Source organism: Vanacampus margaritifer, chromosome 11 (assembly GCF_051991255.1).
Source record: "Vanacampus margaritifer isolate UIUO_Vmar chromosome 11, RoL_Vmar_1.0, whole genome shotgun sequence".
Taxonomy (NCBI): domain Eukaryota; kingdom Metazoa; phylum Chordata; class Actinopteri; order Syngnathiformes; family Syngnathidae; genus Vanacampus; species Vanacampus margaritifer.
In genome coordinates this window covers 16,667,757-16,811,935 of record NC_135442.1, presented here as the reverse complement: position 1 = coordinate 16,811,935, position 144,179 = coordinate 16,667,757, and the positions used below count along the sequence as shown (strand labels likewise).

The 144,179-nt window shown below is 39.3% G+C and overlaps 3 protein-coding genes across 9 annotated transcripts; 1 reads left to right on the top strand and 2 right to left on the bottom strand.

Moving 5' to 3' along the window:
• Positions 1-47,272: 47,272 nt before the first annotated feature.
• zic2a (zic family member 2 (odd-paired homolog, Drosophila), a) lies at positions 47,273-53,360 on the bottom strand. Its single transcript, XM_077580048.1, has 3 exons — positions 50,279-53,360; positions 49,069-49,232; positions 47,273-48,287 (listed from the first exon to the last, which is right to left on the bottom strand). Exons 1-3 carry the CDS (start codon positions 51,258-51,260, stop codon positions 48,093-48,095), a joined length of 1,341 nt encoding a protein of 446 aa, XP_077436174.1. The 5' UTR covers positions 51,261-53,360; the 3' UTR covers positions 47,273-48,092.
• Positions 53,361-56,280: 2,920 nt separating this feature from the next.
• Positions 56,281-59,672, top strand: zic5 (Zic family zinc finger 5). The gene is made up of 2 exons (XM_077580047.1): positions 56,281-57,477; positions 58,127-59,672. The coding sequence occupies exons 1-2, from the start codon at positions 56,418-56,420 to the stop codon at positions 58,594-58,596; spliced, it is 1,530 nt and encodes a 509-aa protein (XP_077436173.1). The 5' UTR covers positions 56,281-56,417; the 3' UTR covers positions 58,597-59,672.
• A 7,996-nt stretch (positions 59,673-67,668) lies between these two features.
• On the bottom strand, positions 67,669-141,667 carry clybl (citrate lyase beta like). Of its 7 annotated transcripts, none has more exons than XR_013295959.1 (9): positions 141,603-141,667; positions 106,146-106,335; positions 92,629-92,817; positions 86,917-87,018; positions 85,805-85,898; positions 83,622-83,789; positions 77,924-78,048; positions 75,697-75,852; positions 67,669-75,617 (listed from the first exon to the last, which is right to left on the bottom strand). XR_013295959.1 is itself a non-coding variant. In XM_077580362.1 (9 exons), exons 1-8 carry the CDS (start codon positions 141,644-141,646, stop codon positions 75,507-75,509), a joined length of 1,023 nt encoding a protein of 340 aa, XP_077436488.1. In that variant the 5' UTR covers positions 141,647-141,667; the 3' UTR covers positions 67,669-68,245; positions 75,471-75,506. The 7 variants fall into 7 exon arrangements, 5 of the variants coding, with proteins under 5 accessions (XP_077436488.1, XP_077436489.1, XP_077436490.1 ...); XR_013295960.1 differs by having other exon boundaries at positions 75,701-75,852; XM_077580362.1 differs by lacking the exon at positions 75,697-75,852 and having other exon boundaries at positions 67,669-68,245; positions 75,471-75,617.
• Between the last annotated feature and the right edge of the window lie 2,512 nt (positions 141,668-144,179).

Genomic DNA, 144,179 nt, shown 5'->3' with positions numbered 1-144,179 from the left:
TGAACTTTTAAAAAATAATACTGAAAAAAAATTCTGAGTGGATGTCAGCCATTTGTGTGCAGATTAATTTTGGCCTATTAGGCAGCCAAGTCAGCTAGTCCTGGAGATTCCGCAGGCAGTGACAATGTTAAACAACTGTCTTTAGACATAGTATACTGCAACACAGTGGAAGATCAAGAACTGAGGCAGACGAGGTTATTAAGTCACATTGCTCTTTGGAACATACAGTGCAGTACATGGACACACACCACATTCTGACGCAATCACCTTTAATACTGCACAGGGAAATTGTTTACAACATGAGATAAATCTGCACACTTTTACCCGTAGAGACTGTAGTAATTCATTGTGCTTGGGTAGGTGTTGTTGCTGTTTTGGTTACCAAAGGAGTTCAACAGCAGTAAAGTTAAGTGTCTATGAATGTCATCCTGTGTTTCTTCTGACAGTAAAAACTAAAACATTTAGATGAATGGCAAATAACTGCTTTTGTTTTGTGTAAGAGGAAACCAGATTACTCATCTCGTGGTCTTTGATTACATGAATGAAGTATTTCCAAATGTAATGCATGCATAATAGACATCAAGTGCATCTTTTGGGGCTCAAACCAAGCCACTCTGAAAATAAAGACCAGAGCTTGGAAGTTGCTGTCTATATTTGTGGACTAGTTGGAGTTTGATGGGGAATGTTGAGTGTTAATCCCATGTTTAACATAATTTGAGCCACCTTGTGCCGACTTGCTTGGTTCCGCCTGGTTCCACTCAAAAGGAGCGCAGGCATGTTTAACACACTGAAGCATACGCTAATTAAAAATCCACACAGCACTGCCCAATCAATATGCTTAATTAATTTGTCTATACATCACCATTGGATGTAATTGTTTCATATACATATGGTATATTGCTTTAGAAATTACTTTAAAAAAATATATATATTTTAGGTGCTCAGAGTACAAAATACAGATTTTGACTCCTCGGTGTGTCATAATGGATTTCGTAATGAATCATTACATTTGACTTCTTGGAAGCGGCAGCTCATCATCCATGAGGTGAGTGTGAATGATATACATTTCACCTGTGATTAATGTTAATGCCGCTTTGGAGCTCGCCATGCATGTCTGGCTGCTCTGCGCCCTAATTAATTCTCCCTGAGAGTTGGGAACACGGGAATAGCGCTTTCCTTCAGGGCTGGCAATAATCAGAACGTCCCCCACCCCCTCTCGCTCCCGAATATTCTCGCACTTCAACCCAGGCGGGAACACGGGATTCTTAAATCAGCACTCCAATTTCTTTCAAAAGTGCTAATTTGATCAGATTCAACTAGCAGTGGGGGAGAAAGGGTTGTTATAGTCCCGCGGACTTTTTGCTATAAAGAGACTGCAATTTAATTTTAAAGCACAGGTGAGAGTTCGCACACATTTTTTGTTAATTTGTCACATTTTAAATACTTTTCCAGGATACTTACATACAACATGAGTTTTTATTTCAGTGATCTGCATGAATAATACAGACTATACTGTAAGTGTTGTGTGCCTTTAAGCGGCATGCTGTAAAGAGTTGTTAGCTGTTAACCAGTGTTGAGAATGTTACTTTATAAAAGTAATTAGTTATAGTTGCTCATTACTTGCTCAAAAAAGTAGCTGAAATAGTAATTGAATTACTTCATAGAAAAAGTCACTCGTTACCAGGGAAAGTAACTATTTTCACTACTTTAAAAAAAGTTTTATATCAAATAATTTTATATTATTATTTTTTTTTTAATACAAGGAATTCAAATTATGTCCAGGGTATAAAGAGTGTTTTCATTTATTTTTGTGAATATTTATATCACATAAGTGTCTCACTCCATCATGACCGATATCCTATATGTTCTACAACTGCCAATTACTACAGCAATCAGAATTAAAAAAATAATAATAATAATAAATAAATAAATAATTAATATTGGATAGGTGATTTGTGGCAAATGTCATCCTAATATATTTAATTTGTGGACAGCGGTTAATAGAAATACAATTGTTGTCGCTATTAATTACACTACTAGAGAGTTTTCCACACGCGTCACTATAACTTATCTTTTCTTTCGAGTTGTCGTGGTGCTTGTGGAGTTGCAAAGTCCCGCAATGGTTCTTGGTGGAACAGAATTGTCAGTAAAATCGCTCCTCAACGTCGTTCTTGTCAAACAAACCCCAAATCAGTTCCAGTCTATAGTGGACTCTTGCTAATGATGCTAACAAGTTCATTGTGAAGAAAGACACGTGGTGACACGCTTCCCGTGGCACCTCCAAAATAAAAGTGACTACGCATTCCAGCTGTCACAACACTTTTATTGTGACGAGGTGCAACAATAACAGTGCGTCTAACTGTGCACAAATGACATTTTCATGAAAGGACTCAAAGCAAGCTTTCCGGGAAAGCGCACACGACTACAAAAGCTTATTTCGAGCCTTAAAACTAAAAAATCTTTTGTTACCTAATGCATTTCACGTACAAGGAAAATAATTAGTTTGATTACTCCGGGCAGAGTTTCCAACGCCGTTATTATTATTATTCCCAACATTGCTGTTTACTACAGTGTTCGTTCAGTGTTATGTTGGTGTCAGCTGCATGCTCCTTATGAGTGTTTTCATTTTGTATTTGTCTGTTTGCTGAACTGTTTGTTTGTGATGTAAAAGTAATCGAAATCCAATGTAAACATTCCCAACCAAAAGTTACAACTCTAGCTATCACAAACAAAACATCATTAAACTGGATACCAATACTGCTACCAATATCAACCAGTCGTTAAATCTTATCATAGACTACATGACACCAAAGGAAACTTCTGACGCTCTTCCGGCCTGCCTCCTCATCTTCCCTCCGCCCTTTTCTCTCGGGTGGGTGTGGGCTCCTCCCACTTGCGGGTGCGTTGCCTCCCGTGCGGTGCCAGGCGGCAACTTGGGGTGGTGTAGGGGGAGGAGTCATGAGTGTAAACGATACAAGCAGAAATGTCGAGATGACAAAAGCCATCGACGTGCAAACAAAAGTATTGGGACACTTGGTCACGCCTAATAGTACAGGAAGTAGAAATGGCAAAAGATAAATGCAAGTTGTCTGGGAAAATCTTTGTGTCACTGACGATAACTACGGCCTCTATCGTAACTGCTATCTCTGCTCTTGCCCATGTGTGGCATGTTTGCAATCTCATTATGAATTTTCATATGTGAAGTTCCATGTTTGGAAAAGACATTTCTTGCCTCAAGCCTGGCTCACTTTGCTTGAAGCAGCCCTGCAGCATTTCTGGGCTTTTCTAGTTGAATGTGACCCTGAAAATACCTTTTAGCCACACAACAAATACACACAACACACGCACATACACACTTTTTTCTTAAACACAACAAAACAAGTGGGCTAATTTAAAACTGAGATAACTAATCTAATTGAGAGTGAATCTCTGCCCTTTATGTTTTTGGAATCTGCACCTTATGAAAACAGAATTATATCTTGTCAGTGATAAACACACAATGGAACATATCCTGGTCTGTGCTTTGACTGCATTAATTAAACTAAATTAGATTAAATTAACTATATTTGGAGGGGAGTAAAATAAAAATAAAAAATCAGGTGATGAACACCTGTGAAATGAGACCATGATGGATCGTGTTTTCATGGAGTCCCTGCAAAGTTGCTGAAAAGTGTGGCGCAACATCTGTACGTACACACACACAGACACACACACACACACACGCACACAAACACAGAATGTAAACACAAACAACAGGCCTGCTGAGTTGAATTTACTCCTATCAGCTGCTTCTGACCACACAGGCCACCCTGACTCTATATGCAACACTTTCTTCAAGAGTGAAACATGGGGGATGGGGAGGGGGTCAGGAGGCTGTGTTTAGGCGGGAGTGGGCTCCTCTGCCAAATTAAAACCCAATCAATGTGAATCTCTGCCCAGCGAAAATCCTTTTTTTTTCCACAGCCAACCCCTCTTCCTCATTCAACCCCACACACACACACACAACCCATCCCAACTGACCCAGCAGGGTCATTGTGGTAGCCCTGACTTCAACTCAATAATCAGCAAAGAACCACAAGGGGGTAAAGAGCCATGTAAAAGCATAAATGTTCTTACCTTCCACAAATGCATCTTGACACCATTGTCATTTTTTCCCTTTTTTAACATGTCCACTGTCGTCACAAAAAAAAAAACAGTGCCTATCATGTATCAAATAGGAGATGTGAAAAAGTAAGATGGGTGTTAGCATTTGTGAATGAAACGTGTCACAGGCCGACATATTGCATATAAAAATGACTTCCTTTTTTCGATACGCTTCAAAATCCACTCCGCCCAAGCGTAAAAACTTTTTTGCGAATTATGAGCCCTTTTTCAAATTTAGGGAATCTTATTTTCACATCTCTTGATAATTCGAATAAAAATGGGTTGAAGTCTGAGTACATAGGGGATTTCACTATTTTATTTATTTATATAATTTGTCCTCCCCAGAATTAAGATGGCTCTGTCTAAAAAATCGATTTGGTACTCTTAAGTGGATGAAAAGGATGATCTTATGGCAAAATTGCAGAAGAATTTAACCTTTGACCTATTCCAGTGAGTTCACCTAAATTTTGCAAGGTACATCAAATTATGCGTTAAAAATTATGGAAATCATGCTGATAATATTATTTGTTAACATTACAATTGAATTAAAAAAAATTTTTTAAGAAGTATGTGTTTTTTGCTATGTACCCAGACGTTATGGACACCCTCTATATTAGCATTGAGCTAGCAGAATTTCATTAATTACATGCTTTTGAGAAATATATTTGTGTTTTCATTTATATATTATACAATGTTTATTTGTCTTTTGCTTTATGTGTCATTCTTACTGTAAACTTTAACTGGCTGTGACAAACTGTTTGAAGCAAGCACACTAGACCTCTTCTTTTAGAGAGTTAGATTATAGAGAACTGTGCAAACAAGGGATTCTTCTTTTCGTTTCTTCACAGAGAGAGGGTGAGAACTGGTGTTAAGGAATGCTTGAAAACATTTTGTAAATAAGTTTAAGTGTGTTGCAAATATGTTTTTGTGAGTGGTACTGCTATCTTTTCATATGGTCTCTCCGTATGTAGATTTCCCTTGAATGTGGAATGTATCACAAACAGTGTGAGTGTGAAGGAAATGGAAGCATCAAGAGTGTTATTTAAAGGGCGCCAAAGAATCTTTTCATCACACTACTAATGTAGGCATTCTTTTAGACACTGTATGTCTGTGCAAAATTAAGTGATTATGTTATTGAAAACAATAACAGTGCCAATTTCAAACATATTCACTCCATCTGTTTTCAAGTATTTGCTTGTCAGGTTTCATAATGGCGGTTACATAAACCAACTCCTCCAAAGTAAGAGACACTTGTCGGAAAGTCCAGACACTCCCATACATGTGCCTTTTTTATTGTGTGAAAAGTGCAGATGAGATGATCGGGCGGTGAAATAAAAAAGACAACAATGACAAGCAGATGTGGCAAAGGACAGAATGAGAAGGTGAGGTCACATGCATATTTGTGGCAGGACGCAGGATAATGATGGGTCTACAGGTTACACACATGCACGCACGCACATTCATCCGCAGAAGGCCCAGGCAAATTTGAGGGGCCCCAGAGGCAGTTTCCTCTGAGTAGCAGCAGGGGGAGCAGCTCCACTGTGGTTCTGAATGGATGGAGTTTCCGCCCACTGGGTCAGGATTGTGTGTGTGTTTTTTGCCTCATGCTTTCATCGCACTTTTTTTGTTTGCTAGTTAGCAGGATTGCATAAGCAAACACAATTTATAAGTGGTTTGTGTTTCAATTACTAATCTTGTATGTATTTGTCCACATTCTGTCAACCACCACCGCTATATTGGCTCAAAATACTTGACTAAATACAAATTCATTTCCTCACTCTAATGGAGTTTCAAACAGATGACATTATGTTTTCACAGGCTCTGTAAGTGTATTTTTTTTTTTGCTGTGACACAGAATGTTGTCCCAAAATTCCATTGTCCTTATAAACCACCAATCTGCATTCTCCAATGCAGAAACAATGTCAGAACGAGGCGAATTCATGCAATTGTGTTTTTCTTTGTGCCGTTGACAGATGGCTGCCTTTGGTTACGCAAATGGCCTTATTCATGTATCGTGTGTATGCGTGTGTGCTCATGTCACGTTTCTGTCCCTACTTCCAGAACACTCAAGATGGCTGAAACAACCAAATGTTGAAAATGAAAGAGCTGCTTGAGAGGCCACAGCTCAAGGGGCCGTTGCTCATCTCGACGCGGACACGCGGCGACCATTTCAATGTACACACTCAAGCAGCATATATTCAAACAAACAAATGCAGTAAATGATTATTATTTACCTCTGGGGGGTATAAGTAGCTACTTATTACACACTAAAGTTTAATTCCTACAACGTGCTTGTCACAGGTCAAAGGTTACATGCAAAACAGAAAGCTGAATCAAAGAGACGCACGCACAATGTAGGTGTATCTGGTTGCTCAACATGTGTGTGTGTTGACTTACGATTTTTCAAGATACAAGCCAAAATTTGAGGTATAAGCGTCAGGTTCACCATTGCTCAATTGAATTGGGAAAAAATGGCGTTTGTAATGCCATCACATGTGGGCAAGGAGAAAAGTAAAAACATACAAATTCAAAATGAGAGCTTTTGCAAAGAGCTGACCAAATGGACTCAGCTTTCCAGGCCATCTTTTTTCTCATGGAAACAATTCTCAGAATTTCTCGCTCTCAGGTTTAGTTCTGCTCACAAGCACCACACTTGGTTTGTGAGGCCTCGTAGAGGTAACCTGAGCAGGGAATTTTTGCTCTGAGATGATAGGCCAAAGGCAAACAACTCAAATGCTATTTGAATTAGGCTCTGCAAAATGTGCAAATTGCTTTAGAATTTACCAACAAGCATTAAGCATGTAAATCAGAAAGTAACTATCTATAGTCCATGTTTATTCATCTTGCCAAAAGTGATTAAATTAACATGCAGGCAATAAACGGGTTATGGTCAGAATTCAGAATACCATGTTTACAAGTTTTGACAGAGTAACCCCCGTATACATTTGGAATAACCCAATGTAAAGGAGGCAAAGCATGGACGACGACATGGCAAAAACAGACGTCATTTCATTATAACTTTAAACGGTCAATAAAATACTTGATATTCATGTCACTCACCATGCTAAATAAAGTAGTCGGTTTCCTGCTCGCTCCAGAAGCGTGGTTCTTTTCATTACATGCCAGAAGCGCGGACTTACTCGTTTGGATAAAGCGGAACAATGTGTGTGTCATCTAATGTTCTTACACGGACGTGTATTGTTGAACACTGAAAGCTGGAGATAAACATGCGAGTGAGTCGCATCTGTCTCACATAAATAGTTCATGTGTCACAAACATTTTCGCCATAGAAACACAATATAATGTGAAAACGGCGCGGAGAAATCAATATATTCAAGCGAGGCCCGTCTAGCAAGTGGGAAGTCGTTACTACAACGACCAAGATTCCTTGCAAATACAAATAAGCGAAAAAGAGGAAAAGGGGACGAAGAAGAGGTTGTGAGCATACGCACAACGAAAAACAATGCCTCGTTAAATCGAGGTATTTCGATTACGTTTAAATGAACCGGAATTCCGGTTATGAAAGGGGTAACCCAGGCGTCTTATTCGGGTTTTGAAAAACCCGAATATTCTCGTATTCGGGTTATTGCACGTGTTTGTGGCCAATATTCGGGTTTTAAAAGGGTTATTGTCAGTGACTTCTCCAGGTTTGGTTGCACACTGAGTTAACTGAGTTCATTTTTTTTTTAACGCTTTAATACATTTAATCTCAGTAATACTTTGACTTAGAAGTAAGATATGGGAATAACCCAAAGATATGGGTCGTTCGATTTAAAACTCATAATTTGGTCGATTTTTTTTCCTATGGGTTTGCCAGTTTTCGATATTCTGACTTCAGGTTCCGAATGTCATTCATTAGGCTCCTGCCCTTAAAGACACGCATAAACACACAAATGTACTGCAGCTAACGAGTGGGTATATTTTGCCTTAAACACGCTTTAAGTTTACATAGAGATCTGTTTTTCCATTTCAATTCAGAAAATCTGTACATCCAAATTCAGTAATATTATAATGAAAACAAATGAGATGCTTATTGGATTTTATATGATTGTTTTTTTTCTCCTATAAATAAAGCCTCTTTCCTGTAACTTCCTTGATGAAGGTCAAAGGCTGTTGGAAGAATTGAGCCTGACACAGTTTCCATCAATCTTCTCTCTCATATTTGCCATCATTCTCTTCCCTGCTGCACAGACCCGAGTCATTTGCTATTGGCCTTCTGTGTATGTGTGTGTGTATGTGTGTGTGTGTGTGTGTGTGTGTGTATGTGTCCCTTCGCCACCAACGGGACGTACCACCTTGCCCGCCATCGCTATGCTCCAGCCACAATGACCTTGACTGGGTCCCCACACCATTAATTCTGACTCTTTCCGTCCATATCCACCTCAAAGCCTCCATCTCTCAAACCTCATCCCCCATGGATCCACTTGTGTCCTTTCCACGTGTGTTTGCGTGTGTGTGAGTGCGCCGAGTCTCTCGCAGCTTGGCGGGTCCGTTGAAGGTGACACCTCACACCTCGTGCTGCGATAATGAAGGTTTTAACTTCATGAGCCGAGCCTATCAGATTGCGGCGGCGGCCCTCGACGCGACTTTCCGCCGTCCATTTCACGTGCGCCCGAGCGACGTGGAAGATCATCACCATCGTCATCATAATCGCTTATGCCAGTGACACTTGTCTGGTTATATCGGGTATGTCTCTTTACCAACTGTTATGGCGACCGAAGAGACAAGATGTCAGTGAAATAATCAAAACATCCCTCCTCAGTGCCCCTTCTCCGATCCTCCACTTACCTTTTCCTCCTCCTTTCATTGGCCAGGCCTTCTTTCCATAATAAAAGGAACCTGTCGAACTAATCCTTGCAAATCTCCTGTGCTTTCTTTGCCATACCTCCAGGCTACACAGCACCACTGAAAATCCTACATTTGCATGCCTAAACTGCACTAACTGTGAATAAACCCTTTTAGCTGCTAATGTAATAACATCTCCATTTCAGGGGAGGGGGGAACGAGGGGAAGCAAACTCTCCCTCCTCCATAGTACAATTGGGCAGGCGCATGCTTGCATAGAGATGCTTATCAGGCCACATCTAAAGTGAGGGTTAGCCGTGATCTGGAAGTGAAGCCCTGATGACAAGCTGATAAGGCAGCAAATAAAATACAAAAGCATGCTCGTTAGCGGGCAACAGGCGGCTCGTTTTTATTAAAATGATGCAGAACATGATTTAATTCGTTTTCTGCCTGCAGATTCAAACATCTGAACAACTATGCCTTCAAAACCACCGTCTTGGCACTGGTAGAGCTCAGTGGTGCACTTCACACAGTCAATCATAATATACCGCTCGAAAGACTAGAACAGTAGGTGGGACTTCAAATTTGCTCAAATGTTACTTGCAAGCTATGGACCACTTTGTCTCAATTGGTAGTCATGAGTGAACAAACAAAGATCACATGCGGGGTTCCACAAGGGCCCATTCTTAGACCACTTGTAGTTAATATCAACCGTATTTTCACTACCATAAGGCGCACCGTATTAAAAATTGCAGTCAGTTACGGGTGTCAGAGTCAGTCTCGTTACCGTGCGGCTCTTCAGAGATGCGAAAGCTCGAACATTAGTACACGTTTAGCCCAAGCATGCACAATCCATTCATAAATTGTGGTGAAACTCGCTCTACCAGTTCTATAAAGCGAAAGCAGAGTGCACCAAGACGTCCAACTGTATCTTATAAACAGGAAACCCGGCCCTGGTGGAAGACTTGCAGGCATGAGAAACTGAAAGACTCACAACATCTTTCAGTGGAGTCTTTCGGATTGTCTTGCCTGCCAGTCTTCGAGCAGGGCCGGATTTCCTGCATGTAAGCAATGTGTCGGCAGAAATACTTGCACACAGACCACACAAAATTTACAGATTTTGGAACTCTGTGGTGCACACAAAAGGCGCACCTCATTATTAGGCGCACCATCGATTTTTGAGAAAATTCAAGACTCTTAAGTGTGTTTTATAGTCGTGAAAATACGGTACATGCTGCCTTGTTCCGGCCTATGATATTTTGTGGCTGTTAATTTGTATAATCATTGTGTGTGTTCAACTGTGGGTGCTGGTGTCTTACAGATCTCCAGCTGCTGCTCCTCCCTGACTGGTAGCCCTCGTCCCCAACTCAACCAACCAATCGGTGCTATGGAAAGAAGTCTGATCAGCAAATGGATTCCAGGAGTTGCACTGATTACCACCACCACCGATTAAAAAGGTCTCTGTTGCCTGTAGTCGGGACTGGCTGTGAGCTAACCTGGGCAGTCAGTCCGCGGTGCATTGTTTTTGTGTTTTGCCGATTAGTGATCTTCAGCTTGTTTTTGTGTAGCACTAGCAGGCAGTTGGGATTCGTTACTTCAATGTATAGTGTTGCGCTGTGCCCTTGTTCCCAGAATCATAGGCACTCGTCATGTATGTATTGAAATACAACTGTAGTTAATCCCCAACTGTTTTATGTTAGTCCCTTTCTTTCTCACAATAACACAAATGTCATGAGTCTGAGTGAAAAAAAAAAAAAGTTAGCATGTGGCGTTCCACTAGGGCCCATTCTTAGATTACTTCTATTCAATACCTAGATGCTGCCCCTTGCTCGGTTTATGGAGCATCACAACATCTCTAATCAAGTTTATGGAGACACACAGCTTCACATTTATTTACATTAAGTATATTCATCAATGAGTGGATGGACCAGAAAATTCTCCAGCTCTTACTAGAGAAGACAGAAGTGATTGTTTTTGGGCCCCAAAAAGGAAAGTTCCAAAATCAGCGCTCACCCACTTTGCCTCTATATTTAATTGAATGCTACAAAACAAGCCAACTTGGTGTCATTTTTGACTCAGACTTAAATTTTAACAACCACTTAAAAGCTAAATCTGCCTATTACCACCTGAACATAGCTTGAAAAACGGGTTTAGACACCAAGAAACGGGTTCTAACTTTCATTTTTCAGTAGCTTAGATTACTGTAATGGTGACTTTAAAAAAAAAGAGTAAAATGATCCAAAATGCTGATGACAAACTCTACAAACACAAAAAAATGGACCTCATCACACCTGCCATCAAATACTACACTGGCTTATTTTGAGTCGAAGAATATATTTTAAAGTCTTGCTGCTGGTCTATAAATCTCTAAGTGGTTTTGGATCTCAATACATGAAAGATGTATTTCTACCCATGTTCTCTGTTTTTAAATGTGAGCTGCTTTAAGAGATTATGTGTCGATCTATTTAAAAAGCCCTTTTTGATCTAATTGGATTGTGCAGTTGTATCTAATGTTATGGCTAGTGAGTGTGCTGCTGTTAATGGGCATTTTGTTTGTGGTCACACCTGCTTTTCAGAGAATTAAACTATCAGATGTAGCTCAACCCAATAGTCCAAATTTGAGCTTTTGGTTTGGGATCATCGAGTGTGACGATACTCCTTTAAAAAGGAAATAACAGCTAAGGTTCTATTTTATCTCCATCCTGAACACATTTTCCACATCTTATGACGACAAGTCCAAAGGTGACAGATTAAAGAATTTTCTAAGATGAAAAAAAAGGCCTCAAGCAGTAATTTTATTATTTTGGAGGATCTAATTGGCTACCGGAGCTCCAGTCACCTGATAGAACCTTACCACGTTTCAAGTCCAACTCATTTACATTAGCCACATGAAAAACAAGAGTGCTTTACCACAGCAGACACACACAACTACAAGACGCAGAACACATCACAAGCTTGTATCTGTGAGAGATGACACGCAGTATCACATTAATTGTCCAATTACATGAAATAAAACCTCCTGATTCTCCTCCCCAAATGTTCTCCTTCGACACGGTGAAGATAACTGAGACATCGCTCACGTCACACACACACACATCATTCCCTGTAAGAGTGGGGGTTCATGTGAATAATATTAACTTCAAACTGATTCATTTTTTTCCTTTTTTTTTTGGAAAGCCTGATCTGATCAAGCTGTGCAGTAGTGTACATCAGTGTGACACGCCTCCTCTAATACATCACACACACTGCCACACACATACACACACACACATGCACATTTATACTGACTGTATCTGCGGAGTGCTGACGCATAATACCAACAAACGCACTGCAAAAAGGAGAATAAAAAATTAATGGAAAACAATTTTTAAAATAAGAAAATTATTACTTTAAATAAGAAAAATTATCTGGCAACAGAACAAGAAAATTTTATTTAAATTTACCGGTAAGATTTTGAAAAATAAGAAAATAATACGAGGCCCATATTAACCACAGCGGTCTTGATAGTATTTTTAGACTAAAAACAAGTAATATTGTCTTTTTTCAAGCTGTAATATATAGAACAATTATCTTACTTAAGATTTCAGTTTTTGCAGTTCACATCTATGTTATGAGGACCAAGTTACTTAATAAGGGCACGGTGACACTATTACAGCTGCGCTGTGTAAATCCGTGTGGGTTCAATTACCACTCAGTGACGACAGGTTAGTGTAAATGGTTGTTCTTCTCTTTATGTGCCTTGTGACTGATTGGCCACCTGTTTAAAGTGTAGTCCACCTTTCGCCCAAAATCAACTGGGACAGAGAGAATCGACTTGACGGGTCATCTTGTTTATAGTTGGAAATCAGAATTTTAGCACAGTTTGTCTTTTGAGGAAGGAAAGAAAGAGGCTTTATATCAATCGCGCCAACCTGGCAACCCAGTCAGTGTCACTTGGTGTGAAGAGGCTACCTTAACACCAACAGCACTAAGAGTAGCTCCAAAGATCATTAATTTGAATTGATGGATTATCTTGTTGATGACATAAAAATAGGTTTGCAAAACGCACGGTTTGCAACTCACAGAATGATGACACAACAACATCTAACTTCATTTATCACTACAAAACCCACAAAGAGACGTAAGCTAACGTCACATTTTAGCTACAAATATGAAGACTGGTTTGGGACCAGTAAAATATGTGTGACTGTGAACATGTAAGAAACGTAGCTAGCGGTGGGTCGTTTTATGAGAACTTTCTGAGCCGTTCATTTTACTTATTCCCATCCTTGGTGCTAGTACCTCATGTGTGAAACAAAAACTTCAATAGTGCCAAGAACTCTGTGTTGTGTGCTATTGGGTCCTGTCATTCTCCATGACCAGATGTTTATAATGATTGTGACTATTTTTACATGCAGTCAATATTCGGGTTAAGGTCAGAATTCAGGTTTTTAGAAACAATTGAGGTAACCCGTTTACACGCGTGGCGTTTACTTGTCATTTGTGCTCGATTGGAATATCCTGTAATTACGTAAATAACTTAATTTCCGCTTTTAACTTGCTATGTTCAATAAAAGACATTATATTTATGTCACTCACCACGCTAAATAAAGTAGCGGGTTTCCTTCTCGCTCTAGAAGTGTGGTTCTTTGCTGCAAGCAAACGGCTTGAGTTTTTCCGGTGGGTTACATGCCAGAAGCACGGACTTATATACTTGTGTAATAGGCACAAACTGGCGTTTTCGCTGTAGGGACACAAAATAAAATGAAAACGCCGCAGACAAAAAAAATCCAATATATTCAAGAGAGGCTCCCTTAGGGAGTGGGGCGGACCTGCGCATACGAGTCGTTACTACAAAGACCAAGATTCTTTGGGAATTAAAATAAGCGAAGAAGAAAACGAAGAAGAAAATAGAGAGCATGCGCACAGCGAAAAACAATGCGCCGAATGTGTTTATATGCGCAAAAATTTGTGTTTTGAAAGGGGTAACCCAGGGGTCTTATTCGGGTTTTTAACAACCCAAACAATAGCATATTCGGGTTATTGCGTGTGGGCACATGGCCTTACAAAACCCGAATACAGCCAATATTTGGGTTTTAAAAGGGTTATTGCCTGCATGTAAACGTAGTCTGTAAAATGTATGCTAATTTCTGTTAGGCCCTCAATGTTTCTCATTATTTGTTAGCATTACGCTAAAAAACTTTAATTAGATGAAATTTAATTATTTAAAAGATACAATGTGTAATTCTCTTTTGTTTTATATTTAATTGTTTCATTAAAATTCAATTGGAAGTGGCAAATAGCTTGAGTCAAACACATTTCACCACTTATTTTGGAGAGCTGTGCGAACAAAATAGCGAGAACAAGCGCTAAGGAAATCTTTTAAAAACTAGTTTTATTTATTGGTAAGTTCCATTAAGTGTGTGGTCACCTATATTTCTTATAAGGTCTCACAGGTCGGTCTTTTAACATGTCCCCATGTGATAAAAGGAGATTCACTAGACAGCTACTACTGCTGCCACTTAAATAGCTAATATTACAATGGCTACTAGGAGCTATGACCACTTTTTTGTCTCCTGTTGCTAAATTAAGGTTAGAGTCAAACAAGTAAGATATTACTACTAACAATAACGATGATACAACCGGGCCCTTTCTTCCTTTCCTCAGTCTTTCCTTTGGTCTCTTGAGATCTCCCTAATTTGTTGGAATTTAGATGTTTCTGGGGTTGGTGAAATATTCTGGTTGGTAACCCGGTGGGTAGTAGGTAATGTCTGGTCGGTGCTGGATTTCACTTTTTTTTTTCTTTGATCCTTCCTCGGGTCTCCTGACAAACTCACGACTGTAGCTGGATTATGAAGTATTTGGTTTAGGGGAACGGTATGGGATTTTTAATGGGGTTTAGGTGAATTAATGAGCACACACACACCCGCACATGCACAGACTCACGCACGTACTCACGCATGTACAAAAAAAAGAAAAAAAGAGAGAGAGAGCAATGATGATGACATGTCGAATAGGCAAGATTACCAAATGAACAATACTGGGCTCTCAAAAGAAAAAAAAGAAAAAGGAAAAAAAGGATACAACCGGGCCCATGCCATGCTGAGTAAATCCAACAGATGAGGAAGACAATAAGAATCTTAGATTAACCTCAGCAACAATGGCAGTAAAAGGAAACATTTCTCACATAAATAGAAGTCATATTCATTATGATGAGTTTTCAGTCCAGCGTAACAACACATGCACATATTAAACCAGTAAATAAATATTCACATGCATGTGCAGGAGGAACATGTTGGCGCATCCACCATTGAGCAACCACCACCCTCCCTCCCAAAAAAAAGCCTAGTGAGCCTGGAAAAACACACATGAACAACTTATCGAGGTCTCTATTGCCATGGCAACACAGAATAGTTTTGATGATGCTCCCTTCGCAGCCGGCGTGCAGGCAGGGCCTCGGCCGCCGAATCACAGCACAGATTGACGCGCCGCGGCTTGTTACTAAGGGCGGGATTCGAGCAACGAGAACGAGGGGGCCGCAGATGGTTGGACCAATTGGCACTTTGAAGAGAGCCCCTGCCCACACTCACAACTGGGTCCTGCAATATTGATTTGAATGGATGCAAGGGAGGGAAAGCTAGTGGACTATCAATAAGTAAGTCTTGAAAAAATATGAGCTAAATCAAAATCTACTTAAAGTCAATCATATATTTGCTGTCCATTGCCACTTTCTGGAGGCCTGGCAGCTTGTGTGGGTGTTTAGTACACCACTTGACAAGTAGAAGAGTAGAAACAATAGAAAACTAGGTAAAAATGGTTGAAATGAGTTTATAATCAGGATTATTTTTGCCATTAAAACCACTGGGGAATATTTTGAAAAAAAATCTTTTGAGTTAGATTTGCATGCTAAATAAAACTAAAATGTGCATGTTGAAATTGCAGTCAAGTTTTTACTCGACATTTTACCCTCCTGAGAAGCAAAATCATCTACAGTTTTGTTTAAAGTAGGTGTCAAGTGATAAAAATTTTTATCGTAATTAATCACATGACTATAATCACATGACTTCAATAGTTAACTCACGATTAATCACAAATTTTATATCTGTTCTAAATGTACAATAAAATGTATAATAAAATATTTTTTCCTAGGTTTTTGTACTCTTATTAGCATAAAAGTGGAAGAAAAAAAATGTAAGTAAAAAAAATATTGCTGCATCTTTTTAGCCTGGCAAGCCACACCCACAGCGCTTCGGCACCGGAAGAAAAAGGGCCAGCCAATCAAATTTGTCTAGTTGCGTGACGTCGTCTTTGCTAATGTTGTTCAAATATCAAAACAGAGTGACTCATGACACCAGGAATCTTCAAGTTTTCCAGCTTCTCTGACATCACATCCGCTCTTCACTCATTGGTTCATTCCATTGTCTGTTAATTCAGGTTTGCCCCGCCTCAGAAATTCGACTGACAGGGCGGTTGACCAGACTCATTCTCCGGCAAAGCCGCGAGTGAGTCTGGTTTATATAGTAATTTCATAATATTTCATAAAATTGAGTTAAAATTAAAAAGATGTCCTGTACTGTAAAAAAAAACGAGTGTGATATTGATTGTGTTGAGGTCATCTTTCTGCCACTAGATGGCATAATTGCATTTGTAAGACGGAGACAGTGTAGTGCATTTTTCTTTTCATATTAAGAGCTATCTAATCTTTAACATGAAGCAACTTGTGAAATTCTGCAGATTTTTAAAATTGTAAAATACAATTTGACCTCAGTCTCCACAAATATATACATTATTATTAAATTTATTACTTCTAAATTTTGGCGTGGACGTGTCTGCTGTGTTGCGACTGGAATTCCCCCAGTACAGGCTTCCCAATGATGGTCATTAATCGTGCGTTAAAATTGGTGGCATTATAGGAACTTAAAATTAACTCAAAATTAACACACTAATTTTGACAGCCCTAGTTTAAAGTCATGTTATTACATGAGTACGATTTTGACCTGCTTGAGATGGCGTATGGAACACCTGCATGGTGGTATTGATGGCAATATTAAGGGCCAGAAGACCCCAGTACCAAATGCATGGCCTGCCACAGATGTATCTGGGATGCTGGGAAGGGCCCCAATACAAGTCACAAGTTAGCTGGGCACCATGTTCGACACGACTGCGCCACTGGCAACTTTTTCACAAGCGCTATCCCTCTGTCGTCTCACCTTGCTTCACCTTTCTCAGCTGTTCATAAATCCCCCCCAAAATTTCACTTCAACCTCAATGCCTTATATCCCCCTAGCACGTGGCGACATGGCAGACAGGCAGCGATGCAGACAGGTGACCGTAAACAATTAATCAACATGGTGACACCTCTGCATCTGGCAGGCCCGACATGGGGAGGGGAGCTGTCAGCTAGCAAAACAAAGCACCCCAACTCTTTTACACACATCACAAAAAACATACAATTGGGCTCATGAGGCTAATAAAATGTAAATTAGCACTCAGAATTTGTTATTAGGAGTTGTGCATTTTGAATAAGAAAATAGGAAGAACTTCGAAAAATGTACACACCAGTTAACCAGCTAAGTTTTTGATCTGCTTTTTTCCCCTAAAAAGTGGATGTGTGGTGTGTATTCCTGTTTGGTCACTCCTGGGAGGTCGAGGATGTTTTCCCTTCATACGCCACCATTGTTCGAGCCCGTCTCCCCCCTGGCATGAAAACAGCCTACAGGCCTGAGAATGGGATTGAGCGCCATATTCATATGGATGAGTAACAGGTGATGAATGTCAGAGAGCCGCTGGTGGCCCATTGTCACCGCGGGACCAACACAATGTGAGATGGAGAGGTCATCATCATCAGGGAAGAGGCTGAAATTAAACCACATTTGTGCAACCATCAAATATGGAATTTCTACAAATGCTTTAAATTTCATACATAACGGAAAACAAGGTTCTAGAAAGTGTTTTGACATTGCTGCTACTTTGGGGTCAATTGTTGGATGCATTTTAACTCATTCATCGCCAGCCCAAATGGATCTTTGACGTCTATAGTCGTCAATGGTATTGTAAAAGAAAAACTCTGCGGTGAAAGATTAACAATTCTCATTGATATAAAGATTTGTCTTTTAGGTTGCATATTTTTCTGATATTTCTGTCTCTTTACTTGGCATTTTGGCAAACACACCTTAGAGCACAAGCAATAATCAGTAGAGCGCTTCCATTGTTCAAAGGTATGAAGAGAAGGTGCCAACAGAATTTCTAAAGCATTAAATATACCATGTAACACAAGTGAAGGGAGCTGTGGACAAAATGTGGCACTAGAGAGGTATTACCAATAACTGGACATCCCACCAAAATTGTTTTACAGTGACACATGGTAGTGGTAGCATCCTGCTTTGGGGATGTTTTTCTCGGGTTGAAATGGGCCATAAGCAAGGTAGAGGGAATTAGGAACAATTACAAATACCAGTCAGTCTTATTGTGCAAGACCTTATAAAATAATAATAATAATAATAATAATAATAATAATAATAATAATAATAATAATAATAATAATAATAATAATAATGCATCCGATTTATATATCTTATTAGCTTAGGAGTACAAAAATGAACAAATAATAATAATTGTGACACCAAAATACTATGAATCGTCACCGATCTCACATCTCTACCCTTTTCAATTTCAACTAAAAATACACGCTTTTGGATTTTATGGGTAAGCCTTTTTCTTACCATAGACTACGCTCATAAGTTTACATGTTTTGCAATGAACCATGCTTTTTTTGTTTGTTTGTTTGTTTTTTAAGGTGTTTTTGTCCTAGTTGAACCAGCATTTTAATTTTTTATTATTTTTTTTTTATTTGTTACTTGTCCATCTTTCCTGCATAGTCATGCCGAATGGTGGATCTGAATGCCTTTTCTGGACACTCAAAGACACTTTACAATGGATACATGACACAAATGACTTGGAGAGAGGGAATCGAACAGCGGACATTCCAGTTACTGGACGGCTCTACCTCCTGAGCCACAGCCGCCACAAGCGAGAAAGCAATAATACAAAAATTTGGAATAGCTTAACTATTTGTGGCTATATAAATGGCAACAGTGTCACATTTAAATTGAGTTTGAATGTGATTGGTTCATGCTGAACACAGCCACGTCCCCTGTTAGAGGAGGGTGTGTACACTTATACACATTATGTCAGTTAGTTTTTACTTCACCATTGGAAATGATTTTTTTTTTCAACTGATTTGTAGAGGTGATCGGTCACCTAAAAATAAATTAATAGAAGTTTCCTCTATGTCTATTTACAATTTATTCTCTGAGCAGACCTAAAGCTGAGTGACAAAAGGTTGATTTTGAGATTCCTGCCACTTTGTCAATGGGGGCTGGATGCATTTTTGGGGGGCTTGTTGTTGATATTAAGACCCGGGAAGGTAGATTATGCCTCTACACCAACTCTCCCGGGGATTCTAATAACAATGCCGGGGTCCCAGGGAGCCGGAGAGGTGCGAGAGCTGTCAGGCCCTTTGTTTCAGGAGCCCACTCATTACATTACAATCCCAAAGATAAGGCTTCCTTCATAGGCTAACAGAAAAGCTACGGAGGAGGAGCTATTGTTCCTCACTGCATGCACACCTCCGTGCTTTTGTAAATCTGCAGGAAACGCGCTCCCGTAAGATGGGGACCTACGCAGCCCTATGAAAAGATGGCGGCGAAAGGCAGACCCTCACCACAAGAAATAAGAGTGGGTCTTCTATGAAGGTGATCATTACTTTGCCAGTAGGAAACTTGTAGAATGAGAGCTGATTGTGTTTGAAAAGGAGGTGACGTGCATTGGAGATGTGCTACATGTTTGTTGGATTTGGGCTTTTTTTTTTGGGGGGGGGGGGGGGGTGTACGAGGTGGAGGGGCTTGTGATTGGCTGCCTCGCACGCACACATCATACTGCAAGTGTCACATGAGAATGTTCCAAAAAAATGAGACATACATGACAGAGGGGAGAAGTAGGTGCGAATTGGGAAGCGAAGGTCTCCACGGGGAATGTGTGCTTTGGTTTATATATGAATAAATGTGGGCACGCGCATGTGTGTGTGTGAGTGTTTGTGTCGGTGTGAAGCCTTGTGGGTTACCACAAATGACTGTTTTTGTTACAAATCGTGACACCAATTCAAACTTTCAAGGATTCTTCTTCATCTACTGACCCTGCAAAATCCACATATTCATTTTAAATGTTATCCAGCATAAAGTACACTGGTGATTTTGAAGAACAGAATGGACGGCATGACACTAGCCTACAGTCTCATATAAAAGCTCCATACGCTTCTAAATAATTGTTTTTGCAAGAAACCTGACATTGCTCAAAAAGATGAATTTGCATCTGAGCAAGAACGCTATCACTTTGAATGCCGTGTGATGGAAGATGCTTGAGAAAGCAAGGGTCAAAGGTTGGATACTGTAGATACGGTAATCATTCCCAACCACTGTGCCGTAGCACAACCGTGTGCCATGAAATCGCCAGGTGTATCGCAAGAAATTATCCATATTTTGGCCTGTTTTACTGCCACTTCTCCTCTGTTTGTTAGTTTTTTTGGTGGTTTTTCATGGGATTTTGCTCATGTCAAATATGTGCCTAGGCTCAATAAAGGTCAAGGAACAAAGTTACGTTTAAAAGTTTACACACACTTGCAGCATGTGAACTTACAACCTTAAATGTACAAAAGATAAATGTCACTTCATGACACAAATATGCTATGAATCGTCACCAAAATTCACATGCACATCTTTACCCATGTCAACTAACTTCAACTGAAAATATTGCCCCAGCATTTTGGATTTTATGGGCATTTTTTTCAAGCCTTTTTCTGACCATATGGCTCATATGTTTACATATTTTGCAATCAACCATCCTTTTTTGTTGTTGTTGTTTTTTCGGTGTTTTAGTCTTAGTTGAACCAGCATTTTTATTCTCTCTCTTTTTTTTTTTAACCTGTCCATCTTTCCTGCATCTAGCCTTTTGATGCTGAAACCGATTTTCAACTGGAAAAGAGGAGAGATGAAGACAGGGGGCCATAAGGAGCCGCCATGGGCCAGACCACAGGAGTCAGGTTATTGAGATATTAACCTGTTGATTTTTAACATCCGCCTTTCCTTTGTCACCTTAGTGAGTGTTGAAACTTTCAAGTCAAAAGTCATCAAACCGATTAGGAATCATTTGTGCATATTAAAGAAAGAAACTCATTTAGTTTTCATTGGCATCTAAATCTGACTCAATTAAGCAGCCCAATGCACTGAGATGATACATACAAACTGCACAGGCACAGTGACTTATTCATGACATCGGGGATTAAAAGGATTCATTTAAACAAGGTTGAGCTATAGATGGATATAGAGCTTTTTAAAAGGATCGTGTCGACTTAAAACGGCGTAGTCGTTAAGGTCTGCAGGATGAAATCCATAATGAAAGAAGTCGCTCGCTCACTTTCATCACCTCGCCGACTTTTCTGAGCTCCTTTAATGCAAGCCAGGTCAGACTTTATGCAATGATGAAAAGATGATCATTGATTTTTTTTTTTTTTTATACAATGTTGTAGTTTGTTGGAGTAATACTGTATGTATTTATTCAGTATGCATGCTGCTATACTTCTGGATTAAAGACGTTTTTCTTTATGGAAAAAATATTCCTCTATCCACAGAAAGCGGCTGAGAATAATAGCACGATGATATATGGAACAAGCGTGTGTGAGTGTATGTATGCATGTGTGCAAATTAAGCTTTTCGGCATGACAAAAGCAGCCTTTAATTAAATTAAAGGCGAGGTGTTAAAGCTGAAGGAGCACATAATGCGATGCATATCAATGGCACCATGAGTGAATATGCAGCTTGCTCCCCTCCACTTAACTCTCATGACATTGTATTAGTGCTCACCACTCGACCACTGAGTATACTCCTCATCACGTCGTTTCCGTTTGGACCCCAGGGATAAAAATGAACAAAAGAGAAGTTGTCCTAGCAGTATTGGTACTCTTAATGGTACTATTTATCGTATTGTTCTGACTAGTAGGCACACTGGGACATTGGTTGGGATTTTTTTTCTCTAAAATCCCAAATAATGTACAGTCGCAATGGTTCTTATTATATTATATTATATTATATTATATTATATTATATTATATTATATTAAATTATGTTTTAATTAGGGCCTACATGTCAAGGGTTGAAATACTTTTTTTTCTCTTTTTTTTTAAAATTAGCATGGCTAGTTATTCGACGGTTGCGACCGGACCAAGTATGAGCGGAGAAGAGGCTTCGCTCATCACATGTCAATCTGGTGACCAGTGGTTGTGTTGTTACTTTGGCTGCTAAATGCTGTCTTGGTTGACAGTTCAACAACTGTAAACAAGTTAATACACTAACCAGATAGGCCAACTTCCTTTCTCTCTATTCTTAGGGTGACCATATTACGGCCCAGCCTTGAAATACTCAAATTATAATGATACTTAAAGTTTCCTTAAAGATGCCATACATTATAACTATTTTTAACAAATGCCTGCCTTCTCTGGATATAAAATAAAACAAATAACATAACTTTCTTTTGAAGTCATACTTGACAAATTAATAAATAATGACATAATTTTCTAAGCCCAACTTATAATTTTTTTTAAATAGGTCAAGTGGGGATCGAACACTCACCCTCTGGTTTGTGAGTTGCAGAGCGCTACCCGTGAGCTACAAAATCTAGGCCACCGACATAGTACGGGACTGTATTTGAGATACATAAATATATGACCTGTTTTTATATACTTTTTTAATACAATATATAACACTCACAAAAGAATCCCGCCTTTCTTTTTTCCCTACACCACTCCTGATTGACTTGGGAACAGTCCGCAGTCTACCAGTCGCAGCAACAACACAGTGCACTTCGCCTCCCATTTGTCACGCAATAAAAAACGGCCATTTTCATGAATTTATAAAACCTACCCAGATTCCCGGATAGGATGTAGGATGGGATGTTTTTATTTCACCACGCTACTGTGTGTGGTGTCGTAAAAGAAGCAACTCTACAAAGTAGCCACATGAGTAGCCAGTCGTAGCTCGTAACTAGCTAGCTAGCTGCCATTCTCCATTTGGATTCATAATGATGCTAGCATCACCATTGTGCCACTGCCACCACATAAATAATATCAACATCAATATGGTCACATGAATCAGTAATTTACCCGTAAGATTCTTCGGGTCATTCATTGTCAATAGCGTGTGGATGGAAGTTAGGAAGCCCTAACCTTGCATTCAGTATTGATCCTCGTCAAAACAAGTTGCCAATCCTAATAAAGACCACGTCAAGAGTCATCCGAGCACACCACAATATCAGCGCAACGGGACACTTCATGGCAGGAAACCGCAGAGGAATTGGGGACGCCATGGGTTGTATCTGGCATGTGCACGGACACACGCGTGCGCTGGTCCGTGCATGGGTGCACATGTGAGAGACTTATCATCTGTGGGCTCGTGACTCGATGGCAGACATTTATCTGGTCAATAACAGCTATTGCACACTGAAATAACAATTGAGATATTATACTGTATGGATTCACTCACATAGAAGACAACAATGATCAACTTCTCCTTGACGGCTGCCATTTTGTTTTGGAAGGTCTAAATTATTATACAGGGAAAATGTTTCAGACACTGCGAGAGGTGAAAATCCACAATATATTACTTTAACACACACAAAGAAGTAATCAAACGAGCATACAACTATACTTTATGTTCTACGGGAACGATGGATACTACTAGAACTCAGTTGAGGACCTTCTCTGCCTCTTCTTCTTGCTGTAGTCATGCTGCATCTTCTCTAGTAGGCCTCAGTGCTGCCCAGCATGTTGAAGCACAATGTGGTACTTTTTTTTAAGGTAATCTGCCAGTATATTGTAAAAAATAAATAAATAAATAATCCATTAAAAATTATCACTTAAAAAGTGGTGAAACATATGGAATTGGAAAATATGTAGAACAAAAGTTGTATAATTTAATAAATCATATGAATAGTTATGATGGAAGCCCAAATTACTCTTCTTTTTTTTTTTTAACAGCATGTGTTTTAAAGTTGGACAAGTTGCTTCAGGGCGGCCATTCTCAAGTTTCTCATGCAAGTGTGTGGCATAATGATGATTTTCGGGTTTGGAAAGTGGAGGCTTCCTCTAGGAACCCGTGACCTCTACTTGTGTCTTGATGCCGGTCCCCTCGGGTGCGAGAAAATCGTTAAGAACCCAGCGAGCGAGCGAGCGGGCGGGCATGGCCGCAGCCCACCAGGTCAGAGAGGAGGACAGGAAAGAGGCAAGCTGTTGGCGTTCTTAAGGTCATACTAATTGTCGCGGACATACGGCGTGCCTATAGTTAGACTGTGCTGAAGAGAATGGGGGAGGGTGTTGGTGGTACAGGTGTGGACCTTTAATTAAATATCACGGCAAAGGTTAATGCACACAACCAGGGAACTTAAACAGATCTTAAAACACGAACCACACCGAAAGTGTGCAATTAAAACTATTTCCTCCAGAGAAAAAAAAAAGTATGACATTTTAGTCCACATAAGATTAGGTACAAGTAAAGTCCATTTATTTGAATACAGTATTTTTTCTGTTTCCTTTTAACACCACGATTTTTTGACAATATTTATTGTATTGTCTCATAATTGTATTACTTCTCTTATTTGTCATGATTTTATTATTTTCATGGACTGTAGTCACTAACTTTGTATCACTGGGCTTACTTCAGATTCAGGCACCGGTGGCTCATTTGCCACTCAGTGCAGGTGTGAAAGTGAAGGTGAATGCTTGTCAGTTTCTATATGTGCCCTGTGATTAACTAACGACCAGTCTGGGGTGGAAAACACCTTTCTATGAGCCATGGATACATGAAATGCATTTCAAACACAAAATCTCATTTTTATCCATAACTCTTGGAACGTTAGCTCTGTTCCCAATCCATTTATTGTTATCGTCTTACTCAACACAGCTCTATTTTCCTGCTATGTACCATCCAATCAAGTTTTCTTGACAATTGTCCAAACAAAAAATGAAATTATGAGTTTTTATTATGCATCAAAAACAAATCACCCTATGGCAGATATTTTTCTTTATAAGACAGAAAAAGCTTTTAAGTAATTTTTAATGCTGTCTTTGCAAACATTTCCAAGACACTCAAAAATTTCGCCTCAGACAGACATTCGTGACTGTAGAGGTATTTCTGCACCTTTATACACCTGTATGGAATGTTAACTCATTCACTCCCAGTCATTTTCACTAAAGCAACCCCCTTTTCTCCCGGCTGTTTTACTGGATTTTGACAGATTTTGCAAGGTACACTGAATATTCTATTCTATTACTATAAAAACATGGAACATACCAAAAGAACGATTAGAGTATCTTCTTTCATCAGGAAAAAAATATTTGTATCTGTTTCCGTTTTGCGGCATTTCGCATTAGAATATAGCTAAGTTCCATCATTATTCACAAACCTGTTGAAAACACTGAGGAAAAGAGCTTTTTTCAACATGGCCCTGGTTGATCTCTTATACTCTACTGCGACCTGCTGGCCGTTTATTGTAATAACTACCATTGCTTTCAGCGACCTCTTCTGCCTCAAAGCCTTCTGTACGTTCTAGCATAAAAAAAATCATAAAAAAACACATAAATATGTTTTGGGGACCATGGCACTATTTAAAATAGAACGTTTTTATACGTTTTTGGGTGCAATTGGTGTTAATGAGAGTGTTTCCACCCAATGATTTATTGACCAACACTGGCCTATCTGCCAGGCATCTTAACAATGGTCATGATGCCATTCTTGGTGGTGGGGCGTTCCTCCAACTAGGAGTAGAAATCATTGGCTTTTCCACACCAACTCAAGGCTGGACTGTCCTTGTTATATGAACTGATGAAGAATTCTTGGATGAGAGGCGAAACAGAGCGGTCCAGTTGCGTTCGATTATGTGCCCTGAAGAAGGACACACGGAATGTTTGTTGCATCTTGAGTATTCACGAGCAAATTTGACCCAATTTTACGCTTTCCTATACATTACCCTTGGTCGCCCTCAGCCCAGCCTTATCTCCGTCTTTAACGATCCCCGTCGCGTCGGTTTCCAAGGTTTCGAATACAGCGGTATGCCTTTAAGCCACCGCCATCCGGCTGTGAGCGCCAACTCTGGCCTCTTTTCAGACGCACAGCTTGCGCTCGGCCTCAAGCTCTCACTTCACCTCCTTTCTGCAGCCGCTGCTACTCTTTGGAGCGTGGCCAATACGGGCAACCTACGCCGCCATTTTGGCCCTGTTGCATGAAATGGTCTCGCCAAATACTCCCGGATTCACAAATGACGCATTGTAACTGTCCAATAAAGATAACGACAACTTGTTTTATGATTTTAGGTATGTATAAAACCTGAGTGAATTAAGAACTTAACGCAATTTGGAGATCCATATGACACACTTACATGTTTTGCACATTATACTGAATGTGGTTATCAAGAAAAACAGAACTGCATTGTAAAATATTAATATTTAAAAAAACATGATAAAACATACAATAAGAGAGAATCCAAAAAAGGGAGTTTTTCTGTGATGATGGCTCACTCCTAATTCAAATTTTTGTTTGCAACACAGGAAAAAAGAAGGGGGGAAACAGTAAATTATAGTTAAGGCACCACTGTAATGACATTGTGAATTTTTTTTTTTTTTTCAGAAGATGTTACGGTACTTAGAAAACTTCAAGTTGCATTTCTAAGCAGTAGAAAAAGAAGATCTTCATAAAACAAAATGTCAAGCTCACTCATTTTCACCTCAGTTTGAACAAGCTCCCTGTTGGGAAATTACTGTCGCAAATTATCTTATAATTAGAAGTGGCTCATAATTTAATTTGCAACACCCGTGATTTGAGCATCACAAATGATTATGATGTCAAACATGTCAGAAAAGATGCGAAGTTCAACGGGGAAAAAACTAAATTGTTGATAAGTGTGAAAACAAGGTGCAGCTAAAAATGACACGAAACTTGAACTCTGCTCTCTTCCAATTAACAAAATTTGTTTTGACTTAACTTCATGCAATTATTTTTGCAGTTTTTCTGATATCATTGGAAACAACCTGGAAGCTTCTCTTGGTCATTGCAGCTTCTTCATACGATATTGTTTATTCATGCAGATTGAAGAAGCAACATTCACAAGCAGCTCTGTGCTGCATTATGGGCAGAATGGCATAATTAAATGTATTGACTTAACGGGATGCAATGAATATCCAACACACATAGTTGAGTTAGGCGCACAGATAAATTAAAGCTTAAGAGGGATGAAAAATAACATTCATTTATCAGAAGAAGCAAAGTGGAAGAAACTGCGAGAAAGGCTAATTTTACACTTACTTACTGTACTTACTAACCAAAGACTATGTTTTTATAGAAGAGGCTAGAAAATTTTCCCTACAAACATTTTATTTAACATAGGTTACTGTGCATTAGCGATTACTCTCCATGATCTGAATTTCAACTTTTGATATAACTAATTTAATTGAAATCACTTAAAGAGGAAAACGTGCGTCAATATACGTAAATTAACTGAATTCAAGAAGAAAAGTCACATCATGTTGCTCTAAATATTTGGACTTTTTGGGACAAAATCTAAACTTCAGAAAGATGACGATGCTCTCGCTAATCATTTGATCAGATGACATTTACCTCATCTGTATCTTGCTCATTGACACTTGAGCTAGAGGCAAAATCACTCATGAACGGAAGTCTATTTAAAAACAAAACAAAGCAACAATGCTTGATGTTTCCGTACAGACAAGTTTGCTATGATTTATTTTAAATATATTTGCTTAAAAATATTGTATATCTGCAAGAAACTTGGAGACAGACCTCAAATGTGCTGAATTACTACCAAGTGTTACGTATTGTAGTTTAGCGACCCCTATCGGCCATGTAAATACGGAAAAAATTGTAAACTGAACCAGAACAGGAGTTACAGGGACTCAAACCCAGGTCATCTGGGCAGAAGACGAGTGTCAATCTAACTGAGCTAAGAAGCCAGCAATTATTTTGGTGTTGACTACATGTTTTGTAACATCAACCTTACTACAACCCAGCCTCTTCCTAACCTCAACCATTAGTGTCCCATGTGAAAACCTAACGTGTACAACCTTATTGAAAGCCTAATACTAACCCCAACCATTAGTATCCCATCCTATAAGTGACGACAAATTGGCGTCAAGGAGCATGCTCAGAAGTCTTGTTCCTCTTGTGACCGTGGGGGACCTGTCGCGGAATACGCTCTATTTTGTCGTATTTCCATGGATGGTAAAAACGACCAATATGGTTGTATTAATTGATTGGACATGTTGTTCCTCTTGTGACCATAGGGGGAGCTGTCATGGAATAAGCTTTATTTGGTGCCTGGTAAAACAATCAATATGGTCGTATTTGTTGGAGAACTTGTTGGGATTCCCTACCGGATATAGATTATTGAGTGCTTGAGTGAGTGGTGTCAGTTTGGGGCACATTGCCAACAATAATTTGGATCTGTTTCCAGTGAAGGTTGGACTTCACCAAGGCTGCCCTTTGCCACCGACTCTGTTCATAACTTTTATGCTGAGTGCAGACCGAATGTGATCGAGTCAAGTCAAGTCAAGTTTATGTATGTAGCCCTTAATCACAAAAGAGTCTCAAAGGGCTTTACATGCCCACAAGAGGGCAAGGGGAAAACAAAAAAACAAAAACAAAACATCAGGGGAAAATGAGAAACCTTGAGAAGGGACCGCAAATGTGGTAATCCCCCTTCCATGATGCCAAGCTGCAATGGATGCTGAACGGGCAACAATTTATATAGTTTGTGATACTAAAAATTGAGTGTTCTCTGTGGCACGTTTCCATTTATAATCAATGCAGTTTGATTGGCGCAGCGTCTGCAGTGTGGACTCAGTCAAGTGCTCAATTTAACTGTAGACGGATGTTCCTACTATCAAATATGGTCACCAATTGTGTTTTGTGAGCGAATAAACAAGATCCCAGCTACAAGTGCCCGAAATTACTTTTCTCCGCTCTCTCTTAAGGCCTAGATACACCAATCCGACATCGGCCAAATGTGCCAGACGTCATCACGTCGCGTAGAAAAATGACGTAAATACACACCGCGCCGACCGCGACTATTATGTACCTTCAGCGCATGCACGAGAAGTAATTATCCTCCATGTCATGCATACCGGTTAGCCAGCTAACGTGAAAAAGTAATTATATTAACTAATTACAAACAGTTGCTATACTTCTCAAGTATGAAAGTAAATCCTACCTGCTATATCTAGTCGCGTCCTAATGTCATGCCATAGTTTGGCTTTCATTGTACGTTCAAATGCGCAGGGTACAGCAAGGGTGACGAAGCGCAAAACGAGTGAGAAAAAAAATGGTCCAGGCTTTCCATCAGTACTGTTTATCCGAGTTCATCACTTCTTCTTCTTGCCCCGTGCGCTGATTCGCTAGCTAACAGCCAATCACAGTGATCAAATGCCCCGACGCTGATTCAACATTTCGAATTTGCTGAAGACGCTTCGCTCCCCCGACGTAGTCCAACTCGATCCAATTTTACGAGTAATTTATACACTGATCAGACGGCGCATGTGGTCGGCCCAAAGTTGTCCGACTCCCGACGTCGGATTGTTAAATCTAAGCCTTTAGTGATAGGGTGAGAAGCTTGTTTATTCCGGAAGCACTCGGAGAAGAGTTGCTGGTCCTCCACATTGAGATGAGCCGAATGAAGTGGCTTGGGCATCTGGCTAAGATGCCTTATTGGGAGGAGGCCTCAAGGACGACCTAGGAAATGCTGGAGATATACTAAATGTCTCCTGGCTGGCCTGGGAATGCCTCAGGACCCCTTGGGAAGATCTGGACAAAGTGGCTGGGGAAGTGAAAGTCTTAGCTTCCCTGCTTTAGATGTTGCCTTTGCAACCCAAGCCCAGATAAGCAGAAGGCGATGGATGGATGGTGTTAGATATTAGTAACATTTAAATTCTTTATTTCCATATATTAACCATGGTTATACATTATTAACATCTTAATTCTTTATATTAACTATGTCGGAATGTTTTATAGATGTGTAAAGCAAGTAGTGTTGAACTCAATATAATTTGACCTTAAGCTGGGACATATTATTTGGTCTAGAAGTTCCTTCTCTGTGGGAAAACACATTTGGTCCGTGAGAACAGAATCTGCTTCGAACACACACTCCTGACTCTGTTTTCGCCATCGCTCACGGAAAAGTACCCAGAGAGTATGTTTTGTCTACAAATGAAAGAGAGGCGGTCTGTTTAACTATAAGAAGCCATTTTACACGCGGAAGAGACACATTCGGCACTCTGAAATTCCACCTGTTATGTGATGTTTGGAGCCTGTCACGATGTCCAGAGATCTCTGTTTTTTAATAAATCATCTTGCAAAGGTGTTTTTTCTTACATTAAATCTGTCTTCAGTTTTTGGAACACGCAAAGAGGACAAAATAATTGTATTCCTCTTCAATGGGTGGCTGGATACATTGGTATGATGGTTAATCTTGCATTATAATCCCCCTTTTTTTTAAGCATTTTTGCATCGCTCAGGAAACATACATATGTGAGAAATTACAATTTCTAGCTCCAGTGATATGAATTTTGAAGTGGTACACTTAAATATAGCCATCCATCCATTCAACTCTTCCGTTTGTTATGCTAAATCTGAAATTGACGCGACATGAGATTTATCTGGAAATCCTAATTCTAGAAGTCCATATTCCAATGATTCACTTTCCTTATTTCACTATATTACTATTGCAAAGGTTCTCCCACTTAATGTCACTTTCTCAAAAGAAAGGCAGACAAACAGAAGCGCTATACTCCTGTGTCTTGCGCTTGTAATGAAATAAAACCCATAAAAATGTTGCATGGAAAAGCAATTCCTGTCACTGAAGCGTAAAGAAACAACAACAGAGTATACTGGTGTTCTCTGAGTAGCCGTGAACAATAGCTGCAGCAAGCAACCCCCAGCCTCCTACTACTACTACAAAAAGACATTTGCATGGTGGGCCCAACGATGGCTGCACATTGTGATGTAAATACACTTGCGCAGAGCCATGAATCTAAATCCAACGAGCTGTAAATTGTCCAATTCCAACGCTCTTACAGTGCCATCGATTTAGAATGCATCAGCATTTGAATTGCCACAGAGTGCTCACGTTAAGAAACACTCAAGACACATCTGGATTACAATTGCTTTCGTCGGGCTGGAAGAAACACACGATTCATGGTAAAGGTTGCAGAAAATTTGAATAGTTGCTGTGCATCTTAATGCAAGAGCGTCCGTCGTCTAAGTGGCCGATTAACCATTTGTTCAGGAGAATGACTCTTAAAAGGCTCTTTTGTCTGAATGCAGGTTCTGTAATGAACTTTTTATTGTTTTATACTGTAAATTCATACCTCACATGTAGAAACTCTTCTTTAAGTGCAACTTTCTACAATGACATTTTTTTGGACTGCAATACAAACGGATTAGTCTCAGGATCTAAAGCAAGTCCGTGTTAAATAGTCATATTACGATGATATTCTAATCGTATTATTTCTTGCATTGTTTCATTGTAGCGACATGTATACATTCTCTACAATAAGTGAGGAATGGCAAACAGTGTCCATATTGCCCTATTGTTTGCCAGTTGCAATCAAACAATGCACTATTTGCTTTGCCCAGCCAGAAGCACAAATTCAAACAAACAACAAGGCAATTTTTTAAGCGTGCAAACGAAGGAGGCTGGCAGCGCCGCCATTGTCACACGGGGCATGCCTCATATTGGCGAGCACGTCAAGCAGAGGTGGGGCACTGTCCCTGGGGTCCACTATCACAGCAGGTTAACCTGGCACCGCTTTTCCAGAGGACTGATTGCCAGGCCCCCCTGCCGCTCGAGGTAAACCAACAATTTTCCATCAGCAGGGAACATGGCTTTATTAGTAAAAGTAAGAGGGGGGTGGGAGCTATATGCAGGAGAAGAGTGAAATTAAGTTCATAAAGTGATGATGGAAGACCTTAATCCTTTTAAGGCTGCTTATTGAAGTACTCAAGATTTAAAATGTAACCCAAGACGATTATTAAAGTAAAAAAAATTAAAATCTCTTTGAACCTTGCATCTTTTCTCTTTTTTTTTTTTTTGCTAAAACATATGATGCAGTAAGACACGATAAAAAATAAATTACTCGTTATATTTACGAATAATCAAAGATTTGCATCTATGTGAAGATGCTGATCATGTGAATGTCTTCTCACAATAATCATCAACAATGATTTGGTAGGTTGGGAAATGCATGAATATCCATATTACAAATGTTTAATTCTACAGCATACCAAGGAAATCCCAACATCCCGGTGAAGTATCTTTAGAACAGGCCCAAGGGATACTCAGATGGTCCTACTTAATGATCTCTACACAGTAAAATCTGTAGAGATTTTTTTATTCTAAACAGAATCTATTTGGTCCCACTCTAAACAGAGTAAGGTTTACACTTGCATGTGTAAATGTACTCAAAAAATTTCCGTCTAAAATTGACTTAGAATTTCTGTGTGAAATATCTTTAATAGATTTTTTTTTCTCATGGAAAAGGCAAATTCTCTTGTATACACTAAAAATACTTTGAGTAAAATTTACTTTGAATGTTTTACTCCCTTCCCAGTGTAAATTTTACTTTGAGTGTGACCAAATAGACTCTGTTTAGAATAATATGTACTATATAGATTTTACTGTGTAGTGGGGAAAAAAATTGCATAAATTGATATTAAACACATTAACAGAAGAGTTTGAAAACATTAAACTCATTTAAAAGTAAAGAAACAAAAGTATGTTTCTAGAATGACTAAAATACTGCACTGCTAAATAGTTTTTTTTGTTTTTCACTGCCATTGAATGACATCATCATAGACATAAAAAAATTATTGTAATTATTTCTATTAGTTTAAAAAATTTCTACTTTTGTTAACAAGAATATGAAAACCTATATTTTTTATTGTACATTTAGAACAGATATAAAATGTTTGATTAATTGTGTTAACTAGTTAAGTCATGCGATTAATTACAATAAAAAAAAATTATCGCCTGACGCCCCGAATTTTTAAGTCGCGTCAGGCGATTACAATTTTTTATTGTAATTAATTGCATGATTTCAATAGTTAACTCACGATTAATCACAATTAGTTTTATATCTGTATTTCTAAAAAAAAAGAATTCTAGGTTTTCATACTCTTCTTAACAAAATTGGAAAAAAAAAATTAAACTAATAGAAATAGTTCAAATGAATTTTTGACATCTATAGCCGTCAATGGCAGTTAAAGAGTTAATTATTAAAAAACCTAAATCAAAAGGTATGTAAAACATAACAAACAAACAAACAAAAAGCTAAGTTTTTAGCCTAGATTTAAAGGTATTTACATTTGGGGCAGATTTAACTGTTGCTAGCAAATTCGATTTGCATGCAGCATAACAACTAAATGCCGCTTCATCGTGTTTGCTTCGAACTCTGGGCCAACTCACCCTAATCTGCAGTCCTCAGAGCACTACTGGGTTTACATTCAATCAGCATTTCTTCAAGTCTTCTTAATGTCACTGACAGGACTTTTTAAATCCAAATGAAAACGCCCATTTTAACAAAAACTGTGAGCAAAAAAAATCCTTCAAACAGGAATCCTTTTTGGTTATTCATTGAAATATCAGCAGATTATTGTTGTTCTATTGTTTAACAATTTCACTTTAACATTCCAACCAAAGAACCTGGTATAAATTGCAGTGTTCCCCACAGTGAAAATCCCCCTCAACAAAATCAGATAGCGTTCGTAAACGTTCAAGGGAACTCATTATTAAAATATAGTGCATACTTAATTAGATGAAAATAAAAGATATTCATTCAACAGTTGGTCCAAATGCCAACATGTAAACATAGTTTTCATAGAGACTGTGCAGCTTTCAATAAGTTGCATAATACCACAACAATTAAGAGTTCTCATCATTTGTTGACGGACCAATGGGAAAACATTCACCATAACAAAATAACACCAGCAGAAAATCAATAGCATCCTCCAGATATTTGAATTTCTGGGAAACAACACCACTAAAAAGATGCAAAACACAATTAAACATTAAAAAACAAACAGTGTATTTAAAAAAGATACACAAGAGACAAGTTAGAGGGCAAACAAGAAGAGCCGTATGGTTTTCAAGGTCCCCATTTGTTTTTCTATGTTCCATGTCAGGCTGGTGAGCCGCAGAAAGTTCAAAGGCCATCGTTGGGATTACAGCACATGTAAGGACCCCATACTGTGGCTTGACATGTCCACCAGCTTACTGTGCATTTTTCTCTGACAAAGCAGGGTCACGCTCGGCCGAGAAGGCATGAAATGCTTTCAAACGTACATCGGAAGCGGAGCCAAGCTTTGAAAAAACTCCTCCCGAGAGGTTATTTCGTCAAAGGGGCGAATTTTTGAGGGGTTGACAGAATCATACGGAAAAGTCAAGCTATAATATCAACCAGCCACAGTGGCATTGGTTTCCATCAAATAGGCACAGTTAAGTATTCCCTAACCAATAAACATGTACGTCAAAACCCCCATTTGAGTATTGTGCCTTTTTTTACCTTAAGGGCCACCATATTTTTTTTATATTTCTTACTCATGTTTGACAAAACAAGACATGTCAAGTTTGGTTGCGTCATCACGCAATCACTACCCATTACATACTGTAGGCCAGTGTGTGTGGTGTGTCCAAACATTTTCCTCCGAGGGCCACAATAGAAAAATCGAAGGATGAAAGGGCCACTTTGAAAAAAAAATATGTCAATTTTTCAAGCACACCAAAATCAGTCATTCAGACCCGGGCTAGTTGTGTCACAGGTAAGTTGTCACATTGCAATTGCACATTCTCTTCTCCACCAGAGGGCGCAAAAAAAGTGTAATACTAGTTTTCTTCGTATAAATGGTCAGGGGTTGCGTACTGCCTGAAAAGAGAATAGCACATTGTGAGCTGACATGAGTGCCAGTTATCCTTTTTGCACAACCAAAAGTAAAATATTTCAACTTCATATATTTTGAAACAGGTGTCATACATAGACAAATTGTAGCAGCAAATCATGTGGACTCGTTAGAGGAAAGATTCCGGCATCTTGTCATGCTTCAGTCACTGCTCTGTTTTAAGCTAACTTTAAACTAGAGCAAGTAGACTATTAGCTAACATGGTAATTTGGGCCAACTTGTCTCAGTCATTTTAGGGTTTGTTGTCACATATGCAAAGAATGGGCCGATAAAAAAATGCACCATTTTTAGACCAGCCAAAATTGTTATTCATTTGATGAGTCTGAAGAGTGAGGAAATTAGTTTGCCAGGTTCTGTTTCATTGTTTAAAAAATGGATTTTCCAGTTGTTGAAACTACAATATGTCCACATATCAAGACTGATTTAAGTTTCATGATGAACCATCCATCCATCCATTAACCGAAATGCTTTTTTTTTTTTCAGTTTGAAGGAAGCAAAACAGGTATTCGAGGCTGAGACTTACATGCCAACAATTCTTAAAGACTTTAATCTCTTTCATAATATTTTATGTCAGTTTGCTTAATGGCCATGGTAAATTTTCAAGATAAATGATAAACAATATCACGGGCTGTAAAAAAAAAATATATATATATATATATATATATACAGGAGAACAAGGATAATTTTGTCCTTGTTTTATTGGTTGGAAAATCCAGTGAGACATCTTACCCCATTGAGTGTGACAACTTGCCCATTGGTGGGTCAACATGTCACACGTTCACTCCCTCTATTTGATGGCTTATAAGTCTGCACTGACACAAAGTATTAAAATGACATGAATACAAAAAATATACTTTGGACTTTGGTCTTTCAGCTGGTATAAATTTTATTGCCATAAGATGTATTAATTCCACAAAATGTTAAAAAGTGATACAACTAACTACTGTCTCCCCTTAATATATTCCACCGCAGTTTAGTTTTGATATATGTTTGCTGTGTAATCAAAAGAAAATTACATTTATGTACATCGGATTAAAAAAAATAAAATAAAGAGCCAAGAACAGAATGCGACATCAATGTATGTATTCACAAAAAAAATGAATGGGAACCTCCTTGGAAGAATAGTCATCATTAAAAATCCATATTGATTGACAGGGTCGCCCATGAAAACAAAACCTCCTCAGCCAAGGTCGTTGTGTCTCACTCATAGGTGCTTAAAGGCTTCTTTAACGAGGCCCGTTTGTGGATCAACCATTACTCTGGTGTTAATGAGCGGCCACTGCGCACGAGGACATGCCGAGGGCCGGGTGGTAGTTACCGATCAGCATGGGAGCGCCATAATCCTTCCACTGATGAACTCATCTGTCTGTATGTCCACTCCACCCTCAGACGTGTGCTAACATGCCATAAACGCTCCTCGCTCCTGTTCTTACCCGGGGGCACCTCAGCCACCTGATTAGGACCCGGGCTCCCCAAAGGCTTAATTCCACCCTTCGTCTTCACGGCGCCTCGTCCATTAAACGGAGGATGCGGCGAGGGAGGGTGGCTAGGGCAGGGCAGGGCCTGCCCCCCCCCCCCCCCCCAAAAAAAAGACCTCCTAGGATTGTCTTTCATCAACAGCTTGCAGTGACACTTTCCAAACATGCAACACTGGAGGGAATTTCTCATTCAATCTGTTTAAAGTCCTTTACTAGACGTGAAAATATATGCCGTCAATGTCTTTCTTTTCTTGCTGTAAGCGGTTCTCAACAAAGCGTCTGTGGGACAGGAGCTCCTCGACCCCCATGGGGAGGGCAAACGAAGCCTCAGCCCCCTCTTCTACTCAGGAGACCGAAGGTGGGAAGTAAACTGAAGCAACACCCCTGGAACTCCTGGGCGCCGTGATGCACATACCCCATCAACGCCTCTTTTGCACGAGAGTGGAAGAGAAAAAAGGAGACAGGACGGCATGTCAGACTGAAGCGCTTAAAGAACACTTTTTTTGGGGACAGGGTGGGGGAGTCATGTTTATATTCATAAATGGCAAAATGAATGCGGATCCTTCAGAAATATATTCATCAAGCTGACAGCACGCTGATACGCGCGTGATATGCTGACATTGTTTACACACATGCAAACACATCACTATCCATCACATTATGTCAGGTTCATGTCCTGCAGTCTTACCTGCGCTATCAAGTCTTTGTTACAATCAACAAGATGTGAGCTAATAGCTGGATGAAAAATAACAATGATAAACAGAGGGTGGCAAGACAGGAAGCCTGGCGTTTCATTACTTAGCGCCACAAGTTTCTTAGATGGAAAAAAATGAAAAAGGAGGGAAGAAAAAAAAGCTGTGCTCCATTGGCATAAAGAGACTACAGTATAATGTTGACAATAATCTTGACAATAATGTTAATAATGTTATGTGTGACGTCACTTGTCTAAACATTAACATAACAGATTAATATTACAATTGTGGAATTTGAGTTATGTAGCAAAAGCTAGCCATTTTTATCCATCTCATGCACTGATCTGAATATATGACTTGATATGTGATAGCAGGGCGGCCATCTTGCTCCTCCCATCTCACGAGCAGACTACTGTATGAACTATACGGTATACGTACAGATACAGCTTGTAGGCAGTTAGTATACGGCTGGGGCGGGCTGGGTTTTTTTTGTGGTGGGGTGGTCACTATTTTTTTAACCAGTAAAAAAATAAATAATTCACTGCCATTGACGTCTACAAACGTCAATGGCATGTTTCTAGTCTATGTTTCTAGAACGACTAAAATACTGCACTGCTAAATAATTTTTTTGTTTTTTGTTTTTTAACTCATTCACTGCCATTGACGGCTATAGACATCAAAAATTCATTTTAAATATTTCTATTAGTTTAAAAAAAAATTCCCACTTTTGTTAACAAGACTATGAAAACCTTGATTTTTTTTATTGTACATTTAGAACAGATGTAAACATTTGTGATTAATCGTGAGTTCACTAGTGAAGTCATGTGATTAATTACAATTAAAAAAATGTAATCGCCTCTTGCCCCTAATTTTTAATAATCATTTTTTTAAATGAATTTATGGCAGTAAATGAGTTAATTAATTAACAAGTGGACAGTATGTGCTGCTTTGAAGACCCCCTTTTTCTTTTATCGCTCAGTTCCTTAGACCCCAACATTAGATTTTGCAGAGGCATCTTTTGTTGAATTACAGTTATAATTCTTTAACAAAAATATACAAGTTTCCTCCTGTAAACATCATTAAGCGTGTAATTTATACATGTATTTAAGGCAAGTTTTACATGTCTGAAGTCCTCTTGTTCATGTTTAACAAATAATGTAAAACATCATAAATTATGCTGTTTCTACCAAGTACTATCTCAAATGTTCTCCAATTTCGATACTGTTGCCGAGAATCGTTTCTTGGGAGGAGCAATATCAGATCAGTGATCTAATGGGGCGGCCATTTTGCCACTTGCTGTTGACTTTAAATGACATCACAGTTGCTCAGGGCTCAGGCAACAACTAATCACAACTCATATTCCACTAATGCAATATTAACCATATTTAGACTAGTGGGGCTGCATAGAACACATATTGTTAAGAAGTGTTTTTTTTTTTTGGTTGACTTCCCCTTTTATCATATCGTAAACATATTTGTAACATTGCTAGCATAAGATCTACAGTACATGAATTACTGTACATGTTGTAGCGTGTGGGTTAGCTATGGATCTCGAAGAGGCGGGACTTCGTGGGTGGTTTGTGGTGAGCTGGACGGAGTTTAGTTTCTATGATGGATTTGCACATTTGGATGGAAGATGCCATCTCAATGTGCTTAGCTTGTCATGATAATCACAATAAATTGTCTTACTTATTTACTTACTTACAATACTTCATATTAGTTCAGATAAAGATAAAGCACAGACCTAATTTGGTACAGATATGTAAGGCTTAATAGTCGCATTGCAATTCTGCTTAGTGTGGGCTAGCATGGCAGGTAAAGTTGCACGGACGTCACATTATTTATTAGTGTTATGAAAGATGTTAATTAACAGAAAGAATGGAAAAACAGCAGTGTCAATAAGAAAGAAAAATCAGGGAATAAGACACAACCTTTCTACTGACCTGTTAATAATAGTTACTTGTAACGCAATAGCATAATATAAATTAATCAAATATAAGACAAAATTAATCAAAGAATAAGATCTTAGATAACACTATATTGATGATGTAATTCGTGATGGTCACAGTAGAATGAATTCTGAAGCCTACAAAACGATTTTGTCTGGTAATTTACAAAATAATGCATCCAAACTAATGGGGAGAAGCTTCATCATCAAACAACACAATGACCCAAAATACAACGCCAACCCAAAAAATGACTTTATCCAGGGAGGGGGTTGGGGGTGGAAGGTCTTAGACTGGCCAAGTCAATCACCAGACCCCAACCCAATAGAGCATGCATTTTACCTCCTGAGGAGATGACTGAAGGCTGTAGTAAAGTATTTCATGTAAAGAACGTCAATTGGTCGCAGGATTGATGCACTTATTGCAAGTAAGGATGATGCGAGTACAAATATTAAATGTTATTCACTTTAAATTCATTTAATAATGTCCATTCCAATACTTTACTAACTTGAAAATTGGGTGGCTTCAACAAAAGGTGCTCTGTCCGAGTTGTTTAACATATCTTGATGTAAATATCATCAAATCAAAGCTGGAATGTCTGAACTTTTGTTTTATATTCATCTTTTAAAGTGAAACCCAAATATATTAAGTATACAACTAAAAGAAAGGAACTGACCTTGCTGTTCCAATACTTTTGGAAGGGACTGTAGAATTTGGGCAGCACACTAGCAAGATTTATAGAGCGTGAACAAGACATAATCTGTTGGATTTCTGGTAGGAATGCGGTTTCACCATTTTCAAACCTAAACTGTTAATTAACTACTAAATGAACAATACAAGGTAGTTATTTGATTCTACAATTGTACTTACTTGCAAACCACAGAATAATGAAATGTAACAAAGATATAAAGTGGCACTCCAGCAAGGTTTAACTATAGCGAATAAGACATCAATCTATTAGATTGCTGGCAAACACCTGGGTTCAATCAATGCCACATAAACACAAACCAACATGACAAGATTGAACAGCACATCGACGTGTTGAGTGCTAACTGACTGGCCGTCAATACGCTTACTGACCAGAAAGGTCCCGTCACTGTCGGCAAGACGAGGGCGAGATGAAAAAAATGAAGGTGAAAGTCAATCAAATTAGTTCCTTCCAAGCCACTAACTCAAGAAACCCGACCATGAGGGTGCGATGTGAGCGGTTGCCCGCGGTGAAGCTAACACTGATTAACCGGTAATAACCGGCGCAGCTTCTCCACAACACTGAATAAAAAACATACAGACAACATAAACAAGCAAATGGATGAGAAAGAAAATGCAAGTTTAGCATTGCTCATTTGCATGTGACAAAGCCCACACCGACTAGCGGTGTGTTTGTTTGTCTCCTGAGGTGATGGGAACCCTCCGGAGAGCAGCAGACAGACAAAATGCTGTTAAGATCACACTGATAATGACTCGGACAACAAGAGTCCACCGTCGTGGAGAGCGCCGCATGTTTGATCCCTGTTCCTCTTTTCTTTGCTTCTCATTAGGTCAACCTGACAGACTTTTACCACCGACGTGTCTTGAAGATGTTAAACATTCGATGCAGACTTGTCACAACACGTCTGAAATTAAATCAAGATGATGTAATGGGAGATTCAGATCAGTCTCTTTGCGCCATTTGGCTTTTTATGTTATGTAGGTGTCAAAGGTTGTCCTGGAAGATTTTGTTTATAGCTTTTTGAACGTTAATTACCGGAAGAGGATTAGGGCCAATCAAGAGAGAAAAAAAAGTTGGCAGGATTCTCACTTTATTCTCAGAATGCTCACTTAAAGGGAGAATTCAGACTTTATTCTCAGAATTCTCACTAAAAGGGAGAATTCCGACTTTATTCTCAGAATCCTCACTCTAATCACAGAATTCTCACTTTAAAGTGAGAACTGTCACAATTCTCACTTAAAGTGAGAATTCTGACTTTATTCTCAGAATTCTGACTTTAAAGTGAGAATTCTGACTTTTTGAGAATACAGTCCGAATTCTGAGATTAAAGTGAGAAAGTCAGAATTCTAACATTAAAAAGTAAGAATTCTGACTTTAAAGTCTGACTTCAAAGAATTCTCACTTTACAGTCAGAAACCTGACTTTAAAGTGAGAATTCTGAGAATAAAGTGAAAATTATGCCAACCTTTTTTTGTCTTCATCAGCCCTAATCCTCTTCCATATTAACTAAATATTCATGCAAATTAAAAGATCTATTCTTTATTTTAAAAGAAACTCTTAGGTGACAGAACCAACAAATGAATGTGAATAATACAAATTAGGACTTTTCTTGTCTGATCACATCTAAGCAGAATGAAAGATCAAGCAGACGTGATTTATTTAGTGATTTATTTATTTATTTATTAACCTTTGCGTTTGTCATTGCCTCAGGAGAACAACCCGAATGGTAGAAAAAGATTTGGAATACTTAATGAAATTAAATGTGGGGCACTTCAAACCGTTCTTTAAATGAGACATTGCAGGTTACTTTATCCAGTACTTTTTAATCAAAGACAACTAATCTCCTTTGTGTTTGTCCACATCTTCTGAGATAACAAAACAAATGTTCAAAAGATTTTGTAGCACTTGAGGAATAAACTACAGGATCTCAAGATATGTCGCTACAATCCATTCTTTCAATGAGGAAATTGAAGTTACACTCAAATCAAATAAAGATGCTAGATTGCTGCAAACTTCAAAATAAAATATTTTTTTCAAAATAAAAGTCCGACAAATACTTTTAAATGTATTTCTGATTTGCTGTCTATGGCCCACAAGATGAGCACCACAAACAAATTGGTCTTTATTCCATATGTGCTTTGTTGTGGTCCTAGATTGAACAAGCCCTTGAATTTAGCTCTGGTTTTCCTGCTCTTGTTTCCTCCGAGGTGGCCTTTCACAACAAAACTTTCCCAGCAACCCCACCACCAAAGTCTCCTCCCCTCCCTGAAAAAGCTGTGATGCAAAATAGCCACAAGGTTTGTTCCATTACCTGCCAGCCTTCCCTATAAAAAAAAAAAAAAATCCACACCACCCAGTCACCGTCCTTCACGGGGTCCCTCAGGGTGCGTCTCTGGTGTGTTTGAAGATGAAAGGCGGCGAGGTAAAAGCAGCATGTTTACAGGTGTTGGGGAAATTGAAAATTTCCTTGGCGGAGTGTGGGGCTGAATGGAGGAGGAAGTTTCTGCTGGTATTTTGTGTGGGTCTGGCATCTTGCAAACACCAAAGACCAACACATTGCGTTTGTCCACATCCTCATTAAAAAAAAAAACTACAAATCTAAGTCATTTTTCCCATAAGAAATTTATGTTACTTTTCTTTACCATTCATCACCATTAATTTTGAAGATGCTCGGAGAGCAGAAATTATGGTGGTGTCTTTTGTTCTCTTACTGTATTTATTGTTGCTTTAGCCATGTTGTACTGAGGAGCCAGGACCAAAACCAAAATGTGCATCAAGGCTCTTTCACAGTAAGTTCCATTTCCTGTTCCATGGTTCATTCTGAGGTGATGGCACACAAAGAAAACCTCAAACTAAAAGCAAAGGATACGGTTGGCTAGAATATGGCGCACGGGCCTTTAACACCTGCTGGTCAATGATCTGAAATCTCACAAAAGTGCAGTAACATTTCAAAAGTTTTCATTTGACTTTGGAGGCTATTTTTTTGTGACTGGTGTCTGCTTTTATTTTTCTACTTCCCATTTCTGTTCCGCTGCCATCAACTTGGCAGCACTCTCAGTCTGTATTGAGTAGCTTTTGGTTAAAAAAGAAAAGAAAAGAAAGACTGATTTGGCTCTGAAGCAACTGGTGTCATATATTTCAGTCTCTATGTTTGTGCTATTTGGCAAGGAGGAGCATCAAGTAAAAACTGCTACATTAGCATTTCTTGCTAACTGTAACTTGTCATTAAAAGGCTAAGTGTTTTATTTGTTCATTGCACTTGGTTTTTCAAAATACTTTATACTTTTACTTTTGCAGTTGATTTTTTTCAATACTTTAAACTTTTTACTTTTATTTTACATGCTACACTTTTACTTTGACAAGGATGAGCATCAAGTAAAGATTGCTACATTAGCATTTCTTGCTAGCTGCCGACTGTAACTTGTCATTAAAAGGTTAAGTGTTGAATACGTTAATTGTACTTGATTTTTTAAATACTATATACTTTTCACTTTATACTATTGTTTTATACTTTATACTTTTACAAGGAGGAACATCAGATGAAGACTGCTACATTAGCATTTTTTGCTAGCTGCCGACCATAACTTGTCATTAAAATGGTTATTAAAAGTGGTTTATGTGTTCATATTTTACATTGCACTTGCTTTTTTTAATACTTAATAATAAATATATAATAATAAAATGAATAATAACAATTTAGGACGAGCATCAAGCAAAGACTGCTAAATTAGCATTTCTTGCTAGCTTCCGACTCTAACTTGTCATTAAATGGTTAAGTGTTTAATATGTTCATTGCACTTTTTTTTTGCAATGCTTTATACTTTTTCCTTTTTGCTATCTCACAGTGATACTTAAACATTACCTGAACAGTGAATAAAGGTTTTATGCTGGCTTAAGTTTGGAGCTAATCATTCCAAATAGGAAGTTGCCCAAATGGGAAAAATAAATTGTGCTTCCACTGTGAACTGAATGTCTGGCATGAAGAAAGTTGTGAGTACACTTTTCAAGAGCGGATTGCACAAGAATAAGACACCTCAGTCAAGTTGAGAGTGTCATTTACTCAGCACCTTTCAACTTTGTGTGTGTGTGTGTGTGTGTGTGCGTGCGTGCATGTGTGTGTGCGTGTAGTTCAGTGAAAGCTTGCAGGCGAATGTTTATACTCTACAAATGGGAGGTACTTCCTTTAAAGAGTAAAGCAGGAGGGGTGGGTAGAGTGGTGCGGGATGGTGGGGGGGTGTCATGGTGGGTGGGTTTGTTTGTTTCTACTGTGTGCCAGGAGAAGTGACAGCCATTCCGGCTCTGTGGCAGCGCCGCATTCATGTGTGTGAGAAAGGCGGCAGCAGATCTCAGGATGAAAGGCGGCCAAAGGGGGACGGCGGATTTTGCACAGGAAGGCGGTGAAGTTGTACGGGAGCCTCCACGCAAAAAAAAAAAAAAAAAGACAATGTACTACATGTCGTACATAACAAAAGAGAGGGTAGAAGGCAGAAAATGAAAAATGCATCTTATATTGCCATGCCATTGACATATAGTCTACATAAAGTATTGATAAAGAACACAGAAGACATCAATTAACTGATCGGTGATCACGGAAATACACTACAGCATTTTACTAAATGGGCCCATTCCGCGCCCCCGACCCACAGATTGGAAACCCTTTCCTCACTTGAAAAATCAAATGGGTCATCCATGCAATCAACAATGCAAAATATAACACTTAAAGCAAGCATTTTGTGAGCCATATTGGGGGGAAAATGCCATAAGAGTGTGATTTTACAACCTTTTTTAATATATATAGTTACTTGCTTGATGAAGCTTACAGGGTAATCCCAAATAGCAGAGGGACTTTATCGCTGCAGCCCAAACAAGAGCTTGGCTCCCAAGAGATTACTGTAAGATCATTGCACTTGTATAAATGCATCTTAACTATATTTAAATGTATTTGTTGCGTTTTGACGCCATGTTCAAATCATATTTTAGGGGATTTGATATTGGTATTAAAAACCATGTACAAAAATATAAAGCACGATTTTAAGGCATTAATAAACCCAATAATTTGTATTAAAAATGCATCCATATCAAAGAGAATTAAGAAGTATTGTGACTGTAAGAAAGAAAAAAAATCTTATCTAAGCAGGTGCTGCTTGAGTTATGATTCATGCTCGTGTGATTATTATATAATATCATTGTCTGATAAACTACTTCTTTCACTATAAAGTTGCTCAACACGCACACTCTTTTACAAAAAAATGCTCAATATGTTATCTTAATTATTGATAACATTATTAAAGACAATGTGGTCAAAGTGATGATCACCACTAATTTCGTGTCCAAATTTGGAATCCTTGTTGAGTTTTGCCCGTGGCGTTGCCTTGACAACTAATTATTATTACTAATCAAGTCATAAACACAAATGAGCTCAGCGCGTCCACGATGACTGCATGGGGACTCAATCGTTCAAAGAAAAGTCGTTACGTTTCACTTCCTTTAGTAACATTTTTACTCAAGGTGTAAATAAACAGGTGAGAATCCGTTCGTACACTCACACACGCGCAAAATGATTCTAAGACACATTTTAATATATTTTTTAGTTTTTATACTTCTAATTTCAATGAGTCAAATGCAATCTTTTATGTGATGGCTCGCTGCAGCCTGCAAATAAATACATGCACGAACGAAACAAAATAAATTAATTAATTAATGAATTAATTAAATAAAAAGCAACTTTGACTTTTATGTGGAAAATTCGTTTGCTGAAACACGCACAAGCACACGTAAATAATCGTCGCAGCATTGTTGAGTCAAGAAACAAAACTTAAAAGTCACCTTTAATTGTTTGAAATAATAATTTAAAAAAATATTTAAATTGTTCGCCGTCATTAAAGACAGGAGGACGTTCACAACGAGTTGTCAATCAAAACATGTTGAACATGTAAAAAGCCCAATGAGACCAAACTCGAGCCACATGAACATAAAATGACTTCCAAACACTAAAACATGCCTGTTTAATCTCTCTCTCGCGCGCGCGCGCGTGCGTGTATGAGAAAGTAGCTGTAATGGAAGGAAGAAAAGAGAAGAAGCGGCAGCTCTTGCCTTCAAGTGTGGATCGATATGAGCCCAGCAGGAGCAGAACAGGAACCGAGCGGCATGTGGACCCACTGAGCACAAATGACCTTTCCCCGCTTCCCTCCCTACCGCTCGCGCAGGCTCCTTCCTCCTCGGAGGTCACTGGGCCACTTGCTTATTATATAGAAACCCAACGTGATGCTGCTGGCTCCGCGTCCGCATCCGCTCGTCGCATATGCTCCTTTTTGACACAGTCGCACCATTGCAATTCAAATTAAAAGAAAGGAATTAAGAAAAAAAGAGGTCGCTGAGACAGCGTGTTGAGCATATAGCCGAGTAATTCAAGCCCAAAAGTCAAACATTTGTTTCCTGGACCAGCCAGTGCATCTTGGAATTCAAGGATGGGTTCGAGACCCGGGACATAATAACAAATCGTGCGTTTCAACATTTCAATATTGAACATTGTCAAGTTCAAGACAATATTTGATGAGTCATCTATTTTTTTAATTTTATAGGGCCGTAAAAATGAGAAATCCAAAAATTATGTTGCGATGCCTGATTTGCTGAATTGTGCAGACAATATGTAGGCTAGCTAGTACAGAAAGAAATTAAAATTTCTGCTTGTAGATTAACCAGGACAAAACAAGCAAGCTCAGTATTCCACAAAACCACTCACATGCACAAAATACATAAATATATGATAAAAATATATAAATATATAATAACTTTCTAAAATATGTATATAGGTATAATAAATGTGTAATAAGCATGTAATAAACATATATATATATATATATATATATTTATGTCCTTTTTTAAAAAAATGTATACAAACTTTTGCTAGAAACGTGCAGAATTGCTTATTACGATTTAATAACAACTTAATTCATCACAATATTAATTCCTCAAGCAATTTCATGTATTGGTGCAAGTAGCGCAAACAGGTTGCCTATTAGCATGCAAAGAAATCCAAATTCAAGTCGAAAGTGGAAACGTGTCTACTTGTGGACTGCACAGCAAACAGTGAGCATGCGACAAGCATGGACAGCCTTAACCTGGTCCCAATTCGAACCCTTATGAGTCAAGTTCAAGGCTAACAAAGAAAAATTTTCTTTTTTTTTTGTTGCTGCAAAATTATGAAAGGACATACACACATATACATTACTTTAAATAAGATGCACGTATACAAGGTGGCCCCATTTCAAACCTACAGAAACAAACATGCTGTTTTTTCACTGTTATTAAAGCACATATAAGTGTGTAAGTCTACTTAACATATTAAGGTGTGACAACTTCTTGCAAGGTTTCAAAAGTTTGATACCCCCCCAAATACTTGAGTGTTAAACAAGAGGCCCGACAGACAAATAGCATGACGCTAGCAACACATAAAAAGGACGCACACTGGAGAAAAATTAGCACTTGCAACACTTTTTTTTATTATATTTATATGGAGTCAAATGTTTTATCACAGTCAGGATGAAAACACCTTTTTAAAACTTTTTTTTTCCAAAACAAAAAAAGCACGACGAAAAACAACTGCCTCACGAGTTTTTAAGCTCTTCAATTGTACATATTTATAGTCCAAAACAAAAAGAAACATTCTTTTTATAAATACTGTTTCATCTGTAGCAAGTAAATACCATAATTTAATTACAAACGGATAAATATGGCAGTTGGCTATTTACACTCACACACACAAAACAGGAAGGAGTTTCATTTTTCCTCGACGCTCCTTCCACATGTAGCATGTTAGCTTGTTACAATTTGCAGCGCACAAAAAAAAACAGCACAAGTTAAGCTTGGCAAACTTTTAGTTCTTTTAAAAAAAAGGAACCAAAGAAAAAATGTACATTCACAAGCATGATAAACGTGGTGTGTCCGTGTGTTCAACTTTGGCACGCTTTTCAGTTCATAGGCCTTGAAAAGTTTACAGTATAGTACAATCAATTTGCCTGTTTAGGATCACAAGATGGAGTACAATTGTTATTGGGTTATGTGCACTAAGAGTCCAGTTAGAGCCATAGCTACCATTGAAGAAACATCTAGACACCGAAAAAGACAAATCTAGCACAACCAAGGTCAGCCACTATTTACAATCGGAATCAATTTTACACATGGAGGGGAGAAAAGATCAGAAAATAAACATTATGTGTCCCAATCTCCTTTTAGGGGGGGGTCCAGTGCTGTGAAATGTGTGTGTGTGTGTGTCTTCATTGGGGAATGGGGGGTGTCCTACACATACCATTCACTGAAATTGGACGAGAGGCCGCTGTGGCTGGTGCTGTTGTGCACGACCGAGGCTGGCGACAGTGTGGTGTTGCTCTGGGTCTCGGTGGTGGGCGATACCAGGCCCGGCGGGGTGGACGACTCGTAGCCCGAGCTGGCTGCTGGTGAGGAGTCGGACGCGGGCGGGGACGACTCGTGCACCTCCAAGGAGATAACATACATTTTGAAAAGTTAGTACATGCACCAAGTGGTTGTTACACTTTTATTACATGTTTATTACACGCATGTTCCATGTTTCTTTAAGCATTTCATTAAAGGCTGTACAATTTGACATCTCTTACATAGATTTATAGAGGGTGAATTTAATTTGTAACTCAATGAAGTGTGCCTATAATGTAAGGTCTCGTTTATTGCACTTTATCACTTGTTTATTACATATCTAATACAGCATCTAGCATTTCACTTTGTTGTGCTGTAAGGAACATTTTCACTACATGATTTCATTTGAGTACAATGGTCACTCTAAATGTTTTTATTCAAAATTTGGCATAAACAGTGTGTTGCTGAAAGGATTAAAGCGCAAGCATTTAGTTTTTGCCTCCAGTGTAATTTCACAAGGGCCAGTCCGCGGAGGAGCTTTATTTTCGTTATTAGTTAGTTTATTACATATTTATTACGTACCTGCATAATGCATTTCAATATATGTTGTGTGTTTTTCATTAAAAATGTCTTTATGAAATGGAACTTCATATGTTTACATGAAGAAAGTTTCATATTTTATTTATATTACATATTATATTCCTATTACATTTTACATGTTCTGAAAAGGGGATACTGCAGCCTAATCAAAGTTGACTGCAGGGTGCGGTGCAAAATTCTACACAATGCCAAACATTTTTAATAACAATTAGTTCTGTATGACTTTTTACAAGTTGCTAGTTCATCAGACTTATTACAATGTGACTGCCCGATTTCTTTGTACCTTCATGTGTTTTCGGAGGGAGCTGGGGTGCGTGTAGGATTTGTCGCACATCTTGCACAGGTAGGGCTTGTCCGAGGTGTGCACGTGCATGTGCTTCTTTCGATCGCTGCTGTTTGCAAACCTCCTGTCGCAACCTTCAAACTCGCACTGGAAGGGTTTCTCTCCTGTTCAAAATAAATAAATGCAGTCAGGAACAGGCACAAAATGCCTAAGGCAGAAGGAGGGGGGGAAAGCAACGCAGCAACAACAACAACGGCAAAATAACAGCACTCTTCCTGCATATGCAAAGCTGGATGGGGGTTAGCTCGCTTTGCCTAAATAATGCGCATATTGATTTAGGGGAGGGGGGGTGCGGGGGGGAGCATCGTCAGAAGGCCCACAGAAGGCGAACCATTTGCTTGGGAGACAATAAAAATCTAATTAGCACCTGGCCTTTTTTCACCGCGCCCATCATGCATCTCCCGAGAAGATAGGTGCACATGTGAAAAGGCTGTGAACGGCCTGTCTAGCACATTAACACACACACGCACACACACACACACATTTTACCATACAACCCCTTGCTAATGCGTTAGAAACAACTAGTGCAAAACTCGCCTGTTATTTTGTCGACCTTTTTGCATACTGTGCAAAACGGAAGCAAGACAAGAGTAAATGTGAAATATAAAAATACAAGCTAGTAAACGAGATGTTGACGTATCATTCGGCTAGTTATAAAATGTTGAAATAGGCGATTTAATTTTTTAGGCAGGGATGATTAGGGGAAAATACTCTGTCGTCGATATAAGTAAAATGACGTTTTTAAAAGCCATCCTTTTAGACGATTAACTGAAATAATGTCATGTCGAATTCTTTCTTAGATTAAAACTATTTTAAGTAGAGAAAAAAAGCGTTCGCTATTTTATGTAGAGAGAAAAAACGTTCGTTTTTGTTTTTACAGTTCAAATTGTTGCCATAAAAGTTGCTTTACGGATGTATATGTGGCAAATTCGTAACAAAACATTTTATTCGACGGCTTTAATTAAAAGCATAAAAGCCACAAATGAATCGACATGAGTAAAAAGTATAAAATATAAAAGAAAAAAAACAGCATTTAAAGAAAGTAAAAAAAGGTTGAGTGATTTCCTCTCTATTTTCCTTTTGTTATTATACTGGATTAAACACCGACAAAATGTCGTTTGGTAATCAAAATGGAGAAAGTTGGCGTTACCTGTGTGCGTGCGTTTGTGGATTTTGAGGTTCTCCGAGCGCGCGAAGACTTTCCCGCAGCCGGGGAAGGGGCACGGGAAGGGCTTCTCGCCCGTGTGCACCCTGATGTGGTTGACCAGCTTGTACTTGGCCTTGAAGGGTTTGCTCTCCCGCGGGCACTCCTCCCAGAAGCAGATGTGGTTGGTCTGCTCGGGCCCGCCGACGTGCTCCACCGACACGTGCGTGACCAGCTCGTGCATGGTGCTGAACGTCTTGTTACAGCACTTCTTCGGGTGGCTCAGCTGTTCGGGTTCGACCCACTTGCAGATCAGCTCCTGCTTGATGCACTGCTGGCGCATGTAGCGGAAGAAGGCGCCCGGGTGGTGGTGGTGATGATGCGCGGCCATGTTCACGTTCATGGAGCCGTACTGGTTGTGCAGCTGCGCCGCCGAGTACGCGTCGGCCCGCGGGCTGGACACCTGGTGGTACTGCTCGGATCGGCCGAACACCTCCCCCGGCAGGCCCAGTCGCCCAATCTGGCCGTTGAGCACGTTGCCGGACGCGTGGGAGCCGTGCTGCTCGTGGATGCCCGGGAACAAGATGTGGCCCTGCGGCGTGTCCGCGTGGTGATGCGACGGGTGCAGGGAGCCCGCCGCGGGGCCGAAGAGCGCGTGCTGGCCCCCGGCCGGGGAGCCCTCGCCGAAGCCGCGGCTGCGAAACAGGAAGTCCCGCGTGGAGTTGAACGGGGAGCCCGCGTAGGACGTGACGTGGGCGGCGTGCGCGCCCAGAGCCGACGGGTAGCCGGGCGCCTGGCTGCTGAAGGCGGAGTTCTGGCCCGGCGGGGAGAGCTCGTGGTTGAGCTTGAAGGCGCCCATGTGGGCCGCCGAGTCCACGAACGAGTTCTGGGCCAGGCTCAGGTCTCGCTCCTGCATGTCTGCGGCCGCCGGGTGGTGGCGGGCGAACGAGCCCAGACCCGGGAACTGGTGGCCTGCGTCCAGCAGCATGCCGGCGACGCTCACTCACTCACTCTCGGCGAATTACGCGTGCGTGGGTGCGTGCGTGCGCGGGATGGTTGGGGAGGACGCGACGGGGAGGTGAGACTGTCACGCACTCGGCGTGGGAAACCACATCGCTCACTGATGCACTCCACGCGAAAACAAACGACAGAACGAACGAAACACTCACTTCGCTTTAAGTTTAATTCACATGCAACCAATCCAAATGCAACGGCCTCCTCTTGTGCGTCCAAATTCTTCCTTCGTCAAAGTACTTTGAACGTAAACAAAATATTTCTCTCTCTCTCTCTTTCTTTCTTGCTCGCACGCTCGGCTCGCTTGTTGTGCGCCGCGTCTCGCTCGCTCTCGGGGTCTCTTCTCGCGCCGAGGGTCCCAAAAGCTCCTCCGCGGACTGGCCCTTCCTCCTCTAACGCCCCCTTTAACTGGGGCCACTTGACGGGCTCCTCGCAGCCTCATTGGCCGCCGCGCCTCATCAATCCCAGGTGGCCCTCCAATGGCAGGTAACGCGGCGTTGTTCCGCTAATAATTACCGCCTACTTTTTGTGTGTGTGTGAAGAAGGCAGTAGGGGACGAGAGAGAGAGAGAACGTGCGTGTTTTTATACGTTTGCATCGGCATGTTGTTGTTTTTAACTCTAGCGAAAATCAAATCTCCCATTTTGACGTTTCTTATTATAAACATGCTATGAAATGTGGGAGGAGTCCACATCTTGCGCAGCAAAGATACCGTAAGAACCGCAAGTCTTTTAAAAGCTAAATCACTGCAAATGAGTTGCAAAGAAAAACAGCAGCCATGAATAATAAAAAAAGACTAATTCATGCCACTTATCTTCCTTCACTGTGACTCAACCCAATAAAAAAGAGTATATCAAATGGAATATGAATTGCATTTTTTAAATATATGAGTAAATGAATGTTGCACATCTATTACATGTTTATTACACCTAATGCATTTCATTTGCCACGTCTCCTTCAAAACGAATACAATGGTATGTAATAGGCAAGTGCAGAGTATTTGTCTTGTTAAGAATACTGTAAAAGGTATGTTTACACTATTAGTTTTTTTTTTAAAGAATGTTGGGGTGTGTAGTACTTATTTAAAATTTACAAAAAAGAAGGATGTTTTGAATGCATTAATAAAACAACACAAATGACTGTTACACATCTATTACATGTTTGTTACACCTAACGCATCTCTTTGGCCGTGTCTCCTTCAAAAATAATACAATGGAGAAAATAAATAAATAAATAAAATAAATAATAATAATAATACAATGGTATGTAATTTGTTATGTTATGAATACTGTAAAAGGTATGTTGTTTATAACACTGTTATTACATATTTTTTTACACTATTTGTGTAGAAAGAAAGTTGGGGTGTGTAGCACTTATTTCAAATTTACAAAAAGAAAGAAAGAAGGATGTTTCAAATGCATAAATAAAACAACACAACACAAAATAAGCTATTACTCTGACTTGGGGAACAAAAATGCATTTTCACATGATAGCATAGAATGACAGTATTTATCCAAAACCAATATGGAGATTAAATATTAATTGTGGCATTAAGGCTATTGAAACGATCAGGGATTGCATCAGATCCATCTATTAACAATGAGTTCAGATGCATCGTAACCGTAAATAAAACCTTAAGTAGGATTGCATATTGATCCATTTATCCAAGTCTATTTATAACCACAGTATCACAAAAAAATGCATTGGGACGAAAGACATGCCGCAAAAAAAGTCACAATATTTCAGGATTGCATATGTTTGCATTTTGTTGTAATTATGCAGTCAAGTTTAATGGCATGCGGAAATCATATTATAAAAACTTGGCAAAAATTCTGATGCAACTGTAAACAATTTAAAAAATTTTAATAACACATGAAATACCCCTCTCCCTCCCCATCTCATTACCACCATATGTTCAACTAGTGCCCAATTAGCCATGTTAGTTTCATATGCACAAATCTCAGCGAGCATCCAGTTTGCTTTGAAAAGCCAAAATAAAAATACAGCAACCAGCAAACCACACAACACGGCCAGTTTCTGCTTGTTTGTTTGCTTTTTTTTTTTTGGCCATCCTGTGTACCACTACACCCCCCCCCCCCCCCACACACACACACACACAAATGTAGGTGACATATTGTGGTGTATGCTTTAACCGACCCTTAAAAACAAAACCACCAGTGAGGTCAGGCAGCATATTTGTGGAGCAGAAAACTCACAGAAGGGTGTGCAAAGTACGGCCCGTGGGGTTTTTTTACGATTCAATTTGGCCTCCCATTCAATTCTGGAAGCAATTAAAACCTCAAAAAGCCCTCCCAACATTTAACCCACAAATAAAAAGCAATTCGAGCAAATGTGAGTTTCCAGTCAAATCCACACAGAAGGTTAAAATTTGCCAACATACAAACAGCCCTTTTTTTCTTCTTGTCACTTGAAAAGTCCAGTAAAGAGGTGGACTTACGTTTTTGGTGCCTCCGGACGCTGGTCTCCATGATCTAAAATCAACTTTGGCAATTTGTGGTGTGGTGTGGTTTCTCCCGCCGCATGCATGCACGGCCTCCAGCGTGCAGCCACAGCGTTTGGGCCATTCTTCTTCTTCTCCTCCTTCTTCTTCCTGAGCCCATTTCAGGCGGCACGGCGGGAAACGGAGAAGCTGATCCAAGTTCAAAGTCAGGTCCGCCGACCCCTTAGAGAAGAACTTCTTTCTTTCCCTCGCATGCCTGCTTGGATGGGAGAAAAGGGGGAGGAAAAAAAGAAGGAAAATTCATCGTAAAAGAGGCGTGAGAGAATTGCAAGTGTTAGTTTGCATTCCAACAGGTTTGAAAATGATAAATCACACATGATGAAGGAGCCCCCCACCCCCACCCCACCCCACCACACACACACTTAAGGCCCCAAGGGTCTTTTAACACTATGTGACAATATCAATATGTTGCCACGCCGGGAAGGTGACTGGTGGGCTCGGCGTGACCTTGTGGTTTCATGGATGTTTGAACTCTGACCCCCTTAAGACCACATAGGCTGCCCTCTTGCCTCCTCGCTGGAAAATAAGCCTGTTTGTCACAAAGACACTTTTGTTTTCCGTTTTTTTTTTGCGGGGGGGGGGGGGGGGGGGACGCAGCCCACCACACCCCAAAATCAGGTTGTTCAAATAAGACGAATAATATAAATGAGCTTTACACATAAATGAGTAATGTTAGATTTAATACTGACAATTAAAGCTAAATTGTTGCATGATGAATATTTCATGGAGAATGAGGGGGTCCAATAATGCTTAACCTTCCGGTTACATCTTTTTAAACGTCTCATTGACAAATTTCGGACAAATTTGAGCATAAAAAAAAATGAAGTAAATCAACACCTATTTTTGTGGCTTCTAAATAAGAATGATAGCAAATATTGGTTATGCAAGTGAGACAAAAATAATTGCAGCACAAAAATGTAAATTACACTAAAATCACAGCAAAAAATATTTTTACAGAGTTGATCACGATTAACTCTGCATTTAACACTTTCAAAAGTGTTGTTTTAACTATGGACCAATGCAGACACTTAAATTTAACTCTGTAGGTGTTTTTATGCTGTGATTATGCTGTGTCAAAATAGGTTATGTTAATATCAACCAAAAGTGAGCTAAAAAAGAAAAAGAACAAAGTTTGTTATACAAAATTTGGAGCCCAAAAAAAGAACACCAAAGCTTTATTAAAAAAATAACAACGCATTGCAGATGCATACAATATTACACTGATGCAATCACAATTGGTATGATGTATAAATTACAAATATGACAAAAAGGTTTTACACACATACACTCACACACGTTATACTCATTTCCGTTCATAAATGTACTCCGTACATATGGACAGCCTTATATTGAGGAACATTCAAGAGTTCCTTTTATGACGTGAATGCGTGTTATTTATTTATTTTAACTCTAGGAGTGTAAAACGTCATAATTTCTTTTTCAAGGTAAATTTTGAATACTTCCTGTTAAATTCACCACCATCAACATGACAAAGATGTCAATGTAGACATTTGAGTGACACATCCGAGTCCGGCTGTCAAACGGGGACAAATCAACGTGCGTGTGTGTGTGTGTGTGTGTGTGTGTGTGTCTATATGTGTGTGTGAATGATTCTTCAGATCAGTTGCACCCACACGCAATCAGACTGGGGTATATGCATGTGTGTGTGCGCGCGCGAGCGTGCGCGTAATCCTCCATCTCAAAGATGATGGTAAATAACAGTTGACAGGGGGAAATACACACGCGCGAACACCCACGCCCACGTACTTGGAGTTGAAATGTTGTCGATGCTCAAGTGCCTATAAAATGTCTATAAAGATGACTGTAGATTGAACATTAAATATAGGAATTAATGGTGGGGAAATTAAATGTTTTTACAGATTATTATTTCCGGGTTTCACGTAAACAGGGAGTGCTGTTCCTGTTCGGGACGGTGCGAGTTCGATTCCCAGACAGTGCCCGCTCCAAATCCGATTAAAAAAAAGAGAGAAAGAAAAAGAAAAATGGACGGGTTATGTGAACTGAAAGGGCATCCGGCGTCAAAACTGTGCCAAACAAATCATACGAGTGACTTGCTGTGGCGACCCCTGACCGGACAAGCCGAAAGCCGAATATATAATGAAGAACAGGAAGTTGACAACCTTTAGCTAAATGTAGTTTTAGTCTTTATTAAGTGTGTAAAAACCTATTGTAGGCACTGTTAGAAAATATTATCAGGAAAATAAATGCCAGGATATCCGAAAGCGTCTCTCGTGCAACCTGCAACTTTGCGAGTCCCAACTTTTTGGTAGTGCGGCGTGGCCGGCGTGTGGAGGAGAAGGAGGAGGAGTGGGGTTGGGGGGAGGACCCCCGCTGCGCCCCTCGGCTGAACGTCAGCCAATGGCCTCGTCCGCCGGGCTGCCACTCACCCAAATCCGTCCAATACCCGCGGTGGCATTTCCAAAGCGGGTCCCCCCACTGCGTGCTCCAACTGTTGTGCGTTCTGCCCATCGCTCGAGGACAGAGTGAAGGGGGAAAAAAGCAGAGTTAGACGCCGGACAAAAGAAGTTCTCGAGCCCCTTATATCCATATTTCCATGCGTGGTGCATGAGGGCGCGCGCATGGAGTAGTAATGGAAGCCCCTTTGAGCAAGAGGAACCCCGCGTTAAGATTAGCGGATTTGGCAGCCACTCAAGTTCTTCCTCACCAGAACATGACAGGCTTCCCGGGGCTTGGGGGGCATCACCCTCTCTCCCACCATGCCCACCTCCACCCTGGGGAGCTGGCCAACGACCCCGGCGTGGCACTCACTCCATTCGGACCGGAGCACATGGCACAGACCAGTGCGCTCAAACTCAGCCCCTCGCAGCACATTCCGAGCCACCACGAAGCGCAGACCGCGGCGGCGGCTGCGGCGGCGGCGGCGACCGCAGCCTCCTTCGCTCCGGCGCAGAGCAACGTGGGCTTCCCCGTGGCCCACCACCCCCACGCGGGCTACTCCAGCAGCAGGGATTTGATCCTCAGGCGAGAACTCTCAGCCTCCGCCATGCACGCTCTCGGCGACCAGTCCGCCGCCTCCCCCCATCACCACCATCACCACCACCACCACGGCGTGTTCATCTCCCCAACAGGTGCGTACGGCCACGCGGACAGCGGGGCCCACTCCCTCTTCTCGGGGCTCCACGAGCAAGCGTCTCCGGGCTCGCACCCGCACCTCAACGGCCAAATGCGCCTGGGTCTACCGGGGGACCTCTACGGCAGGTCGGACCACTTCCGGCAGGATCACTACGGAGCGTCCACGCTGCACGGCTACAACAACGTCAACGCCGCCCACGGGCCCGCGGGGGCCTTCCTGCGCTACATGCGGCAGCCCATCAAGCAGGAGCTCATCTGCAAGTGGATCGAACCGGAGCTGCAGAGTCCCAAGAAGCCCTGCTCCAAGACTTATAGCACCATGCACGAGTTGGTCAACCACGTCACGGTGGAGCACGTCGGCGGGCCCGAGCAGAGCTCGCACGTCTGCTTCTGGGAGGAGTGCCCGCGGGAGGGGAAGGCGTTCAAGGCCAAGTACAAACTTATCAACCACATCCGAGTGCACACCGGAGAGAAGCCCTTTCCTTGCCCCTTCCCGGGATGCGGGAAAGTCTTCGCCCGCTCGGAGAACTTGAAGATCCACAAGAGGACGCACACAGGTCAGTTGATCCACTTTTAAGTGCGTCATTACGCGCACCACAAGTGAAACTCAACTCGTCTTTATACAAAAATAAATAAAAAGAAAAAAAAGTGCGCATTATTTGTTTAAATGCGATTTTACGCACAGCTCGACTTTTTTGGGGGGGTGTTTAGGTAAACAGAACCTAAAATGAATGCTGTAAAAACTTGTTATAAAGTAAAATAAATAAATAAATAAATAAATCAGTATCAAGAGCAACAATAGGGAATGAACATGAGAGATCTCTTTTAACATCCTGAAAACGTTATAAAATCAAACATTTAAAGCCAAATAAACACATTTTGCCTTTAAGTGATAATGCGCATGCGCAAGAAATAGTACGCGGAAAATCAAACATATAAAGCCAAACAAACACATTTTGCCTTTAAGTGGTAATGCGCATGCGCAAGAAATAGTACGCATTCCATGTGTTTCCAAGCTATAAAACAACTCGCCATACCCCCCTCCCACAAACACATGTAGCTCAGAGGCCTGAAGGCATTTTACACGTGTTCACACTGTAAAACATGCCTCGCACATGTGAGGAGGGGGTTCAGTGGTGGGTGCGCTCATGCGTTCAAGATGTAAAAATAAAAACGACCTGTGATTGTATCTGTGTTGTGATTAAGGTGAGAAGCCCTTCAAGTGCGAGTTCGAAGGCTGCGACCGGAAGTTCGCCAACAGCAGCGACCGGAAGAAGCACTCGCACGTGCACACGTCTGACAAGCCCTACTACTGCAAGGTGCGCGGCTGCGACAAGTCCTACACGCACCCGAGCTCGCTGCGCAAACACATGAAGGTGCACTGCAAGAGCCCCCCGCCTCTCCCCAACAACACGACCACCTACATCTCCTCGTCCGCCACCGGCAACCCGCTCGGGGAGCCCCTCTCCCCGCAGCGGAACCGCTCTGCCAGCCTCTCCCCGCAGGTGACCAACTTGAACGAATGGTACGTGTGTCAAGGCAGTGGGCATCAACAACAACAACACCCCCATCACCAACACCAGCACGACCTGCACTCCCCCTCCAGTGACGTGCCCACATCGGAGTCTGAAGATGAGGACTCGTTTAGAGACTCGGGCCCCAGGACGATGCTATGATAGACGACCCTGGGGAGGGAGGGGGAGGGGGGCACTTAAAAATAATACAAGCACTCAATCAAAGTGGATGCTACGTTGAAATTCTCAGTTTTTGGTGTGATGATGCAAATTTGAGCAATATTCACATTCTGCCAACAAGTGTCCTGTCGACCATTTTGTGCAGGGTTGGGCCAACTATTTAATATCGGTGCCCTTTTTTTTTTTTAAGAAGCTTTCAAAATTAATGTCAAAATATGATCAAAAAAAATGTTCAGATTTGTTTTGACTTATTTGCATTTCAATTTTATGAGATATCTGATGAAAAAGAAAAAAGAAAAGGTACACGTTTTGATAACATTTTTTTGTGTTTTGGGTGTTTTTCTGTAATATTTAAGAGGTATTTATGTTTATTTTATGCAACAACAACAACAACAAAAGTCCCCGGAGACCCTAAAAAAAATACACTGACAAGCTTGGTTGGATTTGTACATGTGAGTGTTCTCATGTTTGTGAATGTTGTAGTTTTTATTGACACTCTAGAAAAAAACATTTGGCTTTTTTGTATATTGTTATTTATTTGCTGGTTTCAATGTTGTACTGAAATTTAAGAAGCACCAAAGAAACGATCATAATAATAATACCAGTTTTTGTGGTAGTTCCCTGCTGATATTTTTGTAACTTTTTGTTATATATTTTTTCAGATTTTTTTTTATATAAAATACATTTTTGTCCTGTAAAAAGACTGACTTGAATAGGCTGTGTAATGTGAAACGTTCCATTTTTTTTAAAGACATCTCTCGCATGCCTTTATTTTATTATTGTTATTTTATATATATATATATATATATTAGTGATGTGTCTCTTTTGTTGAGGTGCATGGTGCCATTTGTACATGATGGATATTTAAAAAAAAAATGGGTAAAGTGACCCTTGATGTTTAAAATTTACTTTACAATATAAAAAAAATAACAATGCAAAAACCATGAATAAATACCAGTTCGGAAGGCAATACTTGATATGTGTCACATAATTGGAATATGCGTGTGTAGTTTATTTTCCAAGTGACCTATTCAATCGAATCAAAATTCTCACCTGCAGTTTCCATCCAGATATAAACAAATCACTTGTGCTGCAAAACCTGGTGGAGAGAGAAAAAACATCCAGAATATCCATCAACAATCAAATCTCCTCTCATATTCCCCGCATTGAAAATGGAAAAGGCCCAATGTGGCCCTCTATGGAGCGGCCTGTGCATGTGTGGGGCCCACGCGCAGCTTCAAACGTCTCACCGGAAGGAGACATGGCCGCTAAAAAAAGAAGAAGAAAAAAGAAAAGAAAGCATAGATCCGTACATTTTAATATTCATACAACGTTACGTCACTTTGAATGGAGCAAAGCAGAAACAGCAAATATGTCGCAAAGATCAAATGATGAATGGTGATTGAGAATCACAATGTCAACACAATATGTCAAAAAATAAACAAAAATCCAGACAAAAGTTGAGTAGAAATAAGTTTATAATGGTTCTTAATTCATCATCACATTGGGGAAAATAATCATATTATACAAAAAGCATAAGTAGTCAATATAGACTGCATTATAATGCGTATTTTACGCGTGTCCTCTTTTGTATTTCTAAAATATGACGATCATAACGACAGTAGAATAATATACTGTGTGCATTGCGTGGATGACCTCTGCTGCATTTTTTTTATTCATAATCACGTGCTCGTTTAAATTGGAGGGCATGTCATGCGTCATTATAATCATAAATGTAACCTAAAAAGTCTATGATCAAGGAGTCGTGCGTCTACTTTCTGGTTTACACGTTATTGTGATTCTGAAGAAGCGATCACTTGGTAAAAAATTAAAATATAATCAGTAGCGCACATAAGGTTGTAATAAATTAGCATAAACATGATCTGTAATTAAAGCTGTTGTAAAATTTTGATGAGGGAAAAATGAAACTTGTGCTTTTCATCTTCATCATTATTATTATTATGCAGTCCCAACTTAGACAATAGTCCCATGTTTTATATATATATATATATATATATAAATCCACATACTTGCCTGATTTATGCAATCACATACAAAGTAAGAAAATAAATGGCGGCATTTCAAATGCAAATTACACATATTACATTGAACAGTATACATTTGATAAGCTTGCAATTAAATTTTTTTAGTGTTACCTGCACTATGTATTTGATGTCGGTTGCACCAAATAATCACTTTTTACAAGATGCCCCCTTAAAAGCTCGTCTTTCTCAATCAAGAAAATCAACAAATGTTGCTCTTACATGGCGTGAAGAGGAGGAGTTTATAAACTAAAATGAAAAAGAAGAAGGAGAAGCCAGGCGGCGGTCACCCTCGAGTGGGAAAGCCTTTGAAGTGGAACTTATTATCCCGGGAATACTTTTGGGGTTGTCCTAACGACGCAGCTGAATGGGAGAAGGCGCTCCTTTGTCAGCGATTTGTTCTCCTTTAGTGGGACGCCCGTGGAAATGTACTTACACGGGCCACCTTAACTCGCCGCCTGCAAATCAGTAACCGGCAGAGTCAGACATGCAGACGCCACTATTTGGACCCGAGGACAAAGCAAGAAGAAGAAGAAGAAAAAAGACGCCCTTTAAAAAAAAAAAGAGAGAGAGAGAAAGGGGTTAAATGCTAATATCGTAGATATGTGCACAAACAACAGTAATTTAATTGTCGGCAGATTTTTCTTTGAAGTTGTCAATTCATCCCACCTTAAAAAGAAAAAAAAGTGGAGGGCCAGCACCTGCGCACTCTGCAGGGGCACCTTGCAAGGCTGCCTATGGAGGGGTGAGGCGGGCAATGCAGTATAACAAACTTCATTTTAATAAATAAAAACATATTTTCTTTCTTTCTCTTTTTTTTTTTTGGGGGGGGGGGGGTGGACCCAATTTTTACGAGCGGAGGTAAGGGGGCGCACCTGACGATGGGTGGCCTCTATGGTATTGCCTATATTACCTTTAAAATTGGATTTAAACAAATTTTCACGTGCATTCAGGGTTTATTGCAAGGGGTGGGCACTTATCCCCCCATTAGTATGATAGTCACATCCAGAATTTTATTAGATTTTTTTAAGCAGTCATATTTCTTATGTGCATCAAATGACATTTTCCATTTTGGATGGAGGGGAAAAAAGGGGGTGAACCTTGCATTGGATTGCATTCTAATTCTCCATTCTAATGATGAAATAGTTTTATTTAGTGCTCAGTCTTTTTTTTATGTCAAAAAATTGTTTAAAAATATCATTTGAAAGAATGTCATATTTCTCATGTGCATTATTGTACCATGGGGAAGGCTGGGTTGCTTTTTTGGGGGAAAGGGAGCCGGGGGGAGGGGGTGCGGTAGTGTTATGCTCGAGTGACAACAAACATTTTTTTTTCGGAATAAGAAGTTGCATCCACCCATTTTCTTAACCGCTTGTCCTCATAAGGGTAGTGGGGGGTGCTGGAGCCTATCCCAGCTGGCTTCGGGCAGTAGGCGGGGCACACCCTGAACTGGTTGCCAGCCAATCGCAGGGCACACAGAGACAAACAACCATCCATACTCACAATCACACCTACGGACAATTTTGAGCGTTCAATAAACCTGCCATGCATGTCATTGGAATGTGGGAGGAAAATAAGAAGAAGAAGTTACATTTCTCAAATTATGGAATGGTGTTTCTTTTTTTTGGGAAGGGATATAGGAACAAAATATATATTTGTGAGGAAGTCACATTAGTTTTACTAATTAGATATATATACATATATATTTAAAGTGGGCATTTCTTACGTCCATTATTGGCAAGAGGTAAACACAAAAAAAAAAGGGGGGGGGGTGTCAATCACCTCTTCAAATACTGCCCTCTATCGCTTTATCTACTGCTTTGTGTTGCTTTTGAGAGTCCGAGTGGGTACATTCAAGGTGAGCATGGTGGTCTCGTCTCAGCCACGTCTGGGCCAGCTCCAAGCAGCTGTGCGTTTGTTCACCTCCAAGGCCGAGCGGATCGAGGGAGTTGAGACATGTGACAATGTGCACTCCCAGGGGGGTCACTGGACTGACCTGGACCCTACCAGCCTTTTCATTGCAACTTCATTAAATCAATTACTCAGTGAACACATCAGGATTTCTTTCTTTTTATGTTGTTGTGGGTGGGAGGCTTTCATATGAGGAAGGGAAGAAGTTTTGACTTGAGACATGTCTAGTTCACTGTGAAGCAACAGTGTTGATAAGATATTTGGAGCCACATTTTTCCAAATGCATTTGGGAGATTTCAAGTGTGTTTTTGCCACCTTACCTCATAGTTCAGAAATGAGAAGAAGATGGAAGATTGTTGTCACAAGTACTACATAGCCAGTACGACCCACAAATTCCTGCAGCCCTTTCAATGTTGCTGTTGGCCTTTTGGAAACCTCGCTGACTTATTTATTTTTTTGCTATATTTTTTCAAAATTTTGGACAAACTTGAAGTTCTTGGTCATATTGTACCATATTTTCTCCACTTGACTGTATTCACTGTGTGTTCCATGCTATACGTACTGCACGGTATCCTGACCAATACCTTTGAACAACGACTTCCTTCGGATGATATGGAAGCTCTAAGTGGACCATGGATTGAGCTATAAAATGTGACTACGAAAATGTCAGGAAAGCCTACTAAAACATCTGAACTTTGGAGTTAATCAGTAACATGGTGTTTTATTTGTGCCCTCTTAAAATACAGGAAGAATACCTGACCATTATAGGGCACGTTATTGGGGGAAAAAAGTTTCAATCAATCAATCAATCAATCAATCGAGCACCTTTAAAAAGATACTTGTCTCATTGTAAGAGTAAGAAAATAATATTCTTTCTATAATTAATGTGACATTATTTTTCATGAACCTCCTTTAAAAACCCATTTTGCCACTTGCTGTCGACTGAAGATGACATCACCTGTGCTGAGGAAGTAGGTAACGACCAATCATGGCTCAGTTTGCCGACCAAGCCCAGAAAACAGGTGTGATTGATCACTACCTATTTCCTCAGCACAGGTGATGTCATCTTCAGTAGACAGCAGGTCGAGAAATGTGTTTGTAAAAGTATTCATTGTAGATGAAAAATGACATAATTAATTTAATTCTGGACAAAAATATGAACTTTGTACTACTGAAAATAGCTCAATCAGTCAAGAATCCCTTTAACAAGTAGAGGATAGCCGGTAGGAGATGTTTCTCTGGTCCATAAGATTATTTTAGTTACAAAGATTACCAAAATAACCAAGACTAAAATTGAAAAACAAACAAACTCTTTTTTTGCTAATGAAAGAAAATTAAATCCAAAACGCGTAAAAAAAAACAAACTACAAAAGTAACAAACTATATAGGTCTTCGTATTCATCGGTGTCAATTTTATGCATGAGCTTTTGGTGTTGATTTTAAATGTATTTATTTTTGTATCACAGCCAGGCTGCTTGCCAGAAGGAAGGTCGGACAGTCATTGTAGTCCTGATGTACGTGATGCATCAAAGTTGACAAGTACCTACATTTGATTTGTGGATGGTTGTTTTTACAATATTGCTGTTGAGTTTTTACTACACAATAGGCTACTTACCATGATGTTAAAACTAATATTAAAGGGATACTTGGCTCATTGAGCATTTATTAAAGGCAAAATGGTAATATTTTGTCCAGAATGAATTTGATAACTTCATTATCTTTCTTCTACAATTAATACCTTTAAAAACACATTTTTCCACTTGCTGTCGACTGAAGATGACATCACCTGTGCTGTGAAAGTAGGTAACGACCAATCACGGCTCACCTGTTTTCTGGGCTTTGTCAGCAAACAGAGCCATGATTGGTTGTTAGCTAATTCCTAGGCACATGTGATGTTAGATGATCTTCAGTAGACAGCAAGTGGAAAAAATAGTTTTAAAAGGTATTAATTGTAGAAGAAAAATAATAAAATCATCAAATTAATTCTGGACAAAATATTCACTTTTTACTGTTGAAAATGGCTCAATGAGTCTAGTATCCCTTTAAAATTAATGAAAACAACTAAAATGAAGCATTTTCAAAAACAGTAAAACTGATTTTTTTAAAACAACTCACAAACACACTTTGAAAACCAATTAGAAGTAACTAAATTAAAACCAACAACTTTAAACAAAATAAAAAAGATAACAAAAAATTCCAGAACTAATACCCTGGTCCACCAGCATGCATATCTTTCTGCAACCTTATGATACAGAATAAACAATTAAAGTAAGCTTGGTGGGATCCATTGTAATTGTGTACCTTCAAGGATAACGACTCACAATACTGATATACTAGCATCTAGATTATTTACTTTTGTGGCAATCTGTCTACTACTTCTATAAATCCATCAATAAATATAACGTTACACTCATAAAAAAAAAAGTGTTTGTTGGCAACCGGCAGAATGCCACTCCATCCATAAATCTTAAACATAAACCGCGCACCAAGTCAGTAAAAATCCAAAGCCTGCTTTGGCAGTCGTGCGCTATTATCTGCAGCAAGACAATATATCATATCTGGTGGCTGGCTAACATAACATCTGCGGGGGTAGAGGACTTGGTGCCGGTCCAACAGGCCCCATCCCGAGGACTGGGAGCCACTCCAAGCCAGTAGGTGAGCAGAGAGCAAGGTCGTCCACGGACGAGCCGCTTCCTGCTAGCCGCTCCTTCTGCAGCCCGGCCGACGCTGCCGGCTACAAAGTCGATAGGAAAGTGCAGATAGGCGTGAGCAAGCTCAGCCCAATGGCCTCTCGCTGAATGACCAGCTTCCCCTAAAAGCCTCTAAATTGCAGGATGTAGGCTTCAGCATACTTGGAAAGAAAGAGAACATGGCCAGGTGGAGGGAGATGGAGGGGGGGGGGGGTGGAGGACAGAAGGAGAGAGAAGCAGATGGACTTCTTACGGCATGGACACTCTTGATTTGTGCCCAAGGATGAGAGTGGACAGTATAAAGAGTGTGAACAATATCCTGTGGTGGTCCTTTCAAAATAAGCCTCTTCCTATTGCATCTCACTATCGATTGTATTCATTTTACAATATACAGCATACAAGAGGGAGTCCTACAAACATGCAAGAAGATTCAATACAAATTTTAAAAAGACTCCATTTGGTAGGAAATTGCAAGCACTGGATTTACATGCAGTCAATATTCAGGTTAAGGTCAAAATTTCGGTTTCTGAAACATTTAAGATAACACGTTTACACCGCGACGCACAGACATCATTATACAAATAGACATTATTTCAGATTTAAATTTTCTAAAGTCAATAAAAGACATTACATTATGTTCATGTCGCTCACCATACCAAGAAAGTAGTAGTTTTCCTCCTCGCTCCAATCCCAAATGGCTTTCTGTACTGCATCACCATGTTTGTTTACCTCTGCTTGTGCATTTCCGGTTGATTGCGTGCCACGCGCACGGACTTGCATACACTGTGGCATTTTCATTGTAGAAACAGAAAATAATGGGAAAACCTAGCGGAGAAATCATGTATTTACATTAGGGCTCATTTAGGGAATGGCAACGTAAAATGGCCGCCGTGCATACAAGTATAAGACAGAGTTTTTTTGCTAAGAGCATGCGCAGAACAGAAACCAAAATTGCGTTCAATGGTGGCTGGGAGGTCAAGGGTTCAATCCCTGGCCGGTCATACCAAAAGACTATACGAAAATAGCACCCATTGCCTCCCTGCTTGACACTCAGAATTAAGGTCTGGATTGGGGGTTAGATCACCAAATGATTCCCCGGGCGCAGTCCCAGTGGCTCCTCACCGCTCCCTCTCTGGCATGGGTCAAATGTGGAGAGGAAATTTCGACCCACTTAGATCGGTAACTTTAATATGACCAAATACTAGTTTTAGAAAAGAGGTAACCCAGGGGTCTTATGATTTTTTTTTTTTGGGTTGTGTGTGTGTGTGTGTTTTATTTATTTTGTATTTTTTTTTTATACATAACCTCATCGTCATTGGGGGAAGGGATGCTTTTTGTGATGTTAATTTATTTAGCATTTAATTATTTATTCATTTAATCAACAATGAAGTTTCCGATATGAACAGAACAATGCTATACAGTACAGTGAAAAATGTATGCTTAAATTTGGACCAGCAACACTCAACATATGGCCAACATGTTGCCACCCAAAAAAAAACCCACAATAATAATTTTAAAATAAATTAATCTCAAACATTATACTCATTTCACTAATATGGGTGGCAAGCTACAGCATGACAAAGTATATTTTGTAGGGTTGTCAGGCGATTTAATCGTAATTGTAAAACTTCAATAGTTAACTCACGATTAATCACAAATTTTATATCTGTTCTCAATGTACAATATATATTTTGTAGTTGTCATGCTCTTGTTAACAAAAAATGGAAAAAAAGTTATATAAGATATATGCTGCATCTTTTAGTCATTGATACCGTCATTTCATAATAATTCATGAAATTGAGTTTAAATTAAAAAGTTGTATTGCACTGTAAAAAACGAGTGTGATATTGATTTGTGTTAGTCATTTTTCTGCCACTAGATGGCATAATTGCATTTGTAAGACATTGGTGGCAGCCAAGTGCCTTTTTCTTTTCATTTTTCAGAGCTATCTAATCTTTAACATGAAGTCAATTTTGTTTAATTTTTTTTTAAAATTGTAAAATACAACTTGACCCCAGGCTCCACAAATATATGCATTATTTATTATTAAATGTATTACTGCAATATTTTGACTTGATTCGTTGCGACTGGAATTCCCCCAGTAAAAGCTTTCCAAATAAGGGGCGGTCATTGAACACGCATTAAAAAAATTGTGGCGTGAAAAGAAACTTTAAATAAACTCAAAATTATTGCACAAAATTTTGACACCCCTAATTTTGAGCTATCAAAATCTTTTTTTTTTTAAATTTAATTGATCAAACAATCTTTAAACAGGCTTTCCAAATAAGGGTAATTAATCGCACGTTAAAGGAACTTCAAATTAATGCACACATTTTGACACCCCTAATTGTGAGTTATCAAAATCTTTCATTGTATTTTTTGAGAACATTCACTGACAAAAAGAGACTATCGAGGGAGTATGCTTTTTTATTTATTTTTTTGCACACAGCTCTCCTAAATTTCCTTCAGAACAGGCTCCAGCCACCCATTCCCTATTACTTTGCTTTTCCAAGCAACCATCACTCCATCCCATGATATTGCGGGAACAGATTGGTATGACAGCAGCAGAGCTATCATCAGAGGGAGGCCTTAAATGCATCTCGTTTGCCTGCGGGAAAAGGTCAGCATTTGGACATGATAGGACGGATGGAGGAAGCTGCTGTCCATGATCATAGAAGAGAAGCTCAGATAAAACTGCTCTGCCTATTATCATCTCAATGGAAGTCCACCACGGACCAACTTCAGCCTCACTGTTGGAGCTCTAATCCATCGTGATAAACCAATGCACCTGCAAAAAAAAAAAATACATAAAAAACCTTCAGTGTGGAAGCATCGCATGACCCCTCAACCGTGCAGAGGCAGGGACCTCCCTTGGACTCCGGTGGATCCAGAAACATCACACACAGCCAAATGGCTTGGCTTTGGCAATGACTGATATGAGCCTGGTTGGTCAGAAGAAAATGTGCTGTCTTGATGTTTGCAGCTTGCCTGGGATAAGCCAGAAAGGAAGCACAAATGGCCGGATAGGCAATGAGATTGAGATACGGGGGTCTGCATTTGACCCATAGCTTCAAAGAGACTGAATGAGGCCCCAGAAGAGGCTTAGGACAGAAATGATTGAATGCCAAGATGACCTATGGTGTCCGCAAAAAAAAGCATCTATAGTCCACTTGCTTGTTTTGATTGGTCTTTTTCGGTAAAACCCCCCAAAACAAAACTCCAAGTCAACGGAGAGCTCTTCTATGACGTCTCTAATGTATCCCACAGGACACTTTGCTCTGGACGGTCCCAATCACAAGACTAATTATGTCATTAGGACAGCTTGAGCAGGGGACGGCCACCTTTCGGCCTTTTGCAGACATATTTGGTAGTAAATGACAGCATCCTTCGCAAAAGACATCATGACAGATCCATCTTAGTGACAAGCAGAATGGCACTCATGGCCCAACTATTCCCCACTTTGGATCGACACCGTCTCGAGGCTCTTTCATGCAGAGATCTTGAAAAATTGCCACATCAGAGCTGCTGATTACTGGTCTGACAATTGCTTTCATGACATCAGGGTGGTAGAAGTGCGTTACAGGTCGTGGCCAATGTTTTACTGAAGCTGGAAACTTTGCTTTGTCAACTTCATCACCCCATTCTGCTCAAAGCAACCTTTAGAAGCTGTGTGAAATTCATGACTCATTTTGACTCTCCACTACCTAAAAAAGGCGGAAAATTGGCAGGTTGACTTTGCTTCACCTCAAAAATTCAGTGTCTGTGCTGTATACAAACAACACGAGGAAAAGCAGCGAAAAAGATGACTAACAAGCAGTGTGAAAGGGGCTTCGGATTCAGATGTGGTGGGGCCAGTTTTAAATTGTTTCAAGTCCTACGTATACGTGACAGCCCTTCTGTCTTCTTCATGTGCCCGCTGAGAAAGTATTCCAAACAAATAGAAAGTGAAACTTGCCATGCTGCACAGTGTGACCGCGACCCCAAAGGGCAAGTGGCACTTCATTAACCCCCCCGTTTACTGGAGATGCTCTTAAACCTCCCTACCCCCTCCACTTTCTCATATAGAGAGGATTAATGTCTTTTACCTGTCACTTTGCAACACTTCCAATATATAGAAGCGCTTATCTCTGGCTGGATGCACTTGGGCTATTGTTCAAATAATAGTGCTATTTTCAAAAAGTGAATATTGTAAAGAGAATTAATGTGTTCAAATTGTCTTCAACATAAAACCTTGAGTGAATGTTATAGGCCATGTTTGAATGAACATTTATTACCGTTATAAATGTATAAAGAGAACTTCAACACTTTGAAATAAAGCTAAAATACAGCAAGGCACTCGTACTTTGGTTGATAGTACAAGCAATTTCCAGTGCAGTAAAATTGGCTGCATATTTGCCGCTGGATAACTAATATTGCACTGACTTGCCTGGTACTTGTTTTATCGGCTTAATTTGCTTTTGAACTGCTGGAAAAGGGAAGTACTCCTACAATAATCCTACAAGATCCATTTAAACAACTTTCGTAACCTCTTGAACTAAAGTTAAACGTCTACATTATACTTGAATCGCGTCTCGACTGTTTCACAATATAAAATTCCATCATAAAAGAAACTGTTCCAATACTTTTGCCAAAAACTGTATGACTTGTCCTATAAATCGCCATTTGAGCCACTTAAGTGGACACTGAATCCAAAGTGATTATTTAGTGTTCCTCATTCAAACAAACTAATAACTGTCACCATCTTTGTATAAACCTTCCCCTCCTCCTATTTGGTTGAAGAGCCAAATTAACAGGCTGCTTTGCACTGTGATGAGCACCCCTGAAAAAAAGAAGAGGGGGTGGGGGGGGGTGTCAGGGGCAAGATCCATACAAAGCTGGAGGACCAATGAGGGCTTTTCTTTCACTGGTGGTTCGTGGCCGGGATTAAGAGAGAGGGCTCTTGACTCCTTCCTTTCACGGCGGAGCACAAGAGTGCTTGTCAGCGACTCGGGAGAAGAAAGAGGAGAAGAATACCCGAGTGCAGGGTTATCGTCTTTTTAATTGGATTAACAGGGTGTCGTGTTCGAGTCCCGAGTGTGACCAACATGTCACCATCCACTCTGTCCTTCTCTGATAGACCAAATAAAACACTGGCCAAAAAAAAAAGAGAAGAGAAAATTTTAAAGCAGGGGTGTCAAACTCATATGCGCTCAGGGGCCGCATGGAGGAAAATATATTACCAAGTGGGCCAGATCGGTAAAACAATGCTCAACTGTAATCATATTGTTCCAAAAAATAACACAAATGCAAATTTAACGCAGTAACACTTTGCCCGTATGAGTTCCGGACATGTTTAAATCTACCTGTTTTGCATATATATAGTTCCCAGAATGCATTGTGTGGCGCAGTTAATTAAGTTATAAGGACGTTAATCCTTGTCATATGTATTTGTGTTGCGAGTAATTGAATCTGTGTCATATTTAACATGTTTGTCTGGCTCCGATAATTTTATTTTTTTAAACAAACCGTAAATTTAGGTTGTGTCTAAAATAATGACATCCGGGACGATTCTGTTTACAAGTTGCATTGCTCATCTGAGGACTGCTTGTGAAATTACCAATTTATATGTTTTGATTGTGGCCGGCTGATTAATTGGTCTGACATTACAAATGTTTTTTTTTACTTTACAAAATCTTCTCGCGGGCCGGATTAAACCCCTTTGTGGGTCTGATCTGGCCCACGGACCGTATGTTTGACACCACTGCATTAAAGCAATGGTGGGCAAGGTAAGGATCGTGGACTATCTGCGGTTCGCTAGGGTATTTGGTCTTCCCAACAAATCTAAAAATAAATAAAACATCAAAATGCGCCTAATGCATCATATTTGTTCATATCTTTTCTTTACTAAGGCCTGAGTGTTACCAAAAACAAAAATGGTCAGATTGTAATTTAAGGGATACAAATGCAATTAGTGTACGTCAAAGTGCTTGATTATTTATTATGTTAAAAGTATTAAAACTGGCGGTTAGGACAAGTAACTATTGGTTTGACATGATCTTGACATAGTTATGGGGAGTTGGAATCAGTCAATGGAGAGAATAATCGACTACACACTGTAGTTTCATTCCGATTGTTTGTATAAAGGCAGAATTGTTGCATTGGCCATCATTAAAGTGTGGAGGTGTACCTAATGAGAGGAAGTCAAAAGTAGAGAACTTTCTTTTTGTCCCCATCAGAGACCATTTCAGCTTTTATCAAGTTCTCCACAATGTATTTACTGTATTTAAAAAAAAAAGGAAGAAGATACAGTACATAGGCCTATGTACAGTATTGCTATATAATAAGCACTCATGTCTGAGTGTTAAATGCTAATGTAATAAGACATTTTAGACCTCTATTCAGTTTTAATGTTCAAGAAAATATTGATAAAAAAAAAAAGAATTTCACCTAACAGATGGACAATTAAGGTAAAAATAAAACACACACAAAAAAATAAATACATTAGCATGTCTCAACACTCCACCTTGCAGATTCATGTGGGCTCTGCTCGTGCCTGTTTAGATGTGGGCCTTTAAGAACATGGAAAGGGGTGGGTTTGGACCAAGTGGGGGTCTGACTGACCTAGAGACTTGAATAAAACGTGACACTAAAATTAATTTAAAAATATATATATATTTATACTACATTTTAAATGAGTATTTCGATCCAGGCAAACCCACGGCCTTCTACAGAGCCCTATTCTGCCTCAGCAGGTGGGCTGTTTGTACACCTGCCTTGACAGGAAAGCCTATGTTCATTTTGCACCAATCATAATTTGACTATGGCTTTCTGCCCATCAGAATCTCACATCATTTGAGTTAGTAATAGTCTAATTTTGCATATTATTTAAAAGTACACAGCAGAAATAAAGCACACATCCATGTAAAAAATGCTTTAAAGTATGGTGGATTCCTTAAAGTTTTAAAAATATACAACCTTTCTGCCTTCAAATGAATTTCCCGTTAGATTTTTATGTAATTAATTTGGATTACATGAATTAAATATGTAGGCCTGTCATGTATGGCAGGAAACAAAGGCGTCTTACCTCTCTATTCAATATTGAAAACATGTTTCTTTCCCCAGGTGATTAATAAGAGCTGATAAATCGTCTTAAACGTCAATTATCTAAAAATAAATAAATAAATAACCTTATTGAGACAATATGCAAAACATTTAAATGTTAATTCTGATTGATCAGGTCACACCGTAATCAACTATTTCCCCCCTCCTGTAGAAGGACGTTCAGCTGCAATTAGCTGCTCATATATTGTCATTAGAAGTCTATTAAAACATCAAGTCATTATTTGGGAGCATCCCCGGGCGGGGAGGGGGAATTAGAATAAAAGCACACACATTTTCTTGCCACACGGGCCCTATTAAGATTAATGGAGAAATATGTAAAACGCGACGTTTTAATTCTCCTCCGACGGTGTTTTGCATACATGCACGCACTTATCACTCACGCCGCCCCCTCGTCAGCTATGAAAGCAATCTCAAGGCAACACATCAGCAAACACTGCTCGCATCTTAATTGATTCCCGCCGCAATTTGGGCGAGCTTCTAATCGTGTTAATTGTAATTTACTCTCTCCGTCTGTCTCTCGGGGAAACGCAGAAGACACGCGTTTAAATAAAGCAGCCGAGCGGGATGGGAGATCATATCAGTTCCACGCATAATAGACACGTCACGTAGCATTACACAGTGCCGAGACACACGCAGGGATCCGTCTAATCTGGACAAATGTCAGTGGAGTCTCCTTTTTGGAGCGCAGAAACACGAATAAAAAGGTTGGAAGTGACATGAACACATGTAATAATAATTGGAAGAAAAAAAAAAAAAGAGGGAGGGGGTTGCATTTCCACCTTTCCTGCAGACAACTTCGCCCTTCCGCTAGACATGGAGCACCTGTTGACAGCAGGCTTAACAAACTTCAGTTACAAAAAAATATACCCCATACGACGACCATCTCCATAAGGGGGTTATAAACAAACAAATAAACAGGCAAAAATAAATAATAATAATAAATATATATAATAATAATATAATTAACTTATATGGCAGAGAGGCTGTGCTCAAATCATTTCTGTGCAATTATTAGTATTTTTTATGCAGGTTTGGGTAGAATTAACAATTGAGGACAACCTGCAAAATATCAGTTTTCTATATAAAAAAATTGAGATTAGACAATTCATTATGTAAAAAAGAAAAAAAAAAAGAAAAAAGGTGAAGCCTAGTACTATGTTCCTGTGCCTTTGTCCTCCGGTCACTTTCAAACCGCTCAACTCCACAGTAATGAACTCAATGGGAGGGGAGAAACGGAAATGCCCAAACCTTTAAAAAAACAACAAAAAAAACATGTCCCAAACATTGCAACTTGGTGTTTAAATTCCCCCAAAATAAAATGAAAAGGCCAACTTGTTTTTCCAAGGGTGACCATACAAATTAAAACAAGCAAAAGATTTTTATGAAATTATATTAGTATGAAACTGCATCCAAAAAAGGCCTCATGTTCAAAAGGTTCCAGAAACATGAGCATCACTCCATCGCCACCCAGCAGAAACTGTGCAACATACATTCAACATTCCCCACTGAAAGTTACACATTTAGCAACAAAAACAGTTTGCCCTAAAATGTATTTAGTGAGGCATTTTTTTTTAAATCAAGTAATTGTTATTTTTCTATACTCATATATTCTAATTGTCAACAGTCTGTGCACTGCCCATAATTAGTGCAAAGGCATATAAAAAAAATACAAATAATTTGATAATTTATAGTGGAGTCTTGTACAAAATCAAGTGCAACAAAATTGTTGCCATGCCAGGCTCTGAAACAAATCTAAAAAGTGAAGCATGCCGAGGAAGAATTTAGTTGAACATTACACAAAAAGTTAACCCCTATAGTCTATGAAATTCTGAAGGAATATTTTCCAAGTGATGACTACCATTAGAATGTGCAAAATATTCAATAAAAATGGATGACATGCATTTTCGGCCTATTATTACACCACTAAAACCACTTTTTGTAAAGAATCTTATAAAAGACTGTGATTTTAAGATCTGCGATACTTTGAAAATTGTCTACAAAATTATTACCAAATATTTTTTTTCTGGAAATCATACAAGCCTTAAAACTGCTAGGTTAAAAAATAAACTAATAAATGGGCAAAAAAAAATTGGGGCCCACGTAGCAGTTTTATGAGTATACCAAAAGTTAACCAAAACATTAAATTTTAATGTATTAGCTTCCTTTTTGATATGGGCAACACAATCCATGAACATTGTTGAAATGTTCTGCTGAAAATGTCCTGCAACAAAAATACAACACATTTGGCAAAAAAACAACAACCCCCAAACAAAACACATTTTGTGTAGTTTATCAAATACACACTACAATAACTTATTTTGTACAAAATCCTATTAAAATTACTGTCTCCACATTTTCCTCACTTGTGCTGTCAGGACGCGTGTGGATTTACTTAATGAAAGCCATAAATAGTAGCAGCAGTTTTGTCCGCCGACCTCTGCATCAGTTGTGAAAACAAACAAACACAAACGTTGGTGAATAGACGACAGCAAAAAGTGGAGCGGGAGTAGGCGGAATAATGTGGCCGAATGCCAGACAGACAGCTTACTGGTGGGGTCTTTGGCTTGGGCGCTTTTTTTTTTTTTGTCCGGCCCTGTCCTGGCGCACACTCGGGCCTGTCTGCAGACACAATACATCATACAGTGGCAAGAAAGCGAGGGGAAGATGAGTGGATGAGGTGGGGTGTAAAGGGAGCTTTTCATTGCCATGGTCACCAATAGCACCATGAAGCACTCGCGACACCCCCCCTCAATTATCCTCAAGAGAAGACAAAAGCTAGGATGGGCTGTGCTGGGGCAACAGCAATCCTCCAGCACTATGGTTTGCCGGCGCGCAATTCCACGCAGACATATTGTAGCGTGATAGTCAGACACGCACCACCGCTGGGGCCCCGAGTACTGCGAGAGGCGCCCGCTTGGAATAAAGTGGCTTCACCTTAAATGAGAGCTCAGGCAGCTTTTATTATATTTGTCCACAGTTAGACCCGCAGGCTGCTCGCGCAAGGAGCCGCATGGCTTTTGCTCAAGGGACCCACACAAAGACGCTAAATGGCGAGTTCACGTTTGGGGGGCGCTGAATGGATCTCCCGCAAATCAAAATAGTGTTTGTTTACCCTTTTCGCCCAGCAGCTCTGACCGTCAAGATGCTTTCATGGTGACCTCGAGGAGAGCAGAGGTGTGGGCACGTGATGACGGAATGATGGCGCCCCTCCACCAGAAGCCGGCGGGGACCAGGTTGTCCACATGTATGATGGTCTTACCTTTTTCCACAAAAAAAAAAGAAAAAAAAAAAGAATTGAAACGAAACTGTCCTGTTGGTGTTAGGCAAAGTCTGCCTGCCTGCCTGGCCCCCAGGCTCCATCGCCAGCAGCTCTATGCACTCGGTCCCTGGCGGGCACATTATTTCTGAAGCACGGCAGCAGAGAGTGTGACGATGTTCTGCGCTTGCTTCAGCGAGGGCATGTCAATCATGCTGCCGTGGAATGTGAACGCACCCTGGGAAGGTTAAAAAAAAAAAAGACACACAAAGTAAATGCATGTTAAACTTTCATGTTTTGAACATGGGATAATTACAGTTCGGGTTGGGGCAAGGGAAGAAGTTCATTTGTGGATTATTTTATATATTCAGCACGGCTAAATCAGGAGTGTTTACTAGGATTCCATACAAAAATGTAATGCAATTTCATTTGTAAGAAAGTGATATTTTGGGGGCTACTTGAAAAATCGAAAACAAAAAAATACATATCTTGAGTGCTTTGAAATTATGGGCAAACTATTATTTCCTTTGCTACAAAAGATGTCGGCCATAATTGAGGAAGGTGTCCAAGCACATTTTTGGATTATTTTGCTACTCACTGACAAATAAGTCACTTGGGAGCTGTTCACACAATTTCATACAAAAATAATGCACAGCAATAAGTAGTGAAATGATCGTATTGGGTCAACAAACTCGACACCCAGCCTTATTTCAAGATATAGGTATTCTCGACGGAGGTCAATACTACCCTCTTGTGGCTATTTAACAATCAGGAACTAGAAATTAGAAAAATAGAAAATTGCCATTCATTTCATGATGATAAATGATATAATGGAACATACTCGCCTTTCTTTAAAATTATATGGCATTTTTGGAGGGGGAAATTTTATATGTCAAATATCGTGGTATCAGTACTTGGTATCGGTGACTGCTCAAGAGTTGAGTACTTTTACTGGTATTGGGTCTGGAAAAATAGTGGTATCGAACATCCCTAAATATGATGTTTGATCTTATATTTAAAGGTTCCGTTTTAATGAATTTATTAAAAATCTCCTTGAAATGTAAACAGTGAAATATATTAACACAAAATTTGACATTTTTGGGCGTGTGCATTGGCCATATTTGTAGAAAATGTTGCAATATATGAACCGATTGAACTTGATTGTAGGAATTTATATTCAATTTTCACGAGAAGACTATTGATCAAGTTATTTGTGAACTGCATATGTGGAAGCCTGGCATGATTTCTCACAAAACTGGAACTGTGGTTACGCTTAACTTTTCGTACAAAATTCTTACAATAAGATGAGTTACTTGGACGGCAACATAAACTTGTAGAAGCTTATTTGTGACCGCATGGGAAAATTAGTTAGGATTCCATGAGAAAATCATATGCTGCAATTAGTAATAAACATTTTTTGGATTACTTGAAAACGCATTGCTGGCCGTTTTGAAATTATAAGGCACACATGACATTTTTGATGAATACTTGACTTATGTAGGTTTCCGATTAAATTCTCATAACAGCACAAAGCAAATTGTTCGAAATGGATATATCATGTCCTCTGTGGAGGTGCCGAGACTTGTCAAAAAAGAAAGAAAGAAACAAAAAAAAATGAACAACAATACAATCAATAGCTGAAAGCACCTGCCATGCTCTAAGAAAAGCAACCAAGTTCTCTCAACCTCTTCCACACACACAAAAAGGGATGTGCGAGCCTATATGAATCCCTGGGGCCACGCAGGCTAAGAGCCGTCCTGGTGGGCAGCGAGAGAAAGAGAGAGAGAGAGAGTTTTGGGCAGATTGTGTATTACCTCAGCAGATAGCCCACCGAGCTCGACACATAGGATCCAACCATGCACTAAATTAGGAACAATAATATTGTACACTTAATTGGCCTGAGGACTTCCCCACCCCCATTCCTCCTCCTCTTCCTACGCTGTCTCTGAGAGTCACCCAAGGGTGTACAGTTTGCATTATGGCGAGCTCCAGAGGTGTTCGAGGGGGACATACAAGAGTACACTTGTGTCACACTTTAATTTTAGGAATGCTTAATTTGCTTAAGCCCTGGTATGGCTTTGGAGAGAGCATTTAAATTGCTGTGTTTAGGAGTTCAACTGAGCTTTAAATGAGGTTGCAGCTTCAGTGACTTCATGGACGCCGAAAAAAAAAAATGCAAGAGAAGCACAAGCACACGCAGTGGCTTCTTTTTGGCTAAACCATTGGAAAAGTAGACAAATGTGCTATTGTGGAGTTATGTAGATGAGAATAACTAAATCTGGCAAACATATTGAGTTGATTTTTTTTACCTTTCCTTCTTTCTGATGCTGCTCGAAAGCAGCAATGAGCTCTTTAGCCCACTGGACCCTCTGCTGACTGGGAGAGAATTCTTCTTGCACGGCCCGGACCTGCCCAGGGTGGATGACCTGCTTACCTAAACGCACAGAAACAACAAACATTTGAGATTGTCCAATCATTCCACACATTAGGAAATATTTTCAAATGTATTTGTAGATTTTAAAATATATAGGACTAAAAAAAAACAACAACTGAATTTAGGTTACATTTAAAAACAATATTTTAAAATTATTGTTTTAATCTAAAAAAAAACAAAAAGTAGGCTAATAATTTGTTTAAAAAAAGGCATTTAAACCTAATTTGCATCACAGTCTGAAAAGAGAAACAAATCAGAATGACAAATATGCTGAACTTACGTTTAGCTTTAAAACAAATGGAAAGAAGGGAAAAAAAAGACAAGGCAGCTTAGTCACAGGGAAAAAAAGGAGAATGGCGACAACACACCGAGAAAATAATTTAGCCGGCAGAGGAAAAGTTAATTGTGTGTGTTTATATGTGAGGCGTCTGAGGAGGGCCAGCACCAGACCCCGGAGGACTGTGCGCATCATTAACGAGTGCACCCCACTGCCCCGCGCTTGCAGCCAAACACTTTACAGAAGCACAACGCTTGCATTTAAAACAACAGAGACAGCAGAAAATACTGATATCGGGAGCTGGAGTGTGTGCGTGTTTTTTTTACACTGTTAAATAACCTTTATTGTGAAATATTTAAGTGTGTTATTCAGAGACATTGTGTGCAACGGGGTGTCACATTAATTCCCGCATCATTTCCCTCTCATGAAATTGCGGCATGAAGATAAATATTACATTTACTCCACTTACCGCATTCAGATACCCATTAATTTACTGTCATTTGAAATCATTTGTCTTTCAATAAAGTCAAAAGGAGGCAGAGCGGAGAAAATAATGGTGTGTTACAGCGATGAGGGAGGAGAAATAGGACAACTGAATTTTTAAACGTGCGCGCTCCTCAGACTTGAATGATAGTGATGAAGTGCGAATTTTACTCATAATAGGCACACCTGCACTACAGAATAAGATCTAACACAAGAACTGTATTAGTAATTTAGGCACGGACAAACTTATTTTTGGCTGTAAATCCTACTTTCTCATAGCAAGTGCTGAATAACAATCCAAAACAGACCTTGTTACTCACATACAGTACTATCAATTTGGCATAAAAAAATAAAGAAAAAAAATCCATCCCAATCTGGGAATCCGCAAAATAAAAACTCCCTTTTTGAATTAACCCTAGGCTTGATTTTATAGCATGTACGGCACTTTAATGATGGTCTTTAAACACACTTTTTCATTTTATTCTCATTTATGAGAGGTTAAAGTGCTAACACAAAATATTGCACAAACAGTATAAAAAAATAGAGTAATAACTGTAATAACACTTAAAAAAAAATCTGTTAAAGCAGGACAATAAAAACTGAACTGTAATATAGCGGGGGTTTACTGTAGAAATTTGTCATAAAATTTATAACCCCAATAATACTATGACAATATACCCGTAAAATTAACTTAATTAAAAAAAAAAACCAACCTGAATTGGTTTTGTTATTGTAATTACAAAACTGTATTCTGATAAAATGATAACCTACTATAAAAGTATGAGTTTATTCACCTTGTACAATTACAATTACTCATGTTATTAAATAACTTCTTGGATAAACAAAGTTGTCCCCCCCTCATATTACTACAACTTTAATTCATAATCGCTCTTTCAGAACTTAAACTGCAATAGTTGATTATAACAGACATTGAAGTTAGTATAACTAATAGTTAACAAATACAATTTTTCAGCTTGATTAATCTGAAAGTCACTGCCACATTTAAATCTTTCATAAGATCATAAATGACAAATCCGGCCGAAACAGACGCCAAACTCCAACACAATCCTCTCTCAGTATTTACTGTACACCCACCCTCCCCGCCCAAAACCCACCTCCTGGTTAAATATGGCAAACGCCACAGACATAATCCTGTGTACATTCGCAGATCAGACTTGTCTTGATAAGTTACGCCGGTTATGAAACGTCTGGTGGCGGACGACAAATCCTTTTAAAAAAAAAAAAAAAAGGTGGGACAAGCCCAAGGAAGCAAACCAAACAGGAGCGAGTGGCGCAAAGGGGGGAGGAGAGGGTCCCACTCCCTCCATTCAAACTGCTCTCACCCCGGTTAACCCCCACTAATACACACTCGTACTGTATACACACACACACACACACACACACACACACACACACACTCTCTCACACACACTGCGGTTACAGGCTGTTGAACGTCTCCTGACATCGTTAATTAGGCTGCAACCCGTCAACGCCTTTGTGCGCTACTCGACATTTATTTTAAAAACACTCATTTCACGTTTGCATGGATGTGAGGACAAGTGCACTGGAGCCGCTCTGTGTGTGTATGTGTGTGCTCAGCTAACCACATACACACACTTGTTGGCTAGCTTTGGATTCACTCACTAAGGAGAACCAGTGGTGGGGAAAAAAAAGGCTAATAAATGATAATAATAATAATAATAACAAAAAAGTAAATCTAACGAGTTTTGTTTTAAAAAGTCGCCTTAAAATAACTTGGGAGAACTTTTTTTTTTTTTTTTTTTTTTAGATACTATGACTATCCGCACAGTTATAACTTGGTTTTGTATAACACTACGACTTTGTTCTCGTAAAATGAGAACTTTACTCACAACTTTTTTGCTGCATTTTCTCATAATAGAGCAGGGTCCTGTGCTTCAAATGGTCTTGACATATGACATTTGAAGGTCACGATCGGCGCACGGCGTAACGATGTGTCATCATGTAGCACGGGAAGGCATGCTCAGTTATCACCATACTTACCGCCTTTCTTTGGATTATTTTGTATGTATGGCCAAGTATTGTTTTCGATAAAAATACTTAATGAAATTATGACATTACTAGTCCTACGTACAATTTCAGATTACGTCGCCACCATATGAATGAAACCGTGGTAAACTGTAACTGCACTTTATATTCGCAAAATCCAACGTCTTAAATACTATCAATTTATTCTCGTACAATTATAACCTTTTTCTTATACAATGATTACTCTCACAAAACTAGATCACTCAGGAAATTGACTTTTCATATAATACCACAAATACTACTTGTATTATTTTAACGTTATTCTTAAAAAATTATAACTAATACAACTTTACTATTGTAAAATTACATTTAAACAAGGCTTTTTGTAAAATTATGACTATCTACTGTTTTTATTGAAACATTACGACTTATTTTCCTGGTACTTCTTTTTTTTTCCTATGTGGCCCTAATACACATTTGTACATTAGAAGAAAGCTAGGCACACCTATGAGAAGGTTGATTCACACTTGAGTCAATGTATGTATACAATAAATGAGTGTAAAATTTGGAATGCATGTATGCAGAAACCACAGTGCAAATTAATGAATTAATCTGTGCCCTTTAAGAATGTGCCCAGTTTTTTGTCGGCAGTTTCACATGAGAGACTGTAGAAGCATGTATGGTAGTGACAGCAATGGAAGGGGGACTCAGGTACTCTCAGTTTCCAACCTATTGCCAGCCACCCCAACATAACCCCCCATTCCTCCCAAAATGCATCATGCATGCCTGATGTCCAATCGCGGGCTGCCATGTGGTGCTGTCACCTCATTGGACGACAGCTATTTGGCAAAATGCTCTCAGGCGAGTGATTGGCAGGGCATGGAAGTGGAAGACTCTTCTTTTAAAAGCAGAGAATTTTGTCAACTCAAACAGGCAAAACATTGTTTAGAATAGAGATCACAGAGACGTGAGACATGGCGCTTAACAGTAAATAAAGTGTAACATTAAGGAAATCGTATAAATCTAATTCCTCACCAATTACAGGATTTTGGGTGGGAGCATTTTCTGAGCTCTGCGTTAATAGTGGCTTAGATTGCGCCAAGATCAATTACTGCTCAGGTACAAGCTTTTGGCAGCAATGCTTTACTGCTTAAGGACCAGTAATAGCTTTCAAACCAAGAGTCTAGCTGTTTTTTGGATACCTACCTATATTATCGAATGAGAAAACGAATGCTAAAAAAATAATAATTTAAAAATATATATATTTTTAACAAACTTTAAAAAAAAGTTACTTAAAAACTAAAATACCAACAAATAAAACATTAAATCAAATAATTGGCTATGCACCAAATTTTAATTTTGTAATCTAAAATGATTGAAAAAAAGAGCTACTGTATATTCAAATAGTCAGAGATAAAACTTTGTGGTTTTAATGATCATAACCAGAGAGGTATTAATCTAACAGCATGCTCATTAACATGGTTGCAATTTATTTCATAAGTATATTGGAAGCTGTCTATAAGAGTGTGATGTAGTTAATAAATAATTCTACAAACAGCTCTCAGTGTTATATACAGTAATGCAGTTAAATTATTTCTCTCAGTGTCCCAACTAAGCATGAATAAAGATGTCTTAACAGATTGTGCATGCCTAATAAAGTGGCTGTGAGTGTGTAATTCTTCGGCAGTCCCAAAGGAGAGAAAACACCAAAGTAAATACGTACTGCATGAGGGGTGGGGGGAATGAATGGATTGGAATATGCCTGGAGTAGACTGACCTGCCGGCGTGTGTTGCACGAGCGTGCACACACTCAGAAGGTGGTTGCCTGGCTACAGACATGCAGAGTGCCCAGTTAAAGTTGTCTCGCTCTTGGCTGATAGCTCACTTTAATAACACCTGTGTTTTTCGCTAACACTTTCATAGAAATGTCAGAGCATTTAACAACCGTGCGGCTTGGTTGGTCATAATTAGGAAAAAGACAAAAGAAAATGTAGGCTTTTTATTCTTAATTTGCACTACAAGGACTATACAAGTTTGCTTTATAGTGAACGTAAGTGGAAATGTTTTGAACAACCTCAACATTCATCACCCATCTATGAGTGTATATCTGAAACTAATGATAAATTTATGTATCAATTTATTTTAGACATGGAACACATTTTTTGTATCAACAAGATATCAGTATGGGACTACCAAATTGGAAGCAGGCAATATTACCTTGTCTTAACTTGTTTTCTGCCTCAACGGACTGAGTTTAACATCAAACGTGAACGTAGAACATATGCAACTCGCAATTTGGTGTGCTAAAAAACACCAAAGTGTTGCAAAACTTTAATACGATATACAGTATAGCTACAAACCGGGATTGGTGGATAATGAATAGATGAGATTACTGGCAACATCAGCATGTCCATTATCCCTACAAGTTTACAATACTACCCCCCCCCCCCCCCACACACATATACCTTTTGTTTAATTAAAAAAAATATATATATATTATGTTTATTATTTTTTTTTTATAAGTATTTACTGTATTTTTTAAGAAGGTAAAGTTAAAGATATTTAGTTCTGGGCCTCAGATTCCTGTACTTGTCAATTCTAACAGAGCCATTAATGTTTAATACTCTATTAATGTCTATTTTGGTCAAGCACAATGTTGTACTGAAAACTGTATAAAGGCCATATAACTTTCTTCAGATTCAATACATGGGGTGTGACACCATTCTAGGATGCAACAATTTTAATGGAACGTTCATCAAATGGAACACCCCTAAACAAAAACAATCAACTGTACAACAAGTTTTACCTGTGAAGCCCATGAGAGCTCCCTCTCGGGCCTGCTGCCTCAGCCCCTCCACGTCTTTATAGTCGATGTACACCAGGTCGATAGCCTGCAGCCCGAAAGCCTTGGCGGTGGTGACCACTTTCTGCCTGGCGTACAGTAGCTCCTTGGCATCCTTGGTCCGTGTGGCGCCTTTGGGTAAACACGCACAGCATGCGGGTCACGTGTCAAGGTGTGAAAGGGAGCCGAGCTAATGCGAAAGGAAGCCAAGGGGTGCACAGGAAGTGGGGATAGCGAAGGACGATGAGTGAGGAAGTCTGGAACATATACAGTATCGCCGGTAACAAATGCTGCTCTCACGCAGGGGTGCATTACAGGAAAGTAAACAAATCCGTTGTGCTTTTAAAAGGATCCAGGCGTTAATCTAGTTTATCTTACACTTCACAACAAATAATATTAAACGTATTTCTTAGGTTTGATGCAGTGCAGTTGCACACCAGCATAAACTACAAAGACAATGATAAATGCATTGTTCAATAAATATCTGTGAATTTGTAAATTTAACAGAACGTACATTAACATCTGGTATTGGATTGTTGTTATTACACATATGGGTCAGCAGCAGTCTATGCATTGTAACATTTCAAGTAATAAAAACGACACATTATGTGAGACTCATCATCATCAAATCAATCATAATTTGACCAAATTTCCCATTATATGACACTTCAGTAAATCTGGCGAGAGATTGGATTGCTCGTTTAACCTTTTCTTTACGACATTTCAAAAGCAGGACCAACCTCAACAAGTGATGTTACATAATAGTCCACATTCAAAGCAGTGGCATCATTGTGTTAACTTCAATCTTTCATGGTACTAGCCATGAGGGAGCAAGCAGAAATGTTAAGGGTGCACGGCATCATGTGACAGCATTTTATTTTACCATTTGATAAATTTGAGGGTGGTACTGACGTGTGTGATTTTAAGCATGGTAACTTACTTCTTACCCTTATACGATTGTTAATAATGGTGACCCTGTCTAAACATCAAACAAATCCCATTGTTTTCGTAATTTTGACACACAGTAACAGGAGTTTTTTTTCTTCTTCAATTTAAATTTTTTCAACACTTCCACTGATGTCACACAAGAGGCCAGCAAATATGGTGAAACTTTGGTACAGCAAACACTGGAAGATAAACTAATACATGTGTATTGGAAATGTCTTATTTCAAAACAAACTCAAGTGTCAACAAAGGGTGTTAGGTAAATGATTTGCATATAAAGCAGTCAGACTTGGGTGTCAACACGCTATTGTGCTGTCAAAGTCAACATTGTTGATTTTAAGCTAACTTACTGTTACTTGTGTAAGATTGATAAAAATGTCACAGGGCTTCCAACAATTTTGTGCAGTATGCGCAAAAATTTTGCACAAATTGGAATTGGACTCAAAGTCTTTATGGAGAAAAAAAAAAAAAAAATTTTACCATCTAGACCTTAGTTCACCTCGAAGGATTAACTTGTATGTATGTATATATATATATATATATATATATATATGTTTGGCTTTATATTTGGCTTTTCTGCAACACTTAATTCAATAGAAAGATCCCCCTCAACAACAGGAATTAAGACACTAATTTATTCAAAGGGGATTTAAATTGAGAGCTGAGATGTCAGAGATGTCAATTTGTGACACAGTTTTATTTTTTTCTCATTCACCTTTTTACACTTGTGTGACTGTTAATGTTAAGTCAATAAAAACATTTCTTATTAATCATAAACGACTTTCAAAATGGCAACAATTTTACGTCTTAATTCTAGTTCCGATAATTCCTTTTCAGAAATTAGTTTGAACAATTTTTATGTCAACAAGTGTTTCGAGATGGAATGTGTTCGACTCTGGAGTTTCCACGGAGTACCTAATGTTGTGGCTTAAAAGTGCTAAAAATAATGCAAAAAAATTATTTGTTTTAAATAGCTTCTCTTTATACCAGTGGTATTTTACCTTCCCATGTAAAACATCATTAGTCCATTACACTATCATGACGACAACGGAAGCCTGAGGCTGATTCTTCATTATGCTGGAAATATAAGGCATTTATTTACATGCATCACATTCCATCATCATTCCACCAGGTGTTCCACTGCAGCCAATGTACAAAGATGGAACCATGATGAACACAGGAAAGTGGCATTAAAAAGGTACCTATACTGGCGCAGAAGTCATCAGAACCAAACACCACGCCGTCATGATGGAGGCCCGCCTCGGGCGCGAGTCGACGAATTTCCTCGCATACCGCCTGAAGAGAAGCAAGGCAGGTAACGTTACAGGCCGACAGTTAGTGGGCGAAACGGTGGCATAAATCTGAAATCTAATTATACCCCAGTGTTCCAACTTCAAACAGCCTGGCTTTGTGATTTGTCTTCACAAGGAACACAACAAAAAAAAGCACTCATTACAAAAGTACATTCCCTCTTATCAAATATGCTAATGAACACAAGCCTTTACTCTCTATCAAGGGTGAAAATTAGAATACTAGACAACTCAGTAAGCCGCCAGTGGGCACAAACATGAAGGGGCAGTGCCAGGATAAATCCCTTTTTAAGTTTTGAAAAATCTCATAATTGTATGAAATGCTTATAGACAAGCCTTCATTTGTTTTTTTTGTTTTTTTAAAGTCATCTGCTTCTTTTTAATCTTGTTTAATTAACAGCAGAACTGGGTGGGCAATTTGGCATTAATATCATTCGTTCACTATGGAGAAGATTAACAATTCCAAATATGAAAAAAAATACGTATTCATCAGTTTGCGACAATATCTGAATGTTCTGAACTTCTGTTTCCATCCCAGTGACATATTGAGCTGAACAATGATCCGATAGCAGAGGTCTAAGTGGATAGAAGTTGAGTAAATCAATAGCACCTCTGCTGGTTACAGCCAAGTAGTGCACTCCATTTTGGAGCAATTGCTTCAAGGCGTGACTAATAAGCAATTAATTAAAAACTATTTTTTTTATACCACATAGCAGTAGTATTGCTTAATGAAAGTATACTCAAACGACTAAATGTGTTTGAACTAAAATACATTATTTGCTTCCCATTAAATAAGTAGCTTCCGGTATGTACTTTTATCTCCATTTTTTTTGCTGTTTGTTGTTTGATGATTACCTGAAAACTTTTATGGAAAAGAAATACAATAAGAAATATGTTTTAAAAATGTTTACTAACAAAAACAAGTCTTTTAACTGACAAAAAAAAGTGTCACATAGAAATTTGGGAGGGGTTGGGGGATGGGCTGGTAGTCATATTTAATTTACCTTAAAGTTGAGCAGGCCCACAGCCGTTTCCACAAAGGTCACCAGGCGAACGGGCCCCGTCAGCGGCCGTCCTTTCAAGCTGCGCTGAAACCTGTCAACGAACTGAAGAACACAGGCGGTGCAACTCATTAGCTCGCTGTTTGCTTGAACAGCAAAACAACATGGCACCACGCAATTACAATAAATTAATTTTATTTGTACAGCAGACATACATCAGACATTTTGTATCCTCCGCAGAATTTAGCGGCAATAATAACGACCCGTTCCCGCCTTTTGATGTTTCTCGAATTCATTTGTAATAGATGTTTAAATGAATAAATTAAAAGATGCGTCGTGCTCCGAGGGACTGTAAAGTTGCTGCTCCTCACCGTGCAGCTGCCACCCTAAGTGCACTTACCATTGCATTATTAGCCCACTCCAAAGAGCTCACACTGCGCTATTGTGGGAGAATTAATTCAAGGGGTAAAAAAAAAAAAGGAATAGAAATGTTTGGATACCGGTAAGCGATATGACAGCTTTCAACATCCGTCATGGAGTAAAAAAGAGCCAAAGAAAAGCACAACATTTTGATCTGTATCTAGAGACACTGCTACCTACGTCGCTCACTTAGTAGCCATTATGCAAAGAAACACGGTCGAGGGTTCAAACGCCAAAGAAGCAGACAGAATGAAAATATTTTACATGATCACCAGGGAATATTTCTTCATTTCGTGTGAAGTCTTCAGAAGCTCTGCACGGCGACAGAGACTTTGCATGCTCATGTAAATACACACAGTGTTTGCATACACTTCAAGGTGAGAAGAAATAAGATTTGAAAAGTCTTTTGAAACACACACATCTATCAGTGATAGTAGGGCCAGTGGAGCAACAATGTGACACTTTTCTTTCCTCGCTAATATGAGAGCTCAGCTCACCTAGGCAGATCTTAAAACTGTAGTTTAATTCTTTTAAAGACCAAAGCGTTCCCATTTTTTTCCCAACAGGCCAGTTCACAGCGAGCCTTGGGACTGCCGGTGGGATAGCCCAAATTCCAAAATCTATCATCTGGAAACTCACAAAAGCCCCCCCTCCCTCCATCAGATATTTCTTTTCAAAGCCAGTGCCCCCCTTCCCCGGCAAACCAGAGGAGAAAACTTTGTGTCCCCTCGCCTTTTTCCATGATAATCTCAGGTAGGCGACCCAAAACGTACCCCCGTGCTCAGTTGTCTGAAAGAACGAGGCCTCCATAGAAGGATTTCCAAAATAGGGCCAATTTAATCATCTCTCCATTCAATCACAGCCAGGATAAATCATATCTGAAGAGATTTGCATAAATACAAACCCATCAAAGACTTTTCATCTTCAAAAGGGTCTTTTTTCCTTTCCAAGACCCCAACAGGCTTTGTACTGTAATCATCTGAGGTCACAACCCGGTGGGAGCCTGGCTGCCATAGCAACGTGAACGCTGGGGGCTTAGTCAGGCATGGGGCGGGTGGAGGGGAAGTGGGGGGGTTTGCGTCTGAGAGTGTGAAAAGGGGGTGTAAGATAAATCTATTTTTGTGACTGAAGAAACAAGATAGATAGATGGCGGGTCATTGAGGGGCGATGGCGCTGATATCACACAACAACGGACATCGTCGGGGAGAAAAACAAACAAACACTTCTTTAAAGAGCCTCCAAGCGTCTCTGATTACATGTTTCCGTCCCCGTATTCTCGTCTTCAGCTATTATGCACTTTGAGAGGCCGATTTACACGCCGTAAGAGGTGCTTTCATTGTGCTTCTCTTATGTACAGCGACCATTAGATGTCAATGGCTCTCACAACTAAGGCCCTTTAATTGGGACTCAATTGGGATGGGTGTAAAAAAACAACAATGAAAAAACTAAGAATGATTTCTTTAAAAAAAAAAAAAGAAGAAAAAAAAAGGAATAACTTCCAAGCAGGCCCTCAGACAATTCAGCAAAGAGCAAGAGAAAGGAAGCGATAGCGGGACAAGTTTCAATTAATTTTGCTTCAAAAGGAGGCCAGATTAAATGTTTCCTGCCTGCTGAAGTGTTCATTTCACAGAGGGGAAGCGGAGAAAGGGATAAGGGGAGGTTACGGGAGGAGGAGGAGCGGGACGGGGGCGCCATTCTTTTGGCTACACCAAATAGTGTGGCGGGGCAAAGAATGCCGCACGGCTCCGAATCTGTGTGAGAATTGTCCCGCAGACAAAAAAAAAGAAAAAAAAAAGAGGGTTGCTTTGAGAGAAGGGGGGGTTACGCCTGTTACAGCCCAATAAGGCCCGTCAGTCACAAAAGAGGCTGTGGGGGTGCGGTTGAGAGGAGGAAGGCCCCTGCTAAAGATTTTCCACACAAAAGGAAACAAGCGAGTCCATCTTTTAGCGACAAATCAGTCTGGAGGCTCCTGGGCTAATATCAATAAAAAAAAAAAAAAAAAGAGGAGAAAAATAAACAAGTGAGGGAGGGGGGACATGGGGAGGGAGGGGATTTACTGCGCCTGCCTTACAAGACTGGAGAGAATCGGACACATGCTTGCAACACAAGAAACCTCAATGCGCATGCAAAAGCAGCTGAAAAGGCCAAGAAGACCACAATGGAAGAAAGAAGAGTTTAGGTGATAGAATAGGAAGCATCCCCAACAACACGTGTGTGGACTTACTGATGTATTAGCACATTAAGCACAAGCCATGTAAATAAACAGATCACTTCTCCCTAGATGCAACAACCAAACAGCCAATTGTCAGTCTCCCAAAGATTGATGGTAAAACGTAACACAAATCTGTTTCAGATTGAAAGACATCAAGTATCAACAAGGTTGAATAAAAAAAGATGATGACATAAAAGGATTAGGGTTAGGGTTAACCCTAACCCTAAAAGGAGCCACCGGTCTTTAGAAATCTAAATCAATATAGATTAAAAGGATGGAGAAAGAGAAATGGGTGAGAATGGAACAGCTCTGGGAAGTTATGTAGCAAAAAAAAAAAATAGTCGAATCATTGACACATTTGATCAATGCTCCAAACTCTTTATTGGTCACATTTTCCCCCTAAAATTTGTGGGTGCATAAGCGACTGGTGATTGTGAATCATCACAATTACCAGTCGCTAATGCACTCACAATTATTAACTCATTCACTCCCAGCCATTTTCACTAAAACAATCTCCTTCACTCAAGGCTGTTTTAATGGATTTTGACCGATTTTGCAAGGCCCACAGAATATTGTGTTCTATTGCTATAAAAACATGAAACCTACGAAGAAAGGTTAAAGTATTTTCTTTCGTCAGGAAAAAAAAAAAGCACATTTCTATCTGTTTCCGTTTTGCAGCAATTAGCATTAGAATATAGCTAAGTTTTTACTTTTCTTTCTTTTCTTTGATCCTTCCTCGGGTCTCCTGACAACCTCACGACTCTAGCTGGATTCTGAAGTATTCGGTTTAGGTGAACAGTATGGGATTTTAAATAGGTTTTAGGTGAATTAATGAGTACACACACATTCAAAAAAAAAAGAAAAAGAAGAAAAAAAGAGAGCAATGATGATGACATGTTGAATCGGGAATACTCTCTTAAAAAAAAATAATATATATATATATATATATAGCCAAGTTTCATCATTATTTACAAATCTATTTAGAATTCTGAGTAATTGAGTTTTTTTTCCAACATGGCCCTGGTTGATCTCTCGCTCTGCTGTCACCTGCTGGCCGTTTGTGTAATAACTACCATTTCTTCAACTGTGCAGTTGAGAGGCTGCATCAAATCCTTCTGTATGCTGTAGCATAAATAAATAAAAACATTTAAAAAAAATGTCTTTGGAACATTTAAAACATTTAAAATAGAACATATTTGTACGTTTTTGGGAGCAAATGAGTTAATATTTCAGGTTGCTAACAAACTTCTGCTCCACACTTCAGTCCAATTGTTGCCGATCTTCACAAGTGATCTGCTTTGCCAACCAACATTAAGTCCAAAAGAAGAAGAAGAAGAAGGTAGGAGATGAACGCCACAGAAGAAGGTGGGCCCATGTGTTGGGAATAACCACTGTGATTGGCGAATATGTGAAAATTGGTGGGGCTTTGGGGTTATACTCTTGTAAATAATTAACAATGGTGAAAACAAACCTGGTGTGCCAGGAGACAAATGCTGATATGAGTCTCATTCGTTTTGTTAGGAAACTTTTGCGATTGAATAACAATTTTAAAAAAACGACAGGAAATTGAGTTTTCAGGTTGAGCTGTTGCACAAATTCACCTGGCTGAAGTACTTCAAGGAGACAAGTTCAATGACCTGAAAATTCTGCTGTCAATACCCACAAAATGCGTGAAGCAGGAAATTTGCTGATTATGCTGGCACTACTGACATAAACATTAAACTTCACATTTTTAGTACTTAAGCTGTATAGCTTGTTTATTTTGTTTATGTTGTGTCAAACACTTGCATTGATAATTTAAAAGACTGCAGTTCTGCCTTTATTGCAAACTCAAGTTAATATTGCTCAGTAATAAAGTAAACTTGAGAAGAAATGTAAATACAGTACTCAAACTAAAAGTCAATCGCGTGCGTGCGACAACTACATTAATAATCGAGTAATCGTTTGGAGCCATTTATTTTATTTTATTTAAAATTGTTCAAATCCACTGATTTCAGCATATCAACAGTAATTCATTGATTTATGTAGTCCTTCGTGAAAGAAGACTGATTATCTTCAAAATAAGTAATTTGCAAACATGTTTTTACTTTGGAAAACAATGACCGAACCGGTAACATAGTACAACATCAATTTATAAATAAATCACTAGACAAATATGAAATAACCACTAATCAGTGGTTAATAAATAGTAACCAAGTAAAATGTTTTTGTAATACACTTTAATGCAAAATTTAATTGAATCGGGTTAGTTGATTAATCGATTGAATAAATCGATAGATTAGTCATTCCTAAAAAAATATTTGATAGCGATAGCACTAATCCTAACTGTAGTCTGAGAGTGTGTTCGTATGGAGAAACAGAGCACTCCTTTTTAGACTGACAAGTCAATTCAATTCCCATAAGGAACAACTGTATTCAAGTTTGAAATGTGACTTTGAACAGATCGCGTTTCACATTAAATCTTACACTGCTGCTCTGTTATTGGGCATAGTTCAGATTTGATTAAATACATTTTGAGCTGTGACATGTTCCGGTTACAAAGTAGTCTTGAGTGAGCTAAGGCAAAGGCACAGTTGTGAGCTCCATTACGCTTATGAAGCAAATCTGCACAAATGTCTGCCTCTTGAGCTGCAGCCAAGAAAAACACTATGGTCCATCCCGGAGTCCTGCCACAGGGATCAATTCCCACTTTTACTGTGAAATGGAAAAGCATGTTATGATTGCTTTGAAGATTCCCGTGGTTTCATCTTACTTCTTGGGTTTGTGTAAGGATACCACTACGTTTCATGGACCCAGAGGACATGGGAAGATATATCACAGAGTTTTTTAAGTTATGTTCTTTGTATGCACAGTTTAGTTTTGTTGAAATAGGTCATATATGGTAGTTTTACATTGTAAACCCTTTTTATAATTTCTATTATATAACCAAATGTCAGTGATTGATTATGGGACGTTTAACGCTGAATTGGTGTCATTTTCAGCATCCACATCACACAGGTCACCACTGCTATAAGATGGAAAGTAAAAAAGAAAATTTTAACCAAGAATAAAAACCTTCATGGCACAATAATTCAAGAACTTACCCACTGGACTTCTTGATTGTCTTCCACTTTGGGTAACATAAGGGCAGGTGGGAGAACCTCAGCCTGTAGGACAACTTGTAGGTCAGCCTCAGCTAAACCACTGGACACAGAGTTAACCCTCACACACTTCTCCGTCCGGCCCAGGTTCAGTTCAGCCAACATCCTGGCAATGTTTTCCCTGGCCTCTGTCTAGAACAGTGGAAAAGCGTTGAAATTAGAACACGTGGTGTTGTGACTGATAAATCATATCTAGTGGCGACAACTGCACATTTAGGCACAAAACAATAAAACACATTGTACTTTGTTCTTTTAAAGTAAACATTGTGCAAAAACAGCAGGAAAGGAGGTGAGGACGATAGACAGAGGGAAAAGAAAATCAAAGTGAGGGCCTGCAGTTCCAAATTCTACCAGTAACAAAACATATGCTAGTATATTTAAAACAGATGCCAGGGAATGAAAAAGGAGTCTTGGAATGGTGGGAATGATGTCCTGTTACTCAGACGAGAGAGCTTTCTCTCCCTGGGAGAAATGTGGTCTGAGTTAAGCAACATACGGAAACGGAAGCTTATAAGTTGTCGGGTTTGATCAGAGACTGGAGCTGTTGATGGACCATTTGGGTTTTTTAATAATGCTAGTCATTGTATGAGCGAAAACTACTTTTTTAAAGCTTAAGTGAAATAGACAGGATGGGCAACAGGCAATTCTGGTGATCTTGGAGAAGTTAGCTTGATCAGCTAAGGTTTAAATAGCAATAGTAAACTTTACAGTGTAATATACTGTATACCAAAATAACGGTGATGAAAGCGAATGGAATAAGGTACCCAGGAGGCAAAGATAGCCTTTCAATAAAATGACATTTTTGGAGTTTGCTCAACCAGAAACATTTAGCCTTTGTTAAAGATGGCTTATGCTTTCGCATAAACATTTTTGCTCAGAACCTCAGGCTCATGTCGCTTTCCTTTCTGCCACTGTGTTACACTTGATTGCTTCTGTTTAAACACGGCAGTGACGTTTCACTGTTAAATTTTGACATTTGTCCTCCAGATGTTTTTATTTTCACAATCAATCAACTGTATAAAGTATAACCCTCTGGTAAAAAAAAAAAAAACAACTTGTAAAAAATACAGACTTATGTATCAAAGGGAAACATTACACAATTATAACATGAAGAGCCATACATCAACATCCATGTAAAGTTATGTTGATTTGCATTAAATTAGATCATACAAGAATTTATGGGCGCACGATCATCAACATGGGACATAGACAGAGACACAATTATGAGCTAATGGAATGCTTAACTGCACTTGAGATTATGAACAGCCTTCCAGACTCAATCAAATATTGTAGCAAAGCACATGTACTTAAAAAAAAAAAGACAGCATTTTAAAGGGGTCAATGTTGGTCATGTGGGGTTGGCCTCAACAAATGCCTAACATGATGATCTTGGAACCTCTCATGGCACCGTTTTACCGTCACGCTCACGAGCCAGCAACGACCGCAGGCTTCATCTTTGTAATTTAAAACGCAAAGGGTTATTTACAAGGCCATAATTCACGTTTCATAAACCTGCCAGGACATCCGCTGTTTTTGGCGACCGTAGAAAACTGATTCATGTGAACTACTGTCTGACACTGACCAGTGGACCAAATCAACTGCCATCTACAAATCAAACGACACTAAATATTGTTGGATCAAATAGACCGAGAAAAGTTGAACGGTTTTATTGTAACTAGAAACTGATCATTGCTGCACTTCTCTTGTAATAGCATTCCTGAAACCACGATGCCGTTCCTGAGATCAAGACGCTAAGAATGTAAGAGAAGATGTCAGCTCGCTGAGCATTTTTTTTGTCTGCAAAGTAAGGAATATTATTCCACAAGACACCTTGACCCCTATGGGTTGAGCTACTCAGTGCTTGAATAAAGCCCTTTGAAAAGAAGGATTTTTACATTAATGGGCAGCCGTCCAACAAGTTGCTTCAAAGCTCCCTCCTCATATCACCTGGTGCCCCACGGAGCGCTCTCCCCAACATCAGCTCCATCTCCTCTTTGATTCCCTCCATCATCTTCATCATTAGAAGCTGACATGCAGGGAAGGCAGGTAGGCAACTAGTCAGCCAGTGAAGGCAGGGCCTCTGAACGTGAGAGAACAAGCAGCTCCTTAACGTGCATCCTGAAACTTGGAATCCTGCCGAGTCCAATGTACACTTCACACAGCATGGCTACCGCCTTGTTGACATCACATCCGACTAGAAAATGAACATGGAGTTAAAGTTCAATAAGGAGGATCTTTTCTCGTTCTCTTCACTCTACCGGGAATGCCTGCCCGCTTTCCAACAGTCACGATTCCAACATCACTAAACCTGAAATAAAATGGCCAACGCCTGTTTCAAGATTTTCCAAAGCAGAGGCTCTTAAACCTGGGATCCAATTGCTCAGGTTCAAAGCCTTGTAGCCCTGACAGACAATGCTGCTATCCCCAACTTATTGTAGTCATTTTCTCTACTCTTAATTCTTGCAGAATCACAAAATGATTTGCAACTAATTGAACCTAATTTAAATTAGCATCTTAACTCATGCAAATGCCAATGTGATTAAGAATAATTGAATGTTCACTAGGTCAGATAGAACGAGTGCCTGTATATTTATTTGGATTTGCACCAAAACAAAGAGGGTTCTTGGTCCATCCACTCACAAAGGTTTATGGAATTGTTTACTGAGAGCTACATCTTGGGTACTGATTAATGCAAAGGGCTACCAAATTGATACACACTTCTGAAATAAATTACCTTTAATAACGATATTATACAACAGGGTTCACCAATTCCCGTGCTCGAGGTCTGGAGTCCTGCATGTTTTAGATGGTTCCACCCACTAGCACGCTTGATTCATATAATCAGCTCATCAGCATGCCTGATAACGATCCTGATCTTCAGTACCTGGTGTGTTGGTAGGCGGAAACATCTAAAACCTGCAGGAGTCCGGACCTCAAGGACCGGAATTGGTGAACTCTGTTATACAATATTATTGATAAATAATTACATTCATTTATGTGAAGACACTGATCATGTTAAATTATCACAATATGCAATACTAAGAGCTATTTTTGCAACAGGTCTGAGGGCTCATGTGGTAATCGAGGGCGATCTGGTGCCCGCAAGCACCTTAATTAATGGTGCCTCTGCACTAACTTGAAAGACCAATGAATTTTTTTGCTGTTCAAAAACGTCATAGCAGTTGACATGAGACGTTAAAGGTGACAGTATCCTTTTGCTTCGTCTTCTAAATAGCCCTTTCAGATGTTTATTTTGTCATTATTTTGCATTATTACCTTCCTGTAATTCCAGGCATCAGCTCTTCAGTTTCTAGTCGTTGCTAAACGGTCCATTTTGCTCGATTAGTTTGTTACTGTTTCAATATGCCAATAATGTATTCATGCTTCATGACCTGAGCACCTTAACACTGCACCTGCAGATTCAGTCATGCAAGCTGTTCTCCCTGTAAGGCAGGTGCGCTCATTTCCAAACAAGCAATTATCTGATCATCTAGATCACAGGTTCATTATAGATCATTTGCTCACTTGGGCTGGTTTTGAATGGGCATCAAATCTTGAAAACACATTTATTCTTGGTACATCAATTTGTGGTTTTGACAGGAATACTCTCAATGCCATTGAATTCCGAAACCCATGTTGCTTCGGTCTATAGTATTTGCTCACCTTCAAAATCGATCTCCAAAGTACATGCAACCCACCTTGCATAATCAGCAGTTCTTTGAAAACATCCACATGTTCATGTCAATAAGTCCAATAATGGAGTGATTATTGGACTTATTGACATCCATACCACTGAATAATAAAACTGAATTGTGACCTAGAGTCAAGAAGCTACTTTCCAATTCATTCTGCAGACATGCTGCTCCAGGTTTCAGCTTTTGGTTCAAATGCTGCAATTCCCTGCTCATTAGATTCTGTTACATCACCACTTTCATCAAATATACTATATGTTACAATGTTGTGTATGTCCAGGTTAATGTTCCAGGGAGCTGTTTTTACTTTCAAACTTTAGTTTCCCTTAGGTGAAATAATAATATACAAACTACAAATAACATTGTTTAATATTTGATAATGGAGTTTCAACAAATAAAGACCTCCTTCGTAATAGTCTCATTCTCTCATCTGTAGTTGCATAATTAAACAGCGGTGTAGAGTTCAACAACCCTGCGTGGCACGTGGTCTAACTGCGCAAAGGGTGGTTAGACCCGATGTTTATAATTTTACAGATGAGGAGTACGGCAGATGATGACAGGGAGAGCTGCAACACTGTGGGAGAGGTCACATTTGACGTCGGTCTTGGCCAATCAAAGTGGCTCCTTTCATTCCCTTTAAATGTGGCGCACTAGTCACACACTAGGGCAGGGGTAGGTAACCCTGGTCCTCTAGAGCCGCTGTCTCGCCTGTCTTCCATGTCTTCATGCACCAACACAGCTGATTTGATGAACAGGATCATTATTAAGCTTCCACAGAGATTGCACATGAGCTGATAATATGAGTCAGCTGTGTTGGAGGAGGGAGAAATGGAAAACAGGCGGTACAGAGGCTTTCGAGGACCAGGGTTCTCTACCCCTTCACTAGAGTCTCAACATGATGTGGACACTTGGAGACAGTCTCCCTAGCGGTGATCGGTCATGTGATCCTCATTGCTGTGGGATGATTTAAAAAACAAAACAATACAATGATTCAGAGAGTTTGAAGCCCGCTGTTCAGTTATTTAGGAATTAAATATGTCACATTAGACCGACTATCTACCCTGTACTGGTGTTAGATGTCGATTGAAAACGCATAAGATTGCGATAGACTTTTTGCCACCAAATTGTCACACCACCAGGCACATCTGCAAGACTCTCCTTCAGCTGTGCCAGCCCGCCCAGCTTGGCAAACAAGTGCAGTGACTTTTGTGCTGATAAGAAAATCAGGATTCGCCTGCATTTGCGCCGTGGCTCAGGTGCATTGTTTATTTTCATAGACATTCATTGCCCTTAATATGAAAGCTGCATTGTCACCATATTTGGCTAACAAGGACTGTACATAATGCCAGAAAGTCCAGGCAGTACGCTTTGGAATGGAGGGTGTTTACTGTATGATCAAGCCAGGAATGGATCCATCTACTGGATTGGGTTAGGGTTAGGAGGCTCATTCCCCATTTGTGAGTTTTGGCAGACTATTTGTGAATTTCCCTTGAGTCTCCTGGGTCTATTTGGTGTCAAGCACACGTTTAAACCTGGAGGTAAACACATCCACATACTTAAATACGAAATATTCAGTATTCATGGGCCAACAAACTAAATCAATATTTCCCAAGAGCTTGTCAAGAGTTTAGTCATTCGAGACCACTTCAAGGCAGAGCAGATCTTTCAGTGTCCTCCGGAATAACACACCAAGCACTCAACTGAGGTCATGTAGCAGTTGACAGTTGGCCGCATAATTTATGTAAAATTGAAAATCTCTAGTGTCGGACACCAGTTCATGCATAGGCCATAGCTCATATCATGACTGCACTGCCAACAGCAAAAAGGTAATAGCGCGTAATAATGTCATGCACTGAACATCTAATCTCCGTTCAGCTGCTGCTCGCACCACAACGAGACAGGTCTTTCTCTGCTTCACTGGCTCATAGGAAGACCAGCGGAAGAAAAAACATCACTTTGCTGATTCATATGCATCAGTGACATCGTTAAGCCCCGTGACCACAAGGCTGTACTGTTTGATACACTTTTTCTCCACCAATTTAAAGTTCCAAAGAGCAGCATATTGAAATTGTGGTTAGTTGTTTGAAATTGTATTTAGCATTGTCCTTCTCTGTATGTCCTTCTTTGATGAATCTCCAATGAAGGATGCAAAACTTACTTTTCCCCCATATTGCTGGCGTTGGGCTGAAACCCTCATAAATCACATTTAGGTAAATTTAATATTTTTTCAAAAAGCTATACTATTGGTCACTACGCACGTGTGGGTAACATGTTACAAATTACTGACCAATATAAAGTGTTGAAAAAGGCTTGGTCACATCGATAATGGAATGTTAATGTTTGAGAAAAAAACAAACAGTTTTTGGGTCTCCTGAAAAGTGACTATTTTGGAGGTACAAGGTTTCGGCCAGACACCAGCCGATATTCATTTTTTTTTCCTTTCTTTTTTACAGAGGCATTCTGAGACAATGGCTAAATTTGCACATAAATATTGCATTATTATTTCTTGCTCTAAGCATCCAAAGTTACTCACCAGTTACTCGGTACTTCAGCAGTCCCACCCGCCCCACTGAATACTTACTCTTAGTAATTATTTGGAGGACTACTTTTACTTATAACTCTAATGTAACACTACTCTAAGTAGAATTTTTCACTATACCCACCTCTGCTGGGATATTTCTGTGTAGCCCTTGCATAGCTAAATAATCAATAATTTATTTACAATGGAACTAAGGAATCTTCAAATGTTGTACAGTAATTTCTGGACTACAAGGCACACCTTACTATAAGCCGCGCTAGCTAAATTTGGGGAATACTCGAGTTTGTAACACATATAAGCCGCACACGACTGTAAGCCACAGGTGTTTTAATGTTACCGCACCGGTGGTTCCCGCTACTTTCTTTTCCATAATGAGGGTGTAGATTGTCTCGCTCTCGTTATGTCTCTCCTACTGTATTTGGGCTCACTTGGTTTGTTTTCCTCTGCCTGATGCTCTTGCGCTTCTTTTATAGTAAACCCCCTTGTAATCTCATGGATAAGCCACACCTTTGTATTAGCCGCAGGGTCGAATGCAAGGGAAAAAAGTAGCGGCTCGTAGTCCAGAAATTACGTTAGTTATCGTTTCATATGTTGAGTTTTTTGGGTTACAGGCATTTAGCTTTTTCAGTCACTCTAAAGTATGCTTAAGTAAGTTATCAAAAAATTGGTGTGCATTTTGTTTTGATTGTGTTCATAATTGTTTTGTGGCAAACCAAACTAAACTCAACTAAAATATTGCATAACTCATCTTGACATCTTGTAGTGTTTTAAAACAAACAACTGATCGTAATTTACGGCTATTTCTGCATAGACCTTGCAAAATTGACAAATGGGGCAATCCATTTCAAACGAGAACACCATAGCTTAAATAGCAGTATTTCTGTAACTCTCACAAGAACATTGTGCCATTGAAATTTGCTTTCAATTAGGTAAACACAAACCATCTAAAAGTTAACTGCCAAGCTGTTTCTGCTGTAACCCTGTTGGTGGCGTGCTTACTAAGCCTTCAGTAGTTGAGGTCAACAGTGTTTGTGTACTTGTCTGCTAAAAGTGTCTAAGTGCACGTGCGCGGTTGCATGTCTGCATCCGCAGGCTCATGAGAATGAGTGAGGTGCCTAGCCCTCCCTCCCACCGTGCCTGCCGAGCCACTGTGCCATCTGGAGAGGAAATAGAGTGTGAAGTACAGTATAGTTTGGGAGCAAGCTCCGTAGCAGTGGCTCAGCAGTTAGTTCATTAGTTCCAAATTTCCAAGGATTAGGAGAGAATCTCTAAGGCAGGGAAGGCAGAGGGGGGCAAGGGGCGGAGGGTGGAGGGACCCATGTGGGGAAAGGAGACAGAGAGACACACGCCAGGGAGGGAAAAAGTGGACCATAGGGCAACGCAGAGACCAGGAGGGAACCATCTTAACCCTGAGGAACCTGCAGTGTAGGGCCGAGTACACAAGGGGGGCAAAAAAGATGGTGAGGAAAAGATGAGGACAGAGGACAGGTGTAGCCGTCAGTTTCGCTCCAGGGTTTTAACTCTCCCTTTTCCTCCACCCCACTGATCTTACAGATATGTTGATATGTGTAAGAGTGTTAAGAGCAGTCAGCCTTATCTTCCCTCCCTTCTCTCCCCTACGGGTCCATGCTGACAGTTAGCAAGCTCTCTGTGGCTTTGACCCTTTGGTCCATCTCTTATCCCGGCTTCCTAAGCAGCCGGCGCTACTGCCAAGATGGAGGGCGGGCATTTGAGTCAAAGTGGCAAGCAATTAATATGGGCACTCAGATAGTTTTAAAGGTCAAGGTGGCAGATCATGAAAAGAATACATTAAAAAGGTATATTTACAAGAAAATAAACTAGTAAAAATTTAAGGTTTTGTATACAGAAAAAAATACATAACTAATAAATAAACAAAAAATTTTAATATGCATTTCAGGCCAGAAGTTGGCAATGTCACTTTGTAAAGAAAAACTTCATGTGTCGCAGATAATAACATCATGTTTCTTTTATTTTTGCCAGCCTTGTGGCTACCAGCATCCTTGCAGGGATCAATAACTTAAATTTTAGATCTTTTTTTAGACCTTTTTAGACCATTATGAGAAAATGAGCTCGCTATGACTTCAAGTGTCTTCAAGCCCAAAGTCCCCTAATTTTTTTTTTCATACTTTGCAACGCGCCGAGTGCCTATTGCCTGCTACCTCTTCCAACCAGCTGGAAAACTCGGTACTTTCAAGCCAATTCTTGTTAAACTGACATTTACCACTTTTACAGAAACATGTTCACACTCCCCATTTTGACTAACTGCATAAACTCGGTGGAAACGAAAACTTGAAAAGTACGGTACGTGGTAGTGGACACATTGAGCCATCTAAATATAATGCTGCATTCACACCAAAAGCATAAGGAACTTTTCGCCTCGCTTTACTCACTAGTGTTTTACTGCCGGAGTGTACACGGCCGCTTCATTTGCACACACCAGAGATGGGGGCTTTGCTTTGCTTCGCTTTTCGCAGCCACTTCCACTATGCCAAAACTCTCAGAAAAAAAAGTTTCAACATTGCAATCAAGTGGCCAACACTGTGCTATAATGTTTTAGCCAATGCAGGGTTCTACGTTAAGCCTTTCCGGGTGGTGGCCCAGAACCAGCACTGGCCCTGTATATCACGAGCCTTGGGCTGATACCTCACATCAGAATTGGGTTAATTTAACACTTTTCAAATAAATACTATTAATCGTCCTGACGTGAGCATTTTTTTAAATGTCTATTAATTTATTTTACAAACGATTCACCAATCTCAAGTATTGAAAATCGCTTGCTTTCTTTGATGATGCAATGCCAATGATTGAACAAACATTCAGTTTTTGAGGATGACGGCAACACAGCACATCACATTACTAGAACTCGCCACTTCATCACCGCAAACGCGACACCACTTGGAAAAAAGATGAGGGTAAATAATGTAATGATTCCAAATAAGAGATAAAATAATCCACAATTAGTAAAACATAACTCTAAAACATTGTATATTATTAAAGTGTTGATAAAATTTCTAGGGGCCATTTGTATTTTTACCAGTGTCCAGACACCCTGTGCAATACAAAATAAAATTAATTTTAAAAACTAACTACGTAGATAAAATACAAAGTAAAATATCTAGTGGCCATATAAGTCACATTCAAAATATGTGGTTGCACAAGTTTTTTTTCCAAGACAAGTCCAAATAATTTAATTCAATACAACAGCGTGCCTAAAGTAGCTCCCATTTAACTGGTTTCCACACAAACTGCAGTGTCTCCATCTGAACACTTAGTGGCACACTGGGTCGCACCCATATAATGACATAGAGAGCCGAAGAAGAGAGCCGCGAAAGGATTCTTTAGCGTCATGTGCTAACTTCAAATCGAAGCTGTTAATAATGAATTAAATCAAATAAATACAAAACTAATTGCTGAGAATGCTGCCAGATTAACTCAATGTCCGCTACAGGCACAGACAGCGACCCCCACCCAATTGAAAACTATTTGTGGCGATCAAAGACTTATCTGTCATGATCCCGAACGCAACAAGCTAGATGCTATGCTAACCGCTACGAACGACCCGCCCACCCGAACTACATTGACTACAATACAAACGCACCCCCTCAAATGCACCCCTTTGGTTTTGGTGGGGACGTTTTTCAGCACGCAGACAATATAAACAACGTAACAGGCACTTTTTTTTTCTGCTGACAGTTCTCGGAATGTACGGAGCGGATATAAGAATTTAAGAATTGGGTAAATTAAATTTTAGACCTGGGATTAAAATATGGGTGTTTTTTTTAAAGACATTTAAAGCCTAAAATTTAAGGTTTTGAATTTGAGACTTAACTCTTTGACTGCCATGGACGTTAAAAGACGTCAAGTAAAAACCTACGGAGGGCCGCCAATGACGTTAAAAGACGTCATCCAATTTATTTAAAAAAGTTTTTTTGAAACGGGTGGAGGGAAGCCTTGGGCAGCTGTGGTGAAAGTTTCAAGCAGATCTAGTTAGCCTAATGACTATTTTTGGCCCCTACATGGCAGTAATGACTCTCTTTTGACAAGATTGGGTAGGCGTCAGTAGAAGACGTGAGGCGGAGCTAGAGGGGACAATGGCTGGGGAAGGGAAGAGAACATGGCGACCGGTTGCAAGCGGCTCACGCTCGAGCAGTTTTTTTCAAAGACGAAAAGCATCGACCAACGCTAAAGAGCACATTGATGACGAAGATGATCATCATCGATGATGATGATGGTGACTCCGAGGTTGGAAGCATTGACGCGGCAGTAGAAGACGTGAGGCGGAGCTAGATGGCTGAAGAAGCTAACAATGGCGACCGGTTTCAAGCTGCTCACACTTGGGAATTTTTTTCAAAGACGAAAGGCATCGACCAACGCTAAAGAGCACATTGATGACGACGATGATCATCATCGATGATGATGATGGTGGTGACTCCGAGGTTGACGCTGAAGTTGCAAGCGTTGACGCGGCGGCTATGACGACGTCATAAAGGTTCACCGGCTAGCGATGCTAACACCGGAAAAAACGGAGCACAACCGAGCACGCTCAGGCGGACGTTCAATCGGACGACGAAGAGTGCCCCGAGTCCAATGCATATTCATCGGAGGAGTGGGTACAGTCTGCTACTTGCTATTCCCCGGAAAAAAAGGCCGTCAAGAAAGTGTAACGTCTGCACGCGAAAGGAGCCATCGCAAGTGAAACTAATCTGTTGTGCAAATCCTGCTGCGTCTCCTTGCACGCATGGGAGCGTTACAAAAAGAAAAACTGTATTTGAAACATCCACATAATTGTAAATAGTACCACAGTTGCACACATTTGTAAATAGTTTGCGAAATTGTTTTGTCAAATTGTTACACTGTTGAATGGAAATAAACGTATTTTGCAACCCAAAAACACTTTTTCATTGTTGGTGATAGCGTTTTACAGAAGTAAAGCACTATTTAGGTGTTTGTGGCATCATTCATGGACAAAAAGAAGTGTACAATTCACTAGAGTGCATGAAATAACATCGTTTCACAAAAAGCTCTTTTTCTCCGCTTTTTGTTTCAAAACAGAGCATTTCGGTGAAACTAACCATTTTCTATTGTTGATTACTGAAGAACGGAATAAGGTAGAAACAAACTTTTTTTTCTGATGAAAGATGAGAGTTCAATCTTTCATTTGGTAGTATGTGTGTTTCCATAGTCCAAACAACATTTTCTGTGGACCTTGAAAGAGCAGTCAAAATGCTTAAATCGGCTGGCACTGGCGACATCCCGTTTCTGAAAACGTCTGGCAGTCAAAGAGTTAAAGACTTTTTAGACCCGTGGGAACCCTGGGCTACACATGGTGATAAAAATATTAAAAAATATTAAGGATGCTTAATACCATATCGGTACTCGCCCATCCCTAAAAACAGCTTTTCTGTGATGCAAAACAGTACTGGAAACAACCAAAACAATAATAAATGATTGTATACTGTACCTTACCATTACCTTCAGGTATTGTTCTAAGAGGCTGGATTTTTGATACAACTGTAACCTTACTTCTCATTGCCCAGGTGAACGTAATATTGTGGCCATTTACGTGAAAGAAGTGGGTTGAAAGGGCACTTCTTACACAGAGTTAGAACCTGGGAATTCCTCCTGAATGGCTGCATTCCTGTGGACCAAAGCTGTGACATCATCACGGGGTCACAGCTCTGAGCTGTCAGTCACGCAGGCCATCATCTTATTGTCTTTGTCTAACTACAGGAACAGCCTGCAGCCATATCAATCATCTTTATTATCATGACTTAAAAACCTTTGTTAGCTCACTTTTTTTCTTTTTTGTACCCAGGCCCACTCTTTATCCCGCTCTCCAATCACAATTTCATGGACAGTTCAGGAGGGCCAATGGGGAGGTGGCGTAGGCGGGAGGAGAATGCTTTTAACCTGCTGCATCTGCCGCTTTCCCGCTGCTTGCCCAGTGGGACGTGGTCACCTTGTTTTAAAGGAGGCTTGGGAGGGGGGCACCACTGCCTTTATACCACTATAATAGGGAGAAATGTGCTTGTTTTAAACATCTTACTTAGGTAGTTTGCCTTTAAGGGACTACTAAGTGTGAAAGCACCTGTCGGCCGAAGAATTCTTATTTAGGTCAAAAGTAAGCGCATGACTTGTGACTGATTTTTTCCCCCCATTAGGTTCAATGCATATCAATATTAAGAACAACAAACAAAAGTGACAAAAATATCATAAATCTGCACCTTTACCAATTATTTAACAATGAAATGATTTTTCCTTGTCCCATGGCCCACCCTTTTATGCGGGAATATATTTTGTACCATATATTTTATTATATAATGTATACTAACTATACTATACTGTTTTTATTTGGTGAAACGTTTGCATGTCTATAAAATACTTATAATGCTATTTATAAAGGGACGAGCATCTTATAGTTTGATTTAGAATTTTTTTTTTTAATGCATGTACAGTATCACCATATCCAAAACAAAAACAATTGTTGCAATTAAAGTGAAAAAAATTAAAACATAAAAAAATTAAGTATGTGTCTTCAATTGGCAGTGTTGATATGTACATTTGTTTTTAATAAACCTCTGCTTATTGCATTTAAGAAACATACAAACTGCACACACTTGAATTGTGTTGTCCGGTTCCATTCGAGCTTTTAGGCTCCAAAAATATTTCATCATGTAAACCACCGTTCGTTAAAAAATACCTTTTTTAAACATGGCCAAGATCTAAAATTTGATCACAAGCAGTCCATTTTACACTGTAACATTCGGGCCTTTCCCGCCTTCTTTCTGTCCTGCTAAACGAAACAGACACAAAATCGACCACCTTCATTGATAGTATCAAAACTGTAACAGAGGTGGGACGTTGGTTTTGTGTCAGGGTATTTCTCCGGTGTTGGGACTGCCATATGAAGTAACTGATACTCACTTCGCCCATCCTGTGGGATTGAAAGCAAGTTTTTAATACAGCACACCAGATGCTGGTGCTGATGTTTTTACTTTGGATACTGTGTCGGAATATTACCCCCCCCCCCCCCTATTTTTGTGTATAATGCACAAGCAGATCTCGTTACACCTTTCATGTGGCTATTGCATGGGACCTTTGAATAAAACAGGCTCAAATAGTGTGCAAACCTGCTAAATAGCTTTTGTGTATCCTGCTAGCTAAGAAACAACTTTCTTGTCTTGGCGGAGGTAATTTGGGATCGCTACCTTTTTGGTGAGGGCAACGCCATCTTCGCAATCCAGGACGGCGCAGTCAACGTCCAGTGTGGCCAGTTTTCTCAGCTTTCGCTCATCATTGCCAGGGCAATAGAGCACGGCTCTGCGGGGTACATAATTCAGCGAAGCACCCGCAGCGTCATGGTGGTGACGCCAGCCCAACTTGAGCCAGACATCCTCCCTGTCAACACCAAAAGATATGCAGAACATAAGCACACAAATACAGAGTAATTCACATATTTGCTGCATTAATTGGAAGACCTTATACAGTATGAATGCAGGGTTGAGGACATTGAATAATTAAAGGTTGTTGTTGCATTCATCTTCATAATATAAATAGCTTTAATGGTATAAACATGGTGACTACAGTGAACATTTTTTTTTTAAAGTCCTATTTGCCCTTCAGCTGCTCAATGAAGTGGAGGGGACATATGCAATGACCTGGGCTTTAGTTTTCTTTTATTGAAGACAAACTCACCCAAACACTCAGCCACTCATATGCTAATGTAGTCACACTGCTCCGTGTCTGGGGGAGTTGGCGAAGGTGCTTGTTGTGGTTGTAACAGAGTCGAGTGGAACACAGACCGCCGGCAAGGCCAGGTTTGATAAAAGCAGCATGAATGAGTTGCTATGAGTAGGGCTGCTTGATTATGAAGAAAATATAAATCACGATTAATTTGGTAATAATTAAAATCACAATTAAGACAATCTTTTTTTTTTGTTGTACAAAACAAGAAAATGTTTAAAACATTTAGACAAATAAACAAAAATTAAAACACTATTATTACACAAGTTCTTTTTGGACCAAACAAGATTGAATGAATTAAGTCATTTTAAAGTAAAAAGGTGCAAGGTTGCAGGTTGTTTACATTGTTTATTTTGTAATTGTGGAGTGTAGTAATCTAAACTGCTATTGAATTTCGATTAATTGCACAGCGCTAGCTATGAGTATAAACATGTATGATCCTATGCCACCCACATCAACAAAGCCCCCCCAAGTAGTTTAAACAAATACCTTTGGTCTGCAAAGTGCGAAACACTGCTCCTTTTAATTATTAATTGAAATACAAACCAATGCTGCATAGTGTTTCTTTACTGTTAATAAGTGACACCAACAGGCAGGCAGGCATATTACAGTATTTTTTATTTTTTTAATTGGACTGTGTGACCAGAGATCGGGAACACTGTCGGTTGGCAATGAAGAAATCCATTAAAAGGACTGTCTAGACTTTGAGTTTGCGCCATATAATTTATTTGATTGTTACTAACATGTCTGTGAGATTCGTTTTTCAAAAAATATTTGCAGTTTAATACATTCTATAGAAACTTTATTTGTATATACTGTATGCCTCCATTGTTGTTTGTCGCAACGCATTTAGTGCGTAGTGGCGTAGAATGGCGGCTGTCTCTCTGCCGAGCAATGCAAAACGGGTATAAAGAACGTGAGGTAAGCCTCCGTAGCACTCCTAAAACAACGATCAAAACTCTTGAATGTGTCTGGTGAATGACGAGAGCATGGGGTGGGGAAGAGTGACTGTCGTTTTTTTAGGAACGGTACAAGGCTGACTTTCTTAATATCCATTTTGCATTGCTCGGCAGAGAGCCAGCCGCCATTCCACACGGAATGCATTGCAACAAATAACAATGGCGGTGTATGTACAAATACAGCTTCTACAAAATGTATTAAACTGGAAATGATTTTTGAAAAATTAATCTCATAGTTTTGTTCGTAACAATCAAATAAATCATATAGAGCAAACTTGTCACTACAGTCAGGGTTCCTTTTAAGGTAGACCAGCAATATATAAAGGCAAGTTGCGAGGCATGCTCAGAAAAACTTAAATTTATTAGTTTCAGTACATGCAGAGATGTTCATCACAGCATCGCGGCCAGTGTGACAAAGAAAAAAAAAAGTCCAGATGCAGAGGGAAAACTGCTGAGTTTTAAATTTGTGCTTTCGCTACACTGCAAACACTAAAATCTTAAGTAAGATATAATTTCTTAAATGTAACCTAAATTTACTTAATTTGATTCAACAAGTTATTTTTATTTAAAATTAAATTGTCAGGCAAGATCATTGTGCTTATTTTAAGATATTTATTACTTAATTATCTTATTTGATCAAGCAATCTTGGCATTGAGCGTTAACAGCCAGTTTTAAATACTGTGAGGATTAAAACAAGCATTTCCCACATTTTAAGACGGCAACTAACCAACATCAAAGGCCCTGAACTGGGGTTTAAATGAGTTTTCTTATTTTAAGATTTTGCATAATCCAATAATAAGATAAATGGAAAAAAATACAAGTATGAAAAGAGACGAGTGCAATATGGTTCATATCGTTATATTTACTAAGCTTATTTTTCCTTCTTTCAGTACCAGCTCAGTCCTGCCTCACGAATGCCGCCATTTTGCAAGCAGGTAAAAGTTGACCGAATGTTCCATATTGTCTTGATATTCAGTTTTTACACGCCTGTACTCCGCATCATAGCTACATTTGCGACTATATCACGTGTATTATGTGCAACAGAGCTTTGGAAATTGCATGTCAAAAGGTAGCAGCTGCATTTGTTGTCATTACAATATATGCAGGCTCTCTCTCACAGTATATTCGCTCCATCACCATATACTGTATATATATATATATATATATATATATATATATATATATATATATATATATATATATATATATATATATATATATATATATATATATATATATATATATATATATATATATATATATATAAGAAAATTCCTGCTGCTGTAGTAAACAGCTTTTGTCGTTGTGATTTCTGTACTATTTGGCAGTGGTGCACCAGTACTTACTGCAGGTTAAAATGTGATGATGTGAATGGGTGAATGTGAGGCATTGTAACAGCTTTAGGCACCAAATAGTGTAGTTAAAAGTGCTATATAAAAAGCAGTTAATTTACCATTTACCAGATCTGTTATTATGGAATGATAAAAGACATTTAATTGACAAATATTCAGAAAAAATAATGAAAACACCCTACATAGCCTGGAAATAATAATAAAGCTTTCATTGTTAAATGTTGCAGTAGAATATGGTTGTAAAATGTTTTGTAGAAGATGTATTAAGCAAATTAAAATATAAACAAGAGCTGTTGTTCAAAAACGCTGTCTATAATTATTCTGTGAAGCGAGTGCAGATTTCCAAGATGTCTTTTGTAGAATATCATCAACATATCGTTAGAGTATATATTTTTTTTTAATACCGAGATTGTAAAAAAAAATTTGTGCCCATATCGCTATGAATCGCTACCTTGAAAATGCTTTATTTGGCCACTCTAAGAGCTAAATGGTTAGAAAGAGATACATTTAATTACAGTGAGAATTCTCTCACTGCTAAATCTCACTAAGAAGGATCATATTGTTGGTGGATTGTGTGTCAGTGTCCCTTTGTTTGATGGCTACAAAAGGAGGATGAAGGGCTTTTCTTTTCTGGTTGTACAAAAAGGGCAGAATTATTCTCTTCTTTACTTGTCTTTTCCTTTATAAAAAGGAGATAAAATCACTTCAACAGCCACTTAATCCTGTCAACAACGCTTTTACGTGCCCTCCAGTCAATTCTGGCTCTAATCTGCTTGTGACTTGTGTAATAGCAGCCCCATTGAAATAAGCTGATTCTGATTTGCATACATGAAAAACACATGGCCTGCAAATAGTACAATATTCAATCAAACAAAACTGAAAATATGTCAAAGAGTGGATGGGTGGATAGCAATAGTAGATAAAATATATGGCTTATAGAAGAACATCTATTGTCGTTTGATGAATAAATAAATAAATAAAATGTTACTATTAAGCATTTTTTATGTTGTTTGGTCTTGATTACTATCACAATTTTTATACTGTTTTTTAAATTATTTTTTTAACTGCCAGAAAACTGGGTAGTAGCTCTACATTGTATGGCAAGTTTGGGCGGTTTTAAAAAAAATTGTGACTTTTACCATCATGGTATACCGTCAAACCAGTTATCGGCACATGCCTATGTGGAAAAAAACAGCTGCAAAAAGTGAGGGACACTGTACATGTATTTCCAGGTTGTGACACTGTTGTCACAGATATACACATACTGACTAGCGCTAGCTAACAGATGTGCCTACGTGGCCGCCATGTTGGCAGGGGAGACAGCTTATCATTGCTGTAGGCACGCAGCTCAAGAGGGGCATATCTACCTATTCCTATCTACAGCTGCTGTTTACTGGAGCGAAGTCTCATCTGTACACGTCTCTCAAAACATGCTATACTGATTTTGGTACATTACACAGTTGCTTTTTCATCAAGCCCTTCTCCACGGCATCCAAATCTAACACAGATGAAAAAAGGAAGCGCGCTATCCTCGCGGCTCATGAGAGCAACAGTATGACGATATATTAAAACCAGTCGCCAACATGCCATATGGGAGTACATTAACAATATATTTCCCTTCCCGTCATTTTTCCGGTTTTTAAAAGGTTATGATAACACAGGGCTGTGTGAGTATACAAGCATCTGTAAAGTGGTGGGACATGGCCACAGCAGCTGCGTTTACGGGTTTGAGATCAGAAGTGAGTGTGTGTTTGTGGGTTTATATGGTTGCTGGTTCTCATTAGCAAGAACGGTGGCGGCAACCATGGCAGCAGACAAGGCACAAGGCACTGAAAACAAGTTAAGTCAGGACAGACGGAAATATGGGTGAAATTAGTGTATATCTTTTGGAAACATTGTGTTCATCCTTCTTGTTAAGTGGTTAAGGGGAACGAAGCACAACTGCAGCAATATAAACAGAAGAAGAATAATGACATTAAGAGAGAATTAATATCCCATGGTGTGTTGAATATGCTCAAACAACTTATGATTTTATGTTGCTTTTCCTTTTTATGGGTCACTCTTGCGTTGAATTAATTAGCCTGCAGCAGTTGTTTCATTATCACAATGTAATGATAAGCATTTCTTGTAACTCTACAGGCCTCCAACTGGCAACATAATGGCCTAATTCAGGTGGTAATATTCATTGTACCACATGAATGATGGCTGATAACAAGGAGGCCACACTCCAAAATAGAGGAGGACAACAGCCATGCGCTCAATATGTAGATTTGCACAATTACCTCCAGCATGGAGGTGCAGGAAGATGCTGTGTGGTAAATGTACAAAATTAAAGATATGGGTCCCCCCCACCCCCACCCCACAATAATCATTGAGTGATGCATATGCAAACTACATTGTAATGTCGCTGGATGTGAGGAATGTAGATTCAATTTCGGAGAGAGGAAATCATTGTATCTGAAGCGTAATCATGACATCCAGATGTAGAAAAATGTCCACGGGTGGTGGACGAAAAGAAGTCATCAATATTTTCCTAGTTCCATGTCAACATAACTGGCACTTTGACTGTACAAAATAAATAAAAGGAGAAAAGAATAACTCTCAGCAGCAAAGCTCCTCTGCCTCTAGAGGACACAACATAAAGGTATGTTTAAACTTTTTTTTTTAAAAAACTAACCCAAGACCGAAAATGCTCAATTGTACGTTCTCATGAAAAATATTTTTAAAATAATAATGGGTTAATTGATTGACAATTTTCACCTTTGTCAATAAAGGGAACGTAGTCAAATGCCCACCCAAACACTTTTCTTAGGTAGGTTACTGAAGAATTTGCACAAAAAGGGCCTCACTAGTCAAATCTGGAAAAATTGGACTTGACATGTCTTTAAGTGATGGTGGCATATCGAAGGCTGATGCTAACATTCCAAAACATATCACAAAGTGAAAGGTTTTGAAAGTTATACCATTTTATCGTTTCCATCTCTGCAAAGAGATATGCGTGCAAGTAAAGCTGTCAGGGTGGAATTGCTACGGCACAACCAAAACACTCTTGTGGTATTTTAACTTATCACAAGTAAAGAGGATATTTAGTACTCCCCTACAACATCAAGAAGAGTTTCATTACAGAAACGTCAAATTATTGGTATGTCGATGAAGGCAGAAGGCATGTCTTACTCGATTACAAAAAAAATTGCTTGTGACAGCCTTAATCCAAAGTATTCTAAATTTTGTTCTAATATTTTCAAACTATGATTATCACGTGACATCTACACATTTCAGCTTAACTATTTGTGACAATCTTATTTTCTGGACATAAAGTGACGTAATGTTTTGTGTCTATATGAGGAATCGGGAGCCAACGTGAAGAAAAAAATAATACTGTGAGATTTGTTCTATTAATTTGCTTGTGCATGTCGGGGTATCCACAAATTTTGGTGACAATCAGTCACGGTTGTATATAAACAAACACAGGATGTGTTCAGTGTTCACTTCCACAATAAACGTCTTTTTTTTTTTTTCGTGAAGGAAGAATATGAAACTTGAGATGGGTAAGAGTGCCATCTAAATTATTGAAATACTTGACCATACAAATTTTTATAGCACAATAAACCAGGACATAAGTCCAAAATGAACAGGGCCTTGTTGTGTGTGCGCAACGCGTCTCAGCAAATACATGGCTTGCACAAAAATGTCCAATACGACAGCGTACATCCGTACAGCATGTCATCATTTTGACACTTAAACGGCTAAAACCTTTTTCTCAGGGACTTAAATTGCCATTGATATTTTAATGTTCATATAGGCCTATTTCGCGGGACGCAACAACAGCGTTTTGGAGAAGTCATTGTCTTGACTGTTTGTGCTGCCTGTGGTGCATGGGCACATTGAGCACTTGTAAAACATGAAATACAAACTAGAAAATATGTTCAACACCAAGGTAACTTTTTGTTTTTGAAATATGATTTCAATGCATGTGGTGCTCCAAGCAGAGCCACACTCCTCCAAACAGAGCGCGCCTAGTCTGAACACAAGCATGCTCACCGTAGTATATGGGCATCAGAATGAATTTATGGGACCTTGGAAAGAACTTTGCTGACATGTCTAATGACAAAATACAACATTATTATGAGCAAATGTGCATGTTGGCGAAACAATGGATTGGCAAGGAAATTTTGAACCTGCTCAAAATAACCTTGCGACAAAGGCGAGTAATTACGAACATAAACGAGACACAAACGTGACCTATTTCGAACTCTAACGAAACACAACATTCTCAAAGTTAGGCAACGTTCGCAAGGGGCTTAAGACAGACGTTCCAGTTTGTATTGGGTCATCCATTGTTAGCCGTCTCAAGCAAAAATTCAGTAAGAGGCAAAAATTTAGGATCCTACCATTTGATTCCTCCCCCACATTTTATAATCAGCATTGCAGCAATAATTTTGATTTAAAAATACTGCTAGTCGCTCATCATGAACAATGCCCTCATCACCCCCACCACGTCCTCTCCCCCTTCTAGGTCTCATTAGTTTAGGTTTTATGCCCTAATCTACACAATGAGGATGAAGTCATGGCAGTTATCTTGAGCAGCCAATGCCTGTTCTACCTGTAATCCTTCTCAAAGACCCCCGACTTTCTTCAAAGCTCACAAATCGGCACACAATGCTTTTTATGCAAGGTCTCCGCTGCAATGCCAGGGAAAGACTGTGGACTTTTCTCATCCCTCCCGTATAAAACGAGTTTAATCCCGCTCCTCCTTTGAAGGGTGGAGATATCTTTATTGAGGTCTCCGGAAAGGCAAACGTTCAAATAGAAAGGACATGAGCACTATGACAAACAAGAGCAGCAATTTGGCCTGTAGAAAGCATGTCACTATTTCATGAAAAGTCACTCATTGTGTAAATGCGTGTTTGCTAACCAACGAGGAGCATGTGCATCAAAACGTTGATTATTTCTAAACAAAACTGTCTCTTTTGTTTCTACGCAAACAACCATCTTCATTGTTTTCACCTAAACTCTTAGAAAATGGATTCCTCACAGGCTACAAATTTAAGTGGCCATTTTCAAAAGACTGTTTTCATCTACTTTATACATTTGTCATCATCTCATAAAAATACATTAATTGTGTAGGTTTGTCAATGCTGTCCAACAAATAACAGGGAAAAAATAATAATTTCTGGGAAAAAAAGCCAATTTCCAATTTATATTTTCTGCAATAAAATGTCACAAATTTGTTCACACGTGCTTTTCATTAGACAGCAAATAAAACACATTCATTGGCAAAATGCAGAGTAAAACACTTTTGTTGACAGTTTAAATGAATTTATCATTAAAAGTCAATTGAGAGGGAGGCTTAAAAGAGGTCAAATAAGTCGTTCCATTTGAGGAGGACATAAGGGGGTTAGCTTTTAACTTAGCATTTTTATTGACTCTGGCAAAATAAAATGAGCGGCCTCTGTAGGATTGTGCCCTCTGCATTGGCCATTCAGGCCTTCTGAGGCCCATTGTACTACTTTGAAGGCATTGAAAGGAAACCCCACTGGTGGAAATGCAGTGGAACAGCCCCACAACAGGCCACAACTGTTCCCTTATGCATGAAAGGCAGCCATATAAAAGACAAGATGGACTTCTGAGGTAGCAGCAAAAACAAAGGCAACAAAAGTGCTGATCACGAGGGGATGACACGACTTGTCTCACCAGAAGGAGTCCAAAGAAAGAGAGGGGGGACAATAGCACTCCTGGCCAATGACATGTTGAAGAATTGAAAAATCCACACAAGAAGTGTCTTTTCAATTCACTAAACCCACAAGCGCTGGCGGAGTGGCGGCTGGACCCTGGTCAGACTGAAAGGGGGGTGGGCTAGAACAACCAGAACGGCTTTTTTCTCCCTTTAGCTGTGTTTCCAAAATATTCCCCGGTTCTGTCAAATCACTTGGCAATGGCAGAGGAACACCAGGGGGATGGCTTTAGTAAGGATACACCAAAACCAAATCAAGAGTGTGGTGACTTCCGCTCCCGCAGTTTCCCCTTCTTTTTTAATCTGTTGACCGTCAGATCCGTTTCTGTTTGTGCCCCACAAATAATTATGCTACTGCCCAGACGCCATGGTAACTGTCGGACAAACAAAAACATGTTTGCGCTCACTGAACATGACTCCATGTTTTGCGATTGACTGTTGGCTTTTAGAAAAAGAAAATTTGGACCTTTTATTTTCCCATGGGCTTGATATCCCAGAAGCCCTTAATGTGGGAATGAAAAACAACAACAACAAAAAACTATCAACTGTTTATTTGATTACAGCACTCTGTAACTATATTTTATGTACTCTTTTCTTCTGGATTATTACAAGTTTTTGTTCTTAAATTCTGTTATATCCAAACGTTATTGTGAGTTGTAACTTTGCAGTGGCAGGATGCTGAATGGATTTACAAGACGCGTTTACAATAGTTATTAACTACTTAATTGTGGCATGCAAGCAAGTTATGCATAAAGTATGACTAGCAATTTTTTTGCACAAGCTATGAATGCCGAGTTAACGTTAAAACTTATTTGAAATCAATATACATTAATGTTGTCTGAACATTTTCCACAGTATTTATTTTTGAAAAAGCGAAACCTTCAAATTAATGTTGGTTGGGTATTACTTAGATTAAAATCGTAATTGTTCAAAAGGACATTTTGGGGCCATATCGCACAGCCCTAAATGCTAACATTTTGAAATCAGTCATGTTAATGTTTCAAGCTAAAGCCCCGAAACGCTGGTCTGTGAAACTGAAAATTACTTCCCATTCACAACACCTCTGTTGTGTATGCTGAACTGTGATTAATTTCAGTTGTTAAATCTCCATTTTGGAGACTAAAAGCAATCTTCTGAAAAAAGTGTCTCAACATGAACATTTTTTAAAACAATAATGGCATTGCTTCTGCTGTTTTAGTCCAAAATATGCTTCTGGAAAATATAGTAAGATCAAGCAGTTGGGTGTGCATTTTACTTGATATGCATAGTACAATGTTTTTAATTGTTTTTGTAGGAATTTATGAACTGGGAGGATTTTGACGTGAAATCTTTGAAAAATATACCATATATTTTTTTAAATTAATTATTTGATTAGCTCATTCTCGACTAATCATATGTGGAATAACTTTCTGCATATTTTTATAATGAATTAGCATTACCAGATATTTAAAAACAAAGATAATTCCTTACACATGGTCATAAACATTGTGGTTAGTGCAGTAATGCATTCTAGTTAGGACTAAGCCAATTGCTGAACAGTACAACCACAGGTGAATAAACTCTTCCACGATAGCCCAAGGCCTATCCCACAGTTCTTCACACATCGCCATGGGGCCTTTCAATAGTACCCCCCCCCCCCTTGTCTGATTAATGGATCAATGTGGTAATTGATTAGTGAAGAGGAGGTGGGAATAAGTACATAGGTCACAGCCCTCACCCTCCACCCCCAAACAAAAGGGGGAAGACGTAAAATAAAATGTAGCAGTGATAGCCTGCAGCCAAGCCGCTACCCATCAAAGCTATAGCAGAACTGACATAAAGGCCCTGACCCATTCTGCAGCGAGGCCAGTCCTCCCACCCCAACTCTCCTTTTCTCTTGTTAATGTTGTCTGTATAGTGACAGGAACCATTCTGGGCGCTGCTTGTCCACTCACCTTCATAAAACAAGCCGTAAAGCAGCAAATAACAGGCTTATATGGCTTCATTATGCTGCCTGCACAGGTTCACAGCCCCTGGGCTGGAGGGGTGAGGGGGTTCGCTGTGGTTGTGCAAAGGCGGGGTTCGCTGTTGGCAGGAAGGACCGTGTGGTTCTCGTGGAACACTTGTTGTCCCAAATGCTGTCACCATGTCCGAGTTTGCTCAAGAAGACCCTCCCTTTATCCCTGAACTGCCTTAAATCTCAAGCAGGACAAACAGAGCGACAGAGCTCACACCAAGACTGGAAGTGATGCCAGGAGACAAACCCTAATTCCAATGAACTTGAGATGTTAGGTAAAATGTAAATAAAAAACAAATACAATGATTTCCAAATCATTTTCAACCCATATACAAAAACACGATATTTAATGTTCCAACTGCTGAATGTTATTGTTTAGATTTTTTTTATGTGCAAATATTCTCTCATTTTGAATTTGATGCCTGCAATATTTTCACAAAAAAGCTGGGATGGGGTCTCAAAAACTGGGAAAGTTCAGAAATTCTATTTTAAAAAAAAGAAACACTTGTTTGGAACATTCTACAGGTTATATGGAAACACGTAAGTGTCATGATTGGGTGCATAAAAAGAACATCTGCAAGAGATTCAGTTATTTGCAAAGTGGAAAAGTGTGCTGTGGCCTGACAAGTTCACATTTCAAGTTGTTTTTGGAAATCATGGATGTTGTGTGCACTGGGGTCAAAGAGGACTATGCGGGCACAACACAAAATTCGAAAGCCAATACATTTGATGGTTATGGGGGTGTGTTAGTGCCCATGGCATGAGTAACTTGTACATCAATGAAGGCATCATTAATGGGTGATGTAACACAGTGGTAGACAATCCCCATTCCCAGCTTTTTATTATTATTTTTTTTAAGGTGTTGCACATATCAAATTGAAAATGAATTAATATTTGAGAAAATACAAACTTTATTCATTTGAACAATACATACTTTATTTTATCTTTGTAGTGTATTTAATTTAACTTAAATTGAAAATAATTTACAAATGATTGTATTCTATTTTTATTCTTTTACACAAAATCCCAACTTTATTGGAAATGGAGTTTGTAATAATGATGAGGATGAATATCCAAAAGTAATTTATTAAGAATCATGTAATTGATTGTAGGTATAACGTCAGACAATAGAGGAAAGGTCAATATTGATGTTTGAGTCTTCAGGGGTTGACTAGCATTCTGGCCCAGATAAAGGGTCAGCACTAGTAGCCAATAAACTGGGGGGAAAGTGCAACAAAAAGTTAATGGCCAGTAATTAAATAACAGGTAACTTACAACTTCAACTTCATATCTTCATTTGTCCCTGGAGGGTAATAGATTCCACAAAACCTGGTGGTGGGGATGAAGGAGTTTCTGAACTTATTGTAGTAAACTAATGAGGTAATTTGTACCTGGAGCTAGAAAGCAAAAGTTGAAACTCCAATGAAGAGGAAGGGCCGGAAAAGATGGCTTTGGCCTTCCTTCTAAACTGTCTGCTGTACAGATCAGTGCACACTGCACTCTGCTGTATTATCAGTGCTACATCCCTGCGATAACAGGACAGCTGAAACCCTAGCAGATCATTACAGGTGCAGAAACCCTTGTGTGGAAATTTTCCTGTTGGAAAAATATCATACTAGAGTTGGGACTAAACCTTGACTCAGAATTTTTTTTGCAACCAATCAGGAACCATCACCCAACGCTAGTAGACTCTTCAATTAAATTAACAGGATCTTTTCAGAAATCTTTGCAACCGATCAGCAACCATCACTAACTGTAATACTACACTTTAATACTGTATCTTCTTTTCAAACACTCAAGCACGTTTAGTGGAACCTCAAAGGTTCTCCCTTTAGTGCTAGTGATGTCACTGCTCTTGTCAGCATGACAGTCAACGAGTAGTGTTTAGTCGCATCACTGTGGCCGGTGCATTGTTAATCACTCCCATAAACACAAGACGTTTCAAAAGGTGTTAAACCAGAAAAAGGTGGTGGGGTGGCATAGAGTGCACACGCTGCACACGAAGCTGACACTGGACCGAGGATCGGTGTCCAGAGTCAGGATTATGGAGTTTGGATAGAAAGAGGCAGAGGAGTGGGTGGAGTCCTTTCTCCACAATGCACAGTATATCACTACGATAATCTGTAAAGACTAAGACGAACAAGACAGACTGCTCAGCACTTACTTTTAAGCAACCTCTCAACCAAACGATGAGACGGTGGTATCAAGTCCTAAAGACTACACTAAAGCCGGGTTCACAATACAGGAGAATTAGCCCGATTTTAGCCCCAAACTACAAATACTGTAAATCATTGCAATCTTAAATTGTTCTTGCTACCAATATCAGCTTTATAGAGAACAACAACCCTGTTTTTTTCTTGCTCATTCTCATATAAGAAATACCCCTTTACTCGCTATCGTTTCACCGCAAGAGTTGTACTGGACGCATTCACTTTATTTGCACACACCAGAGAGGGTGAGGGGTGTTGCTTGATGGACAACTACTGTACAGCATTTCAGAAAGTCTAGAAAAGAGAGCACTGCCGAGTACTTCCACTTCTTTCCTGGGGCTACAGCCGAGGCCCCACTTTTTTTTTTCCAGGTACGTGTGCCTCAAGCACTTCCATTTTTTCAGTAGCAATCAGGCAGTTGATGGTTGTGCTAAATAGCTTTGGTTAATGAGAAATACTATTGCTACCTTGGTACAGTTGAACAACTGTAAACAAGTAAATACACTTATCAGGTACTGTATGCTATCTTCCTTTCTCACCTTTCGGTCCTGGCTGGCCATGCTGTATCACTCCGGGTGACAACAGATAGGACGCTGTGTGTGACATAGTCCGAACCCGAAGCAGATTGGCTGCCGCAAGGCAACGCGAAAAGAAAGTTTAATTATTTTAACTTTGGCAACTACGCGAAATGCGCGATTTCAGTGCTCTACGCCGCATCTCACCACTCTTAACACATCATCGGTGCCGCTCCGCATGCATCCGCGGTCAACTTCGCAAACTACATTGACTACAATGCAATTGCACCCCCCGCGTTTGATGTGAACGTAGCATTATATTTTTTATCTAGCACCTTATACACTATCTGATATCAACCAGGGACTACGTACCTAAAGGAACTGGGAAGAAAAGAAACAATAGCATTAGCACTCCAAGTCAACACCCAAGTCAAATTTAATTAAAATGTCCGATTATGCAAGATTCATTGTCATTAGTATAATTTTGATTACCTTGTTTTCTGTATTTTGAAAGCTCTGAAAATGCATAAAAACAAACGGAAAATATATATAAATATTTTGCTTGGACATTCTCACCAGTAGCCATGTAAAGGTAACCCATTTAACTATATCTTTACAAAGTTTCCTAAAATAAATAAATAAATAAGTAATAATAACAACAACAACAACAACAACAATAGCAACATTGTAACTGTGGATTCTCAAGTTCATTGAGCTGCTGAACGTAGAAAATTCAATGTGGCCAAAAACTGAAACTGCACACACCCTTCTTCACGTACAAACATGCGCCAACATTGGGCGGGAAATACAAACCCAGTCTGAAAACTATTGGCCAGAGGCCTGCAGGAGTACAGAGTATGAACAGCTAATATGTTAATCTAATAATTAGAAGATGTTTCATTTATAAATTGTCAAATAAAAAGGCTATTGTAAATATATTTTGGGCAAATTGTTACAAAAAGCAGCTTTAACGATTAAGTGTCATTTTATGTTGCTAATTTTGTAATAGCAGATGTAAAGACTTTATGAGGATCAGTAAACACACTGCTAAAACTAAATTAACACCACCACATAAAAAAATAAAAAATAAACTCTGATTTGGCTTATCGGCAATATTAGTACGTACTTTACAGAAAACCAGAAAAAGGTAAGCATGAGGCCTGGTTGATTCTACCACCAAAGTGGCTACCAGAAGACAAAATGAATAAGAAATATTTGAGGTGGTGAAAGAAACAATGTAAGAAGAGATATTTGGCCAGCCTAGACTGCAGCGAAGGGCCTTGGATGTGGCTGCAGCTGAGACAGTAGGTCAGATGGTAGATCAGACCGTTAGGATATTTGGCCTCCGATTTGATGTGTCCTGCAGATTGCTTTACCTCCTCTCGCAACCAAAACATGCCCTCATACCCCAGACTTCGATTCCCGGAAAAAGTCAGGCAGATGGGTGAGCATAAAGATCCACTTGGGAGACTGAAACTTACTAAAGGCGCAGTACATTTGATGTTCAGATTTGGAACTATAACTAGAGAAAAGCAGGACTGGGAAAAAAAGGGGACATCTGTGTCATTTTTTTTGCTCTTATTTCATCTCTTGTGGGCCATGATGTGTCATGAGTGAGTTTTTTTGGATCATGGTCTGTTTAATTAAATGGACCACCATCACTCAAACATTTAACAGTGACACCCCCACCCAGCTCATGGCTGCACACACTCATCCTTGTAAGTTGCCTGTGCCCCCAAGTGGTCACATATGAAAATAACACCTGTAATCCAAATGAGGGGACTTTTAAAAAAAAAAAGAAGAAAAAAAAGAAGTGGTATTTGTATGTTTTTAATTAAGTCTAAAATGCAAGTCTACCCCCGACAATATAGTCAATTTGGGAATGTCACTACTGCCCAGGAAGATTTTTTTAAAGGAATTTAAGTCATGAAGTTGATGCTCCCTATAGTGTTGTAATGACAGACACTTCATTCTTTTGACCAACGGGGATGCCGCTTGCCCTCGACTTCTGCCCGGCCCCGAGTCTTTAATTAAGACTGGCTTAGGCCTGATTGATCCTGACACACCAGGAAGTTTCTTGAAAATCTTGACTGCCAAAACCATGAAAGTATTATATAGGCTAACACCCACCACCCACCTCCCCCCTTCATAGCCCCTCCTGGCACTCCACATAAAAAGATTCTAAGCTGAAAGCCTCTACATTTTTTGTGGTATGCTGTTAGAATTAACCCTTAGCTTCCTTCCGTGGTTGTCCTCATTATTCTTAGGCATTTCCTATAATTCCACATTTCCTACACAGGAACACTCAAATATTAAAAAGGTAGACAAGCCAAAATACACTGCAATGAAAAATGGAAAAAAAAAAATCTCTAACATATTTCCTTCAACAAAAGTAAAACAAATCGGAAGCAGGATTTGTCAGGTTTGTCCGAGCTGTGTGTAGCGCTCCTGTTGTGCGTGTCTACAGACACCACATGGGGGGGGACCTGTGTACCAGTTTTTACCACAACAAAGCCACAGATGACTGGGGAAGTGATTTTAAACTGCTCAAACATCCCACTGAATGACTAAATTCAATTAGTGCAAGTGAACATTTGAAAAGTAAAAACAAAAAAAGTAAACAAAAAAAAATTGGAGGGTCCAAAATCAAACTTAAAAAGGCCAAAGTTCACTGGTAAAATAGTCTTGGAAAATAAAGCTCCAATTTTATTTGAATTTTCCTGTTGGATACCTTGACAAATTCAGAATTGGAAAAATGTGTTGCTCAGAGCAAACACACTATTATGTGGGTTTTATGTCACCTTGGGAAATAGGAGGTTAATGTCCATTTTTTAAAAATGTTTTTACTGTATGAAAAAAACGTTTAAACTCCCAATGTATGATATAAATTGAAAATAAGAAAAGAAAGAAAAGCATGTTACAATATTACCAAGACAACCAAAGTGACCCAAAAATAGCACTGAACTACAGCTCTTTCTGCAGGGGCCAAATATTCCATATTTCCCCCCCAAAAAATATTCACGCTTCCTGTAGTTTTGTTAAAGTATCATACCATTTTCAACCTCACAATGGAAATGAAACAGTCAAATTGCTACTGTACAATTTACAGTACAACCAATTAACATTCTCAATTGTTTACATTTGAGAACATTAGTTTAAAAATGTTTTGGACACAAAAAGGCAAAGACCACATACATGGGGTTGTCTCCACAACACAACACTGACAGTGACAGCAAAAAAAATAATACTGTGGGAACATGTTATTGTTCCCATGTTAGTATTCAAACCCCTCAGGAACAAAAAAACTCAATGTGGAAAGTGTCAGCAAGCAGGATCCTACGTTGGCCCATCTCTCTATTAAGGGTGTGGATTGGGCAGGAGTGGGTATGAATCAAGTGCCCCTCTTCCTTCCTTTAAGGGGTGGACCATGGAAACACATGATCTCATTTTCAACTTGATACCAACACACCTCAGGATCAAACGGAAAATAAAAAACATATCCCAGTACGACTACGGTAATTGTAATCTTCAAGAGTGGAGTTATCATGCTTCTCTGATAAAGACATCTGAAATCAATGTAGCACGCCATCCAAGAAATTGACTGGATACTTCAGTGCTTGATAACCACTGTGTTCACTCTCCTGTCATGTCAGACTCTGTGTTCACAGAACATAAAGTACCAGTACAGTGACTGATTTGTTCTGCTAGACTAGTCTTACAAAGTGGACCAAATAAAAATCCGCCTACAGTATTTCTTATGAAAACAAAATCATTTTAAATGTTAAAAGAGGAAAGGAATGAAAATTACAATCAAAGTGTTGAACAATAAATTCAAAAACCCCTTTCACACTTTCTATGAGAGATGGCTATTTTCATGTTGCTGTTCTGTATAAACAGCACCGCAACAGAGAGGAGTTAGAAGTCAGCCTGGTAATTCTTCAGCATTCCTCCAATTTTATAATATAATATCAGAGCCATAGCAGATCTGGGATGTGTCAGGGCATTCCACACAAAATAAATATTTTAAGCGTGATTAAGGATGGATGCGATGTTGCTCGGTGGTTGTGCATATAGTAGGGGTGTCAATTGCCTAGTACCTGGCGATTCGATTTGTATCATGATTCATAGGTTACGATTCGATTCGATACAGATTAATCCCGATACGAATCTATAAATTGATTATTGCGATTTTTTTTTTTTTTACTCAAATTCAGAAAATACTAATCAGTAAACTTGTACATCTACACTGTAAGATTTGTATAAACATTTATTTATTTATCTGAAAATTCAGGTTGCAGTCTGTTTAATGTTTGAACAGCACAGAAATAAAATATTAAGGCTTAATGTTCCATTAATATAACATTCTTCCATGCTTAATGTGTAAATCCTAACCCTAAGTAAGACGTTTCGTTTAATATTCCCATAAAAAAAATTATGTTTAAAAATCGATTCGGCCGCATATTGAATCGATTCGAGAATTGTGCGCTGTAATATCGCGATATATTGCAGAATCGATTTTTTCTAAAACCCCTAGCATATAGTATCGGAAATATCCTGCGATCTGTATAGAAGACGCAGGCAGATAAATGCAGGATCTTCTGCTGCATTTCTGAAGCTCCACTTTTGACTACTGTGTAAAAGATGTAAAGACGTATCCACCCATATTTGATCCGGCTCTTTTTCAGGACAATCTCAAAACTACGTAGAAAAAATGATACAGAAATAAACTAGTGTTGTTCCGATACCGATACTGGTATCGGCAGAGGCCCCGATACAGCATTAAAACAGTGGTATCGGTGAGTGCTAACAAGTAACATCCCGATACCATTCATTCTAACGCTAATATAGGACTTTGGCAGCAGCATCTTGTGTCTTGCTCATGCACGACATTCACTGATGTGTGACACATTAACTGCATGCCGAGCTAAGATATCCTATTGGCCCTTGAATGCTCCGAACCAATGGCAGGAGAGCTTTTTCATGTCAAGAAAAAAAACAAAACTTTAGTATTGATATCGTATCGGCAGCGGCCGATACAACAAAGCTGGGTATCGGAATCTGTATCGGACAAAAATAATATTAAATAATCAAAAAACGGTATTGGAACAACACTAAAATAAACCCTAAGCTGCATTGAGCTGGAATACAAAAAGGCCCTGATTAAAACGCTAGCACAGATAAATCTGACTTGAGTAACAAAATAGTGGTCTGTGATTAAGGATCGTTAAAAAGAACAAGTATTAGCTAGACAGTGTAGACAGTAAAAATAATAATAATAAGTTGAAGTTTGCAATTGTGCTTATTGTTAGCAGTGTTCACAAAACAAATGAGGAAGGAAACGACGCAAAAACTCCATATCACGGCGAGGGGGCGGGGGGACCTAGATAGTTCAAAGCGGGCACGAGGTTCGGGAAATAATCAAGAAGATTCCATTTGGACTCAGTAATAGATTTCCTGACTGTGGGTGTATTATGGGTGTTAGCATAGTGCTGCTGGAAATGTCTGCTGATTGACACGGGCCAGATTTAACGTAGACATGCTGCTGACTGTTTGGATTGGAAAATTGCATTAGGCACAAAAATATCTGGAAATGTAGCCTTTTTTAGACTTTAGGTATTGTTATCATGAGTCATTGTTATATAGTCCCAAAAGCTTGAACAGTGGCAGGGGCAGGATGCTGTTAGGCTAACAAATGGAAGAGTGAACGTAACCTCGTAAAAGGGAAGAACGAGGGCTGGGTAATAATAGAAATATCTGATTATTTTTGATTGATCACGATCATTCATTGATTTAAAAACTTTGTATTGATTCAGCTACCAAAACGCAACTACTGTACTCATAATTTTTGAACTACTAAAACTTTACTCAGCTACTCATAACTAACATCATAACCTCATGCCAATTCATCCCTGCACATTGAACACTTTATTCTTCAACAAACACTATTTATTTTGTACAAAGTACAAAACTACCCTGGAAATAGAATTTGAAATTCCAGCCTCTTGCATTTTCATTCTGCTGCATCCACACCATTGCCATCTTACATCTTTGCACATATTTCAAACCATGAGCAAGGAATCAAGCATCTCCCTCATCTCTTTATCATATTTGTCTTATTTTGTTGTTCTGTTTTATTGGGTCGTTCCATGCCAAATCACCCAGGGGGGGTTCTTCAAGCAGATTTAGATTTGAATGAAACTCAGTGTACTTGTTGATAGGAAAGTCACAACACTAAATATCAAATTTGAGGTCAATCGGAGTATGGGTTTGGGATCTACGATCCACCGAATTTTTACACTTTCGGCAAAAAGGGATGTGGCCGCCTTCCTACACTTTTATCTCAGGAACTACTGGGTCAAACTTCACAAAACGGGTATTGTTGGAAAGGGAATTCAACAAAGATTACAAATCTGTAAATTATTTAGAAGATTGGTGGGTATTTTAGTAACTTGACCTTTTGAACTATAATTTGACCATGAGATTGAATTTGTGGATCATGTGACCTTAACAAAAAAAAAATTATATGAAATGTAATTTCTCACATGTTCTCTGCCTGAAACATACAAAAGTTTAAGAGATTTTTTTTGTAGTTGAGTTAAGCAGCATTAAAATAAGTCAAAGCATTCATACCATCTATCATTGAATATCCAAGGTGATTGATGCTCAGTGTGGTAAAGACAGCGTAAGAGGGAGAGAACATTGCGGAGTGGGTAAATACGCTTTTTTGCATGTTTAACATTTTCCTTTTGTTGAAAAACTGTTCATTTTAAAATTAATGGATGGCAATAATCTATTTTAAAATGTTATGTTTTGTTTTCTTTGCATTCACCAATTAGGGTAGCTGTGGCAAAAACCTGACATTGGGTGATGGTCTATAGATTGGATAAGCACTGTATACTGGTGTACAACTTTCTCTTCTATCAGCTTGATGAACAGGACTCTCCTGTGAGAGCTCTCCTGTGTTTACAGTTTCATCTAATTATGCTGATGTATTCTTCCTGCCCAATAACATGATTTTTAAGCAGTGAATATTTTACATCTGCTTCATTTAAGGCCATTTCTTATGCCCATTGATATTCCCCTCTCAATGAACTGGGGGGCTTTTGCCTTCATTGAAATGACCACTGCATTAATGAACACTGGCTGCCTTTAGGCTATGGCACTTTAAACCAAATGTTTGATTTCTCCTTACAGGCCGCACAGAGCATCATTTAGCTGTGAATTAATTTTCACGTTTGGATCAACCCTGCTGAGGTGTGATGCCAGAAGTGCATAATTATAGAAACGCTACATAAGAAAAAGGTAAGCTTTAGTCTTGCGGGTATTTTTACCCAGACACTGAAATCCGAGTGAGGCATCAGAGGAGTACAAAAGGAGAATACATCTGCTGTCTTATGAAAGGGTTATGCGGCGAAGGACTTATGCAGTTGTGTGCGTGTGTGTATCTGGTCTCATCATAGGATGAGACACGCACCCACAGCCACAGCTCAAACACCAGCAGCCCTTAACAAGGTGTGTCTAATGCTCCTATTTAATGTTTAGGGGTTCAGTGGCGCGTGGCCTGAGTTTTTTTTCTTTTTTGGCAGGGGTGCGCTGAGAGCCCCGACAGCTGTGGCCCGAACCGCAGACAAAAGCCGAAAGGAAGTACCGCATCATCGAAGATTGGCGTAAAAAGCTACGGCGATTTGTTTGTGGTCACTGGTCAGGTCTACATATGTGTTGATGGCCGATTCTGATCTTAGTCTGCTTTTCATAGTGTAAAATGGCTATTTGAAAGGTGAGCTTAGGAAACAAATACGGTCGTGAAAAAGCAGTACCGTGTGGAACGTTTAAAATACAAAGCACTTAAGTTGCAAATTGAACACAACCGTTTAAATCTTTCAACTGGGGCTATTACACCTGCTAAGTAGGGCTCCAGACAGCATAAACCATAGAGAGCCTGATAATTTAGACTAATACCCAATCATAGGAATTAGGCCGGTTACCAATATCAGGATATAGCGTGGGTTTAAAATGAAACGGTATCAAAATGAGTACATTTTCCATCAGCTCTATGTCTTTGTGAATTCTCATTTCAGGCAAAATGACACGACGCGCTTCCGACGACTTTTCCCTTTGTCAGAGAAGTTGGCTCATTTGGGATATTATTTGGCTTTTTGGGTCCCCAGATCCTGGTAGAGGAAAAATATGCAAAACATTCCAACCAGGAGTGGTTGCTATTAGAGACAACATTACCAATACAAGATCACATTTATTTGAGTGTCACCCATTACTCAACAAATTTAACATTGATGTATTACTCTAACGCCATCTTGAAACTTACCATGTCTACAACAGGTGAAATAAACACTTCAGACACGTTACCGAGATAAATAATTATCCAACTATGGCTAACATCAGTTTCCGCTCTGACGTTACTTCACAAAGTGGAGGAGCAGAGAAGTGCGACTCATTTTTGGAGAAATAAATACTTTTACTGTTGGACAAAATTTTGATATTACCGGTATTTAGATAAAATGTTATTATTTATTTTTCTTTTTGTGTGTATTTATGTAGCTACGAAAAGCATTCAACAGAAGAAAAAAAATCAAAATAATTGATTTCTGAGCTGCAATTGCAATACTGTAAATCTATTGTATATAATTTTTGCTCAAGGTTTTAGTACCATCAGACTCTGACACCGGCCAAGCCTACACACGCATGGTTATTTTTTAAGTTCACACACTTTGAGATTTAAGAAAAATGTGTTCTCAATACACATGTGCAATCTGCAAGCAATACAATGGATACACACTAAACAGACTCAACGTAAAATGTTTTTTTTTTTTAATAAACCCACGTTTGAATTTCTCTAACACCGAGCATCCTTCATTGGATTTCATTCTAAACATTCCAAACAGACTAACCTCAGAACTCAAGTCATAACCCCTCAAACTGACCAAACAGTCCGATGTCAACAAATCCTCCAGAAGACTGAACTTTGTTTGAAAAATATTAACCTGTTTAGTACAAGAGCATCAAACAGACAGCTGCTGATTTTGTTATCCTGTCAATGCGTGTGGCGTTTTCTGGTGTGTGTGTGTGTGTGTGTGTGTGTGTGTGTGTGTGTATTTGTACAGCTTCGCTTGTGTATTGTTCCATTTTGTCCGCAGCTGCAATTGAAGAGCTGGGTAACTCTATTGCTAGTGATAAAGACCTTACTATTCTTGATGAACTGCCACCTCTAGAGGAATAACAGAGTATTACAATATGGATCAGCTCTCGCTTGATAGACCGATGTTTTTTTGTTTTGTTTTTTCAGGGCCGATAAAGATTCCAATAGTCAAGGAGACCGATAACTAATATTCATATTCAGTAAAGGAGGAAAAACTACTGCCGTAAAAATATTTTTGTTTTTTTGTTTTTAACCCTTTCCTTACACAAGACGTATCAATATCAATGTTTTGTGGGCCTTGCAGGATCAGTCAAAAATCAATAAAACGGCTGGTATTGAAGGGGTTGCTCCAATGAAAATGGCTGGGATTAAATGAGTTAATCACACACTGACGTTTGCTGCAGACGGTTGCACTCTTTCAGTGACAAACGTCCATGGGGCTAAGATGATACACAGGGTTTGATGTCGCTTTTAACTAAAAAAGACCCCAAAAATTAAGCTTTATGTCATTACTGCAAAGCTGAGTATGGGTCGCTTGGAGACAGGGGTCAAGGGAACAGGGAACGTACACGCAGGACTACAAGCCAGTCCGGCTGGCAACCACTGCACTATGATGGGTGCAATATACCCTACCATTGCTATTTAGAACACACCCCATGGCGTTTGTAAACTACACAGTAGGCCCACACACTATATTGTATATATTGCAATCCTTTTGTAAATGACGCTTGCGCAAGTGCCAGTTTCATGCCTCTCACAAAGTGTAGCCTTATGTCGGTGCTTTTTAAGTAAGCTTGCTCTCAACAGGCTAAAGCCTCATCACAGTGCGTCCCATCACTACTGTACGGGGAGCAAAGCATGAGCTTTCACTAAGTTGTTGTGCACAGTTAAACTTGTCTCGTGCAAGTTAAAGCTTCTCTAGCCAACTTAGCTCGCTCTAAAACGTGTCTACATAGCTAAGCATTGATTCAGTGAGAGTGTAAAGTGACATGATTTTGTGGGAAAAGAGTATGAAAATGAATAAAGACCAGGCGAGCGTGACAGTCAGAGTTGCATTTTTTTTTTTTTACCGAGTCATCACATCCAACTCCAGCAGAACAGCCATTAATGGCCACTAGAGGTACTTGTGGAGGTGACAAGACCCTCCGTGGCCTATATGAAAACAATATTAAAATGTTGTTGACTCGACAGTTCGTACACTGTTCATACATCAAGTTTGGCAAACAAGTGTTATGTGTTGAGGCGTTCTTATCACTGTTGGTCATTTTCTGTGGGGAGGGGAGGAGATGTCCGGAAAATGGTGTATTAACCAGGCAATTGATTTAATAATCAATTCTCAAAAGATTTGTTTGTGACAGCTCTAATATTCCCATCCTTATTCAATTTATTGGAGGTCGGAAAAGTAGTTTATTTTGCATTTAAATGGCTGCTTTGAATACTGTTTATTCCTCTTAAAAAATATATATATATATATATTTTTTTTAAATCATACGTCAAGGATTACAAATACTACCAAGACTGGGGAAACTGATTACTGTAACATAGTCAATTCTGTATTTCTGCAAATAAGAGCGTGTGTGATGAGAAAGTTCAGGCCCTCATTAATGCGAGTGGCTGTGTCCTTAGAGGGCATTAGCATGGGCATTATCTTGTTGTGCCAGACAGTTCCGTAGTAAACACCCTGGCAGAGGGCCTCGTCCTCGTAGTAAACTGATGTGACTGTACAGTCGCGACAGAGTTGTGTAGCCGTCCTGGCACGGAGATATGGGTCATGCTAGGCTGTCCTCTTGCTCACCCCGGCAGTAGGGCCCAAACTCTGATGAGATTAGCTTGGCCAGCCAGGAGGCTCAGCAATTGCAAGGCAAAAAACACCACTGATTACACTAACACTGCCGTTGGATCCCCTTGCACTTCGACTCAGATTCCCTTGTGTTAGGTTGTATCTTTGGCCTGAATATATCGAAACCAAGACGGAGCACATCGAATGGGCATAGGCAGGTGACGTCTCAACTTTATCATACACTGCAGGAAAAAGACAAATCAAAGGCTAAACCAGCCTTATATTTGGGGTGAGTCAGAGAAATCCACCCTCTTGACCAGTCAGAGTTAAAATATTGCTAAAAATGGGATTAGGTAGCTCGGAACGCCGGGGCTATCGCTCCATCGTCACCGGCCAGGAGAGAAGCCCTCTTTAAGGCAAAGAAGGGATGGGTTTTATATAGCCGAGAGCTTTGATTACTACATCATCTTAAAAACCGCATCCGATGAGTAAAGACAAGCGCTTGGTCCTCCCCCGCATTTACTGAGTGAGTCTGCCTCCTGTGTTCCTGTAAATAAGTGACGTCACAGTACTTAATGATGCCCAGACGAGACTCAGCAGGGTCTAGAGAGGCAAGCAACACAGTCAACAGTTACTAGTTCTTCACATAATGTCTAAGTACTGGGTGATGAACATGAGTATACTCATTGACAGTGCCCTTATGGCGAAGAAATGCATTCCCTCATCTGAAGATCGACTGACGTGAAGATGTTAAACATGATCTTCATTGGTGTACACTACTGGTGTGTGGTAGTGACAGTTCTTTCCAGTATAAAAAGGCCCATCATAAAGCCCAGCTAGAGGAAACAGGATAAGCGCTTGAGCCAAGGCAGTAAAAAGCTCTCTGGGAAACTTGAAAGCCACACAAATTAAGTCTGTGTCTGCCATCTGGAAACAATAAAAAAACAAAACTATGAAGCCAAACAAACATCATGGAAGGGAGAGAGAGATGTGAAGATGGAGAGTGCAAATCAGTGACAGGGAGAGGACGGTGTAAAGAAATGTGCATCATTAGCGGACGGCGGACACTAATGGGAAGACAGAGACGAGGCTTTGTCAACGACAAAAAAGACTGATGCTAAGGAGATGACGGTGACCTTGCGGTTTTGAATGTGTGTGGTAGAACTACAACCTGTTTCTAATGAAATGTAGCGCACATAGGAGGCTGTCTGTCTGCAACTGATGCCAGTGTTGTGATGAGATGGGCAGCACAGGACCAAACCAATAGTAGACAATTCTTTGGAATTATTACCTCATTTTGGTTATCGCTTTTGCAAATTCGCAACAGAATATGTTTTTTACTATTGTTATTAATTAATAACTTATCATGGACAGTCCAAGCTAAAGAAAGGTGGGCCATTGCTATTCCATTTAAGTCCTGTAGGAGTTGTTTGTTACTGCCATGGCTGATGCAAAAAGTAAGAAAGTCAGCTCTGTGATTAAAAACTGACATGCAACCACGCCATTCATAATACCTTGTAAAATATTATATTATCCACTTAATTTAATGCAAATGCAGCACTGCAATTGTGCAGGATAACTGGTGCGACCAAAGAAATTTCTGACATGCCAAAAAACAAAAAAATGTATACGATTGTTGTATGACTGTACGCAAGTACGAACCACTCTTTCTTCTACCCAGTATGAAAAAAATAACATAATTGAAATCCTCCATGAGTGGCTTTCTGTTGCTTCTCCATGCTGCTATGGATCGTTGAATGCAAACTACTTTTTTTTTTTTGGGGCAAAGCCTTGTTTAGCAAACTGAATATCCAACTTTTCGGACGGTCTGAGTGACGCAGTTCACACTGAACGTATTTCCGAACTTGCCCTACAACAGCACAATACTGGACTAGCAAACAACTGTATCTTCATGGCTTGTTGGTATTTTTCTGTCCGCAATATGGCCATAGCTTTTTTTGTTAATAAACGGAGCCCACTGACTCGTTCCCGTGATCTTTCGACGACATCACTACAATATGGAAATAGGTGTTGACAGCTGTGCTAACATTAGACGTTATATAACATGTTGCAATGAAGTACACTTCTTTTTTTTTAACAACCTGGATCCTGCCTCAGCACTTGATAAACATCTAAACTAAGTTAAAATTATGGGTTTCATATTAAATTTGGTGTGTTAATACTCTCCTTTGATTTGGGATCATATTTTGGGGGGTAAAAATGGCAAATATTCATGGGGATTTTACAGTATTTTAGCTTTGCAGTTAAAAAAAAAAAATACATTTGCATCAAATCAGGTAAAAAAAATTATAATAATTTTACTTTCATAATGCTTTATACTATCTGTTTTTGTTGTTGTTGCTGCTGTGCCAACATAATTCTCCCACCACGGCTGAAGTACAATCAACTTCTTTTTGCTTTACGGTTCTATGAGAACTTCCTTTCTTCACTAGAAACATGTCATAAAAATGTGCAGTAGTTAATAGTTCAGTTTCTGTCAGTACAAGTAACATACCACCCCACCTTGAATCATGACACAAAGGCTACTGTCAAAACTGACCCCAATGGGCCACACTAAGAACAGCATCCATGTGGCCTCAGCATCTCTTCTACACAATTGAGGTGTATATACTGTAAGCTTTAAAGAAACATTAAGTTGGAATACCCCAGAGAACCATGTACAACTCCCCCCCGCTGCGCCTGCTTAACAAACACCCCTCTATAAAAAGTAAAACCCATTACACATTAAGGTGTTGTGTATCAGACAGGAAATGCTGCTAAATTACACCTCATCGTTCTGGAACTGACTGATCGTCACCATGGCAGTCAGCCAACTTCAGAGGCGTGAGAAGACCAAAACCACTACCTCTACTACCCGGCAACAGAATGAGATGGAGGGGTTCACTGAATACCCAAAATAATCCAAATACTGTATGTGCCTATTTAATAGTTATAAAAAAAAGTGGCTTACTGCAAACCTGGAAGTAATATCCTGCCCACACACACACATAACCACCTGCTCGCAAATTAATACTACATGGGATATAGAACTATAACAACAACAACAGGCTCGTAAGGAAGCCATTAAAAATGATTAGTCATACTTTGAATGAGCAACTTCGCTATCAGCACCTAATAAGAACATTTATATTTGATGGCTTCACACCATAAATAAATGTGTATATGTATATATAACTTATGTGCCCTTGATCAGCTCCCTGATCTTGGGAACAGGAGAAAAAAAGAATAAAAAATCCCAGGGAGTTTAGAGATTGCTAAGTAGAGAGTTTGCTCCAGCACCGTAATGTTCTTCTCGCCCAGGAACTGTTGGATGCTCAGGGCATTGCGAGCAGGCCTGTTGTGATGGTGAAGCACTAAAGCATCCACGAGTTGTCGCGCTCTCTCGCCTCTACTCGCACACTGAACATAGGATTTGTGGATGTGCTGGTTGATCGCTGAATGACCCGCCACAATCCATGATGTTACACGATATACTCTGCTATCGTGCCAGCCCTTTACGTACTGCACAAGGCCTCTTCGTTCTGTGCGCATAGATCAAGTGTTCCTTTCCTTTGGCTTTTTACAACAATAACAACTCCATTAGATGGTTCGTCGTCGTGCAATAGGTCATGTCAGACTCTCGCGTATCCCGCAAGAGTGCAATTTGGCAAGCGCCAAAAGCTGACATCTGCGTGTGTGTTTTTTTGACACACAAAGATGGACTACTGTCATGTTTGACAACGTGCAAGATATTAGCCAATCATGCCAGACTTTAGTGTAGTTCAGTTCAGCAAGCATTAACTCTTCTACTGTTTTTTTTTGTTTGTTTTTTTACAACAGTTATTTCAAAAGATAGACAGCAGTGTTTCCCACAGGTTTGAAATCTACTTGAGTGGGTGGACTCCAGTGGCGTTGATGGGAGGCGGGTTGGACGGGAGGTGGGTCTCAGTCCTGTTACTACGTCTCCTCTAGCCTCACGATCCACAAGTGAGTGACAGCAAACTAACGTTGCATGCGGTATGTCCTGCCGCAACACGTTTTTTTTTTCTTTTTTTAAATATATTTTTAATAAATTTTCTTGGAAACTTCTTGGGTGGTGGCCAATTTACTTGGGTGGCCCGCTCAAGTATTAACATGGTGTGGGAAACACTGAGTCATCAATGAAATGCGATGAGATGTAAGCATATTATGCCAGAGCAAGAGAATGTTACCTTGCATTTGTAAAGCGCAAACATTCTCAGCTTCTCTTATCCTTAAAAACAAAGAAAGACCCACACTTCTTCATTTGATACTAAACTCCAGAATATGACCTATTAGGCAAGAACAAAATTCTTTTGTTGCATTGTTCGCACATTCCTCCCCGATTCTGTTTATACAGATGTGCACTCCGAGGGTCCGAAGTCTTTTTTCCTTTTTTTTTACCCATCGGCGGCTGAAGATGTGCTGTTGATCAAAGGCTTCTGTGCTAGAGCTGAGACACTTGCTTTGGTTGTTTTCTTTGCCTCTGGGGGATACAGGCTAACAGATCCATCTGTTGGCCGCATGGATCCACCTTTCGCCGGGACAAGTGTAGTGTGGGGCCTCTTCCCTTCACTGCCCACCGACCCCTCCCCTCCATGCAGCACGTTTACTCAGCTGGCCCCCCATACCAGTCACCAGAGTTTGTTTTTGCATAGCAACATGTGTTAACTTAATGCTCTGTAACACATTTCAAAGGCAAGCTTAGCTAGGTCAACAACAGGTAATAGAGCCATTTATTGATGCATTGCCTTGAAAATAGTATCGTTAAAAAAAGGGCTTGCTTAGTGACCCATCCACATTAACTAATAAAGAATGGTTACACTTGGCTGATGATGCAATGCCTAAAACATTGAACCCCTGTTTATCGAGGGGAATACATTCTAGACCCACCCGCAATAGGTAACTCTCTGTAATATAAAGAGACCATATAATTTAACATAATTTATCATTTCATTTTTTATGTAGTTTTATTCCTCCCACACGCTTTAGACGCATTTAAACTTATTCAAGCACACTGAAGTCCTGCACAACAATAGCCAAATGTATGGAGTAAGTGCCACAGAATAACAACAACAAAAAACCAAGACCTGAACAATGCTTGTTGGACTAAAGTAAACAGCCGGCATGATATGCTTAAGTTTCATGTGACAGTCATGAGCGTTCATCAAGTGTTGAAAAGAAAAATAAGATGCAAAACTGAGCTCGTTTGGCATGGAGATTCTAATGTCTTGCATGATGTCACCCATGATTGGGAGTTGAATTGCAAAGTTTTATAAAACGACTTTCACAATAATTTTGGTCAAATTCTGAATCATAGAACCTGACGGTGCACTGTTCCGGGTATAAAAAGGGTGAAGCTAGTGGACAAAACAATCCAGAAACCTAACCCCAACCGCAATAGAAAATCTTTAAAAGTCAATAAACGTTGAAAAAATTCATTCAAATCTAAAGATTAAGCAAAGGATGAAGTGGCTGAAAATTTGGTTACACAGACCCACTGGTTGTTTTCCCACCTGATTGGATTATGGCCACACACCCACAAACACACTTCGAGCTTTCAGCTTCCAGCGCCAATCAATGAGGAAATGAGGTGTCAACACACGGGTGTTTATTCAAACACTCATTTATTTTTCTACCGGAAGCCAAAGCCGGCTCGAGCACAGACGACACCACATGAGTGAGGGAATTTTCATCGAGGATTTCCCCCTCGCCTATACAAATAAATCCTGTGCAAATGTATGTGATTCTAGTATTAGGAGTATTTAAGGATATACTCGATGAGTACGAGGGCTGGGAAAATACATCGATATTGTGATACACATTGTTATCTTTCATGATACAGATTACGACTGGCTGTGATAGCAACTCTTAGGAAGTACACTGCAATCTTCAAAGTCAAACTACTGAAAGCTTGTAAAAAAAAAAAAAAGGACTATTATCATTTCAAGTGAAAATTTGGGACTCTTGACGTTAACACACCTCACTGATACTCCTTTCAGTCAGCATCAAAGCATTAAGTCTTTAGAACAGGAAGAAGAAGGAAAAAAAGAACATACACTGATATCTACTGTGAAGTATGCCAACTCAAATTTAATGCATTGAAGACAATGTAAGTGAAATTTTGTATGGTGCATTTTACTTCATCTGTTTGTGATGTTTGCCAAGAAGGAGCACTATGAAAAAATTTAGGCTATTACAATAGCTTAGTTGCCATATGCTAAGTATTACAAGGTTTGAACCAATCTGGATTTTGGAGCCGATCACTAATCAGAGAGTTAAAAAAAACAACAATAAAAATCACTGTTCCGATCAGAATATGGACCTATCCAATCTATTTAAACAACATGTTTATTAACTGTACAGTCAAACCCGCTATTTCGGAATGGGACCAGCCCGGCTCATGAACATCCAAAATTCGCATATAATTGATAATAATAATTAAACCCTAAAAATTCTCCCAAAAACACTTACAAGCAATCAAGGGTTGAGATGTGGCGGACAGACATAACTCCTCCCACCTCCCCAAAAATATATATTATTTAAAACTATTGGGGGGAAAAAAAGAAAATAGTCCAACTTTATAGTATATGCTGATAAAGTTCGGATTATTAACAATGGCAGCACAGAACGTCCCTGGAATGAATAACATTGTGTTTGCTATGATTTTTATTTGGCGGATCCAATCAATAACATCACTGATCGACATTACAACGGATCACCAATTTTGCATGACATTTATCCTGCCAATCAGATCTGTGTAGTCTAATTATAACAGAACCCTAAATTCCATAAAACTCATCGGAAGTAGCATCAAAATACAGTCTTATTGAACAGTAGTGGCCACTTTAAAAACAACTGTGATAGCTGAAAAAGTCCCATCCCGATCTATACCACACGCCACCATATAAATCATTCAAGCAAGCGCAGACACTGCTTTACGTCTCTCAACTGAAAACGTTATAGGGACGCATTACACTTGAGCATTTTATAAGCGTCGCTATAAAAGCTCTAGCAGGCCACAAGAGGGGAAACTGCCCATTAACTTATAAGGTCCAGGCCTTGGCTCTCTTAATTGATAAGCTGCAGGCTACTTTCATCACTTGTCGACTTCATAGCGGCAGCCAACGCTTCCTCCCAGGATGCCGTTGCATCTTTGACGTGAGGGTGTTGGTGACAAAGAGCAGTCTGCTGCCAGTGTCGAGGCGAAGCGAGGGCGGCTCTAGGCTGTTCATAAAACAAAACAACAAGAGCGCACATTCCTCTTCGCGGTCTCGGCTGTCTGAGCATTTAACCTTGTAGACGCAGCTTCCCTCGAGTAACAACGGATCCAATTAGGGAGATATGACCCTTTGTTGAGGCTGTAAACTGTAGCTGTTACATTTATTACCTCCGCCAAGTGTTAAATGCAAGAGGCATTTTGGAAAAAATTTTTTTACAAAGCATTTAAATATTTGCCCAAAAATTGCAATAAAAAAATTAAAAAAAACAACTTTAAAATACAGTGCTACCTCGGAATTTGAACATAATTCGTTCCTGCGAAGTGTTCAAAGTCTGAATTGTTCAACCTCTGAAACATTTTTTCCTATAGGAAATAATGTAAATGCAATTATTCCGTTCCCCAGCTCCAAAAACTGAAAATTCCTTTTTTAATTTCTATTTATGTTTTTTACATTTATACCCTGTACAGTATTTAAACAACAAAAAATACCTTACCTTTTTTGTTGTGGCGTGGTGGCATCAGTGGATGATAAATGCTATGTTAATGCTAGCTTTAGTTCAGTGCTGAGTTTGTATATTTTACATTGAGTATATTGTTAGAATACTAAGCGGTCCTTGCGTGCGTTGTTCAACGTCAGGCATGTTGTTGAACAGCTAAAGGGGGTCCTCGTGCCAGTATTTACAAAAGTAGTCGCGGTAGTTACAACTGCGCGATAATCTCCTTCCTAATTCCACTGTGGTTCATAGCACTGTATGTTTTTCTTTGCTGCGACTGGCACTGTTTTACTTTGGGCCCATGGCGAAGAAAATTGTCGTGGAAAAATCTAAATTCACTCACGAGTATGGAGCACCTTCTGGAGTATTCACAATCTGACTGGAAAGGAGCAGTGCATCGTCTCAACTACCGCAACGTGAGCATTCGGCATTGCTCGGCTTTGCTCGGCTTCACTCGGCTACCTGCTTTCAAGGTACGTTCGGCTTAGCTTGCTTTGCTTGGGTGTTCAAACTCCGAGGTATTTCTTAATCAGATTTTTGGGTTGAAGTCCGAATTGTACGAGTTCCGAGCCGTTCAAACTCACTCTACTTCCACTGTAGATATGCAAAAACACTCTCCTTGGTATTGTCTGGCATCTCACAAAAAATGCAGTTACAAATTATTTTTATCAACAGCCATTCAAAGTCTAGTCAAATAACCACTCCTCCCAGACACAGGAATGTATTTCCACCTTTTTCACAGTGACAGACCACTTGCATTTGGGGCTAACTGATGAGCTCCACCCTCAGGACTAAAATAGACCCAGTGGCCTCTCACATTATGATTTGTCAATCAAACAAGTCAGACAGGAGTGTTGCACCTTGGTGGGGTGAAGATCAGTGACAACCTGCAACTCCACTCAGGGAATTTTGTTCATTTCTTCTCCATCGCTCGAGAGGTTCTGGGTTAGAATGTCAGCTGGGATAGGCTCTAGCTCATGATCCTACATTGTTCATCCATCGTTTGTGTTATACCAGGGATAGGCCGGCTTAACTGTTATATTGAGCAATATACACGGGTGATGTTAAAAGTAGGGAAAATTATCCCGGACAATCCACAGCACCATCTCCAGGCAGAAGAGCAGCTTCAGCAACAGCCTGCTGTCACTACCGTGCTTCATTAATTCTATTCTACCCTTAAAGGGAAATGTTAATATCACATTCCCTCAAGTCTGTACTGTCGACATCTTCCAGACTTGCACACTAATTCATATGCCCCTTATTACAGACTTTCTGACAACAACAACAACAACAAACGCATATGGCACTTTTTTTTTTTTTATACCTTCCTCAGGACATTGAATCGATTGCAACGGCAATTGCTCACAACAATGATAAAGGACAGCATCCATCCATTTGCAATGTGGTTATGGATGTTGTGCTTTAATCATGATTATAAAACCTAAATTGTACTTTTTCATCAAGTGTAAAACACAAGGATCGCAGCAAAAATACCCTCCAAGTCAATCAAGCCTAGGGTTTTCATATCTATTCTCAGTATTTTCTAGGGGGATTTACAGCACATTTGATGCTATGTACATTACTCTACAGTAGAGCTGCCAAGATTAGTCACGACAACGTCAACGATCAAAATTGTCAACAATTAATATTAACTCATTCACTGCCATAAATTCATTAAAAAAAGAGAGATTAGTAAAAAATGAGGGGTGACAGGCAATTATTTTTTTTAATTGTAATTAATCGCATTACTTCACTAGTTAACTCATGATTAATCACAAATTTTATATCTGTTCTAAATGTACAATAACAAAAATTATAGGTTTTCATACTCTTGTTAACAAAAGTTGAAAAAAAATGTTAAACTAATAGAAATAGTTCAAATGATTTCTTTAGTTTTCTCTAGTTTTCTTTAATATGAGGTAAACCTTCTTTTCATGGCACCACGGCAGTGATAAAGCAGCATTTAAAAAGGAAGCATGTTGTGGTTGATGCCTAATAATATTTTAGGCAAAGTGTATATAGTCATGTATGGAAGCTAGCATTAGCACCGTGTAGGTTAGCACCGTGTGTGTAACATGATGTTTGGCACGCTAAGATATTTGTAAGGTTTACAGGGCCTTTAGTCAGCGAATATTATATTTTATATATATAATATTACAATATTATATATAATATTAATAACCGAAACAAATTTTAGGTGTGTGTAGCCCAGTGTATTTTCCTAATTTTACTCATCTGATGTCACTACCTTCTAGACCTACATAAAAATAAAATTAAAAAAAAGGTTTAGTCCCCAAGAAGAGTGAAAAATTATAGTTTCATAGTATTAGTGCTACTCTACATAATATTTGGTTTAATTTTAAAATACACTAAAGATTTACAGCAAAAAAATATATATTATTCATTTATAAACATGTCAGAAATTATGGTACAAGCTGTAAAATCTAATCAAAGTTCAATGTACTATAGTCTTAATTGTCTTCATTATTAGTTTGTACATACTTTTAAAGAATTCTAAATGTAAACTAATGATGGTTTTGAAAAGAGCAGCCGCTTGTTGGTGCAATATGCTGCTATTTACATATCGTCACTGTCCTGTGAATTTTTTGGGGTCATTTTTACATTTATGAGATGAAACTGAATGCAGACATCCCCAAAATGTAAAAAAAAAAAAAAAAAAAAGAAAATAAATCTTTTTTTCACAGGACAGCGACAATATGTTTCGATCAATCGACTAATCGCGACTACTGTTGTGATTAGTCGACTTGCAAAATTATTGTTTGTGGCAGGCCTACTCTACAGTAAGTAAGTGCATTTTATATTTTTAAGTTATACAGAAATTGTCACAGTAAGGACTCACATTGTGTTTCACATAACTATGCAATACGGTGGTCAAACATAAAATAATGAATTACAAAAAAAATTCAATTAACACAAGCAAAAACGCAAATCAAAATTGAATCTAACCATAATGGTATACCTGATTTAAAAAAAAATGTCCACTAAGATTAGAAGGAAGGTAATTCCACAATGTGGGGGCAATGAACTGCAATATTCTACCACCTTTCAATTTTAATTTCATGTGAGAAACTTTACACCTAATAGGATGATAAAATGACAGCAGAGTCACCACTTAGGAGCCTGAATGACCATTGAGAACTCTTTGGCTGTACTTAACCTAATAGTATAGGCATAAAGAAGGCAAAAGTAAAAAGCCAAATCACCAGCTATGAGGTCAAAAACTCAATGTACTGCATCAAACTTCAACTGGCACAAAATGTGCCTACTTGACCATGTATATATACAGAAGGATAAACAAACAAATGATGCCTTCCAAGCAGTGAATTTACTCATTGGAGCTATACTCCTGTTCGGTTGAAAATACAACCAACTACGCCCCACCGTGAGCTTAAGTAGTTCAACCGGTCATGTTTTTAAAACGTTAATGAAAGCAAAACCGTCTTAAAAAGCATAAAATTTGACTTACTGTTGCAAAAGTCGTTTTACAGTCCTTCTCACGGGCGCCGCCATTTTTCTTCATGCGAAGTTAGAATAGAGGGCGTCGATTGGCTGGTTAAGTGATTTGTTGTCTTGTGTGATTGGTCGCAGCGGCTGAGGAGGCGGGTACTAACGGGGTAGCACCTTATTAGTCTTGACGTTTCTGAGTGGGCGTAACGTGTTGGGGTCAACGTTTGCGCATTAGACTTCCACAGAGAACAGACAGACTGACTGACATATAAACTAAACTAAAATAAAATAAAATAAAATAAAAAACTGCATGTGAAATAAAAAATATTTATAAAAACAAATGAATGGATACAGTTTTTTAATAATATAGTTATTATGATGATGTTTATTATTATTATTAAATAAAATTTTAAACGTAATATGTAAAATGTCACTATCTTCTTCTTTATTTACTTCATTACTTACTTTATTTTATATTTCCCCCTTACCCTAATCAATTAAAAGCTAGTGATTCTCAAAGTGTGGTGCTCCTATTGGTATACCAGAATCACTTAATTAAATATTCTAACAGTTCATAATACAACAGTCTGAAATGTTTGCTTAATCTAATGCAGCACATTTGCTATGTACATGGCTATGTACATATGTAATTTGTATTTAACTTTGAAGTACAATACATATAATCTTTAACAGCTAAAATTTTTGACTTGACTTCTATTTACAATATATTTTAATTAAAATATTATTTAAATACATTTTTATATCGTATTGTGTAGAGTTAATGTGGAAGATGTGCACGTTGCAGTGGTTTACAACATCAAATACACTTAACAACAAATAAATATGTACCAAGTATTTTTTTTTAGGTGACACTCGTTTTAGAACTACAGAATTAATTAATTATTTGTTGAGATAAATGGAGGGGGGGGGATATCCAATAAATATAACAGGACTGTTAGTAATGTAAATGCTTGGTGAGCTAGGTTAAATAATGAAACAGACCATAGGTGGGCCCCAGGCCATAATTTGCCCCAGCCAGACCAAGATGATCTGTTAAAATGAGGGGCAAAATTTATCTTTAAAACCGTCCGATGGGTTCCATCATTTGTAGACGTGGTAAAGATATTAATATGTACAGTGCTCAGCATATATGATTACACCCCCTTTGAAAATTTTAAAGATTTTATTCAATATCTCAATGAACATAAGAACAATTTCCATGTTTGGAAATTAAAACTTGGAAGTCAACCAGCGTCACAAAACGGAGTTTGGAGGTTCCCTTAGATCATATTTGTGTGACACATCACAAACATCCTAATGATCAACTTTATGATAAAGCATGGCTTGTTTGTCACTTTGCTCCAATTCTCTGGCGTTCAAGACTTCTTTGCGTCACTGCTGTTTGTGTTTACACTGGCTGACTCAGCGGGACGGGAAGTCACGGAGACAGAATGAAGCTTGTGACCTCGAGAGAGAGCGGGGAGACGCGTGACCCCCCAGGAGTCCCACCTCACAGCGGTGGCGAATTACGAGGCCTGCCATCAGCACCGGTCTGAGCGCAGCGCATAAAATGACACGCAATATCTGCCGTGATTAAGTCAGCAGGGAGTTTGCTCCAAATGTCAACATTGGCCATACAGCCATTGGGTGATTTTGAACGTGAACGTGCTGCCACATGTACCGTATGAAGTGCAAGGAATACAGTAAATTACTTATTCAATAATTACGTAAAAAGCATTTACACTGGTGCTATCAAATCATGTATTAAATTGTTCTTCGTCCTCGGTTCGGAAAAAACAACTGATCAGAGACAGAAGGCCTGACTGACTAGGTGTCAATCCTTTGATCTTTAGTTACCAACTCTGTCATAGGCACGCACACGTCAGTGAAATGCAGTGAGGTTCATGACTGGTGAGCCACTGACTCCTCTGGAGTCGGCTATAAAAATATAAACCCAAAATAGAAGATAGCCTATGTTTAAATTTTTGTTCAACAATATGATAGCAAGTAAAACACAGAGATGGGCACTTCCGTCAATCGTCAATTCCCGTCAATGACGATGCCCACCTTTCCCTGAGTGCAGAAAGGTAGGCATCGTGACAATTGACGATTGACAAAAGTGCACACCTATGGTACAACAAAAGAACATTTAATATAATGTCAAATTTGTTGTCCTGTTTTTTTAAGCATTTGGTCTTAAATTTATATTTAATATGTTATGAAGCCCCACTTGTAAGATTGCTTACATGTCTGGTATAATGACTAAATGTCTGATATTTCTAGCAAACAAATACTGTACATGTCAAAATCGGTAAACAATTCTAGTTAAGATAAATGTATTGGACCCAAACACAATTACCTCAATACACGTGAATTGAAGAGCTCGGCGGGGACTCCTTGCATCAAGATGGCGGCTAAATCTGCATATCCTCAACAAGCCGTGGCTTCCTTTAGTGGGTTCTGGATTCAGGACAGAGCACCTTTTGTTTGAAGCCACCCACTTTTCAAGTGAGCAAAAGTTTTGGAACGGACGCTATTGAACTATTTAACGTTTAATATTTGGTGGCATAAACCTTACTTGCAAAAACTGCACCAA

Bases quoted from the DNA above. Each gene is read 5' to 3' on its own strand.
- zic2a (XM_077580048.1), bottom strand. From the start codon at position 51,260: ATGCTGCTGGACGCAGGCCACCAGTTCCCGGGTCTGGGCTCGTTCGCC. The intron at 49,233-50,278 runs GTAACGCCAACT...TATTTTGAACAG, and splicing joins CCACAAACGCACGCACACAG to GAGAGAAACCCTTCCAGTGC. The intron at 48,288-49,068 runs GTACAAAGAAAT...ATCTCCTTGGAG, and splicing joins CCCTCCGAAAACACATGAAG to GTGCACGAGTCGTCCCCGCC.
- zic5 (XM_077580047.1), top strand. From the start codon at position 56,418: ATGGAAGCCCCTTTGAGCAAGAGGAACCCCGCGTTAAGATTAGCGGAT. The intron at 57,478-58,126 runs GTCAGTTGATCC...GTTGTGATTAAG, and splicing joins CCACAAGAGGACGCACACAG to GTGAGAAGCCCTTCAAGTGC.
- clybl (XM_077580361.1), bottom strand. From the start codon at position 141,646: ATGGCGGCGCCCGTGAGAAGGACTGTAAAACGACTTTTGCAACA. The intron at 106,336-141,602 runs GTAAGTCAAATT...TGGTGTTGACAG, and splicing joins GTAAAACGACTTTTGCAACA to GGAGGATGTCTGGCTCAAGT. The intron at 78,049-83,621 runs GTAAAACTTGTT...CTGTGCGTTTAG, and splicing joins AGCTCTCATGGGCTTCACAG to GTAAGCAGGTCATCCACCCT.